Genomic DNA, 144,179 nt, shown 5'->3' on the forward strand with positions numbered 1-144,179 from the left:
TTGTCTTAGGTTTTAGTTTTTGTGCGTGAATGATTGATGTACTTGTAGTCACCCAAGGGCGAATATAATTATGTCTACTTGACAATTATCGTACAAGTTTTATTTATTTTGTTTATTTTCCTATCATATATATGTTAAGACTGTATGAAGTTTGCTATACTGTCGTTCTGCTGCCTTGTACGGATGGGAGGGGGAGCGCTAGTCAAGCTGCATCAGCGCAGCTTTTTTCCCACTTTCCAGGCCACAACTGTTCTGTGTAAAACACACTGTACTGTTGGTGGTGAAAATAAACTTCAACTTCAACGTAAATGTTTGCGACAGTCCCACATCTCCTTGCCCCATCTGCGAAGGTTAACACTTGACAACAGGCAGACTGTCTCACACTGAAGGAAAAAACTAAAAGCTCTGAAAAAGAAAGCTAAAAAGAAGGTATCATGAGAGAAGACACGTAGCCATAGCACCCGTCCAGCGCCTACAAATGCCACCACTGAGTATGTACCCACAGGTTCAAAGAATGGGCGCAGACATCGTGCAATGGAGGGAATTGGGGAGGCGGAACTTCTCCCTCTCAGCGACATCGTGGCCGGCGCTTCCATCGAAAGCATCAGAACCTGTCTCTACCGAGACCACGCTTCCGAAAGCGTCTGAACCAGCTTCTGCCAAGGCCCCGTCTACGGCAGAAAACACTATACATAGGGTACCCAAAACTATTTCAGTCAACGACGATACCCAGCTTATCAACCTTAAGATGCTTGTCCACATCATTAGGTCTCTAATTGCCGGTCGTCAGACACCAGCAGCATTAGCCGCAGAGCAACTTCCAGAGACTGCCGTCGCAGTTCTCGAGGGCCTTCACTAGAAACAATATGAACACTTGTCGAAAGCCTCGTCCATCTGTGCTGCAATGGAATGTCAGGTCCCTACGACCGCGGTATGCTGATCTAGTCCTCCGCCTCCTCGCAATGAATACCCCAGCAGATGTTATAGTGCTTCAAGAGACAAATGTAAGAAAAGAAGCATTCAGACTTCCAGGCTCCGTATGCGTCCACAGTAACACTCGATGCACATTGCCAGCAAGCGGTACTTTTCAGTGCACGAACGTCACGCATCCACGAAATGCTTCAAAAGCATCGCTATACGTACGAGCTGGCCTACATTTCGCAGTTATTGACACAGGTGACATCTGCGACGCCGATTTTGAATGTGCGGTTGTTGCTGTAAGTCTCAGAGATACAACGACGACTGTGGCAAGCAGAGATTATCGACCGACGCGGTCTTCAGATACCAGATTACTGGAGTGCTTAGTCTCTCGTTGCGGCCCATCATTTGTGGTGTGCGAAGACTTCAGTTCTTCCTATCCTCGCTGGTGTTCTCGCCCACAAGACAGTCGTAGCGTAGAGATCAATGAACTTATTGTTAGACATGATCTACAAACCTTCAATGACGGCTCACCTACATTTGTCTGGGAGAGGAAAGGAACAATCCACCATCGACCTTGCAATATCAACGAGAGATGTGTGCCTGGCGTGGTCATGTGAAGCTGACCAATGGGGCTCAGATCACCTACCAATTTGGTTGGTTCCAGAAAATACTCCTAGCCGCCAGACTGCAGCCTACGTTGTGACAAATTGGGACAAGTTCCATCAGCTGATTCCAAAGGCGCCATCACACAAGCTGTTCAAACTGGTGTCTACAGAAAGCTACGGTACGACTACAGCAGTGCGTAGATCAACCAAACCCTGATCTTAAGCTCTTGAGGCTACGCGCCTGTTGACGCTGTGCTTACAGGAGGGCGCCGCGCTCTAAACGAAGCTCTGATTGGACGGTATATCGCCGCCTAAATGCAGCTATACGGCGGCACACAAAAAAACTTTGTCGACAGAGCTGGACCACACTTTGTAGTTCGCTGCATACGGTAAGTGGTTTCTGCTTTGTGCATAACAACCGGCTGGTCACTGAATATTATTGCGGCAGCATTTGACGACCTTTTCATATCTGCTATGTGAGGAGACAACACAAACGGCGACCTTAATTCTCTGACAAGTCATGGTACCATAACCTCTTGCTATGGTCCTGCTTGCGAGATGGATTATCAGACTTTACTCTGGAGGAGTTACGCTTTGACCTTCGCCTTTTTAAACGCTGCACGGCCCCAGGCGAAGGCGGTGTCATGTAGCAAGTCTTACGAAACATCGATGATGCCTTTCATCAGCTTATCTTGGACGAATATAATGGAGTGTGGCGAACGAGTCTGATCCCCCAAAAATGGAAATCATCTGTGGTGATACCTGTTTTAAAGTCCGGGCGTCCTGCAAAACAGCTCAAGTCATACCGGCCAATATCACTAACATCTAATGTTATCAAGCTGATGGAACGAATGGTACTGTTTCATCTAGATAGCTGATTACAGGAACTGAATTTCTCTCCTGATGGCTGGAGCGGCTTTCGTATCCATCGTTCAGCCATCGACAGCATTGCAGACCTTGTGTCATCGCTTCAATCCCCTCGAGAAAATAAGCACTTTGCATATATACTATTCCTAGACATACAGCAAGTATTTGATCCGGTACGACATAGGGCGATTGTATTCGCACTTATGACTGCGGGAATTTCGGGTCGTTTACTTAGTTTTGTGGGTCATCTTCTGTCGGAGCAGAAAATGAAAGTAGGCGTTGAAGGAGCAAGAAGTGAATCTCGCACTGTAAAGTGTGGTGTCCCACAAGGTAGCGTCTTATCGCCGCTTCTCTTGAACAGCGTACTTGCTGGACTTTCATGCTGATTGCCTCAAGAATTTTACTTTCCAATAGGTATAGCAATCTACGCTGATGACATTGCACTATGGAACCGCGGTTCTTCGCACCACGGTCCACGTCTTCGTGGAATCTTGCAGAGAGCTCTGCATGTCACATCAAAGTACATGGATGAAGTTGGTCTGCAGATTTCCCCGCTAAGTCAGCCGCAATTGCCTATCATCCTAGACAACGCACTCGTCGAACCATGAGCCGGCTATACCTCGGAGATACACCGATATATTGGGTACAGCAATACCGCTACCTGGGCGCCATGATGGGCGATCGGTGATCGCCTATCATGGTGCCATGCCGTCACTTCTGTTCGGCGCAAATCGCAGTCCCTACTCAAATAAGTGACCGCCTTGACCGCTAGGAGCGATGGCTGTGACCACATGACAGCGGATATACCAATCATCTGTACTTTCTGGCTTCATGTATGCCTTGCCAGTGTTGAATGTGCCGCCTAGAGTAATGTCTCACTTGGAACGGGACCGTCGTGTTGCCCTCCGATTCACTCTTGGCTTACCTCGCGAGGCGCACTCTGTTCCATTACGAACTAAAGCACACCAGCTGGCCCTGAGGCTGCAAGCAGACTAGAGAGATTGATATTGTTGCGTGTGGAAAGACACAGACAGCAGAGGCTATTTACAGGCTATTTACACTGGAGCCAGGCAGCGAGGCCGACACTCGCTCGGGCCAAGCGCACCGACCAACTTCATCGTCGTTCTTGCGGCGGCTCGTTTCTTGAGCATCGCTCGATGATATCGTAATACTACCCTCCCCCCCCCCCCCCCCCCCCCCCCCCCCGGCGGCAAAAGCACCGTCTCGGTGCTGTTAAATATACAGGGCGCGTGGAGAGTTGTAGGGCTTGAGTCGGGCGACGTGGACAATGTCACTGGTTGCCCTAGCGGAGGACGTAGTGGGCGTGGCTAGAAGGATTTCATAGGTGACATCGGTCACTTTGCGAAGCACGTGATTTGGACCTGTGTAACAAGAAAGGAGTTTTTCACATAGGCCAACTTTACGCGAAGGTGGCCAAAGCAACACGAGACTGTCTGGCAGAAAATGGACATCACGGTGACGGAGGTCGTAGCGTTGCTTCTGCTTGTCTTGAGACACTTGTAGACGAGCGCGTGCAAGTTGGCGAGCGTGGTCAGCATGGGCGATTGCATCACGGGCATAATCGCTAGTTGAAGCTGTGGTGGACGGAAGCACAGTGTCCAGTGGTAGCGGTGGTTCGCGGCCATACAAGAGGTAAAACGGGGAAAAGCCAGCAGTTTCGAGACGGGAAGAGTTGTATGCAAAGGTAATGTAAGGCAGAGCCAGGTCCCAGTCACGGTGGTCGTCGGAAACGTATTTGGATAGCATGTCTGTAAGGGTGCGGTTCAAGCGCTCAGTGAGGCCGTTCGTTTGGGGATGGTAGGAGGTGGTAAATTTATGCCGTATTGAGCAGGCACGCATGATGTCGTCGATGACTTTGGCCAAAAACGTACGGCCACGGTCAGTTAGCAATTGACGCGGAGCACCATGCATCAAAATAAGATCATGTAGGAGGAAGTCCGCAACATCAGTTGCGCAACTGGTCAGAAGAGCACGGGTTACGGCGTAGCGGGTCGCGTAGTCCACCGCGACTGCAACCCACTTGTTCAGTGATGTAAATTCCAGAAATGGGCCGAGAAGGTCTAAGCAGACACGATGAAAGGGCTCGGCAGGAATGTCGAGCGGCTGCAGGTAACCAGCGGGGAGCTGGGAAGGCTTCTTGCGTCGTTGGCAAACTTCACAAGCGGCGACGTAATGTCGTACGGAAAGGGCAAGACCCGGCCAGAAAAAACGGCGACGTACACGGTCATAGGTTCGAGATACGCCGAGATGTCCTGCCGTTGGTGCGTCGTGGAGCTCTTCTATAACGGTGGAGCGAAGGTGTTTAGGTATTACAAGTAGGAACTCAGAGCCGTCCGGATGAAGGTTACGACGGTACAGAGTACCGTCGCGGAGGACGAAGAGGTGTAGAGTAGCATCGGCCAGAAAGGGCTCAAAACGGTCGATGAGTGCTCTGATGTAGGCGTCACGGCGTTGCTCGTCGGCGAAATGAAGCAAATGTGATACAGAGAATGCGCAAGAAGCACTGGCAATATTAGAGGAGTCAGAGTCGTCAACAGGGTAACTCGACAAGCTGTCAGCGTCTTGGTGCAGGCGGCCAGACTTGTACACCACGGAATATGAAAATTCTTGTAGCCTCAAAGCCCATCGACCAAGCCGGCCTGTAGGATCTTTTAGCGAAGAGAGCCAGCAGAGAGCATGATGGTCAGTGACTACGGAAAAAGGGCGACCGTAAAGGTAAGGATGGAACTTCGCAACCGCCCAGACTACAGCAAGGCATTCTCGTTCCGTAATAGAATAGTTGCGCTCCGATGGTGTGAGGAGGCGGCTCGCATAAGCAATAACGCGATCCTGGCCGCGCTGACGCTGGGCTAAGACGGCACCTACGCCATGACCGCTGGCATGTGTACGCAATCCTGTCGGGGCATCAGTGTCGAAGTGGGCGAGAATGGGTGGTGAGGAGAGAAGAGTAATGAGACGAGAGAAGGCGGCGGCTTCTGCAGTACTCCACGAGAATTGTACGCCTTTCTTCAAAAGATTAGTGAGGGGTCTAGCAATTGCCGCAAAATCTTGAATAAAACGACGAAAGTACGAGCATAGCCCTACAAAACTTCTAACGTCTGCGGCTGTGTTCGGAACCGGAAACTCTCTCACAGCGCGAGTTTTGTCGGGATCAGGCTGTACTCCGGAAGCGTCAACGAGATGGCCCAGAAGAGTAATTTGCCGGTGGCCAAAACGACATTTGGACACGTTAAGTTGCAGCTTCGCCTTTCGAAATACATCTAGTATAGTTGTGAGACGTTCAAGGTGAGTGTCGAACGTTGGCGAGAAGACGATGACGTCGTCGAGGTAGCAGAGGCATGTGGACCATTTGAAACCTTGGAGCAAGGAGTCCATCATGCGCTCGGAGGTGGCAGGGGCGTTGCATAATCCAAATGGCATTACTTTAAATTGGTATAGGCCATCAGGTGTGATGAAGGCGGTTTTTTCTCGGTCCATATCGTCAACGGCAATCTGCCAGTATCCCGAACGAAGATCAATAGACGAGAAATAGCTGGAACCGTGCAGGCAGTCAAGGGCGTCGTCTATACGTGGGAGCGGGTAGACGTCCTTCTTAGTAATGTTGTTCAGATGACGGTAGTCTACACAGAAGCGCCACTTGCCGTCCTTCTTCTTAACCAACACCACAGGTGACGCCCAGGGACTCGAAGAAGGCTCAATGATGTTTTTATCGAGCATTTTGTTGACTTCGTTGTGAATTACTCGGCGTTCCGACGCAGAAACTTGATATGGTCGTCGGTGAATAGGCGTAGCATCGCCAGTAGGAATCCGATGCTTGACCGCGAGCTTCTGGCTTAAAGGGCGATCGTCGATGTCGAAAATATCTCGGTAGGACGGTAATACTTGGCAAAGCTCTTCAGCCTGCGCCGAGGACAGGTCCGTCGCAACCATTTTCTTTATATTAGGATCGACACCCGAGGCTGGCTCGAGCGGCCTGCTAAGCTCGCGAGAACCATCGGTCGATAACGCTGCCACGCATTTGTCGCCGAGACAATCAACGGTGGCAAGGCAAATACCTTGAGGTAGAATTTGCTTTGCCAATCCAAAGTTACGGACAGGCATGCGAGTGCGGTTCCCATTAATATTAAGTATACTGTGAGGCACTGTAACGTCATACCTTATTGGAATGTGTGGAAAGACACAGACAGAAGAGGCTATTTGCAGGCTATTTACACTGGAGCCAGGCAGCCAGGCCGACACTCGCTCGCGCCAAGCCCACCGACCAACTTCATCGTCGTTCTCGCGGCGGCTCGTTTCTCTAGCATCGCTCGATGATATCGTAATACTATGACGTAGAGTGCCTGCATCAGGCATCAGATGGACACGCACATATTAACTGGCTGATTCAGCGACCGTTCTCTCGCATGGGGAACATGGCGGCATTGTTCGTTGCCATTGATGACAGTTCGGAAGATACTACCTCACTGACAACTTCAAAGCAACACAACAACAAATGCCCCTTCCCTATTCATGTTTCGATTACCGAGATACACAAAAAGTTTGACGAGCCTGTTTCGGCACTATTCCACTCGGCTTAGCTGCACTTATTTGAAAAATATGAAGACCACCTTAAAGTATTTATGAACGCATCGGTGAGCGGCGACGCTCAAGGTACTGCAGCAGCTTTCTTCTGCCCTGCGAGTGACATAAGAAGGGTGTTTCGAATACCTCATCCATCCTCATCAACAACTGCGGAGCTGGCAACGATTGATGCTGCTTTCAAGTACGTACAAGAATAAATTAGCACATCGAAGGTCGTCATCCTTACAGACTCCCATGTTGCCTTTAGTAGGCTGTTGAGAAAGGATGCCAATAGCCCAATTATACGCACTATAATAGAGTCCGCCGACAAAATTACTTCTCGTGGGGTGTCCCTCATTGTCCAGTGGATACCTTCGCACGTGGGTATTGCTGGAAATGAAAAGCTGATCGCCTCGCTTCAACTTGTGTTCACAACAGGAGTGACTGCCCAGAAATTTCTTGTATGATTGACAACGCCCGTGTGGTAATCCGCCGATACCTCCTAAAGCAGCATCCAGACCACCGTGTTGCAAACGGCTCGTTTCGACCCCATGTTCGCGGCCGTGGCTTGCCTCGTAGTGCCAGAGTACTGTTAGTGAAATTAAGTGTTGGCTCTGTGTTGGTGCGCGAACGCTTGTATGGTCAAGGACGTGTGGACAGTCCATCGTGTACGCCCTGTGGCTCCTGTGAGACACTTGACCACCTTACATTGGAGTGTCCCTATTCGTCACACAACGTGCACTGTAAATTAAGGACTATGGACTGACTGGACTCCAGTGTACGACCGTTGACGATTTCCCGTTTCCGAGAGGGAGTGCTGCTCAACGCGGCCAGGCCCATAGAGCCTTGCTAACTTTCATCCAGAAAATTGACTTGGCCTCCCATTTATAGAATTTTTTTTTCGTTTTCCTACTTTCGTTTCTCCATGTCTCTGTCATTTGTTTATATTGTATTTTATTTCATATTTCTTTGTTTCCTATCTTCTTCTCTTTTCATTCCCTCTTCACCAAAGATACGGCAGACGTTTTGCCCCTCTCTGTGGCAGTTCTCAGCTTGCTCCCTCCCTGTTTCCTTTGCGTGCTTGTGCGTTTCCATATCAAATAATAATAATAATAATAATATTAATAATAATAATAATAATAATAATAATAATAATAATAATAATAATCCTATGCATACAGCCAGCTATTTACATTGCTTAACAAAGCGTGACTTCCTGTTGATTTGAGCATGATGATGATTTATTGGTATCCCCCTTGAAATGGGCCGGTGCCAAATAGTCACGTAGCCTGCTTGATTTAATCACGTATGCTCTACATGCTTTTCATTCTAGAATTTTCGTATACATCTCTTAAATATTTTTTTCTCTTTCTCGAAACTTCTCTATCTCCCTTGTACCGCTACTTATGTCTGTAATGGATCCTGTAGTATCAATCTCTTCCCTGTTACCAATACTCTGTCTCTTCTTTATTCCGGCTGCTGAGTGGTTGATGCTTCCGTCCACTTTAAATCCAAGCGCTTCTGGAAGGTGTACGTTATCTGCGGGTCTCACTGGGTGAATCACTTCATATTACATTAGGATAAAAGCAACACCAGACAGAGAAATACACAGGACAATATTATTTGTACACTGTGTATTTCAACGTCTTGTATTGCCGTTATTTTTGCACTGGTTTTTGCACAAATATCAACTAACTCACCCACTTGAACACTTTATTGCAGTCCATTAGGACGTGCTGAACGGTCTCAGAATTTTTGCTGCAGCCTACACATGGCTCACCTCGTTGCGAATACTTGCTCCGGTGTGTTTTTTCCTTAGGCAAGCAGCTTGAGCCTCAAATAGCCAGTCACTGCCCTTTGTATTATCGTAGAGATATTCCCTTCTAATTTATTTCTTCCTGTTCTTCTTAATCTCCAGGGTGTTTTTGTTTCCATTGTTTGCAATCAATTGGCTGTTTCTGTTTCTTTCACTTCCTTTCTGATGACTTCTCGTCGTCTATTTACACTTTCAATTACCCTGTACTTGGTTGCCAACTTTCTCGTCCTCTTCCTCCATTCTGTGTCCATGTTTTTCACGTACAAATACTTGTGCACTTTGTCGTGATACGGGGGCCATGCCCACGGCGCTATCCCTCCGCGCACCGAACCCCACGGCTGGCGCACACCTGCCCATCAACCGTGCTCCGGTACAAGCTCGAGAAACAATAGACCACAACGTGCACCTGTACAGTATGAAAGCGTCTATTACGATTGCAATTACTAACAAGTCGAGCAGGCCAGCTAGCTATAGTCGATATCACTGAGGGTCCTATCAAAGAGAATAATACTCTGGTAAATACCAGGTGGGGATACGGGTGGCCGGGGCGAATGCCTCGGAAAAAAACACGGTTGACTAACTACGTGCGGGACAACGGGAGCGGCGGCGGAGACTCCCACACTGGCCGCTTGCTGGTCACCAAAGAGACTCGGGAGATGTCATAGGGATCTCACCTGGCACACCCGGCAGCACTGATAGCGCTTGCCATTCCTATGCACTGCGCGCGAAAGGAATGTTTCCCCTTTTGCCAACCTGCTTGGTGTATACGTGCGCCCGACGCGACGTTCGGCGCTTGTGTGACGGACATGCGACCCGAGCATTCCTGCAGCTTTAGCAGCCCATATATTTTGATCCATGCTATTGAGTCTTTCTTCGCAAATAATTGTGCTCTGCCATTCTATGACTTCATCGAGGCCCTGCATCGCCTGCCTTGTGGTTTTGCCGTGGACTCCCAAAGCCAACCCGCCTACCGATCTTTGGTTAACTTCCAACCCCGACAAGATATCCCATTTTAAGCACAGAATGGCATTTGCGAGCGTTAGCGCTGGCACCATTACTCCTTTCCAGATTCGACGCATCACCTCATTTTTATCGTGGCCCCAAAGTCCTCTGTTTCATTATTGCTTCATTCCGCTTTCCCTTTGAAGAAAGGTCGAAGGGCGCCGCCTGGTAGTTGAAAGAGCAATAACTATGTCTTCATTAATATTAAATTATGATGTTTGCGTACCAAAACCACTATCTCATTATGATCCAAAATCAAGAAAGTTGGCTGACAGATGGAGTAGCACACTGTGGTATGAAGGTTTTAAACAGAGAAAAGGTGCCTCAGAAAGGCTGGCCAACATTTTGATAGGAGGACCTATCTTCGTCAAAGGCAGCCTCGTCATCCTGGGCATGTTAGTTTTAAAGGGTTAGTAGAGTGACGTCACGTGCGGTTGTTGTCGATGGCGGCTGGTTGTAAAGGAAGAGACTTCAAAGAAAATGAGTGCTGTCGCCTGACGTCTGTAAGTTTGGTTCCTAAGATGAGGGGAATCCGAGTGGGAGAATGAGAAGGCGGGGAGAAAAAAAAAGAAAGCCGGAAAAAAAAGGAGACCAAAAGGGGAAAAGACAATAAAAGAAAAAGAAGACCATCGGAGGGTGTTGGGGAAGCGAGAGGTTAGGGAGCATTTAATTTGGCACGTGGCAAATTAGAATCTTTAAAAGCTGTAACTTAAATATGAATTTCTTATATCATCAACCAAGGCACAAAATACATGGTGCCACCAGCTAACCTTAAGTCCCCTTAACCTCACCTACTCCTCCATTTCCAGTTTTCCCTGCCTACTACTCAATTTAATACACTCTTTCATGTTTTTACGTTTATGTCAATTGCACGACCCCTTTTCCCATATACACCTGCCCCCGCCCACTTTTACTCATGTCACGCTCTTATTTGTTATTCCGCTTTTGGTCCCCCCCTTTTTTTGTTTGCTTGTCTGCTTTTCTATTTTATTTTTTTTTAAACACCCTCACCAACACATTCCAAGGTCCCTGATGCCAGGATACCTCTTTCGGCGGCTCAGTCACACAGGATATCGCCACTTCTGTATACCGCCGTAACGACGCCTACGTTGAGCTACATGAGGCTAACTTCCCTTGAAAGACCATGCCACTGCTTTCCAGCTACCCCACGCATTACACCCTACACTTCTTGTCGCCATCTTAACTGCTTCAAGATTACCCGACGGATTGCTGCTTTTGTCTCACTCAAGTCATTCTTTCAACTGATGTCTTTTGGGGTCTTTTTTGTTACTCGCACACTGACCGCCTGACCGGCTCTTCTAAAGTCACAAAAAACATGCCGCCAACGACATCCCTGAATGCCCCCTAAGCTCTTGCTTCCGCAACACCCTCCCATGCCCTTCTTTTTCTTTTCTTTTTCTTTTTCCCCTCTTGGTCTCCTTTTTTTCTGCTCTTCTTTTCTCCCCGCCTTCTCACTCTCTCGATCTTGTCCCCTTGTCACAGGAACCACGCTTACAGACGTCAGGCGACAACGCTCATTCTCTTTGAAGTCTCTCCCTTTACAACCAGCCGCTACCGACAACTGCACGTGGCGTCACTCCACTAACCCTCTAAAACTAACATGCCGGGGACGACGAGGCCGCCTTTGACCAAGATAGGTCGTCCTATCAAAACGTTGGCCAGCCTTTCTGAGGCACCTTATCCTTGTTTATATTGGATTATGAGGCACGCCATAGTGGGAGGCTCGGATTAATTTCGACGAAAAGATTTAAACATATGGGATTTTACGTGCAAAAACCACTTTCGAACTATGAGGCAGGCCATAGTGGTGGACTCCGAAAATTTCAGCCATGTGGGGTTCTTTAACGAGCACTTAAATCTAAGTACACGGGTATTTTTGCATTTCGCCCCCTTCGAAATGCCGCCGCGGTGGCCAGGATTCGATCCCGTGACTGGGTCTTCATGATTCTTCCAATTCCGAAGCACGGACTTACATGGAGGAGGCTGTAAAAGCAAATAATGTTATAAAAAGTGTCAATTAGCACGTACTTTTTCACAGAGTATGCTGCGATCACGGTGGCCCTGGTCGACGTTCACCTTGTTAAGAGAGGTGCGCACAAGCAGTCACACCGATAAAATAGAAATCGTTTCAGTACAACATGCGGGTTTTTACCGCCGCATGTAAAGCCGGTCCCACGTTGCCGTAAGTGGAGAGGGAACACCAACGTGCAATTGATCCCCCGTCTTACAACAGGCCCTTCGTTGAGCGCTTACCACTGTATCCTAAATTTACCTAAGCTAGTCAATTTGAGTCATTCAAACAACCTAGAAACGCAAGGGCTGTTTACCGCATTTAGCCCAGGACAAGACGCACTGCCTTTGTCATGTTCAGTGAGAGCGTGACGAAAACAAAAGGAGGTGTAGAAGTCAAGAGAGCCCCTCCTGTAGAATAGGCAGGCCTCGTGTCATAAATGCGCGACGTAGCACCCATTCCTCAAACGTATCACGCGTGTGCGTTTGTCTGTTTTCACTGCTGTCTCTCGGCGCAGCGAAGAAACTTCGCCCCAGCTCACATGACTGTCAGTTATGCCCACGTGATGTATTGCTGGCATGACAAAGGGGCGAATTCTTAATAGCAGCTTCTCAGCCACGTTATCTGTACATAAGGGAAGCAGCGCAACTCGGCCTGACATTTCTGTTTCTAAAAACGCAACTCTCAGCCCGCGTGCGAGTTTCCTCCAGCATCTGTTACGTATTCAAGCGTGCATGTGTTGGCCACCTGCCGCACTTTCGGGGGCCTTTTGTTGTCCCGCCGAGTCGTGCGCGTCGGCGACCACAAAGTGCCTCAGCCACGAGGGGCGCCTGGGTCGGCGGCGGAAGGGCCGCTTCCACCGGAGCGGGCTTCTGAAGCGTCGAGTGCCCTCCTCCTCGCTGCGGTTGTTAGACAGCAATTTCTCCTCAGCGAAGTGCCCGACGAGCCACCGGCACATCTCCGAAGCGTCAGGGGAGGGCGACTGCCGGACGCTTGACCGATATTTACTTCCTCCTCACTTGTGTCTCGCTTGTACTCGCCGCTTGTCTTTAGTTACCTAGGAGCTTCTCTCGCGATCACCTTGTTTGCTTACTTTGTATTTGCGCCACCCGCAGGTCTCCTGGCCCTTTGACCAAAAGCCCGCTACGCTCTCGGCTCCATTCTCATAGGCATTGCGTCCCCTTTGCCTCTTCTGCGCGTAGAGCAGCAGTCCCGATAGCCTCTTCCGACTATCGTCGGCCTCGCGCCTGGTATCTTTAAGGCTGATGACGCGGCTTGTTTCTCGGGTCTTCCTTGTTTTATCAATAGGCGTGAGCCCTGCTGCTCCATTCCTGCAATTTCGACCATTTTCCTCGTTGCGAAGGATGTGGCTTGCCGTGGTTTGCTTGCGGGTTCTTTACCATCTATTTTCTTTGTTCTTGCTGTAGTTTTCATGTGCAGCTGTTCATTTTGTTGACCTCGCGAACAAATGTCTTTCGATAGGACGGTGCTACAGAGTGAGCGGCAGTTGACCAGTCCAAAGTCACTTGCGGAACGAGGAAGCCGACTCGATACGCCAAATTTTCACCGATCAATCAGATTTCGCTTTTCACATTTTTGTACTTTTTTTTGTTTCCTTTCCCTAAACAACGCCATGTTGCAGGCTGGCCGTTATACTGCATCGTTTGATGTGCTCGCAGGCCACATACGTGTAAACCCGTCATGAGCTAAAATTTCAGAAGCGGTTTCAGCCGATTAGCCCTCTAAGAACCGTTATCATGGTGCATTTCTAAGGAAATGCTGTTTTATACTATACACTTGGAAGGGCGTTTAACAAGGAAGTGGTGACTACTTGTTTCTCTATAATTTAAACGGCTTTGTTGTGCAGAGATTGCTCGCGTTTCTGCGAACAACGCTGCAAGAAGGCAGCGTAGTCTGGAACCTTTCTGGATAACCACATGGAATTCACTAGCGTACACTGCGATTCGTTTAGGATTGAATGCTTGTTAATAAATGTGCATAATAGAGCGATTTCAGTGCTTATATTCACACTTGTAAAGAGCTTTTTTTTTCTTGTTTCCATGCCATATACCTTCGCGCTCCTTCGTATACCTTTTTATTTCTACCCTCTCCCTTTGTCAACCATCATAAAGAATAGTTTGGTCAGCTCCCACTTATCACAATAATATCATTGACGTCCTTTTTACGGGAACCGTACGCAACGCTATCGCGCCTTATGCGTCCTTTTTTTTCACTGAATCAGCTGCACAGCCCAGAAATATATGTCATTAAAGAAGTTGTAATCAAATATATGGTTGCGAAAAGGCTAAACATACTCTATACGCACATTATTTGAGTGGTATCTTCGCGCTGGGGGTTTGTATTAATATCACGCGCCACTAAATACGTGAAAGCCAGAGACATCATTGTGTTTAGACCGCAACATCGGCCGATATTCTTGGAAAGAGCGGGTAGCGTATAGTTCAAGCAAAACGTCTATCTGTCGTGAAACGTTATAAGTTCAGTCATTATTTACACAAAACAGGATTCGATTCCCACCGTTTCAGAATGATCCAACATGGTGGTTTAGCAGCTAGGGCGTGGCGTTGCTAAACACTAGGTCGCGGGATCAAATCCTGGCCACGGCGGCCGTATTTCAATCGGGGCGAAGGGCAAAAATGTCTGTGTGCAGTGCATTGGGTGCATGGTAAAGGAACCCTGGTGGTCAAAATTGATCCGGAGTCTGCAACTACGGTGTGCTTCTTAATCAGATCACGATTTTGGTACATAAAATCCTAGAATTTAATGAACATCTTCAGAAGGGTTATCTTTTCTGGTAAATAATTTTCTGTCAGAAAGTCTCGTGAGCGCTCACAAAAGACGCATGCGACCATGGCACTTGGGGCTAAAAAATCGGCATTATCTTAAATTCTGGTTAGGTGAGCAGTGATTTTTCTTTGTTTTAACTTGTATCTCATACGTATAGACCTTACCTGCTGGAGGCTCATATAACGCTAGAGGGCGTGTTGCTTGAAACTCATGAATCGATCGCGTACTAGACAGTCTCACACCATTTACATCTTGAAGGGGCCTAAACGCCCTATTTATTTTATGGTGTCACGCAAAGGAAATCGTGACACCATGAAAATACATTATTTAGCTGCACGCACTATGGCGCAATGCCAGCTTCTTTGTAGCTCCCTCCCGTTAAGCCACTTAACATGGTCAGCAGTGAGAGCTTACGAGCACACATCTGACTGTGTTTTTATGCAGTATTCAGGTAAACGTCCTTTGCCTGTGCAGAAAATGCTTCGACCCGGGTCGTGCCCAAGAAAATAGATTGTCTTTTAAAACTCCAAGGTATTTTCTCGGGGATAATGGCTTGGGGAATTCTTCGCGAACGGTAAGTTGTGTTCTTTCCATCTCTATGTCTCTTTCATTTTTTTCATGCGTACATTGTTTTTGTGCCCTTAAACCTATTTTTACTTCTGTTTTTCGTGACCCATGATTTTTTTTCAATAGTGCTTTTGTTTTTTGATGCGAGAGCATTACATGACACTTTTAGCGAAAAGGCCGCCGTCGGTAGCAGCGAAACACCATGTCCATTCCTATTGGCTGCGACACCACGTCACGTGTGTGCAGACGGAGCAGACTGGGTTAAAGGAGACACCTGCTGGCGCGCCACGTGTTGCGTGAGGGCCTCGCCGCGACGCCACGTCACCCTCGCTTCGGAAGCCTGTGTTATCCGCTCGTCCCTTGTTCGCTCAAACTCGAGCCCGCGTTCTAACTACGCCTTAGTAATCGCTGCGAGGAAATTGTCGTTTAAGAAAGAAGAATACATTCGAAAGGAAAAGATGTAGGCGGTAGGTGAGTTTCAAACCCACGGTCCCACGCTCAGAAGCCGAGTGGCTTACCCAATGTGCTAAGCTATCGCCTCCTATATTGCAGGCCTATGCACTCTGCTTTATGACATCACGCTGCTTGGACCGACATTTCCGTTTCCAAGCACGGCGTGACGAAAGCGGTGACATCAAAATCACCGCAGCTTGCTCGTAAGCGTCCCCATTAGATTATATCGTAGTCAGGAAAGGTAGCATGACGAAACAGATCGAAGTGCACCGGCATTGTGCTGTCTAGGAGGTGTTGGCCGAGCGTCCCAAAGCGCTTGTTTGCCAGCGAGGAGATCATAACACGAAGAACCGCTCAACGGCGTTCAAGTGGACATTAATGCTTTCGGATTCACGACTTATAGAAGTGCTCAAGTTTCCTCGGATTTTTTTAAAGCCTATTTTGTGCGTTTGTGGTTTTCCTGGCAGGGGGCTTCAGATAGTTGGCTTATTTAGGGGTCAAAGTTGCTAGTTTTTACCAGTTTAATAAGAAAGAAGTTGAAGAAACTTGGGGGGGGGGGGGCGGGGGCGGATGAAATATTACTAAGCCCTGCTATTACCGTCGCTCTGTGGCCGCAAATTTTACTGCATGTTCGTTGTTCCTTCTTTTGTTTTCAACGACGACAGGAAGCTTTTACAGGCGGAAGAACAATGTGTGCTCTCTTTGGACCCCCTCCCACCTTTTCTTATCGAACATTCCTCGTGTGGGAGCGACTGTGAAACTTGTCAAGTGCGACTTCCAAAGATAGCTCAGCGCGACTGGGGACGTAGCACGCGCTGAACGTATACGGCTTGATTTGGCTTCGACCGGCCTGCCGGCGTCACGCGTGTTACAGTGTATGGCAGCACCCTTCGTCAATAGCTGTCATCCTCTTTTATCCTGGTGGTCTAAATAGAATTGGCGATTGCTTCGGTGCATTCACAGTGGAGCACGACAAGCTGCCTGTTTCCTCGTAGCTACGTGTATGAAACACGGCTACTTGCTTCTGTGACTCGTTACCGGTGACGAGAAAATTCTCCTATTCCCACTCCGCGCTTCCATTGGTAAGCAGTAAGGAATGATGAGAAGAGCAGTGTGATTTACCATGCCTGTTTCATGCTTCCGAGTGTCTAATACAAAGTGACCGCTTGTGTCTGCAAGACATTATTTTTGCTGTCAACCGGAGTGGACCAAAATGTTGAAACTGCAAGTTATTTCAGGTTAATCAGACGCGGCTGTAACGACCTGCCCTGCGAACGCACGCTTTTTTCGCGAATGAGTGTCTGTTTGGCTCCGCAGTTTGTGAAATTATAGCTTTATACCAATCTTTGCAGTAAATTACACTGCATGGAATTTAGTTTTCATAGTAGGCAATGGTTCATAAGCCCAATTTCTAAATTGATGTAGCACAGTGGCACGCAACAATTTTTAGGGCGGGTTGCTAAATCCACAGGTTAGGATAAAACACGCGGTATGGTACATCAACGTCAAGATATGAAGCGATTTTCGATCCGATGTTTAGTTCACTTGAAGTGATGGACTATTCCAACGCGAGATAGATGAAAACGAATCGAGGTAAAGGTATGTGTGCTTAGTATGAGTAGATGACTTTGGCCTTACGGCACAGTAAGAAGCGCAGGCCTAGCAATAAACGAATAGAAAAGATTCGTTCAAATTTCAGTCGCGCAGTGGGTAGAAATGAACCGATTCAAATGCTGAGTATTTTTTGTATAGTTTGCGAATAATATACAGCCTTGTCACTATTAATAAAACTCGATTTCCACTTCGTGATATTCACAGCAATAGAAGGTCTCTGTCATTATGCTGCACATTATAAACCATCCCTTATACAAACCACAAAGATAGCATCAGCAATCAATAATCAGTTCGTTCGTTAACTCAGGGCTTTTTGGGACACACACGGTCGTGAATTATTATATAAGGTGTCACTCTTGTTGATTAATTAATACCAGTGTATACTTTCGCAATCAAGTACGAAATGCATGCCGTCTGCAGAGATAGCCGAGCCAAGAAAAGCATTTCCTCTGCAGTTTGAATGGTCGCGGCAGACGGCGCCCCTATTGTATCAAGTATGTTGCCTTGAAACGTATTCATATTTAATCTGATGAGACACAGATGTGCCATCTACCAATTGTGCCAAACAATACTCACTGCCGGAATGCCATGTCTAAACAACATTTTATTGCGACATTTTATTTTCTTACGGCTGGCGGTCTGAGTGACGCAGTGTTCTCTAATGCGCTATGTACACTGAGGATAGGATGAAATTTATCATACTTTAGAGTAAATTTCATGCTTGATCTTGGACAGCCGACAACGTGAAGTATTCGAAAACAATTCGAAAAATATTCCGATCTTCGAATAATGACTATGTGATTCGCGTACCTAATACAACAGCGTCTATTCGATTCCAGGGCCGGCTTGCACGAACATTTAATAACAAATATATAACTGTAGTAACTGTAACCGCAAGTGTAGGTATAACTACAGTGCCACCGGAACTGGTTGATGTAGTTGATGCATCAGTATAGACGTGTGTGCAGTCCCTGCATTTCTCGTACAAGAGAAGTAAACTAAGTTGCTTAGTGCTGATGACGGCAAGTCCGACTTTTTCTAAAATCCTGGGATTGTAAGGTTTACTTGAGTAGGGCTCACACACCATTGAGGAATCGAAGGTCTTGGCGCAGGTGCGTAATCTGACCTGAGAGAGGCACGGTGCACGAATACTATTGCACTGAACGTCGTGTGGGGCCTCTCTACTGGGAGACTAGCGAGGTGGTGGTAAGGGTTCCGAGCTAAGTGTCTTATGGGCACACGCATTGTTTCAATGGTAATGTGCGTTCTAATAGTGTAATATTGAGTGACTGCAACAACTTCAGTCATTGACGCACTCCGCGGTGGACCAAGGTATATCTTGAGGGCTTGGGCTTGGATGCTTTGGATTACACTCAGGTTAGTTCTGCAGGTGTTGCAGATGATCGGTAGACTGTGCCGCAGGAATCCAGTAAACAGGACCCTGTGTAGTTGTATCATAGATTGTATCGGAACTCCCCAGGTCTTTCCTGCTAGGAACTTAAACATATAGCAAATTGCTGTCTGGCGCTTTCTCACATAATTCACATGAGGGGTCCAGGAGAGATTGCTGTCAGTGACCACCTCCAAAAATTTGTGACTTGTGCTGTATGAGATCAGCTGTCCGTCGACGGATATCACGTACGGAGGCATTGGTTTCCTGGTAAATGCCACCCCTACACGCTTTTCACATGGTATATACACAGATTGTACGCCAAAGGAAGGCCAAACACCGATAGACAGAGAGTGGTCAGTCATCAGGGAAATGTGGGCTGGGAGATCGTTGTACTATTTGTCTGTGCAGCAGAAGGGCCGATAAAATATGGTTGTGTGAGATGTTTGAGGATAAACGGCATTTGGGTGGCTGCATTGTGCATATAGAAGCGGAGAAACATGATACATTGACCTCGTGCCACAAACGAGTCTGCGACACGCGATGCACTTTAGCTTCGCGGCAACCGTAGCTTACTTGGGTATGTGGGTAGTGGCACTTCTAATCTGCGCTCCGAAAGCGTGTAGTAATTGTTGAAATAACTCACTGTAACTTAAAAAAAAGTAATGGTTCACTATTTAATTGGACGCTACACCAGGATAACGGTATTGACGTGCCGTTACTCCCGTGTCCCCCGTGTTTTTCTTAAAGCGCATAAACACCAATAGTAGAACGTCTCGAACCTCGGAGCGGTCGCCAAGTTCTGCTCAAAGCCCATGTATGGGGACCAAGGCCATGTCGGCCAACGAGCAATGGCGTTTATTGCAATCCTAAATTTGCTACTGCGTGCTATTCAATATAAACAATCTGCGATAAAACTCATGACATGATTTTAAGCTTCAAAGCATTTTCAAATGGAGGACACGATGATTTCAGCCATTTGGCTTATTTCCAGCTTACCATTTTTTATGCGATCAAAATATTTCTGAATAGGGTAACTGAATATTTCTGAATAGTAGCATACTGTATCCTCCACTTTTAGTACTGTTCTTCGCTAAATATTGTTCAAAGTTTGCTAAAGATTCTGCTGTCACCGAGTACATAATTTCCTCAAGTGTAAGCTCCTCCAGATATACATACCGGAGGATGTGGTAAAAGGGCAGCACGGTTCATAGTCCTTTAAAAAGATGTCGTACAGGTGGCCATTTTACAATTTCAGAACAATCATATTCTTCATACAAAGTAGAAAGAGAGAGAGAGATAGACTTATTTAAAAAAATGCTAGTAACTTATGAAGCCCTTCATTCCGGACATTCGCAGGTCGCTTTCTTCGTTGCGGATTCGCTGTAAGCGTCCAGGCACCGTACTCCAGTAGCTTTGGTATACTAGGGCCACACCCTCAGCTGACGCGGGTTAACTAGGCCATTTCGCAGATGTAGTAGGTTGAGCTTGGTTTTGATGGGATATTAAGGTGGCCGGGGTTAGCAGTAATGTAGAATATGTGTTGTGTTAGTATACCCGTTGTCGGCTTTACGCTTTAGTGGGGGTTACTACACCTTGTGAGAAGACTGTTAAAGCGTTGTTGTGCTCTTTGCGCCTTGAATGAACGGCTTTAGTACTTCCTACTTTTATGTCTCTCTCTCCTCCTTCTCCTCCTCCCCCCCCCTTCTTTCCCACGACTTTTTTCTCCGACCTACGTGCAGAGTAGCACACCGGGGATCTGCTTCTGCCGGGGAACCTTCCTGCCTTTCCTCTATCTTTTTCACTCTCTTCTTTGGGGATACGTTGCGAGGGGCCCTATAACGTAAAACTATTCCAATATGTTTTTATTCCAATCTCCTGGCGTCAAATTTACGCAACCGCCGACGCAAGCATCGGGCGGTGACCCGCAGCGTTGCCTGAACAGCCCAATCAAACGCTCTCCTCGTTTATAGGAGTTCACATTTATCTGCTATCAAAAGGAATAACATTGCCTACATTAAGTGGTTTTTCTTATCTCATTGGCTGACAAGAGGCGAGGAACACGATCAAGTGGATAGGGATTGGATGGAGCCAAGCCGGCGCACTGAACAAAGGTTAACCGGCGAAGAGGGAGGTACCGGCGTCTGTGATTGGTCCACTTTCCCTCACTTAGCTTGCCGTGGCTTGTCTAAAATCGCGGCGGCGTGCAACAGACAGTTATAAATGCCGTCAGCACAGATCCTCAGCAAAGAAGGGATTGCAGAGCGATGTCGTATATGTGCCGAAAAGGCTCTATAACGTTATACGGCCATGCAAAAAGATTTCTTATGCGCAAATAAACACGTGCTCTCCGGCAGGTGCGAGTAGCCAGTTCATGGGTGATCGGTGGCAGCAATCTTCTATTTCTTTTGGAACTGGGCAGTCTCCGGCTATTACGAAAAAAATCTTGTTTTGTTCGGCATATTAATGCATCTTTAATGCGCACATGTCCCTTTAACGCAATCAGTTTTCGCGGTTTTGTGACGTCGCGTGACAGGCAGGTGAAGTCGATGCTGCCTGAAACATTTTGACAAATAGCAGAGGGTTAATGGCAAAAAGGCGTTGAATCAGAAATAACCATTTTTTTGTTCGGCTGAAGCATGCATAATAAGAGTGTACGCGTCATGTCAGAATGGAAGCTATCCAGGTTTTCGTGACGTGGCATGACAGACAGGCTAAGTGGGGGTGGTCCAAAAAAAAAAGATTTTAACCAATCATGGAGGTCTGATTGCAGAATTGGAACAGAAAAGTTTGGAATAGCTTTACGTTATAGCGCTCCAGTTCCCATACGGAATTGTTCCTGAATGGCGTTAATAAAGTATGCGTTTGCGCTTGCGTGATATAGCTGCATTGTTGCTGTCTGGTTATTTGCGTGGTGGTAGATGGGAACAGCCTTCCGTTCTCCTGAGATTATTTAATAATAAGTGGTTTTGGCTTCAGGAGTGCCCAGGGTGTCTACTTGTTCTATTCTCGATTGTTTTGCTTAATTCACGTTCTATAGTATTGAAGCCCAGACATGAGTAACACGTCACGCAGCTTTAGCACATCCTATTCTTGTAGTCCACGATTACGATCCGCTATAGGGGATGATTCTATTTATGCTTTTCATAATTTTAAATATTACCTGTGACAGATAGCATAATTCTATTTCTTGAGATGTAATGTTGAAAGAGGCGGACATTACTCGCGTGGGCAATTAAAAAACCTATATCACTAATTGGCAGAAATCGCTAATTAACTTTATGGATAATTACTTTACGGCACATATTGCAATTTACGAATTGTAACCGGCAAACATCCGAGGCATATCCCCTTAGAACGTATATTAAGGATGGCACGGGCTCCGAGATATGCACTGTCAAAGTATTTTTTAACAGAAATTTTTTTACCACAGCGTTATTTTATGCATTGAAACACAAAAGTAACTGGAACACCCACGTATTTCATCGCACACCTTTACAATAAATATCTCGAACCTGATGTCATCCTGAAAATTCCTAAGTGGATGCGCCTTGCAAACTTACCGGAGCCAATTTCTAAATTGCAATAAGTGCTTTAAGGTAAATCATTAAGAAGTTAATTAGTGAATCTTCGTTCATTAGTTGAATACGCTTTCGCATTTCTTGTGCAAGTAATGTATGCCTCATTGAATAATTGTATATATTTATTTATTTATTTTCAATCTGCTGCTCTCACTCGAGAGCGTGGCAGGCGGTTAATACAGGGTTACAAGACAAATGTTAAAGAAATACAGAAGAAAGGCAAACGTAATTAGTTATTCAGTGTGAAAGGAAGAAGATTATTTTAAGAATGAATATCAGCACGAATAACTGAAAAACAATGAAGTCAAACTTAATCATATACCTCGAGGCTTTGCAGAAATAGATGCATTAGTTAGTACAAGTAAATCATCACGTACACGAAGGACTAGAATTATGCTATCAGCCACCAGCGATATTTAAATATTCTGTAAAACTTACAAATTAGCGCCTGGTATAATGCATTGCCTCTGTAGGTATGACCCTCTGCGAAGATATGAGTATATGGAATCTCAGTTTTCCCACTCAAGAGGTGTACTCTCTTCCAAGGAAGAAGTGACAGGTATAGTAATAGATCTCTCAGCTGAAGCTTGTATGTGATAGTATAAAACCTACCAGGTATCACGTTACCAAACGCCTTTTTTCAGATACATGGCCATACTCACCTTAAGTTGTCCACTAGATTGCGTTTTGGTGTCTTCCTGTATTTTGAGTAGCACGTCTATTGTAGGCAGGTTATGTCGCCAGGCAGGCATGTTGAATGTTAAGTACTGCGTCTTTTTCAAGATGAGGGAATTATTTGCGAAGTATGACACGCTCAATCATAATTCCAGCACTGAGAGTCGAGAAGTTAAAGCAGACGAAAAAAAAGATGAAGGCTACTAGATGGAGAACTTAAACACTTTTGCATTTTTCTAGTTGTTATCTAGAAATTTAGGTATTGAGTGGGGCCTACACTGATAGGTTCAATTGCCACTACTACAATTATGCGTGAAGATGGAGCAAATACAGGAAAAGGATAGACACCGAATCATAGCCTTCCATTGCCAAGCACAGCGTAATTAGTAATATGTTGTCGGTAGTTTAGCACGTAATGAGCAATAAACTTAAAATCAGAGATTTCCAACTTTAAAAGCACAAAGCTTGTGCTACAACGCAAATATGAATAAAAGACGAGGCTTTTTAACAATGACAATGGTTGATGGAAGTTTAGGGCAAAATATCGACTCGGCAGCGGCCTATGCGCTTTGCGTAGCCAGCACACGAAGCAGTAACTTTGCAGAATCGATCAATTCAACAAAACGTGATGCGGAAAAATCAAAGCTTTGAACGCATTTTCCATGTTCTTTCAGTGCAGGAAAACCTTTGCTTTTCAGGGAGTCTTATCACACAGAGGCTACACAATGGTAAATACAGAAAATGTTTAAGTGAGGAGTAATAGTAAAGATTCTCAAACAATTATCCGCAATTGCCACCTGACAAAAAATGGCGTGTTTAAATATAAATGACGAATTCAATGACTTCCGAATAGCAGATGTGTGAGCCACGTCGGAATTCATCTTAATGATATGTATGGAAAACCCTAAGTGCGTCAAGGAAGTCAGCTTAATTATCTTGAACGAACAGTGTTGCTGCATTGGTTGCCACTTTCTAAGAAGCCTCGATGCAGATCGCATATGTACTCTAAAAGATCTTTGAAAATTCATTACGTTCCTCATTTACTGTGTCGTATTCTAAATGGTTGTTGCACCTTGGACATTTAGGAGAAGGTATGGGCTTGCAGGGGTTTGTGTTTTTAGTAATATTCTTTTTGTGCAGCTTCATGTAGCATTCATTTAGATGTTGCACATTCGCAGGAGATATTTTTCTGACTGGAAGTTGTAAAAAAGCAATTTGTCAGTTACCTGGAGCATGACGGTGAAAATAACATTCAGCAGGATAAAAAGCCGCAGAATGAAGAAGCACGAATATTTTGTTGTCTTTTGTTAACTTAAAATTTTAAAACCAGTCCAGCGGACAGGGCGTCAGTAGTTCAAAGGAGAACGCGTCGAAGAGGCTTCGCACTGGTACTTCATAGTGCTGGAGCGGATGTCATTAAAGATCGTGGGAGAAGGGAAAACTTGCTGCCATGGGCACTGTATACTGTTTCGCTCGAGGCAAGACGCCTGAATTTATTCTAGCAGAATGGGACCCACCCAACAACGGTGTTCTCTGGGGATGTCCCTCCCGAAAACTGAAGATCCCGAGTATTCCACAAGCCGAGTGCTTCGTATGTATTCCCTGATTCGGCAAGGACAGGCGCGGGCAGCATGGAAAGGAAGGCCGATGGCGAATCCGACAGCTTCAGGCAGCGTCGGGCCGCGCTACTCCGAGCACTTGAAGGACTCCTCCTCGCTCTTAATAAAATGGAACGAAAGTCCAGATTTGGAACCCTCAGTGGTTCTTTCCACTGTGCTGTGCTGAGCGTTGTCCTAAACCAGAATTGTGGCATAGCATCGAGAACATGGTCGATAGAAACGACGTGATGATGACGATAACAACGTTTTTACTAAGGAATAAAAACGTATGTCTCGTAATCCCAGTGCCAAAATTCTTAAATGAAACATACACCAACTAGCCGAACAACGAGTTTTACTAACCACCGAGCATGTATTCTGTAGCAAAGTGCTCATGGTTTGTACTTGATGCCTGATAGTGAAGCAATACCAAGGGGCTATATGAATCCACTGGGGAAAAAAATACAACGTACTGCATTTTCCCTTCGTTTCTGCAAGCCCTCCGTGACTTTTTTTGAAAACATTCTCACGTCTCCCGTGACGCCTCATTATCCCGTTGGCGCTTACATTACATCATGTGGCTTTTCTCTTTGCAGGCATAAGGTAGTACGTAATTTACGCCTAGCGTTCAGCCCATGGCAGTGTCTTTCTATGACCCTGCTCGACCTGTCCTGTCCAGGTGTAAAGAACTAATTGTTTTTCTAACTATATGCTTAAGAAAGAGGTGGATTATAGTTTCGTGATAAATTTTTCACGATAGTCGTGACATAATTTCGTGATAAGAGGCACCTGCCGTTTTTGCGCATATAGTCAGTGTTCGTAGTACAAGGTTACGACACTCACACCCTGTGTGGTGGAAAGAACAACACTTTATAAATTCTAACGCCAGTTATACAATAAATAATCTGCTGGGTAAAAATAATAGCCAATTTCAATACCACGCTCAAATAAGATTTCATTTTTTTTATAAATATTGTACACAGCACCAAAAGCAAAGAAGAAAAAGCGATTACAGGGTGGAAGTCTTAAGAAAGCTTAAGAAAATATTAAGTTACGCTTGATTGCAGAATCAGACTCTCCGAGCACCGAATAGTTCACATTAATCAAAGGTGGAGGCTTGTGGACGTTAGGTGCGCGGAAAACGCCGTAGGAGTGATCGGCACTTGTATACTGGAACTTTTAATTGAAACACTCACTTCTTGCCACATAACAGATCCCGATGACATCTGACCTTCTTCTTTAATCTTTAATTCGTAAAAAATATATAAATTGTGTTCACACATGATTGAATTTAACCTAGAAGCTTGTGAGAGCTTTCACCACAAAATAAACCGTAATATGCACTAGCAACACCAAATTCGTGATGGCCCCAACAGTCTTGTACCCGAAGTTGCGGTGTGAACATGAAAAGAGAAGTAAAGAGTTTGTGTCTCACTTCTTTCGTCAGTGAAAGTTGAAGGATGTTCTGTAAGTGTGATTCAATGTTCCTACGTTGTGTTCCTGTTGACGAGGAAGAGGAGGAAACCTCGGTCATCCACGCAGCGCTGCGATTCGATCCAATGCTTCTAGATTAGTGTGTCAGTTACTGAAATTCCGTGTCCAGCGTGACCCCTCTCCCTGACCTCCCGCGCCTCCAGGCTAAGCATACACGCATACAACGTAGCCAGGCCATGCTCGATAGGGCCTCCGAGACCACGCGCGCGCACTTCCATCTTGGAGGGCGAGGCGCACGTGATCACTCATCGTCGTCCGCCATGTAGTTGCGTAGTTGCGAGTGCAACGTTTGACCAGCAAGTGCCGATGTAGGAGGCCACGCCACGCGGGACCCCTCTTCGTCTCTTCGTAGGCAAAGGTCACAGATTACAACGAGCAACGGGAAGAGTTCACTCCTTTGCGAGTTGCTAGAACGGAACTGGAAAAGATACAGTAATTCTATAGTGTTATTTTGAACAACGGAAGTCATCCCTACGGGCATGCTCCGTCACGCCCTTCGCGACGAAGTCTTGGCCATTGCGGATACAATACAGCGTGCTGGTGCGATACCTAGTAAGAGTTAGCATCTTTCGTATGCGCATATCAAACCCTGAGGCGCCTCAGGACCCACATCTCCGAAGGACGTCTTTCCACGTCGAGTGAACTCAGAGACGTGCGAACTGACACGCAGAACGTGCCTCTATAGTGCCACATTGTTCAGGCGTACCATTGCCCCGGTCACCAGACCTTTATAGGTTTCCTGTAAAGAAAAACAAACAAGCTTATAGTGCCTCACGTTACCCGCTTACACTATGCTCGTTCTCGTGTTGTCCTTTCTCGATATGTACAATATATGATGTTCTAAATGACAGCGACCGAAGCAAACACCGCTAAAATAACTATCGTTGGCTATTCAGTGTCTGAAACACGCTCATTTATTACTTCCTTTCCCTCACCGAGAGCACTGTCGTGGCCCCGCGAATCTCGCCTGCCGACCACTGTGCCACCAGGTCAGCCGGCGCGAAAGCGCGCTGGTGCCTCGCATTTCAACCAGCTTGCGCAAAGGTGCTCGCGTAATGAGGCACGTAAGCACGCGGCGCACTCGAGAGCCGCGCGCGGAGTGGCAGGATGGATAACCACATCAGCTGCGGAAGGGCTCTTCGCTCCGCATACATCACCTGCCCTCCGGAAGCACACGCCAACGCTCTTTTTCGCTGCCTTTCGCGTATGATTAACGCGTTGCTGGGCATTCCTTTAGCATGCGCTCATTTCTCCCGTGTCTGCGTCCTCAGTTTGTTTTTCTTTCCTCGGTATTCTTCAGTCCATAGGCGTGACCGCCCAGCCGTTGCGATGCTATCATCGCTATCGCTTTTATTTCTACTTGTGTTTATTTGTTGGGCTCGCGATGACCCAGCGGGAAGTGGCAGATAACAGGCGCGTGAATGTGTTGCATGTTCAATGTGGCGCGGTGGCGACGACCCCGTTCGTTGCCAGTGCGCGCCTATCTGGCACATTTAGGCAAATCAAATCAGTTTTTTCCCGAATACTCACGTAAGCCTCGTATGTGCACACACGCCCGCATTCGCAAGTTTCTCCAGAGTTAAAACTGAACACTTGACATGACATCACAGAAAATCCTATAGAAAATATTGCCGTTTATGCCTACATATTCCCTAGATCCTGTAAATATTCACTCGTGCCATTAAAGCGTTATAATGCATTGAGGAAGAAAGAATGCTGTCGGTTTTGTCTGCTGGAAACCACCATGTTCATGCATTGTAATGATGCATTTGGTTGTCACGCACCGGCATAAAATATCCCTACTAGAAGAGAGCACCTTTAACAAGTATCGCGTCGGCCGTCTTAAAGACATACGTGCAGTCGCCCGAAAAATTTGAGAGTATATTAGGCGAGTAAAGAGAGAAATCGCAGTCTTGGAGCAAAGTTGCTGTACGTCATGAGAGAGCGAAAAGCTGCATAACGAAAGGTTTTAGATCAACCAACCTGTGTCGAAGTCTCGATAATCGCGCACATCTGCACGTCTCTTGATAGAAATAGAGCAGGGGCATTATAATGATGCAAGTGGTATGCGGCTGCTTTTGTTTTTCTTGGCAGAATTGCTGTACGTGGCGTCAACAGATAATCAGCGAATGTCTGGCTGGTTTAGCCATAGTTAAAAGGGACCCTTCCCTGGACGTCATTTAACAGTGTAAGAAAATAACCCAACACTGACCGATATGGCAAACGAATTTTTAAAGAGCTATGCAGATTTGCCAACAGCGCCATACGCGTACAACCATGAGTCAATAACAGGCGCTATGCGGAAAATCTCGAGCTTGGCGAAACTTTGCATCTCCCGACCTCTGGCGACGCGCACATATGCCCGATAGAACGACAAATTATGAGCACGCAGCACTCTCTTATTTGATTCACCATGGAAGGCGCCCCGTGTGTCTTGATGGGCAGTGCTCAGTGCGACAGCTCTGTCCACGTCTTTCTATTAGCATCTCCTGCGTCTTTCGCTCCAACAGACAGTTAACCATTTATGACAAACCACCTTGTTTCCCCAGTAAGTACAATGCGCATTCGTTAACCGAAACTTGAATGAGTGCGTTCGGTATTGGGCAGTTCTACAAATCTTATGTTCATATCGACTTCATATGAAATCGCGCACAAAAGCGCCGCCATGCTTTCAACAAAACAGCCGCATTTCCGAGAAAATGGGCAAGAAAAATTTCGGGGATGCTTTGCCATCAGTAGCATCTGTTTCCCGTGCCAAGAGCATTCATATGTAAAAGTAGCAGAAATTTACTTTGTAGTATGCTCATGTTTATTTGAATCCATTTAACCGAATGCATTTATTTATTTATTTATTTATTTATTTATTTATTTATTTATTTATTTATTGCAAACACTCAAGTGTGGCGTTACATTGCAAGAGAAGGAAAACAGGATTGAAAATCAAGTACAGTCATGGACAGCCTAAGCTGAAACAAACTAACAGACGACGACAGATACTGGCGTCGCGGCCCAGCCGCGAGAACGAAAAGCTGCGACGAGATGAAATATGTGTTTGAGAGTGCCCTTCGCAACTGCCATTTGAATCAGCCGGTTTCGCCTGCTATGCTACTGAGCAGCTTTCCGTTATTCGCGGCTGGGCTAGCTGCGCCGCCGGTATCTGTCGTCTAGGCTGTCCATGAGTGTACATGATAGCATAAAACACGAACACAATAATTTCAGCATGACTACTACATAGTCAGTGGGAAAAAAAATGGCCAGGCTTAGCTTGGTTAAGCCAAGAATGCGTTGCATATTGTGTTGGGGCCCAGCTTTTCCTCCGGCTGTCGTGACGTCACGTCACGTGGTTGCGCTAAAGGTCAATGGTGGCTGCCCGGCCGCGCCCAAGGGCTGAACTGAGTGATTGCAATATGCAACGCATAAAACTCTAGTGTAGGGGTATGAGCCCCTATTGTGGCTCATACCCCCTATGGTGGCTGCCCGGCCGCGCCCAAGGGCTGAACTGAGTGATTGCAATATGCAACGCATAATAAGAAACTACATATACCAGCAAGCTAAATCATTGTTATTAGGTGTCATCTTGCAAAAACACCGTAAGTGCTGATGGAAATATTGATAGCTATAGGTTAAAAAGACATTCCGGGGTGTTACATGTCAGAACCGCGATCTGATTATGAGGCACACTCTTGTGGGTAACTACGGAATAATTCTGACCATGTGGGGCTCTTTAACGTGCGTCTAAATCTAGTACAAGGTCGTTTTTGCATTCCGCTCCCATTGAAATTCGGACTCTGCCGCCGAGGTGGAACCCGTGACCTCGAGCTCCGAGGTGCAACGCTATTTTAAGCATTTAACTATCCGGAACCACGTGCTCGAATGTTTCTCAGAAGTGAATATATACAGAGTTAATGTAAAAAATGCATTTGCAGTGAGCAACGAAGATCTGTAACTACGACCGCCGTGGTTGCTTAGTGGCTATGGTGTTGGGCTGCAAAGCACGAGAGGTCGCGAGATCGAATCCTGGCAACGGCTGCCGCATTTCAACGGGGGCGAAGTGCGAAAACACCCGTGTAATTTGATTTAGGTGCACGTTGAAGAGCCCCAGGTGGTCCAAATTTCCGGAGTCCTCCACTACTGCGTGCCTCATAATCAGAAGGAGTTTTGGCACGTAAATCCCCATAATTTTTTTTATCTGTAACTGCGGCGCTCTAACGTAAAGCTATTCTAAGCTGTTTCTATCCCAATTTACCAATCAGTCCTCCATGATTGGTCGAAAACTTTTTGAGTCACCCTCATTTCGCTTGTCTGTCACGCGACGTCACGAAAAGCGCGCAAACACGCCATCTGATATGACGTGTACGTACATTATGGACAATTAGACCGAACAAAATAAAAGTATTTATGCGCCCAGCCCCGAATCTACAGATTGTAGAAATATTAATGAAAGTAGGTGAGCCAAATAGTTATTGGTAAAATGTAGATGCTTGGAGCTGATCTCGTCTGTTCCTGCAAATAGTGTCGTGAGGCAAGATGAGAAGATTAAGGGAATGAAGGTAGGGACTTGAACCGGACGCACATCCAGTCTGCTACGCTACGCCGGCTGAACCGAGGTTAAGGGAGGAATGTAAAGAAAGGGGAGGGAGGGAATTATTAGCAATAGTCGGTCAATTACACGATAGACGCAGTTTGCTGTGATTGATATATTTAAAAATGTGTGCTTCACAGATTTCTGTGCAAGCTTCAGGGAACTAGTAAGCGGCACCTCTTCAGTTGATGCCCTGTCGAAATGTTTGTTAAATACTGACACACATTCTCCTGGCGTAAGCGCACTGCCCTCTTCATTAGCGAGCAAGGACATCGCGTGCTTATTATTTGGGTTTACACCAGAATTGCCTTTGGTCGGTTTTATTCAAGTGAGTGATGGTGATGATGTAATAGGTGTTTTTAGCCTGTCTAATCTCTATTTCAGTTAAACTAGTAGTTTGCTGGTAGTTTGTCCTAGTATTTATTGTATATATTATTTCTTCTTTTTGTTAATATTCCTTTTGACACTCTGGGTAAACCAAGGGTCATGTGTTCAACTTATTTAAGCATAGTCGTTCATATATTGCCACGGGTTGCCGTGAATAAACCAGTTGAAAGTTACCGCCCGGGTCGTTTCTGTGTTCTCTTCCGCTGACCCCGTCTGTATTTCCGGTCAGTATGATATGTAGTAGACAAGTGTATTGAAATATAATTTTTTTACTTTCTCGGCTCATTTTGTAACTACAAAAATTACTGAAGGTTCTGCCACACATGTGTCTTAATTTTAAGTAATAGTTCTGCGGAAGCCCGCAAGGTGGAGAGAAGTAATATATAAAGGGAAAATGAGACATCCACCCAAATGCAGCTACATTTGGGTGAATGGCTCATTTTCCCTTTATAATGTGTCTTAATTGTATGCTGAACTGTAATTTTTTTTGTGTATACCGCGACATTTTTATCATTGTGGTACTTAGCAGAAATGGTTGTTGTCATGGAAAATTGTTCTAATACAATCGTGTATAAATAAATTTCGTTGAAAGTAAGCAACATATATGAAAACAAATTTGGTGTACCTTTGCTACTCTTATCTATGGTAAAATCGGCAATATTTCTAAATATATACATAAAATAAAATAAACCGTTGGACATACATGTTTTCATGTTGACTGCGCGCGAAAGAATGTGCCGGTAGGTCCTCAGTTCAAGTGCACACGTTGATAACGTGTGCACTTGAAATGAGTGCACCCGATTGCAGTGTGATATCCCGCGCACCTGAACAGATATTCAACGGCCGGAAATTTAACACAGCAGTGGGAGAGCAAGACAAACGCCTTTCTGCAGCAGTGGAAATCACAAATTAGCAAGAATCTTGTGGGGCTCTAAATCTCGAGCAACGGCGTCGTGATGTCGGATTTGGGGGTTTCTTAGTGGAACTGCGTCCAACATGACGTTACAGGCCGAGCCATACTCGTTCCTTGGAGAGTATACGGTGCCAGAAGAAAACAGGGTCAAATCTGTTTTAGTGATGAGCCGCCAGACAAAGATGAGCTACAAGAGTGGAAGCCAAAAGTTAGAAACAGCTTTGACCGGCTATGCCTTGCCGATTACCCGCCAGAACGAACGCATCGTCTATGAAAAGCAGTGTCGGCATTGTACTCGAATGAGGAACAATAGACGCAGCGAAAGCGCGACATGAAATTGGTTGTAAACAGTTCATGCAATGAAGGCAAGACGGCCGGAACGAAAAAGCAACGTGATGTGGAAGCCTCAAACCTATGTGCCCGCATAGAGACGATCAATATAGAACGGGAAGTTTAACCTTTGAAGCGATCGTCTGAAGCGAAATACCAGCTGCATTAGGGCAAACACTCAGACATGCACAAGCAACTGAACAAAATTAAATTGTGGGTTTTGACGTTCTGAAAGCACGATGTGATTATGAGGCACGCCATAGTGTAGGTCTCCTGAATAATTTTAGCCACCTGGATTTATTTAACGTACACCTAAATCTAAGTACACGAGCGTCTTTGCATTCGTCCCAATCGAAATGCACCTGCCCCGGCCGGGATCGAACCCGTGAGCTCGAGCTTAGCCTGACAACACGCTGTCCACTTTATAATGCGCCGGGCTCACAAGGAGCTCGTCGTAACGTGCTGCTCTCATTAAAATTAGATTGATTTTAACGCCCCGAAACTGAGAGACGCTATATTGGAGAGACGCCATATTGGCGGGCTTCAAAAATAAATTTCACCGCTCAGATTTTTTCAACGTGCACCCGAAATACCTTACACGAGCGGTTTAGCATTCAACGTCCAAGGGAATGCGTCGGCCGCCGTCGCTGCCGCCGCCAAATCGAACGCGCAACGTCATGCTCAGCAGCGAGACTAGCTGTGATATGTATCTGTAAAAGCACGCTGTAATTGTTCTCAGTCACACGAGTACGATACCGATCTGAAATATCTTTGCAAAACGAGCGAATTTTTTAAGAAATGCTTTCGGCAAACATTTAGCGATCCTTACTCAGGTGAATCATCATATGAATATTGTCCTGCTTGGAGTGGCTGACGGAATGCATAAATAAACCTCATTACAGGCTGCAAGTTTGATGCGTTGCGAAATGTGCCAAGATGTTTCTCGAAATCGAGAACTACTCAGCGCGCTAGGGAAGATTATGGAGAGAAATGGCAGGAGGACTCTACATAGGCGCGAAACTCATTCGTCATAGCAAACCCTCACTCTTTGGCAGGACACAATGTCCTGTGATAAACGATGCCCAATTCGGCTACCTGGCCCCTACTTCCGGGACTCGGACAATCAGTGCATTGCGCAGCAGTCGGTGAAATTTTCATATCAACCTTCCTAAAGTTAGACGTCGGATAAGGTCTAAACGATCGCTGACTCTGACAGTGTGGGCAATTAATCAGCAACGGTTGCATGTTTCCGGCTTCTTAAGAGCACGACGTCTTGACGGCGCAATAGCGGGTAAGCGTCCACCACGGCACAAAGAACAACTGCTTCTGCTGCTGCAGTTTCTGGCTCAAGCGCATTTGGAATCCTACGCGACCTGATCCAGCGGGTGCAGCGGCCACAGGTCAGGCACGCCGGCGCGTATGACCGTATTATGCCGGCAACCAGGAAGTCGCAGGAAGGGTACGTTTTCGGCCGGAAGACGGTGGGACTAGTATTTAATTCGCGCGCCGTCGTGGCTGCAATAAGCCGTTTTCTGGCATTTGCACACCCGCGTAACGCATTACGTTCCCGTAGGGTTGTGCACCCGACCGATGGGACGCTCGAAGCCCCACGATGCCGACCTTTGACCTCGCACACATGCGTTCCAGAGTGCTTGCACCTGTGAGCACGTGCTCAGTGCAGCGCGTATACGCCTTTGCAGATATAGCTAATCCGGCTGTGGGCCCCGCGCTCGCAAATTTCAAAGGTCAAAACAAGCTTTCGCCATAGAGAGCAATGGACGTAGAGTACTACATATCAACGACAGGACCCGTATTCGCAAAGCAGTTTATACGCTACAGAGGTCCGTAATAATAGGTAGCGAACAATATAAGTAGCGGACCAAACATTGCAGACTTAAGAAGGGAAATCATTGGTAAACAGTTCTTATGGACAAAACTTTTTTATAAATTCGACACCTCTTTCTGACGGCTGTGATACGAAATATGCACGTGCTACAAATATTTAACGTGGATTACTGATATAGACTCACTATCAGCAGTTATTGCGCAACCTCACCTGCGAAAGCCTACCGACGAACTCGTTGTTCGCCTCCGCACGATTACCTTATTCACTGCTGAATGAATATGCTCTGTGGAGGCGCGTATGCAGCCTTTCTTCGGACGCGTGCCGTTTGTAGGCCTTTGTAGCTTCACAAAAAAAAAGATCATCATAAACCATTTGCGCGCTGCTCTGCTCATAAGTGCTGATTTCCGCTACATAGACCAGCCCGAACGCCCGACTACGCTACGCAGAGGAGTTACAGTCTTACTCTAAAGATCCCCCAAAGTCTCCTGCCGCTTCACATCTCCTGCTTTCGTAACCCTGTTACAGCTGGCAAGCCAATGAGGGATCCATGTTTTAACAACGTACTATCATAATCACTATATGACCATCATTTTATCTTCGTGAACTGATCAATAGGTGCAGGGTGGCATTCACGAATGCAACCAGCAGCTTTCCGCCCTGGGGTTGCTAATATTGTAACATGACAAATAAAACATTGGGTTATTGAAACCCCTTCACCCAGCCCCATGTCACGAGGAAAGACAACGACGACTAATTGCCGAAAGGGGGAATTTCCTTTATTGGCCACAATCAATGTGTGCCAACCCCACACCGCCCCCGCACAGGGAGCTATCCGCTTAAGCGCAGCATGCAACGTAGTGCTGGCATTGAGGAAAAGGAAACGAAATTCAAGCCAATATGTGCCCTTTCATGGGCCCTTGGTTGTATGCGAACTCCAAGCGTGAGCCCCCGCGTTCGAGCGCTGCTGTGTTTTCATGAAAAACATGCAGCGTTGTGAACGCTACAACGATAGCTGGAAAATTGAGGAACTTTCTTCAAAGATGATCTACGCTTGTCGTAATGGTATGATCGTGAAGATATTGCAATATGTCAGCTAAAATTTCTCTTTAGAATGTTCGGTAGCTATATATTTTGGCAATTGAAGAGCGTATTGGGAATTATCGCACGATTTTTGTTGTTGTCTCTGCTACTTAGGTTAGCAAGGAATTATTCACATTACCTGTAACTTCATATTTACTGATAACATGAGACTTCCGGCCGTCACCGAATACACCTCGTAGACCAATCTTCAGGCTAACGGTACCTTACGCTTTATATCCAGAAGTGTGGTGACCTTACTCTACTCAGTAGCAGACGCGGTGATGAATGCGCAGGAATACCTAGATTTTTCCCTACGGACTTCTTCTGCTGTATGAGTGCACCGATCGAACTATAGCTTCTACAATGCTGTACAGATTTAGTGAGACAAAGTCGCTATCCTGAATACGCGCTGCGCGAGGAGTAATAAGAGTAAAAAAAGAACAGAAGAAAAGTGGTACGCAGCGCTTAATGGCAGGAGCATTGATTTTTCTGGCGGTGTATTTCAATCTTCGTATTCTCCAGAGGGCTGACATTCCTTCAGAAAAGCCAGAACAAAGAAACAAAAATATAATTGCATGAAAAACGAAACGAGGAGGAAAGCTTTGGAGTAACTTGATCATAGTAACTCAGCTGAGGGGATTCTGTCAAGAGGGAATTTCTGAAGGCCAACCTGTTCTGCAAATTTGTTAGAAATTGCAGCGAGACCCCTTTCACATACGTTCGTGAAATCTTGATGGCCTGAGCTGAATTCGTTTCTTCTATGTTTGATGTGTAGGGCCCAGTCATTGGCAGTGGCCACAAACATATGACTCTTCGAGAACATACGTAGGGTAGCGTCGCACCAAAAGCATGGAAGTGACTGCCGCAGTCAGAATACGTGAGAAGGTCCCCCCGTAAGCTTAATACAGCCGCACTATGGCATTTTAATGCACCTTTTATTATCAATAGGGATGGCACAATTGGAGCTATTGAGATCATTGACTCGGTACTACGGAAGTTTGTCCGATTTTTTCTTTACTTTCTACATCCTCAGTACACTTTGGGGAGAGCAACTCAGCTTCAACTCACACAATAAATAAATAAATAAATAAATAAATAAATAAATAAATAAATAAATAAATAAATTTATTTGGCATTCATAACAACATCTGTTCTATTCGCTATTAAAGCATCAATATATTCGCTGATAGCTACGAAGCGAAGGTCGCCTGCGTTTTACAAATTGTACAACATGACTACGGTAGCGCGACCGATTCTTGGTGTGCATTTTGTCTACTGTGAAAAAGTCGCAGTCTCGCTCTAAAGGCGAAGCATCGATTGCGATAGCAAATTAGCGGAGAGTAATACCAAGTAAGGATAGTAAGTTTATCGGCCATATAAACTTGTAAAAATAGTCATACTAGCTAAATTACTAAGCGTGGTGTCACGCGCGCACAACCAAACGTGAAGACATCTCACTCGATGACCGCGGCAACTCGCTGTCAAAACGCTGGCGTGAGGTAGCGTGGCAGCAGCAGCGAGTGAATTTACCTTCTTTCTGCGTCTCGCACCAACGCGAACTAAGCCATGAAAACACAGCACAATACACAGCGCAGCCCCGTCGCACATGATTTTCAAGACACAGAGGCCCGAGCGAGTGCGCACGGCAGTCCGGTCCGCCCGGAGTCGAACACGCTTCCTGCCTTATTCTCCCCCCTCCCCTCGAAGCTCTGAGCTCGACGGAAGACTGCACTCTTCCTTCCCGCGTTCCTCTCTTGCATGCGCGAGATGAGCCACGATTGGCGGCTCACCCTCGCAAGCTTTCACTCGCACGTATAGCATACGGCGCGCGGCAACGATTTTATCGCCCTTGGGCTTTATACGGAAACTCACGGCGACGGCAACGGCAGAAATGCGCCTGGATGGTACATATAATTGCTATCGCAATAATGCCACGCCTGCGGACGTCGTTAGCATCTTCTTATTTGCAAGTTCAGAGCTGAAGTTTACTTTTCAGCTGCAGAGTGGCATTATGCGGATAAACAACTTCCCGCTGTCGCTGTCAACGCGATTGCCACCTTTGCCTTCGCGAGGCCGCCTTGTCAGCGCTCGGCAGTCAAGGTCAGCCGCTTGAACAGGGTAATTTCAGTTTATAACACTCGTGTTTATGCAATTTTCTTACACTTGGTATCTTGATACCTTAAATCTGGAAGTGTACAAATGTGCTCAACGGGTAGATCTTGTGAATTAACACCTGTATGACTTTGCGATCTCGCGTTTTGATTTTGTGTTCTCTGCAATAATCACGTACCCTGAGCACGCATCGCACCGACAACGACTTCTTTTTCTCACAATTCTCTGTTTTAGATTCGGCGCACTACGGGGGCACGCGATATCGCCCTCAAGAGGCCCTATATAATTTAAACTGCGGGCAAAGACCCATCGCAAATCCATCGCAGTATGTGTAAATGCAAAGAAAGGAAGATAATTGTCGGATAACGCACATCTATAGGATCGCTGCTAGGGAAACTTCGCGCGTCGAACATGTGGAAACACGGAGGTGTGCCGTGAAAGTGTATATACTTCTCATATCTCATCGCATGGCGAGCTCTGCCTACAGAGCTCACGCCTTCGGGCAAGCCTCTGAATTTCTATTTAGGTTCCCGAAGTGAAACAGCAGCTCGGCGCATCCTTAGGTCTTCGTACTTGTGTTTTCCTGAAGAATTACGGCAGTTCCTGCCGTTGCCAGTATTATTAGCTCAGATCTTTCATTCATGAGGACAGAAACGGAAGAAATGGAAGCTTTATTTTCGCCCCCATTTGGTACGAAGGAAGAGAGGATAGGCCTGTGCGTGGTGTACAAGCCAGCTTCTCGCCACGAGAATTCGGTGGCCCTAAACGTGTGGCTTGTAGGCAATTAACATTCGCGAGGGTTGCACTCCGATCCAGCTGGGGAGACGAGCAGGCCTTATCATGAAGCTACATCGTTGTGGCGATGTGGAATCGTGATTTTCTTGTTAGGAGAATCCAGCAAGACCGCTGCAATTTCCTGCTAAAAATGGCGCTACTTTCCGTCCAGGAAATGTCTCGTTGGGGCAGTTTTCATCGGGATCTTTTTCTTTCCTGTCCTGCAGAAAGAAGGCAAAATTAAAACAGCAAAAACAAAATGCTTGAATTTATCAGCACAGACATATTGTGCCTTTATCTATATTGCAGACGCGATCAAGCAAGAAGAATCCATAGATTCGCTAACTGTGGTGAAAAACAACCACAGGATGAACTGAGTATATTTCTTTTTTCAGACAAAACGAAATTGGTCAATGATAGCCCTGCGCTTTTTTACACTTTTTTCGACGGCTTCAATGTTCCGTGGTATTCACTGGGCATTTTCGATTCATTAGGTCTACCGTTCTGGTCATACGAATTTATGTAGCTTACAATTATCCAAGTTATCGTGGAGAAGACCTATAAGACGCAAAGTTTATCGGTTTTCTGAACTTTGTTAAACATGGATCAGACCTTTTATTTTTCTTGTTTGCTTCTATCTTCGCGTGAATCAGGCCTTAATTCGTTTTGCATATAACTTTCTGCGATCTGCATTAGTACAACTTATAGTTAGTTCATGTTAGCGCGTGTGTGTGTGTGTGTGTGCGTGCGCGCGCATACCGGGGCGTTTAGTGATTTTTTTCTCTATATATGTTTCTTTTTTTTATTTAAACGTGCGTTTGAAACGTCGCAGTCATGTTTCTTTGTTTCATTCTACCATAGAAGCAAGGAGAATATTTGGTTCGCTTTAGAAAAAAAAAGAAATTTAAAATATATTTTGGAAAGAAAGAAAATGGAGCATGCTTAATAATACTTAACGGTAAGTTCCTTTAGGCATATCGCAGAGCCAAACACGTATAACCCGAAGGTATCCTCGTATCTTGTAAGAGAGAAAGAAAAGGCAAGTGGGAAAATTACAGCACATTGGCGAATAGTTCCCATGCTGTTCAAGTGTATGCACACTACGTCAAAGTAGGAGCATGATAAGCATGATACAGACCACAAGTTATGACTTTGTTAAGTACACTTCAGGCATAGTAGAAACAAACATGGTCCAGCATCACATGAATATGCAGGTAAACATAGGTAATATACTACAGTACAGCACCTGCCAATAAGTTTCCAGTTATTCTTTACTCTCAGAGGAACAGTTTGGGCTTCGTATAAATTTTTATTCGTAACCCCAGTAGCGTTATGAAAGGCCGTGTCGTCAGGCTGTCCCCATCCAGCCTTCACTAATGTAGTTCTTCTACTGGCAAAAAACCCACCAATTATTTCCCATTAACACTCAGCACTGTTTCGCAGGCGTCCGTTGCAAAAAGCCTGCAATTTGGTTATGTGTAAACGTAATCGATAATCTCCGTTTAATCGCTCTTATCACATGCTTGCCATCACGTCGAACATGGGAAGTAAGAGACAACTGTGACCCTGGGCGTGACGAAATGCTTGAGCTTTACACGCTTACCTAGCACCTCTCACTTCTGCCGGAAGCAATTAGGCATGTAATCTCGCCACGCCGAACAGGCATTTCCGGTGTGACCCGCTCGGCTAAAAAGAAGTACCCGCGCACGCGGGGAGGCGGGGATCGACCCGCGCACGCACCTACTGGGGCTGCTTGTTCCATACTGTCAGTGTCGGGGGTATCAGTCCTCCCATCGACGACCGGTTGCTGTAAGCAACCAGACAAAGGCCGCCGACGCCAGACAGCTTCCGCTTTATTCAGGCTTCACGCAGCCTTTTCGCAGACGCCTAGAACCGTGTGCAACAACGCAGCACTGTGTTGTTTCATCTCTGTGCCGACTACTGCACGCGATCTTCGCTGCCATCTCTAGCACAGGAAAATAGAGCGACTTCGTTCAGATGGCACGTGGATGGTAGTACGTTTGCGTAACCTCGGCCTTTGTCCTTTCACTGTTCGCTCTTCCGCAAAGTCGACAGTCCCTCTTTCTCTCTCCTGCGCAGTTCCTTAGGATAAGTTGGAATAATAAAACATTGTCTCACTACTTCGATCTGTTGTTTTCAGCGGCGTTAGAAAGCTGTTGCCATGAAGAGATTCAAGTATAAAATACTCCGGTTACTTCATTTATGTGCATGTTAAGCTCAGATCGCTTACATGATTAATAAAATGAAAGGGTGCCATAGCAACTGACGGGCTATGAACGACGCATAGGGGGGTTCCAAATTATTTTCGCCGTCATGTGTGGTTCTTTAGTGTGCACTCAAAGCACGGTGCGTGCTCGTTTCTGCATTCCTATTTCATCAGAGCACCGTCACCACGGCTGCGAATCGAGCCTTCGACTTCGTGCTCAGCAGCCAAAGATCACTTTAATAGGTGTGCTCGTTATTCTGTTCACCAAATGTACGCTACAGCCACGCAATGATTCAGTGAAAGTAACTTGTCGCATTTTTCCAGCTGTGTTCTGACTCAAGACGCTACACAGTAGCGATATTAATCAATCACACCGACTACGAGGGCCGCGAGGCGAACTATAGCGGCGTGACTTCACCTGAAGTACTACCTATAAGTACTTGACTACCTGCAGGAGCTGCTCCCCCGCTTCAATGCGCACGTGGTGAAAACAGGTGAGTATATCTATAGCTTGCAATCTATAGCGAGCATTCCGCACGAACCAGTAAACTATATATGCAGCTGGCGTCATCATCCTCGCCATACCCTTAAAAAAATAATTTAGACAGCCACCACTCTGCTTCCTAAACGCTGCCATGTGCCTTGCTGCTTTTCTTTGGTCTTTCGTTTGGGAAAGTTATATGCACAGTTTAGGGACAAAAACTTCGCAGATGTATGCTTAACCGAGGAACTCATACACCGAAGTCTGTGAAGCTGCATACAAGCATTCTTACACCCTTCGTGAGTTCTATAACGGTCTGGGTTACCACTGCCTCAAGTTTACTCGAGTCTTTTCAGGCGCTTCTCTATATCCAAGTTGAGTACCTCTTTCACTATATCCGCGATATCTGACGTATGCTCCGGTATTATGCGCCGGCTGTATGCCGACACCGGCTGCGTTGCTGGCTGATCTCTGGCTGACACTCGACGTCGATCACGCCGCACACACAACCGCTACACGAAAACTGCTGTTGAACCAAATTAACAGCGCCCCTGTAAAATTTTAGCTTTTTCTTATTACCAGAGAATATTCAAGGATACGTTTCCTCGCCAAATTATATTTAGAGGGTGTCCCACGTAACTTGAGCCAAATCTTAAAAATCTGCAAATGCTACGTAGCTGGATACAACAAAGGTAATGTTGTTTGGCGTCGCTTGGAGATGCTCAGATTATTATTTTTTTCATTCCACCTAATTAGATAATTAGTCTTAATTTGTTAATGAACTTCTCGAATATTACAATTAGATAAAACGTGTCAGTGAGAAAATTTTAGAGCAACATGAAAAACCATCGATACAGCTTTGTGTGGCTCAATGCGTGCTACATCAAAATGTTTGTCCGAGCGGGAAAGAAGCCCGCAAATACACGCAAAGCTGCCGCGCACATAACTGCTCTAAAATGTTCTCATTGACCCTTTTCATTTACTTATAATATTTGAGAAGTTGATTAACTAATTACGACTAATCATCTAATTAGACGGAATGAAAAAATTAATTTGATTATCTCCAAGCGACTGTAAACACCATTAACTTCGTTCTGTCGAGTTACTTGGCATATGCCTCTGTTTAATGCATGCATGACTCAAATTACGTGGGCTACCCTGTATATAATGTCAACAATGTAAAACCAACAGGCAATAAAGCCAAAGAAAACATTAGATAATTAGCTGGGGTTGAAATTTAAACGCAGCAAATAATAGGTAAAAGGGAAGACGAAAGTGACCAAAAAGATAATTTGCCGCTGGTGGGAGCCCAACCCACAACTTCCACATTACGCGTGTGTTGCACTGCCAATTGTGCTACGGCGACGGTCCCTACGGGTATGTATGTGTATGTGTGTTCGTACGCAGGTACGTGCATGTGTGTGTGTGGGGGGGGGGGGGGGGGAAGGGGTTTATAGACAGATATCATTAGGCTGGTCATTTGTCTAGGATCTATTTTCGCGTGGCCTCCGCAACTAGCAGTTCTGAATGAGCTCTAAGACAAACTTATTAGTTGTCGTAGCATCGTTTTCACAACAGAAAGAATACAGAAGAAAAAAGAGAAACGAGACGCGTCCATGCGCAAGATATCAAGCTAACAGCAGAGAAACTCGTTATGTAAGTAGCCGAAAATGCAAAATTTTCATGGACGATTTTGCATGTGGTATGTGCGCCAAGTTACGTTGTCCTCAGATACTTGTCACATTGCGCTCACGTCCTTGCTTCATACATAATTGATGCCACCGTACACAACATATCAACTCTGCTAAGTTTTTGTTCATTCTAAATATATATGCCAACCCACTGAACCCTTATGGCATTTCGCTGACGATACTACATTGGCACTAGTTCTCAACCTAAGAAACGTGTACTGCGTTGATCATTGTCACATATTCTCCGGCGAGCACACACATGTACACTGCAACTGTTGACGCACACGCACAGAGTGCACACATGCAACATTTGCACCACAACCCTTGTTAGATGGTACGCTATTGTTCTGAGATTTTTACACGAGCGGTGCCACACTGGTATTCAAGGCAGAGCTATTTCGTGCGCTCATCATCAGAAACACACCGGCAGTTACAATCATCCTCCTACACCAACCACAACGCACTACTACTCCATGCGTTCGACGTGGTTAGCAAATATGTTAAACCCTCCTCTAACTACACTACAATCCACCATCAGCATCCATCTCTACCACAACGCACTCTTCTATGTACTTCACGTGGTTAGCGGGAAAAAAAACGATGTAGGTCCCATGCATTGTAGCAATCAGTGGACGCGAATTCCCCTTTCAGCGGATGCGGTCACGCTCTCAATACCAATACGTTGTTGGTCTCACAGTACAGTAGAATTGCGTGTGAGGATGAATTTGCTGCGAAGTATGAAGTTTAATGCTTGACGTTTAATGCGTCTACATCATTTCTAAAAGCATGATGAGTTGCACCTCCCAATCGATATGTTGGTAAATGTCGTTGGGGGTATCACTAAACGATACGAACACCCAATTCGTGACAAATAAAGCAACACCTGAAGCGCTTCCTCCCCCACTACTGCATGCTAACGCCACAGCTATTCCTCTTTTCACTCTGCGTGAATTGGATGTGTCAGAGACCCATTGCTACGTCTACTCAGCAAAACACCACCGCAAAATCCCGAGAAAGGAAATGAAGCTAGGTCCCCATGATACACATGAGTGAGTGTGATCTGATAGCATCATCAGGACCTTCCTACCCACGCCTTTGATTGATTGTACTGCTTTCAAGATCGGCCCAATAGTGAGAAAATCCACAGATATTGGTCTCTGGTGTCAGGATTGGCCCATGAAGCCTTCAGGATTGGCCCACTTTTGGTTACATCATATCCGGGATAATAGATATATGATCCCGGAGATGATAAATTGCACCTAATGCCACCGAAGGAACTTCTTATCATGCAAGTACCCAAACTTGGCGGCCATTATGCCGCCAGTTGGCCATATTATCGTGGGTACATTTGGTGACAGTTTTTTACGGAATTATCATTGTTCTCGAATTGTGGCTCAGCGCGAGATGTGCCTGTCGTGTTTCATCTTCAGGCTACTTCTCGGCGCGCTTGCACCTAAAGATGACCAACACGATGACGTCACTGGAAACCATCTATACCTTGTCTCCGGATTTAGACCAGTTTGCCTGGAGAGGCACACACCAACACACCAATCCACGGTATAGCAGGCAAGGACATTTTTGCTTTAAAATGCTGCCACACTTCAATCAAGCACCTGAGCCGTGTTGCGGCTGCTTTTAATGGTGACCTGCGGAGTAAGCTCCCGACGAGTGCCCACAACGTCACAGACAATCCTGACAAATACTTTAGAAATACGAATACTAAAAACAAAATTGAGCTTTGGACTGTTGACCGCGAAGAAAAGGAGCATCTGTGTCAGCCTCCTGAGCGCATATTAGACCATAGCCTGACAACCCTCCCGCATGCGCAATGCGTTTTGAATTTTGGAAGAAGAAAACGTCATTACTTTTTTCCGTTAGCATCTATACTGTCGTTTTCTCTTGCTGTCGCCGACTCCAAAGCGTAAGTCTTAGAAAGGCTGAGCTTTATTTGTAAAGAGGAAGGAGGATGGTGCAAACTACGGGCAGATCTATCCTTGCGGAGGCGTGTCGGCAATTGCTCTATCCGAGCGTTTTCCTTTAACGAGCGGCAATTAACATGCATTGGGGTAAACAGTTCATCTAAGCATACAATTCACTCCGTATTAAGTGAGGGTGTTAACCGCATTCCGTGACTGGTAAAGTTTCGCACTACTTGATAAACTTTAGCATTCGATAGATACAGCTCTATGCATCCCTCGTGGAATAGCGCCGTGTATTTAAAAACTTCAGGAGGTGGCGAAACGCCTCTCTCCTGAAAATTGAGCGTCCTTGCGGAAAGATCAATTCCTCCACGGTAGCGCACGGATACACTTCATGTTTCAGCTTATTTATAGCCAAAGTTTGCGTATGTGCATTTCATAGTGTAGGACGGGCTACCCTTAGCCCAGCAAGTAGGAGGGCGAATCAGAAAGCATTTGTTGCTATTTTTTTATGAGTAAAAATAAGGTGCATACAGGTAATTACAAAATACGTACTATTCTACGTACCTTACACTATTCTGCCACATAGTCCCCAGACTGGTTCAGACATTTGTTCGATCGCAGCAGTAAATTTCAGATGCCCCTGTGCCATGTCGCCGTCAGTCACCGATGCCCGCGGCCTCCCCGAACGCTCATTGTCATGCAAGTCTTCACGGCCTTTTGCGTACTCACAACACCACCACCTCACATTTCTCACAGCGAGATACCTTTCCCCGCACGTGGTCTGCATTGTTCCCTGTGGATTTGGATGGGCGTTCGTCCCTTGCTCCATAGGAAACGAATCACACTTCGTTGCTCGTACGCCATGCTCGTACGCAACTTACTACATACAATAGTCAGCAATATTCATTTCATCGCGTTGTCTCAGAGGGCATCGGCATATTTTTAAAATCTGGCTAAAATTAGCTGGGACACCCTGTATATCATAAGTGTACACGTAGGTCGCAGCAAGCACGCTCATCGGCTCTACATGTTCTGACCAACTCGTGTTGATTTGAAAGTTGAAGTTATTGATTCCATCCAACACGCTCTACAAGTGGCTGTTTAAAACCGCAAGTTCTTTGCGCTTGAGGAAACGAATTTGTGTGCTTTATAATGATGCGCGCACTACAAAAACAACTAGCTAAATAAGACTACCGACATAGTTATAATCTTCAGAATGCAATTGAAAGCAACCAGTCGCAATGTTCAGTTTGTCTTCATTGCATTGTTTAATTGCTATTGCAATTAAACATTGCAATGAAGCTATAGGCGTAAAAACGTTCGTGCTATCCCGCTTGAGAGCGCATGTGTGGATCGCGCGCTGAGGGTTAAAGGGCCTCCAGAGACGCGGAGTGCGCTTTCGGCTGCAAAAACTAGGAAGCGAAGTGAACACACCTTCAGCGCTATGCTCAATCGCCTCGGTGGCAGAGGAGCCAGGGCAGCGGTCTGCCATCCACTGCTGGCATGGGCATTGTGAGCACGCCACTGTGAGCATGCTCATAGTGCGTCAATTTTACTTTCAGTAGCCGGAGTCCCGACCCAAGGAGTAACACCCGACATGGGACGTAGCCAATACCGTAAATCAGACAATCTAAAAACCCAGCAGGGCTGATAACGACTGCGCTCCTGCTGTCGGCTGGCAAAATCAAGACGGGGGATAACCTTTTCCCCCTCGATCGGCTGGGTCACATCAAGACGGGGGAGTTCCTTTGTGGGCGGGCTGGCGATGTTAATGTTTGCTATAGCGAGCAGTGTTACTATTCGTTTTTGAGGACCTAAAAAGTGACCAAGGCCTCATGAAACATGCCATACAACCGGTCGCGTCCGATATGTTCACGAATGAAGACATAAGAGAGACAGAGTTTAAAAAAAAAAGAACTTTGCCAAGCGCTACGTCCGAAGTTGTTATTGCAATTAAGTGTAGCTGGCAAAGCCAAACAGACGTGTACCTAGCCATCTTTCCGTTCGATCAGTACCTACCTGTTCGACCAGTCATCGCACAGGTGTTTCACATCTACATGGATAATTCACGCCAAATAATATTTTCGTGTGGAGAGTTCAGCTTAATGGGTGAGTGATAGGAAACATACGAACACATAAATACTCGCTATGGTGACTCAGCGGCTGCAGCGTTGAGCCGCTGAGGACAAGGACGCGGGCTCGATTCCCAATCGCAGCGGCAACATTCCGATGCAAGCGCAATGCAAGAACACTCGTGCGTCAAGCATTGCGTGCTCGTTAGAAAACTCCAGGTGGTCAAAATTAATCAGAAGCCCGCGACTGTATGGCGAGCTCATTAGCCAACTGTGCAGCTCCGGGATGATGATGATGAAGCAACATTTACGGGGCCCGAAATAAATCGGTGGTGCACGCAGGCACCAGACGGGGTGGTTCCCTAGTTGCGGGACCCATATGTTCCCAGAAGCTCCTGGCCCCTGTCCGTCAGTGCGAGCTGAATCGATAGGGCGGGGCTGGATAACGAGGTCTCCCATCGCTCAAGGGGTTGGGGATTGGGGGAGTTGGTGGAAAGGGGCGTTAAACAGTACCAGTAAATGGTCAATGGTCAAAACGGAAACTCACAATTAGGCTTTCTTGTCTGTATTGCCTGCTGACATTTTAATTATGTGGCTATTGGAAGGATGAAAGTTGGACTTGTGCAACTTACATTTTATGGGTAACGTGCTTGCCCACATACAGGGTGATCATTTTTAAGTATCATGCAATTTTTCAATATCACCTGTGGCAGATATCATAATTCTTGTCCTTGAGATGGATTATCCGAACAGGTGGACATAAGTAGCTCGAGAATTTGAAGCACACGTTCAACAAACTGAAAAAAATCCACTAATTAACTTCTAAATAATTGTTTTACCGTACATATTGGAATTTACGAGTTGTAGCCGGTGAGCTTGCAAGGCATTTCCACTTGAAATGAATGTCCAGGATGACACCAGGTTCGACGTATTAGTTCTCAATGTGTAGAATGAAATACATGGGTGTTCCAGTTACATTTGTGCTTCAATGCGTGAAAGAGCGTTTTGCTAAAAAAGTAAGTGCAACAACAGTGAGTTTTTACGGCGAGCTTGATGGCGCGTATCTCCATACGGGGGTCATTCTGGAAATTCATTCCAATTAAATGCGCCTTGCATACTCATCGGCTACAATTTGCAATATCTGCCGTAAAACTCTAATTCAAAAAATAATTAATGGATTTTTGTTAATTAGTTGAATATGTGTTTCGATTCCTCGTGCAAGTAATGTCCGCCTCTCTGAATAATCCAGCTGAAGGACTACAATTAGGCTATCTACGGCATGGTATTTTTAAAAATTCCATATAACTTAAAAATGATTACCCTGTATATTTACAATACCAATAATGTGGTTTAACGCTATGTGCAGAGTCTTGGTCGCGGCAACGCATTGTAGTGCAATTTTTCGGTATCACTTCCTCTTTCTTTTTTTACTTGAAATGAATTATATGCACCCTCTTGCGCATTTCAAATTGTAAACAGTATTGTCCCCTGTCATAGCGGGAGGCCGAAAGAGCGATCTGCGGGAACTAAAATAAGCTCTGACAATGTTTGGCGATGTTGCCATCTTTGGCATTTTGTATTTATTAGTCAACGTGAAAGATGTGCTTTGTACATTCATATACAAGGAGTTTCCTCGCAGTTCAGTGAGGTACGTCGGTGTTGGACTTTGGCAAGGTTCCACCATATCTTGTGCGTTTGGCAGCGATTGGCGGCTCCCTCTGAAACAATCCGAAGTTAAGTTCAAGGCGTCAACGACAACGCATCACATACAACAGTTGCATTGAATACTATTTAGTACTGTACCATACCATGCAAGTTATGGTTCCTGAGAACAAGGGTGTTCGCCGTGAGTAAAATTAATCATTACTTGCCCATTATCCCAATCGCATGCAAGCGCCGGCTCTACGGAAACATTACCTTTTTTTTCGAGCCATGTATTATAAAAAATGCATTGCACTAACATGCATATTCCTTATGAACAAGAATACACGCGCATTTATACATGACATTGTCTGACAATATCTTAACACGCCTAATACAGTAACGTTCCAAACCGTGGATGAAGCTGCATTTTCTACGGCTGCAAGGCTGTTTTAAGCATGTGCTCTAAACATCTCGGTAGACATGTCTATTAACCCTCTTTGTTTGCAACTGTATGGATTGTGATACGTTCACCATGTCATATGGTAACTCTACAGTTGGGGTAGTAACAGATAAGAAAAATAAAAAAAAGCGGTGAAATAAGGGATTTTCACTAAAGCATCTCGGGTGTAACCTAAAGCACTTACACACAGGGCGGAAAAGTAGCGTTTTCCTTCTTCCATTTGCTGGTGAAGCTATGGGCAGCTGGGTTACCACCAGCCGCCACTTCCTCCACCACTACCACCACCAGCTTGCCAGCCTGCGCCTCCTCCTCCGCCACCGGCTTGCCATCCGCCGCCGCCGCCGCCACCTCCGGCTTGCCAACCTCCTCCGCCACCGCCGGCTTGCCAGCCACCGCCGCCGCCGCCGTGGCCTCCGCCACCCCCGCCGCTTGTTGTGGTGGTCTTGACGAGGAATACATGTTTTCCACCTCCGCCGCTACCACCACCACCGTGTCCACCACCGCCGAAGCCGCCGCCGCCATATCCGCCGCCTCCGCCGTGTCCTCCGCCGCCTCCGCCGTGTCCTCCGCCGCCTCCGCCGCCGCCAAACTTGCTTGTGGTGCGCACAACGAAGACGTGCTTTCCGCCACCGCCGCCGCCTCCACCTCCACCAGCCTGCCATCCGCCGCCGCCGCCGCTGCCGCCGCCGGCCTGCCAGCCGCCTCCGCCTCCGCCGGCCTGCCATCCACCGCCGCCTCCGCCGGCCTGCCATCCACCGCCGCCTCCGCCGGCCTGCCAGCCTCCGCCGCTTCCTCCGGCGTCCCAGCCTCCTCCACCGGCTCCTCCACCGGCTTGCCAGCCGCCGCCGCCGCCGCCACCACCTCCCAACTGCCAGCCGCCGCCTCCTCCGCTGCCGCCAAGCATCCAGCCGCCTCCCGAAGGTTGCCAGCCGCCTCCACCGCCGCCGCCGCCACCGCCGCCGCCACCACCGCTGACTTTGCGAATGATGTAGACGTGCTTACCGCCTCCTAAACGAATATAAATGGAAACGTTTCATTGGAACAACTCGGTTGTGCTTTGGTGAGATGCAATCAAAAAAGGCGTGAGTGGCTTTGTAGTACTTGAAGCTAGACCGGCTAGAGTTAAGTTCTGTGTGACTCTAAAATGTGAGCCCAGCTTGTTAGAAGGAGAAAAGGTCCGTGTTATACAGTAGTTTCGGCCCGTCGCAAGGTATTGCTAATGAATTTTAGATTGACAAAATATACGAGTGTACAAACCCCGGAACCAGGTAGATTTTCATGCATCTTATAGATCTTTTTGATTGCCACCAGAAATGTTGTAAACTGCAGCGCTTTCTGCACAAGGGTGATGTTTGTATTATTATGGGAGATTAAGTGAGCTCTATTTGCTCTAATGCTGCGTTGTAAGAAAACATAAACCAAGAACAGTGCGCTGTACGTTATAACGTAGATGTTTTCGATAATCAACAACACAGCTCAGTCTTGCGACGATCGTTAAGAAACCGTTAATAAGCGCTGGCTATAATATTTTTCAGCAACTTGGTTGTGCGCCTTAAATCATCCTCAAGGCAGGTTAGAAATAGCATAACGGAATTCAACTAATGCACTTCCTGCGACTGCTTGACAGAATATAATATACTTGCCGTCACCGCCGCCGCCGCCGCCACCTTGCCAGCCACCTCCTCCTCCTCCACCTTGCCAGCCACCTCCTCCTCCGCCGGCTTGCCAACCACCTCCTCCTCCGCCGGCTTGCCAGCCACCTCCTCCGCCGCCGCCACCGGCTTGCCAACCGCCGCCGCCGCCTCCGCCTAAGTTGCCGGCTAGTGCTATCCCTATAAGGGAGGCTAGCACAATCTGCATAAACGACAGCCGGTGCTTCAGTGATGCTTTCTAGAGCTTCAACAATTTTACTCTTATCCATTTTCGGCTGTCTAGTATTTTACTGCCGGTTACTTCCTACATACGAAATGTACAGTTATGTTGACATCAAAGTTTAATTACCTCAACAATAGCACTCTCCCGTAGGTTTCGGTAACTATATTACAAACAGTTCTTCATAGTCTATAACGATTGCCCATGCATCGCCATTGTGTCCTTCCTGTATCTAAGAAGTCGAGTAAAAAAACTAAACTGATTTTACTAAAGAAAACACTGTTGTAAAACGGTATTGCGTTAGACTTCGAATCAGAACTTTTTGGTCAATATTTACAATAATCCTAAATTATTCGCGATATGCAAAACGTAAAGCCTCATGTTGAGCCTCATATGTTGAGCCTGGTGAGCATTGTTTCAGAATGTCATTTATTGGAGCGAGATTTACATCGAACGAAGCAAGAAAAACTAAGACGAACGGAAAACTTCAACTAATCTTCGATATAGGCAACGATGCTCCCAAACACAAAAAGCAACAGTCGCAGCGCGGGGACGTTTCATAATTTTCTTGTGTGTTCTCGCGCTTACTTTTTGAGCTGGTAGATCATGTTCCACAATAATGGCAATGAACTAGCACTCCTTCCTTGTTTAGAATCTTTACTGCTGATAATCTTTTTTTCCTGGTGTGCGGATGGACGGATAGCCGAAGGAAGGATCGTCCGCTCTGCAGTCGTGCTTAGTCTTACTCAAGCAGAAACGTGGTTAATCACTACGTGTTATACTTGATAACAAAATGAATGCAAACAAAGATCAAAGCGAGACAGGTGATTACGGTCTGGTCACTTTTTTTATTTTCTTCTTTGCGCATAACCGACCCGAAAATATAGTCAGCGGAGCCTTTAGTCGTGGCAAGTGCTAACATGCACTTCACTTTCGTGTATGACTCAAAGAAAAAAAAAATATACGTATACATATACGAAGTGCAGTGCCAGAGCGGTTAAATTTTTTCTTAGCTTGAAGTCGAATACCAGTGCCCATGTATGTATTTTAAGGCCTCTAGCCTAAAAGACCACACTTTTTGTACTTGTGAGTGACCATTTTAAGTACTTCTTATTCCATCTGCGCAAAGTCCTATTCTTTTTAACAGCCTAGTTGATCTTGTCCTACATCAATTGATTGTTTGTGGTAACTTGTGTTAATGATACTGCCCTGCTCTTCTATATGTCTATAGCTATATTAATGTCTGCTCGATACCTTGATATCGCCGTTATTACATAGTGTCAACGTGACCACGGACAGTAGCCATCGAAGAAGATTACTTCGGTGAGAACTTTGCACTAGATAGGGCAGTCTTCTGTCCAACTCAGACGGCAGCTGCGATGACTGTCGACATTAACTACCTCCGTGGGCAGTCTCCACAGTATCATGATATTTCGTCATATAAGCTCAGCTTTGAGGGCACTTGCGTCAGTAAATGTTCTGTAGTCACATAAAAATAGAAAGGTACACTTCAGCAAAATTAATGCATTTTTCTTTTGCTGACCTTCTGTGACATGCAGATGAACTGGTGCTCACCTATTTTAGACGTACGTCTTCGAAGAGAGGCAGTTTGACAGCGCAACGTTTACCGTAGGCGAAATATAAAAGTTCAGTTATGCTAGCTTTTCTGTCGAAAGCCAATGTAAGTGGACAGTATTACTCTCGGCGGAAGAACAAAAAAAGTGAAATGCGTAGTGCTGTGAATACTGCTTCCAAGAAAACATGTGTGGCAAAACGCCAGAAGCAGAAAAGAGATAAATCTGACGGCGCATCCATTACCAGGTAGGAAATGTTTGCGACGAAAATTTGGGCGTGCTGCCACTTTTGCAGAACGGAACGCTGTCACAGCGGAACGCTTTCACTACACACACCGAATGCCGGAAATGCCTTTCGGACATCCAGCATCGTTTTCCTGTACATCTTAAGCCTCCCTGCATCGTCGCGTGCGTCGGCCCCGACCATTGTCCGAGAGCCTTGTCGCTCCACGGTTGACTGCACGACTGGCACGTCAATAAAGTGATATTTTCGCCACTGCTCTGCGTAATCCGAAAAGCACACGCTTCACCACAAACAACAGGCACGTCATGCACGGAGTGTTTCTTTCTTTTTCGTGAGAGTCGACGCTGCGATGCCGGTTTAGTGGCCGTCATGGTGGGGCTGGTTCAATAAGTTTATCCAACGCGTGCCTGTTCGCAAGAGAAACTACACGTGGGTTTGTATTTTATATATCGATGACTAGTTTGCGCCGCTCGACTTCCGGTTTGATCACACGAAAGCGCGAGAGCAGCGGTGAAAAGACCTTGACATCACCCTTGATCGGCGCAAAAAAAACATTGCCAGCAACGTGCAGTGAAATGGGGCACGTAGGATGCGGTTTGTCTACCGCACTTATGGGTTGTCTTTCAAAGGAAGGTAAAAGGATGCGCAGAATTTCGCTAAAATAGCAGAATACGTCAGATTTCAGTTATTCAATTTTCAAGCTATACATGCTAATGTGCCTTCATTTACGCGCTCTGGAAAACAACAACAAACATTACTGATCCTTCTTGTGCATGAGCGCCGCCTTTACATCTTTATTATTATTAGTTGCGTGCGACAACTCATAATTTTATTTTTTTTTAAAAAGAAGAAACATCGTGATGACATGCAATATTGTAATAACACACGACTACTTCTAGCCGCTAATTCATTGAGTAAATTGATCCAAACCAAAGACATAGTGCATAAACTCAGTGCCAACCTAGACACTTTGTTATTTCATATAATGCACTGATTATCACTTGATAAGCATTTTATCTGAACATCAGGGCCCCAGGGCGAGGTCTGAGCTCCCGGGGCCCATCGGGTCCAGACCACGGGGGTACATAGCGAAGTCGTAGAAACTGATAGGCACTCACCATGGGCCGCATGCTGGCTCTCGACATCGGCTCACTCGTAGCAAGACGCGTTCTCTGTCGTTCTCGGCTGTAACTCAGGTAGCCACTGAGTAAGAAAGGACTCGAGCGTCTTGGAGCTGTTCGCCTCCGGGTACCGTACTTATACCCACTGGCTCCAGCAAGAGGGCAGTGTTGTTGCAGTCAGCTGCCGCGAGGAGATCGCAACCTGAGCCTATGGCCGGCGTCTCCTCACCACCCTTCTCGCACCGTCAGCACCGTCGCGTTTCGCTTGCCACAATGCGAAGGAAGAACCCTGGAAGAGAGTGACAAGGGGTCAGCGTTAGTGACCCCCCTTCTTTCACCCAAAGCCCTTTTCCCCCTTGAGAGACCCTCCGCCGCTTGGCGACGCCAATGGGGTGAGGGGTGACGGTGTGCGTTCCACTTTCGCTCGCCGTGGTCCTCTTAGAATAGACCATCCAGCGTCCAGGTGACGGCCTGCGAAAGAAGTCGAAGAGTGCGTCCAACTTGACTTCCACTTTTGATTTCCACGCTGTGGCTTCCTTCCTGCCTCACTTTCTTCGCGCCGCACGCTCTCCCCCCGTGCTTCCTCCTCTGCGCCGGTGTTCGTTCTCGGAGGACCGCTCGCCCCCTTCGGTGCACTTGCGAGCGAGAGTGCGCCTCCCTTCCCCTCGAGAACCATCCGCCAGCCTCCGTTCGCGTCTCTGGGTCAGGCACGGGAAGCTGTTCGTTATGGACGTCTATGTGCTGACCCCGTGCTCGACGGAGCCAGGTGGCCTCAGTCTCGGGCCAGTTGGATTATAGATTGCGGACCGCGCAGGTCTAGCCGTGATCGCCAGTCGATCCGGAAGTAGCCACCACCGCTGGCCTGTGACTTCGGGGGCGGATTTCCTGTCGCTGTAATGAGGCACGGAACATGCTGGCACGCGATGCTCATTAACACGCCACACGGGGGTCTGGACCATGTTTTTGGAGAAAGCGCGACTCGCTGCCACGATTCCTTGTCCACAGCGAGGACAGTCATTTTGATCGACTTGTATTTTTTTTTCGATTGTTGCCATCCGTAATGTTACGTCGAAGAGCGTAACACAATTATATATTTGCAGAATTTTTACATAACTTTATTGGCTGACCAGATGTCAGTTAGCTCACAGTCTCTATGAGCGCTGTCGTATTCGGGCTTATCTTCAATGTCTTCTTCGTCAGCACTGTAACATCGCCTCCGGCAGCGGAAGCACCATCTCGGTCTTGGTGACGAGGTGGCCGAATGGTGCTGCTTGAGGCGCGGAACATGGACTACATGAGTGCCAGGCAGAGCCGCTGTGGACTCGATAGAGTTAATTTCATATGCGACACTGGTCGCTTGACGCAAGACGTGGTAAGAGCGCTGGCAGCGTATACGTTTTCTGTCCGGCAGGCTACTTGGTCGCTCTTCGTATAAAAAAAGGGTAACCCCTCAGCAAACGTATGCGGACCTCAAGCTCGCCGAGAAAACTGAGTTGATCATTCGTAATTCAGACGCACAGCTTGGAACTGACGAGCGCACTCGAAAGTACACAATGCCAAGTTCCGACTGCAATTCTGAATTTTAAATTGTGTTCATAGGCGGAGAAGAAAACTGGCTTTATTGCGCGATCTCCGGTATACTTTTGCCCAAGGGAGTACTTCGTTCACACCTACATGGAAGGGTGCTAGCTAGAGCTCGCTGTTACTTCTAGGAGAAGTGAAGAAGGAACCTAAAAAAAGAAACGTAATCGCATGCATAGTTTGCGAGCCTGACAGCAGCATTACTTTTAACAGCTTGACATTTTCTGTGAACGAACTCACGGAGAAATGAGTGCGAGAGAGAGGGAGTGAGAAGTGAGATGCACGTATAAATGAGTGCCTAACTGGCAGAGTAGGAAACAATATGAAAGGCAACACCTGATCTGTTTCCAAGACCACCAATGTAGTCCTTGTCTTTGGACTCAAATAGAAACATTTCAAAAGTTCATTCCCTTTCATACTGCTCTTTCGATGTAAAGATTTTTCAATACTGATTAAGCGTTCCCTTTCATAACAGGCCCCCCTTCTACACTACTAGCCGATGGGTTGCGCGAATGGTATCTTGAGTGTTCACTCAAGTACGGATGTCAAACACGGAGACAAAGAGACGACTTAAGCAATATAAAAAACAAGATTAGCGGATTGAACCGAAATTATATTTGTGCACACGAAATTAAAGGAGAGATGGCACCATTATTGGCGCCGGCTACTCGTCTTCCCAGGGCAAGCAAAACTAAAAGCCGAAAAAAAGTGATAAGCACAGGAGACAGTCAAATAGCACGAACATTTGCAAAGTTCTATGCACAGATGAGAGTAAAAGGATACTAACAGACACGCACGTACAGTTCGGTAAATACGTGAAGGTGCAGAAACCGGTCTGAAAACAAGCACATAAGCGGAGTTTCGCAGACGAGATGGCTTTCCTATCTACACACGTCTACATAACATTAGCATAACAAGATATAATAAAGTGAGACGTGAGCTACACACACGATATATACAATATAATAGTTGATCAAACACGAACGTTTAGTATGAGGCCAATATTTTTTTTTTCAGATAGATTTTACAAGCCACAAGTTCTCTTTACTGTAGCTCTGTCATCGGACTAGTATTTTTTTTTTTCGATGTGAACGATCTACCCTCTAACAACATTAAATCGGCCTTTAGCCCTTCACTCGTGGTATCGTGTCGTGGCCACTCAAAAAGGAGGTGTTCTAGGGCTTCGTGAGCAGTGGCCAGCGTGATACTGCTGACTACGAACATAATGAATCATGTGCAAAAATAACTTGTAATTGCTGTGTCGAGCCGCAGACGGTGTAATAAAATTGCTGCTGTTGCCCTACTTTGGCGGAATGCCCAATTTAATGTTAGCGTCTATAATAAATAACTCTAAGCTTTTTGAGTTGTGATCAGACAATGTGCTTGGGCTAAGTCGGCATAATATCTGTTTCAGAATAGTGAATTGATGGGCTAGTTTGTTCGACATATCTTGCAAAAGGGAGCGCAGAAGTGATACGGAAATCGTATTTCCTGTGCTGTCTCTTTCCCTATCCTTTTGGTGCTCCCATTTGCAAGTAGGATATATGTCTGCGTAAAAGGCGGAGTTTGCTAGGGGTAAGGGAGAGATTTAATGTATTTTCATTTTCATGCACCTGTTTTGCAACCGCGTCGACTGCAGTGTTTCCAGGAATATTGCAGTGTTCTGGTATCCAATGATACGCTCTAATGTTATTTCTTGTACTGAATTTGGTGAGTTCGGTGATGGCTTCATATACCAAGTGTGTATTCAACGCATTTTGGTCTGTGCTCTTTAATCACGTGAGCCCGGCCTGGTAATCACTAAAGATAAAGCACTTCTGTGCGATCTAACGCTATGAAGCACAAGGCAGACAGTAGAAGATGTCATTCGTGACAATCTAAACTTGTTCTAGTTTCAGGTCTGGTATGATGAGTGCAGATGCAGACGAATTATTTTGGCACAATCCCTTCGTATACACATGGATATGCTGTGAACATAGCGAGTAAATCTGGTGTAGTGCAAGTTTCGGCGCAGCTATCATGAACTCTTGCGTATGATTTGATCGGCTGACAGCTCTATCTTTGGTGTCGTCAAAAGCGCGTAACCGTGATTCATTCCGCCAATTTAAAATCTCGGTAATAATGTTTCAGGACTGTAATAATTTTATGGATTGACCTTTTGTTTCTTTTCCAAAGGAAGTTGTGTAGTAGGTGCTCTTCATGTTGCGTTAGAATGCCGTAAGTGTGTCGTCAAGTTTAAATTGTTTTTATAACTGGAAAAAGCGGATGACGAGCCTCCGCGAGAACAAAAGGACTCGAGGGTGTTGTGAGTATGCCAAGACACATTCCTTGCTGTGTAGTTTCATGAGCACATAAAAAGAGCAGCACGAGACAAACAAGTAAACGATTCCCGTGGGAAGCATTATCGTTGCTCGTAGTTATCGAATGAAATCTTTATTTCAACGTCTCGTACACTTACACGACCTTGGAGTAACTGCCGAATATTTCATATCAGCTTCACGGAAACTGTGCCGCTTTTACAAGGCAGCTGTTAGAGCATCGAAATACAGGAAAACATGTGATACATTTATGAAGGTTGAACACGAGCACATAGATGCATTATGCAATGACAAATGTGAGGTATTCAAGCAAATGCATACATTTGAAGAATTGAACAAATTCAACCTTAAAAGGAGCTGATAGCGCCCGGAAGAGCAATAGAGCATGTATAGAATGAATTGTACAATATTTGATAGCACTTCGTGTAACGAAAGTTGAGTCTGTGAATTTGAAAACTTTCGAATCCGGAAACAAAGCACTCGGTGCGCATATCTTGTGTAACACGCGGTATGAAATATGTACTAGTGTTTGTGCAGATTGGGTTAAGTTTGTCATAGCGAGTCATGGCGAAAATATTTAAAAGCACGCTATTGTTTCTATATGCGATGGAGTAAATTTGAGGTGTTCTGGCGTTTTCTTCAAAACGGTTTTCCAAGGATGTAGATATAACAGTGCGTCACGCTTAGTACAGTTCCTCTTGGCGAAAAAAAGGCAGATGCATTGTATAGAAGAACGACGCTACTGCAACATTCCCGGATAAAACAATCCAAGTAGACATTGCACGTATAATAACCACTGCGTACTTCCAAACACCGTGTGAATTCATGGGGCGATAAGTGCAGGAAAAATCTTGAACCTCAAAAGTAACGTAAGAAAAATTGGCGTTTGACGATTTTCAGTCATATTCTTCCTGGCCGACATTTTTCGTAGTTCAATTGTTAACGTAGAAATGGCTAGAGCCCATATGTATACATTTACACGATTAGTAAATGGCTATATATATGTTGGACAAAAAGATGCGGCATTTTATTTTATTCGTAATAAGGCAACCCTTAAACGCATCTTTAGTGCAGTAGACGCAATGAATATATATGCATTGGAAATGTGCATTAAATCGGACTATCTGTAAGTGAGAAATAATCAGTTTCCAAGAAGGATGTCAACACGAGTTTATGAAGTGTAAGCGCGCCCACATGTGCGTGTGTACGTGAGAGTGTGTTCGCGAATGCATGTGCATGTTTGCGTGTGTGCCTGTGTGTGCATGTGAGTACCTGTGCATGCCTGTGCGCATGCGAGTGTGCGTTTAATAATGGCATTTGTAATAATGACCAATAGGCCCAAACAGCTACCTTAGCCACCGTTGCATGCTATTAATTTTTTGACGCAGATTAACGGTCAAAATCAGGACAATTGCTCAAGATATTGTCAGCGTCCATTAGGGCTCACTATTAGCGCTTTCAATAGGGTATAATGACTGTTTCACTGCATTGTAATTCTGTGTCTAACCTTTGTATGTATATTCGTTACCGCTTATTTGATGTTTGCTTTTTTTCTGCTCCGTAAATAATGTTATTCCAGTTTCTCTATGGATATTAATGGGTTGGCAAGGTATCGTGAATCGAAATGTTCAACCGGGACGAAGCGTTATTTTTGACAACAGAGGGTGTTTTTTCCATATTACCGCGTATATGGACGCTCCAGCAGTTACCTTTAGTGAAACAATTCATCCCAAAATTATCAGATTACGTTCAGTTTCTTTTCATCCCTAACTGATATCCATATTTCTCCATGATGTAAGAAAGGCACATGGGCGCGCTTTTACGGTTATTGTGAAGTTTGGTAACAATCACACTACAATAGTGGATATTTAAGTTACTCATTTACTTAATTCAGCTTTCTCTTGTGTGTTCATCAAAGAACCTAACGGGTATCTTCCCGAGGTTCTTTCTTTTGATCATCAACTGATGGGTCTGAATGATCAAGAGGGTTTTTCGTGTGAAGCAACTCCAGCTCTCTCTGTTGACGACTTCAGCTCTTGTCCTGACATCAATATACCTGTTGGGGCGCTGTCTTCTGAGCTTTGTGCAAGGTGTTTGACAAAGTTTCTCATAATAAAACTTTCGTGAAGCTGCTTCTACCCATCTCAACCCTCAGGTCTACACATATGGCTAAAGAACTTGTGAGGTCGTCAACAATTCCTTTACACCAATAACATTTCTTCACCGCAAACCCCATTTGTTTGCGCGGTACCTGATGGTACCGTATTAGGTCCATTATTGTTTTAATTGACATTAACGACCTTCCGCATCCCATTTCATGCAAGACACATTTTTCTGCAGAGGACTGCGTCTTTTATTGCCCTCTTACTGACCACAGTGGCGCTGTCATTCTTCACTGCTATCTCACCTATCCTGAATGAGAATATAAGTGTTGAATATGTGTATCGCAATGTTATTATGTTTGAACCCCTTTAATCATTGCAGAATTCACGTTCGAGTACCTTGGTCTGACATTATCACATGACCTCAGTAGGTAAATACACATGACTCATGTCACTAAAAAAACTAACCGCATTCTTGGTTACTTGCGCAGCTATTTGCGTTTTGTAGCTCTTTGACTGAGAAGTTATAATCTAACACTAGTAAGCTGTTTAATCTGTTCAGAACTCCATAGTAAGATTAACTTATTAAGATTGATCGCTTCATTAAATTTCCATCATCCTTAAATACCCAGCTATCCTCCCGAAGTTAGAATCTAGACTAAAAACCTACCGGCTTCGTCTCTTTCACAAATTCTGCAACTCGCCATCTCCCCATCTCTATCACCTGCCCAGCTCACTACACGCCATGCCGCACAAGTCGCTCGAGGGCCGTTTACTCGACTGATTAAATTATGACCTTTTACCTGCAACAGCACGCCCAGATTATGAAGCACGCTGTAGGAGAGGACTACATAATAATTTTTAGCAACTGCGGTTGTTTAATGTGTTCCTAAATATGAGTACGGGGTGATTTTACACTTCGCACCATATGAAATGCAGTCACCGTGGTCGGGATTTGACCCCGCGACCTCGTGCTTATCAGCGCAGCACCATAGCCACTAAGCAACCACGGCGGGTGTTTACGCGCGTCATGCCCGCAGTTCAGCCCATTATTTTTTCATGCGTGCCTCGAAGGACAGGAATGAGCTCGCACCTAACGCAACGCTACTCCCCAATCCCGCTCACTTCAAACACATCATGGTAGATATTGTATTAGTCAAGCCCATCCCTTATGCAACCCCCTTTAAAATCGGGCACTTGAGATACTAAATAAATAAATAAATAAATAAATAGTGGCTTACAAAGCGGAGCGGGCGCTGTCATAACACTTGTGGGTTTATGAAGAGGCTCAAGCTTGAAGAAAAAGAATACTAGAAGAATTAAAACCAACAGGCGCTTGTCTTTCTGCGCTTGCTGCCATAGCGTTGACGTGAAAGCCTTTGCAGCTGAACTAACCGTAAGAGCCAAGAGCCAAAAGCCAAATTCTTGGGTGCGAGTTGATGCCTTTTGTACTTTATACAGAACCTCTTCGAGCATCACTGCGGTTACTGGTCTTCTCTTAAAACTACAAATTCTAGCACAAAGTAAAGAACAAAGTACAGGACGTATGTCCTGCGTTTTTCCATTTTTATTTGTGCTACCAACGTTGATCTCGGCTGTAACCTTGCTCTCAAACTCACGTGGAACTTTGCTTTCAAGCTGCACTTTTCCTCGACCCACATGTCGACGTAGTCTTTGTGGGCTTCTCCAGAAGCTGTGACATCACAGTTGGGACCTCAATACATGCCCTATGTGACTGCTTCCCAAATTATTCTACCTCCCGGCTCATATTGTATATATAGACACGCGCCCGTTAGCTGTGTGTTTTAATATTCGTCTATGTGTCATTAGGTGTGCTGCCGTTGAATTAATACCAAAATTTACTTCCATTTCGTTATAACAGATGAATTATCTGTCCCAATTGACAGCGTATGGAAGAAAAATCAGATCGAACAATTCAGTAATGAACTTATTACACAAATTAACTTCGTAATTAGAAACATTAAGGCGCATGCTTATAATAAAAAGTTGAAGGGAATTGTCACAAAAGTGACGACAAAAGATGCCGGTCATCTGGCGTTCTATTGCAGACTGCAGCTGCGCACGCTGACTGGAAAAAACTCAAGGTGCATGCAAAGAAAGGACCAAGCTAACTCGAGAGATTTTAGTAGCTATTGAAATTAATTGGATGAAGGAAACGTGCCCAATTAGCCCTCAGGTGGCTTTTTTTAGAGAAGGAGCGACGCATTTCCCGCATTTGATATTGAAAAACTCAGGTTGGTGTGTCAATGGTATCATGCTTAAATTTGTTTTTCTTTCGCTTATTGTATTGTCTGTTGACATTGAACCTGTCGGCCTCAAGATCTCATCTGTTCGATGCACCCTCGGGACCCTTTCTCTTTCCACCCACGCATGCGTGGTTTGTCATACATAAAGGGTATCGCCCAGCAATAAGCCTTCCAGTTGCAGTTTAGTGTCTGTGGGTTTTGAAGTTCGTCTATAAATACAGGTGCAAACATATGGGGCAGAGACTTGGAGGTCAACAAAGCAGTTCCAGAACAAGGACGGCGCAAAGAGCGATAGAACGAAAAATGTTAGGCGCAACGTTAAGAGACAGGAACAGAGCGGTGTGTAGCAGAAAGCGAATGGAGATAACCGATATTCTAGTTGACATTATAACAAAATGGAGCTGGGAAGGGTATGTAATGCGTACGAGAGCTAACTGGTGGACCATTTCAGTTGCAGAATGGGCGTCAAGGGAAGCGTAGTTCGGGACGGTAGGAAATTATATGAGGTCATGAAATTAGGAAATTCGCAGGCGCAAGTTGGAATCACCTTGCGCAAGACAGTAGTGATTGGAGATCGCTGGAAGAGGCCTTCATCCTGCAGGTGACATAAATATAGTCTGATGATTGCGATTGTGATGATGATGATATCTCATTAAATGCGCTGTCGTTCAATCAAGGATGACAACTCAACTAGCCCGCCAATTCCTCCTGAACAAATGTCTAATTCCGTGTTTATAAATTTCAAAATGCCCATTGTTAAGAACGCGGAGGTACTGTTAAGAACGGCCCAGCTGACATGAAAGTTTTGCCAGCCAGTTGCGACAGCGGGCGTCGACTTTCTTGGAACGCCACCGTTACTCTCTAGCCTCGTCGCCGTTGTGACTGAATGCGTTCGGCGGACCAACTATTGTTACCGAACCCACCAACGCCGACCTGTTCTGCTATGAGCGGGGGAGTTGCGGCGGGAACGTCTACGAAGGCCCCTTCCCACGCGCCGTCCAAGACGCAAGACAATGGGCACCTGGCGGCGCGCTGCGGGGGTCAGCTCGGGGAATAAAAGGCACCTTTCCTGACACGAGCCCCGCGTTCTACGAAGTCCGTCTGACGTCGGCTCCGGACCGTGAACCTCGCGCAAGCAAGGTGTTGTGTGTGTGTGTGTGTGTGTGTGTGTGTGTGTGTGTGTGTGTGTGTGTGTGTGTGTGTGTGTGTGTGTGTGTGTGTGTGTAAACCGTCCCGCAGAGAGGCGGCTTGTTTACGATGACTGGACGAACCTTTCCGTCACCTTGGGATCGAGGGGGGCCCGAGTGTTTATAAACCGCTGTTGTGCGGCTGCTCAGTGCACTTTCTCAAGCAGTCATGTTAGACTGTTGTATTTTTCTCTCGCAGTCATGCTAGACTGATGAACTGCATGTAGATACTGTAAATAAACCCATATTCCTCGTTCTCGATGAGAAGCAGTCCTTCCCTTCATCAACGTCCTCAGAGAGGATAAGTTGGACGACGGCATGGGCCAGCTACCTTCTAATTCATGCCGGACTCCAATCTTGACAACGGGTTACGAGCGATGGGATTGAGCCCCCAATCCTGACACCATGTAGATAGAAATAACTAGTGTCAAATTATGCGGTCAGGTTTCATGAGTAGACACCTGGCTCTGTATTTTAAGGGTTGAAAGTAAAAAAAATAACAAAACACACACACACACACACACGCGTATATATATATATATATATATATATATTGTGGGAATTTATAAGCTATTCTTTGTCATCTGTACATGATCATCATCATATGGGGTTCATATGGGGTTCTTCTTCATCATCGCTTGTGGGGCTGGCTCTCGTGTGTGCTCCGTGCTGTGGGCATGGTCGGCTCGCCTAATCTTTTGACGCGGAATAAAACGCCGTGATAACTCCTGCGTCACAAGTGGTGGAGTGTGCTCTTCGGTCCCCCGTCCTCTGACTCCCCGCTCAACCTCCTGGAGCTTCGATTAGGTCGCATATATATATATATATATATATATATATATATATATATATATATATATATATATATATATATATATATATATATATATATGCTGGTGTCTCAGCGAACACATTCAAAAGTTTTTAAAAAGTGTCTGTGGTAGATAGCACAATTCTAATCCACGAGTTGGTCTAGCCGAAGAGGCGGACATTACTTGAAAAAAAAACTGCAATGCATAATCAACCAATTAACAAAACTTTACTAATTAAGGTTATAATTAGCTTTTATGGCACATACTCAAATTTACAAATTCTAGCCCAGGAGGTCGCAAGGAGAATCCACTTGGAACGAATTCTCACGATAAAACCAATTTCGAGATATTAATTCCCGAGCTTTGCGGAGAAATGTCTTGGCGTCCAAGTTGCTTTTGTGCTTTAATGCATAAAACGGCGTTTTGTTGAAAAAGTAAGTCGATTGACTGCATTTTTATCGCAAGTTTGACGGCACATATGTCGTAAATGGCGTGATTCGCGCAGTTCTCTTTAAGTTGATATGCCTTGAAGTCTCACCTGCTAGAATTTCTAACGCGCAATATGTGCCATAAAGAACTTGGAAACATAATTAGTGAATGCACAAAAAATTGAAATGCGGGATCGACTAATTGATATTTGTCAATTAGTCAATCCCGCATTTCAATTTTTTTACATCTCCGCCTCTTCAAGAAGACCAGCTCATGGACTAGAATTGGGCTGTCTGCCACAGACAACTTAAAGAAAAAATTGAAAGTGTTGCTCTTTATTCTGTTGAATAGCTGGGAAATAGATCTTCCCTTTTCTTCCTTGTCATGAAAATATATGTAGGGTTTCCCAGCTTGCTTTAGCCAGAGTTTAAAAATATATGAATGCCACGTAGGTGGACAGAACCAAGGTAATGTTTGCCGTCGCTTGGAGGTACTCGTATTATTTTTTTAATTACACATAATTATAGAATTATGTTTAATTTATAATAACCTATTATAATTATATTATTATGATTAGATTATAAGTGTCAAATAAAAAATTGTAGAGGAACATAAAAAACTGCCCATGAGGCTTTCTGTTGCTCAATACGTGCTGCGTAAGAGTGCCTTTCTGAGCTTGAAAGAAGCCCGCGAATACACGCAAAGTGCCTCGAGTGGTATTGCGTGCATTTTTTGCGCGCATGTTTTGCGTGTATTTCCGAGCTTTCTTCACGCTCGGAAAAACACTTTTATGTAGCACCTATTGAGCAACAGAAAGCGGTATCGTTAGTTTTCCATGTCACTCTACAATTTTCTCATTCGTACTTTACATCTAATTATGATATATGAGAAATTTATTTATTAATTCAGACTAATTATCTATGTAGGCGGAATTCAAAAACATTTTTGAGTACCTCTCAGCGACGGCAAACAACATTACCTTGGTTCTGTCCAGCAGCACAGCATTTTCATATTTTTAAACTCCGGCTAAATTTAGCTGGGACACCCTGTATGTTACGCACGCGTAATGCTGGTGCTGTGGGCTCGGCTTCCACTTGCGTCAAGTTATCTTTTCGTCCACTTTCATTTAGCTTTTTGTGCAGGGTAGCAAACCGGAAACTCGCCCCTAGTTATCCTTCCTGCCTTTCCTCTTTTACTCACTCTCTGTCTCTCTTTTCATTTACCTTTTGCTTCATTATTTTCTACACTTAAATTTAAACAACTGTTAATTTCTCGGATGCTTTCCATGGCTTCATTGTCTATTGGCTTTATGTGTTCACGATTAAGAAAATTCAGCCCCTCAGTTCCCCCTCTTCCCTGGTTTATTCATTGTGAGGATCTCGAATCTGGCAGCCTTGGTGTCACTAGGTGTCATGCGAGGGTTTATTAGCCGCGTGCCTGCTGTCCTAAGCTCAGGTGTTACGTGACCCCTTCGGGCAAAAATGGACGTTCCACATCCGCACACCTTGACTCTAAGTGGCGCTGGCTAACACTCCTAGCGCTAGATATAGTAAACCTAAAGACCCGTGTTAGTGGATGAATTGATGACCATCGCTTTAACACAATTGGTCGTGCAACGCACGCGCAATGCGGAGGTTGTGGGATCCGCTCTCACCGGCGACAAGTTATCTTTTCGTCCTCTTTCATGTACATTTTCTTCATTATCTTCTACATTACAATTTAAGCCGCATTTAATTCCCCAGACGTTTTCCTTGGCTACATAGTCTATTGGCTTTATGTGGTCATGATTAAAGAGATCGAGTCTTTGAGTTTCCCTTGTTCTGTCATACATATCATCATCATCAGCCTGGATACGCCCACTGCAGGACAGAGGCCTCCCCCATACTTCTCCAACTACCCCGGTCATGTACTAATTGTGGCCATGTTGTCCCTGCAAACTTCTTAATCTCATCCGCCCACCTAACTTTCTGCCGCCCCCTGCTACGCTTCCATTGGAGTCCAGTCCGTAACTCTTAATGACCATCGATTATCTTTCCTCCTCATTACTTGTCTTGCCCATGCCCATTTCTTTTTCTTGATTTCAACTAAGATGTCATTAAGTCGCGTTTGTTCCCTCACCCAATCTGCTCTTTTCTTATCCCTTAACGTTACACCCATCATTTTTCTTTCCATAGCTCGTTGCATCGTCCTCAATATAAGTAGAACCATTTTCGTAAGCCTCCAGGTTTCTGCCCCGTACGTGAGTACTGGTAAGACACAGTTGTTATACACTTTCCTCTTGAGGGATAGTGGCAACCTGCTGTTCATGATCTGAGAATGCCTGCCAAACGCGCACCAGCCCATTCTTATTCTTCTGATTATTTCCGTCTCATGATCCGGATCCGCCGTGACTACCTGCCCTAAGTAGATGCATTCCCTTACCACTTCCAGTGCATATATATAGAAGGATGAGAAGGACAACTTCGCGGTGCTCTTTGGTTTATTTACCCAACAGTTGTGATCGGTGGACCAGGCTTTTTCTAGAAAAATGCATTGAAAAATCCAGTTATTATATATATATATATATATATATATATATGAATAGATAGATAGACATAAACAGGAGTCAATTCAGAGCTGTTAAAAGAAGCGTTTCCTAAGAGAGCTCTTTAATGATGAAAGCACATTTAGTTGATATGGACGGGTAGTTTCTGCATCGCCTTTCAGTGCTGCTTGATGTTGAGCTGCGCCTCCACTCAATTTTATCTAGATTTTGAGCATGCTTTTCGTATAGCAACTAAGGCGCTTATATAGGACTTATATGCAGAACTATTTTCATTTCTGTTATGTCCTTTCTACTCCTATCACCTTTCATTCTTTTTAACCCCATATGGGTCGCCTCTCGCTAGGTGCTGTGAGAAGCAATGCCCACGGCACGGGGTGGCCCGTGCTCTGATGCGCGCGTTCGGAACGCCACGTCATCAGAACGAGCCTGGCTTCGCCGGAAGAAGATTAAACCTTGCTTGTCTGTGGTTTCGGTGTTCTTTGCGGAGGCCACAGCCGAATCCGAGAACCCACGTCCTGCTACACCTTAACCTGCTTTTTGAGTGGATAGACGTAATGCACGAGGATGCTAGAGAAACGAAAGAACTGTCTCTTCGCAGTAGTGCCTACCTCCTCCCTCCCCCTTCACTCGAATGCGTACGATGCTTTCAAACATGCCCGAAATTACTAAAATGGCTGCAGCAGCTGGAGACTTGGTCCCAACGTCAAATGTGCGTACTACTCTTGTGCCTCAGGTTGCTCGTTGTAAGGGCATATCACCTCGTCTCCCGTAAGCTGCACATGCAACAGAAGAACAGCGGATGATACAGATGGCACGTTATTATCGGCGTTGTCTTGTCGCCTTCGCAGTTATTATCAATTAAACATCCGACAAACTAGCCCAGCTTCGCACATTCGTGTGGTACATCATCCTAAGTGGATGTCTCATCCTTCTAATTTCACCTGTGGGACACGGACTTCGCGTGAAGGTTTGTAGTCTAGATGAAGGGGGGGGGGGGGGGTGCAGGATGGGCGACGGGGATGGCGTCCACTCCGCGCTTTTAACACTCTACGAAATGTCACGGATGCGTAATCCATCAAAACTTCCCTGCGTCCCTTTTTCGCACTTCGCGTCAGAGACCTGCGTATTTGTTTTCTTAAGCCTAGCTATCTCGTGATGCAGAATAACATGGAGAGCGTAGTTTAAGGAAATGGTCTGCTTCACCATCTTTCTTTGCTTGTTCTATTTTTCTATTCTTTGTTTAGGATTTCCTGGGTCGCTTCACGGTCTCCTACTCAACATCTCTCGACCCTGAAGTGGGTCGCGACGCAGTTTGAGAAACACTGTGCTAAGCAATTTTCCACCGGCAATTTCACGGACACGACAGCGAGTCGCCCTCTTGCCTTAGCCGTAGGAAAGAATGAAGTGGCGGCTCGCAGCCACTCTGTTTTTTTTTCAATTTTATGTCTTCTTCAAGGTAGGGATGGCAGTGAAAAACATCAGGGCCAGGCACTGCCAAAGAAGCATAGGGCCTTAAAATGATCGAATAAAATTCACGTTCTTTCTGCTGTATTTCAATACTACTTTGTTACGTATACCTTGTCTTAAGCTCTTGTGTGCGCAATTTCATGAGCGAATTTCAGTATAAATGCCTACAATATAATTTGTTTTTTTCTCGCGATAAGCGAGTGACCGAAGAGACCATGACAACTTACTGGTTTTAGTTTAAAATAAAGGTCATTTGTGCTGTCTAACAGTACCTGCTCACTCCAGGTCGTGTATGCAGCATACTTCGTTTAAGCGGTGACGACAATCACTTCTTCAACTTTGAAATTCTGCGGGGCCCCTCAAACAATGGCAAGCACCGTTTTCGAACTCTTTGATCAACAGATATTTTACAATCACGGCATTTTCTTGATGAAAATTCTCGGATATTGCTCGAAGAAATCTTGCAGGCTTCTTGCTTTCTTGCGGAACACATCTTTATATAAAATGGGCCGATAAATTTGTTGAGCTCAAGTATTTATGAGTGTGTTGGACCGTTTTTGTTCTACTTCTGTATCTGCACAACAGTTATGCACAGACACGGTGCCTTTTTTAGCATTCACTGATATAAACAAAAGACTCTCTATGCGGAATTAAGTACCGTATATTAGTTTAACCTTTCGCCGAAATAAGAAGGTTGTCTAACAAGCTTTATATTCCCCATTTTCTACGCCTAAATAGAAAAAAAAGAACGGTTTGTGCTAGATAGCGCAATTCTACTTTCACAGCGTTGCTGTATACGGGGAGGTTGCGATACGCTTTATGTCAAATTACAATGATCATTTAGATCCTTAAAAATGAATCGCATTAATTTTCGAATGACTGCTTGGAGAGTATACGTGTGCAGCCCGGTTGTTTCTGTAATGCTGCGCACCTAAGTAAATACTTTTAGCGAAGTTGTATAGCTTTTTTGTTTGTTTTGTTTGAATGTTTGTTTTGTATTGCGTTAACATTATTAGCTACTTGTTCTTTCATCTTCGCCAGCTACCATTTGTATAATTTCTTGGTACGCCTTCTTTTTCTATTTCACGCAGTGGTTTTGTTTCATTTATCGCGTTGTTTATATTGTTAGATATTTGTTCTTTCATGTTTACTCGCTAATAATGTATAATTTCTTAGTACTCCTTTCTTTTTGCTAATTCCCCCGTATCCTCCCCTCACGCAATACTCCTTCGGGAGCCTATGAGGTAACTGAATGAATGAATGAATGAATGAATGAATGAATGAATGAATGAATAAATAAATAAATTAATAAATAAATAAATAAATAAATAAATAAATAAATAAATAAATAAATAAAAATTTCCATCGTTCTTATGTGTGAAAATATTCATTACTAGAAATAATCATGTCACCTACAGTCTAGAAAATGGCTCGGCGCATGCCTTGTCGGAGGCGTCACGCAGAGGTGCGATGTGCTAATGTCAGTATTTTCCACAAAACAGTCGGGCGTCATTCATGGAATTTGCTTTTCGTGATGCAGGCTAAGTTAAATAATGGTCAGAACTGGCGTGGGGGCTCAAATTAAGGATGGACATCGAGGTTTACTTCGATCTTTCATACCGCACCAATCGACAATATAAGTCGAAATCTTAGCAGCAGACATCTTTATTGACAATCATGCTGGAAATAGTTTTACGAAAACGCAGTGGCCTTGGAGAGTGGCAGGTTGAAATTATAGTACCTTGCTATATAATCTAAATGCGCAAAAAAATGCTGATGAGAGACTTCTTATTGATTACTCAAATATTGTGGCTTGCCGTGATGTGAAGTCAAGGGGCACGTGTAGTTTTGCTAATATGATAGAATGGTGCTTTTAATACCTCCTCGGTTTAGCGTGGGTGCTGTCTGCTGCTGGTTCGGTCATTGTCTCGGTGAATATATTTATTGATATACAGGGTGCCGCAGCGAACAATTTCGAAAAATCTTAAAGATTGCCTGTGGCAGATGGCGCAATTCTAGTTCATGAGGTGGTCTACTCGAAGCGGTGGAAATCACTGGCTAAAAAGAATTGATATGCTTCGTTGACTACTTAACAGAAATTCACTAATTATAATTTCGACTATTTACCTTCTGGCCCGTATTGCCATTTGCAAATGCTAGCCGCCGAATTCGCAAAGCGGATGAACTTGGAAAGAATTCTCTGGATAACACTAGCTTCAAGATAATAAGTACCGAACTTTGCGGAGAAACGCATTGGCGTTCAAGTTACTTTTTTAAGTGAATGCATAGAACGACGTCTTGTTAAGAAATCAAGAAAGTAACCACAACGTCAATGCATTTCTCCGCGAAAATCGAGTATTAATATCTAGAAATTTGTGTCATCCTGAGAAGTGCTTACGTCCTTTTTTATGTTTTTTTTAGCGTGTGCTGCTCTAATGCGCATGCACAGAAAAATATTGAGCAATACGTGCAAAGCTACGGTGCACCAGCCGTGGTTGCTCAGTGGCTATGGTGTTGGGCTGCTGAGCACGAGGTTGCGAGATCGAATCCCGGCCACGGCGGTAGCATTTCGATGGGGGCGAAGAGCGCAAAAACAGACGAGCGAATGCTTCTGCTGCATTTCCTTTCAACGCGTCTGCGAAACTTGTGATTACGCTATCTCCAGCACTAGATGCGCGGGAATACAGCGTGTATGGAGCCGCCAGCCATATCAGCTCGCCCAGTCTGTGTACCCGCCTGAGATTACCTCTAACATATGGCGCTGGTGGTGTACGCGCTCAGCCGGGTGAATAGTCATGCATGTGCAGACACGGCCGGTTCTAGTGGAGGAGACCCGCGCTGATCTGACCCTTCGACCACCTTGAGCGCGCCTGATCACGGTACCTTGTGCTCACCCCCCTCTCCACCTTGCGCTCGCTTTGTCACGTGACCTCCAACGTTCGGCGCGCATTAAGCCACCATCCTCCTCAGCAAGTCTTCGCCTGCTTTCCCTCGCACTCACTGCATACGGCGTGTGGGAAGTGAAAGGATCTTATTGCACTTCGACTTGATACGGAACCTCACGTCCAGGTCGACGGCAACGACGACGACGAAAATCCGCTGGAGTGTTCATATAATTGCTATCGCAATAGAAACATTTCCTACACAGAACTTTCTCCCGAAGATGATGGTGCTAGTCACAGCACTGTGAGTGCGAAAAAGAATGTTTTACTAGTAGCATTGGCGCAACATATGTAACAGATGAGTTTAACGCGTGAAACAAGGCGTGTGCGAGGTATGCACTTACGGCCGTAAAGGATGAGATCCAACTTCTCTTTAACACTGCCTGTATGCACACTGCTCAGCGAATAAAACGCGACACTCGGAGCGCATTGCTGCCGGCACTTTTGGCGCCACCTGTGGGTGGAGCAAAAACAAAGGTGCCGCAAAAGCTTTTTGCGCCACATATTGATGGGCTACCACAGTGTAAAGAGGTCCAACGCCACGCTTAACCTTGCTGTCCCGTTCAATGCTTCGCCTTCATGAGAAACTGACTTTTTTCTATGTTGCTCGTAGCCCAAAGAAGTAGTCCCTGGTCTACACTTAAATGCATTGCCCGCTAATTAGTAGAGCAGTCCAGATGGACCACGTATTGAAGGAAGTACATCAGCCTGATAATTCCGAGAAGATTATAACAATTGCTCCTTGTAGGTCCCACCTGGCACCTTGTGAGACTCAGATTAGTTATTTCCATTCTACCTCCTCATTGCAAACTCAAGCTACCGCTTACTTAGCCTCTGGTTGCCTATTTTCCAGCGCACGGAAGGTCTTCATCGTTGTATGTACCGCACAGAATAGCTATGAATAAGCTGTGCAAAAAGATCAAAGGAATAACTGATGTGGCACCACAGGTTGTGCACTCATAAAGACAGCACACACGCTGTCAGTTTACTTTTCCCCTGTTTCTTTTTTTCGTTTCTTCCTGTTCTGCGTTGATGCACGACCTACCAATTCGCCCGGATCGTTGTTTTTACACATGTTGAAATATTCTCGAAGTGAAAGTGTGTGGTACTGATTTTAATAAAACGATTGTTCACACAAAAAATGCGGTGCAACTTATGGTGGCCAGAAGGCCTATATACAGCTAGCTGTAGCACATGCGCCATGAATGCAACTCACGTACGTAAACGCAGTGCAGGTCACGCACTACCTGCCATTATGCATGCACAAAGAAATCGCATTGCCGGTAAAGTGTTGACAGTGTTTTAATTTGGAGCCGGAATCATGGCACTTGACACTTCCTCTTCTGTGGCGCACGTGCTACTGTGCAGGTTGTGTCGACTTGTCAAAATATGAGCTCATGACGCCACGTACGCTGTTATCGTAATGCGTGGTAAGTAAGAAGCCGAGCACCGCATTGTCCTTCTTCCTGATCAGGCAGTTTCCGCAAATGCCGCTTCCGCAAACGATGCTCGAGGCGACACCCGGAAAGAAAGGAGACAATGCGCTTTATGTGGCTCATTTTCTGTTGTTTGTGCGGTGTCGTGTAGTCACGTTTGTGCCAAAATAGCTGTGGTTTTACTGTATACGATGTATGTTTACCCACACTAACATAATACGCTGGTATTCTTGTAGTAAGCAGCGACTGCGAGACAAACATCGCTTCCCCTTCTCTGTCTTTGTCCCGCGTATTACATTCTGGCATGTGTACACTCGCTCAGCCATAAGTTAGACTAAAATCTGTGGAACTAAAAATTTAGGAACTGCCCCATCGAGCAACAGATTATAACGGTTTGTTTCCCGGAGGGCTACATAGAAACTAAAGCAAATACTTGAAGCTCGTCCCTGCGCTGACAATAATGACACGTCACCTTGTGCTGTAGATAAGGTACCAATTTTTTGTGTCATTAGTTAGATTTGTCTCCATGTTTTGGGATAGGAAATGTGTCTTTGTTGTGGAGCCTCTGGAAAGTTAGAAAGTCTGGCATAGCGCTTGTGTTCAAGTGTGTTGTATCAGCGTTTTAATTGTTCACCCCAATTTAAATCCGCATCCATCGATCAACTCATTGACAATATAAGCATAACCATTACTCTTGAGTGTATCGCTATCGTGCACGCAGAGTTCAGCTGAAAGCAAAATATTCATCCGAGTTTCGAAAGGTTCATTACTCACTGCACGTCTTTTGGATAATTATTGCTGGAAGTGGTATGGTGGCAGCACTGTTCATGTTATTTTTTCGCACGAATAAGATCAATGTCACGAGGAACTTTATTTTTTTCATTCAAATGTAGTCTTCCGCGCTTCCTTTCACAGCGAAAGTTTTTGCAGTTTTCTTTTTCGGTATTTGAAGGGCGCATTGCAATATATATATATATATATGTGTGTGTACTATACACCGGGGACGAAGTCACCCCCATGGGTTTTCCTTGGAAGCCTTTCCGTTGCCTGAGGGCCAGTCAGACGGCGCTGACTGCTGCGCCGATGGCAAGAGGCTCGGCAGGGTCTTTAAAATGAATTCCTGCTTCTGTCCTAGTAAAGCAAGAATTTGTTGACCGATCCCGCCATTTGCACCGTTCTGCATCGTCATTGGCATGTCCATGGCTCCGTTCCAGCCGTCCGATGGCCATTTCGCTGGTGCGTCGCTCCACCCATCCGAAGGCCACGCAGGAGCCATTGCAGGTGAGCTTGGCGCCGGCCTGTGGCTGATGGTCTTTACTATGTACACTTGCTTCTCTGGAACCGTGTGCCCATTTCCATTGCTCGGACCCGCTCCGGAAAAGAAAGGAGGCGTGTCCGCCTCGAGACCCGCGGCATGGTCCATGCTCGCTGTCTTGACAGTGTACACCTGTTCATCATTGCCTGATGTCTGCCAGCTGTTGTCGCTTGATGCTTGCCAGCCGTCGCTACTAGCCGCTGCTTGCCAACCGTTAGAATTAGCACCCTGCCACCCAGTACTTGGAGCCATTTGCCAACCATTGCCGTTTGGCTTTTTCATTGGCCAGCCCGAGTTCAGAAAATCTTGTACGTTACCGGTTGTGTACCCTGCATCTATGACGAGTATATTCTTGGGCTTGCTATTGGTCGGTGCGCTGGCCGCTGCCCAGCCAGCACTGGCACTTGACTTGCTCGATTCAGCAGGCTTTCTGTGGGACCTTTCGTTCGTCTTTCTTACTTCGAAGCGTTCTGTCGCCCTGCCCTGGCCATTCCTACCGCTGTTTCGCATTTGCCAAGCATCGGTAGAGCCAGGGTACTTCCATCTAGCCGTTGCGGGTGCATTCTGGGACCTCTGGGACGAAGACGCGGAAGGTTTTGTCTGATAGTACTGGTCACGTGTTGTGAGCGGTTGAGTACCTGATGGAAAGTTGTCGCTCCATTGGCGAAGCGAAGCACCACCTCTGAGGGGTTCAGATGCCGCCGGTTGTTGGGGCGAGTCATAGCGAGGTGGTCTTCTCAGAACATAAAAGCCTTGTGCGTTGCTGCTAGAAGCCGATCCATGTGTTAGAGGCTCTGCAAAAATAGAAAATGTATTTTCCTAGAATTAGCGCTGCGTACTGTATTGCCGTGGAAATATGTCACTAATTCATGATGCGGCAACATGCAAAGGCTTTAGTTAGTAACTGCGCCGACTGTGCCTAATTTTCAATTGTTTGTCAAGTGTAGTATGTTGCAATAACCGCATAGCTTGCTAACTCTGCTCCAACGTGCACTAATAATATGAATACTCTTGGAATAACAAAGCCATAGCAATGCAAAAACACTTAATAACGAGTTTCCCCGAGTAGTTCCCAAGTCGGGGGAAAAAAACAACATCTAGTTCATAATCCAAGTCCACAACCTAGAATAAAAGTGCAATGTAAAACCGCATGAAAAGCAAAATTAACGAAAAAATTCTTTTTCGGACTATGTGTGTGCAGAGAGCTTAAATTGCTTTCGTAGAAGCGAAAAGCTCACCATAAAGCAAAGAGATGCCGCATGGTTCGTTTATACTGTTTAAGTATATTTCGGACGCTCATTAAGAGTGCTACGCTTTTAGACCTTGACTTATTCTCACGCTCAATAATCCTTCAACTGGGGTAAATCTGTTATGGCGATGAGGCTAACGTCACCAATTAAGACATTTGAATATTGTTACCCTCACTACACAGAAACTTTTACAAACGCTGTATTTTTTTCTTTTTTTACCTTGCAGAAGCGAAACGTTCGCGCTACTGCGAGCCTTGCAGTTCGGCCTACATGTTGATCATGAGTAAAAGCACCACTTGGCCCCATTTTGTTATAAGACTGGCCGGATGGATGCTCAAGGCACGAAAGTGGGGAAAGCATACAAGGTATGCGAGTGAAACGCAGGCAGCTTTCTCTCAAGATTCGGTGGTTTGAAGAGCCTCAGTCCACGCGAAAGCTTCGTGCGTGTCAGTCCAGATTGACAGGTTTGTTATGCTGAACGACCAGGAAACGGGCGTTGGTGTCTACAGAGGTCATCTGGCTGTTCAAGTGCTCGCTGGCTATGCGGCCTTCTTTCTTGCACCTTCTCGTATACGTATCGAGGAAGCTCGTTTAGAGTATCGTGTGAGCTTGACGTCGGCGTGCTGACAGGTGGCGTTACCAAGGCAGATTGTTGACGTATGTATCCCCGTGTAAATGACGAACAAAGTAGCAAGTAGTTCCTTTTGCTGTATATTGTTTGCCTTGAGCGTATTTCGCTAAACCCCTTGTCGGGCTTCTCGCTTTTGCATGCACTCTTTGACATAATGCTGCCAAGCCTGCATAAACGACACATTACAGGTATGTTCAACTGCCAAAGACCGGCAGACAAATTTATTCCTCGTGCCAAACTTAAAACAAATGCATGAAATACTAGACATCTCGCTATCTCAGGAAAATAAGCGCGCTTGAAGGTGCAGTTGCACGGTGGATATGATCATGATTATCTTGTAGCTTCATCATTAGCAAGTAACTTTTAGTTGCTAAGTGCCCAACCTTTACACTTGCTGTTGGTGCGAAGAGCTCAAGACGTACTCTTGAACTTGTGACAACCAGCATAGCCCTAGCAGCAGCTTCTGTTTGGTTTTCGAGTGAAAGTGCGTACTCGCTTGTGTGCTGAGATTTTTCCTCGAGGTTAAATCACCGTTTGTGCTCTGAATTCATTCGCAACGCATTTTTCAATCGATCTTAATCGTCAAATCCCCAAATGACCGAAATAACATAGACATCAGTTGTTAAGTCACTTGTGCATCTGGCACGTTAAAGAACCCCAGGTGGTCGAAATTTCCGGAGTCCTCCACTACGGCGTGCCTCATAATCAGAAAGTGGTTTTGGCACGGAAAACCCCATAATTTAATAATAAAACTTGTGCATCTGACAGCGTATTGAGAGGAATAGGGGTGATAAACCGCATATTATAAATGCTGCTTTAGCGCCTAAAAGTGATCACGATCGTCTTCAGTGTGGTGTTACAATGTCACTTGGCGAACGTTATCACCCACTGCAGGCCTTCCAGCGCAGGCGTAAACTCCCACAGAACGTACTGAAGAGCACAATTTGACGCGCAGCGAGAGGTCATGGTTCTCTGGAACAACTCGATTCTCGCCTCATTCGCAGTGAACTCTGTTTAAACTGATGGGATGCAACGTACTGCGCTTTTTCGCGCAACTCAAGGTAAAGCGATTAAGTAGAGATAAAAGAGCGAGATAAAGGAAAAGTTAGCAATTTTTTAATTTCCCATTATTCTATATGATTACCGATGATATTTTGCCATTGGAGAGGGATATTCTAAACGTTTGGTTATTTATACATTCCACGCAAGCAAGTAGCCAGGCTGCTCGTAAATTAGTTGTTTATTGGCCCGGTGACACCCACCGTTGAGAAACGATGAGTTGAAGTTTTCTAACTTGTATCAGTATCAATAATGTGAAGAACTGCTCCGAAATTCACTTCTTCTGTTTTGTACACGCATCCTTAAAATTCATACCACAGAAAGTGCTGTGGGTAATGTGTGGTCCAGGCACGGGTTATTCGACCACCCACCAGACCCAACGCGGGCCTACAGACCCTCTCACTTGACTTTTATTTTCGGCTTTTGGGAATGAACTGATCTACAAAAATTATAAAGGGCAACCCAAAGGGGAACCTCGATGCCACAGTTGACAGCGGCAGCTGATACTCTCGCTTTGACTTTGCAATGATTTTTCGCTCTACTTTGTCACTGGAATTACTGTCACTACGGTAACGTTATGTATATTTCCAAGCAAGGAAACTAAGCAGTTTTGATTGTTTACGGTGGCATCAATACTGCATGCAGTACCGAATCGATTCCCTGAGACAAGGCGCATATTCAGCTAACAACGCTCACATTTGGGTTCGAACAGATGCATTTGCACTATAAATTTTTTATCGCTATAGTTGGCGCTTTACGACAGTTACGAGCCTTGAAGAATGAGTTAAGCAACCTCCAATTACATATTTGAAAGATATTCCTGCTTTCCTGTCAATTTACCTCCCCCTCTCTTCCCAGGGTAGGGTAGCAAGCCGGATCGTCCCCTCTGGTTAGCCTCCCTGTCTTTCCCCTTTCTTCTGTCTCTCTCTTCCTATGGGGCGGTACACAATATATGCTCGTGTCGGAAGCTTTCACTGCAAATTAAAGAATCTACAAAATCAGTTATGTGGGCATACTCTAGAGACAGGAAGTTTCATGAGAGCAAAACTACCATCCACTAAAGAGTATAGCGCTGAGCTATATATAGAGAAAACCAAATCGTGCATCAAGAAAGCCTTGCAGTTGAAGAAAAATCTTTTCCTGGCCTATGGACCAAACGCTGAATCAATGCTTTTCCGAGGCTTTTGCTCTACCATTTGAGCTGACCAGTAGGCTAAGTAATGGCAGCGTCAGGCCGAAATAATTGGTCAATCGCAGAGCAGGATCAGAGAACACAGAAAATCAGTTCCTCGTCAATACGCAAGGTGGAAGAAGTTTCATTGAAAAGAAAGAAGCATCATCCATCCGAAAGTAGTGCTATGCTACCGAAATAAATTCATTTTTCCATTCAAGTAACACAGTTACAGTTGGCTCAAAGTTATTCTGTACTGCTCCACTACGGCATCTCTCATAACCCTGTGTTACTTTCGGTCATTAGATACCGTAAGCCACTGAACAGTTTATTGAAACTCGCAATCATTTCATGATTGTTTCATTGTTGTACATATTGCAGAGAATGAGATTTCCTAGATTTTATGAATTGCCCACACTATACTACAGCATCTAGATGTCAGCCAGGCAACTCGATAACAACTCGATTTTGCAATTTTCAGGGAATGCACAACCAGCCATGTTGGTTGCCGAGTGAATACGCTTCTTCAGTTGCCACATTAAAACAGTGATAAGGCGCTAATCAATAAAGGAAAATGGCCTTGAAGTTTTCCAATCGGTGCATCGCAGCCGCCCTAGCTAATAATTCCGGGACTACTGCCCAAATGGCTAGAAGCAATGAAAAATGAAATATCGCTGTCACAGACATTATCTCATTAGCATGATCGAACCACTGCGCAAATGAACAGAATTGTCGCGGCCCGGCGTTGTGAAACTCATGCGGCACAAAAGATAGTGGAATGTTTGGAAAGGTGAGTTCTGCGTATGGTTTGCGCCTTCCGCACCCTAAAGGAGCTGCATAATGCGTCTTTAAACAAATACAAATTTTCATCAAGCATATTCCGGGTGATGATCTATTTCGGGCTATCACATGCATGGAGTGAGCCTCCGGGTCATCCCCACACTTATTGGCGCGGAATTCTTTATTTATTTCCTGATCATGCAAGCGAACAGTCGAGTTCTGCGCAGGATCCTCTAGTAGGACTCATTCATAATACTGAAAGAGTCTTCCATTCTTTCTCGCAACACCCTGTAACTAGTGGACCGTTGATGAACTACCAAAAATGCTTGAAATTTTCCCGTTCTCTACGCTTTAAGTAGCCTCTGCTGGCGGGGGATCTCGACGCCTTACCCCCTGTCAACACCCCTGCCATCCCCATTAAGAAAATATGCAAACACCTCCCCGAAGTGCCACTGGCCACCAACAAACGTCATCCCTCGTAAAGAGCACCCACGTTAGAAGTTGCGCTTTCATTAAAGTGTCCAGCTGCACTTTCATTAACCTATACTACAACAAGCCCTACTTATAGCGCTGGCTGTGGAAGGATAAAAGAACTGGGCGAACAAGTCATTCCAGGCAGAGCACGTGAAGGCAGCGTACACTCGACAGGGGCCACCTGAGTCGCACAAAACAAGGATAGACATTCGGCTCGCGTCGGCCGCTCCACTCGGGTTACGAAAGGCGGCTGCACACCCACGACACAGCATCCATTGTGCACTTTTTGTTTCGACCTGCGGCTTGCGGCAGGCCCGCGTCGTATTTCAACACTTCCTCGATTTGCATCCTGCTCCACTTACACGGCAGCGTTGGACAAGCATCTTACGTGAGCGCTGTTGAACCGGACCGCTAGCGAAACAATTACAATTACGCCCTTAATTGCAAAGCCAGCTCTGCGTGCTTTATTCATGTCTCGCTGCCCTCGGTCGTGAGCTCCACGGTGGAGGGCAGTGGTGTTGCGCGGAGAAAGCGGGACCCGCCGACCACCGAACGAAAAGGAAGACAACAACAGAGCCTCTACAGCACGCAACTGCGCGGCGCCTCCAAGCGGCTCGCAGCACTTACCTTTGTTTCGCTTTTTTCATTATTTCTTTTACCATTTGTGTGATTTTTTCTGGGAGGACGAGATGGAAACACCACGACATCAACGCGTAGTAGTGTGTGTTGGCGCTTCTTACAACGCTTAATTTAGAGCCATTGTTTGTAAGAAGGTCACATTTGAGCGCCTACCTGCGAAAGATTTACATAACTTTTTAATAACTTCCAGTGCGCAAGAATATGCTTCTATAACATGTTGCACTGGTACAATAGAGCAAACTTCATCAGTCCTGACTGCGTCTGCGTTATATTTCTGAAATGCAATAATTTCTGTGAATAGATGTAAAATTCCTTCATCTGGCTTTGTCTTGCATCACCTAAATGCTATTATACAATTGAAGGCTGACTAATCTCCCCAGGATAAACGAGGGCGTTTCCCGTAGATGCCAAGTTCTGTGTTAGCACATTATGTACTCTCCTGTGCGCTAAGCAGGAAATTATGCAACTTTGACTGTGATGTACGTCTTTTCTCCTTCTAGATTTTCTATAAGGCGCTCGCCTCTGCCTTTTCGACTATGGGATGGTTCATTTCATTGACAGAAAGAGAATTCGCAATCGCAGTCGAGCGTTGCTGTACAATTTTATGAGTACTTTGTTCCACACCAGAATTTTCTTTCAACCGTTCCCAGGTGCCCCCCGGAATCGCGGCTCATCCCCCTGGACGCTTCCTTTCGAAAAGCGCATTTTAAATAAATGGTAATCACTTCCTGGGTCGGCAGCTAAAGCTTCCAATACGTCCGTCAACAGTTCAGTTTCCTGTTTCCTGGCCATTATATGGCTTCGAGGTGGCCGCAACTGCTGCTGTCAACCTGCCGGGTTCGCCATCGAAAAAAAGAAGGGGTAGAAGGGGGGGGGGGGGGGAGCGTTCAAACGGCAAATATAGTGTCAGCTGGCTGCCGACGGCTTGGCCGCTAGCCGCGGCCAACGCAAGTCTTCGGCTGACCTGTCATTGGCCATCTGTCAGCCTGGCCGGCCCGGGCTTCCAGAAGGCTGGTCGGCAGAAGAAGCAGGACGACCTGCAAAGAGGCGCATCACGTCAATATATCGTGCCGTCCGTCAGCCCGGATACCTTTCTTGGCAGGCGTACTGTAAGAAGTAGCAGGCCTTAAATTAACGCATAAGGAAGCACGCAACTATCTGCAATGTATGTACATACACAAATGCGAGCTTTTGGCAGTAGCAACTGACAAAATCGCCTTGTTGTTTCTGCACATGGGTATAACGATTTATTTAAACGCACTATACGTACGACGTGTGCTTGTATACTGTACATAAATATAATTTTGAATATTCGTACCTACGCGACAGAGAGGCTTATGTGGAGTAGTGGCCAGATTGAAACTGACTCCTCTTGCCTACTACTGTGCCCTGGTGTAAGTAGGAGGGGCGAGTAAGTGCGTCATGACAGGATCGTTGAATATAATGCTCGTAATGCTCCTTTGCATAACGCTGTTAACAAGCGTGAGCTCCTCTGACTGCTTTCTTAGCTGTTCAGTATAGAACAGTTCTGATTGTTTTTGTTCCGATTGTAAGATGCCCTAAGAAAGAAAAGCATGTGTAGAGGTCAGGACGATGAACAAGAGTGTGGAAGCGTGTTGCTATATACAGTTCAGATCTTTCTAGACAGGGCCCCTCTATCATTCCATGAAAAAGAAATCGCACATAGAAAGAAAATATAGACGCATATTTAAGCATGCGTAAGTCTGGTGCGCCGAACCTACAAGCCGTGGTTGTGAGGCCAACACTTGGTCAGAAGCGAGTACTGGTTAGGCATGGTAAGATAATCAGAAGAGCTCCGCTCACTCACTTCCGTATGAGATGAAGCGGAGCCTAGTACTATACACACGTAGATAAGCTGGGCTGATTGGTTTCATTGGGTTCAAGATCCAAGCATGAAAGTTTATTATAGGTTAAGATCTCTAGATGACTAGGCTGTTTATCAAAAGAACTAGCGGAAAGGCATTTGGGAAACGTACAGTTTACTATGTACTGTTATTATTTTTGTGTGTGTGTGTTCTCGCTCGCAGATTCCATGCACATGTGCCAATATATTTATTTTCTTTGCACCTCGCCACTGCCTAAATACAATGTTCCATATAGCCAAGATGCAGGATGATCATTTTTAAGTTTTATGGAATTAGCAAAAATCGCTTGTGGCAGCTAGCAAAATTCTTGCCCTTGGGCTGGATTACTTGAAGAGGCGGACGTTAGTAGCACGAGAAATCGAAACACATATTCAACGAATTAACATAAATTCACTAATTACTTTCTTCGTTACTTATTCTACGGCAGATATTGCAATTTGCGGATTGTAGCCGGTGAGTTTGCAAGGCGTATCCACTTGGAATGAATTTCCAGAATGACACCAGTTTGTAGATATGCGCCATCAAACTTGCCGTAAAAATGCATTGTTGTTCCACTTACTTTTTTAACGAAACGCTCTTCTTGCATTGAAGCAGAAAACTAATAGGAACGCCCATGTGTTTGGTTCTATAATCTGCGAGATAAATCCCGAAACTGGTGTCGTCCTGGAAATTGATTTCAAGTGCATACGTCTTGCAAGCTCAACGGCTGCAATTCTTAAATTGCATTAAGTGGTGTAATGCAATTATTTAAAATATAATTTGTAAATTTTCGTTTATGAGTTGAACGTACGTTTATCTTTTTTTTGTGCAAGTAATCACCACCTCTCTGAATAATTGCGCTCAAGGGCTAGAATTATATTATCTGCAGCATGCTATTGTTAAAAATTCCATAAATCTTTAAAATGATCACCCAATAAGTCGATATGATCGAGCGGACCGCAAACCTCACGCATACGACTTGCATCAGATCATTGAAACACAACTTGAGTCCTATCGCTTCGCCGCCGGCAAGCCAGCATTCAATATTGGCGCGCCCACGGGAAAATCCACCTGGTGGAGGCGCATAGTGTGTTCACACCGGAGGCATCTTAGCGTTGCAGAGTGACTCCCGACAGCTGTCACCGCATCTGAACGTCGTCAAACAAAATTTCATTGCACTGACAAGAACACCACGCATATCAGAACCGTAGTCGCCTGCACGGATGAGAAGTAAGAGAACTTCTTCCTGACCTTACAGTTCAGAGCTGCGTTAGTCCCATCGCTCAGAATTCGGCGCTGTTCTCGCAGCTTCGTATTCCTCACGATGTACCGTATTCGTTCGCGACGTCAACTTCTAATATGCCGTTGTGTTAGGCTCCCCGCCCCTGCAGTTTTAGAGTTCCAACAGGTAGGAGGGGCAGAATTTAGTTGCTTACTTTGTTAACCAATCCAGCTACCTGTGTGTACCTTTCCCCAGTACGGCAGAATTTTCAATTCTTGTGTAATGCATTGTTTATAGGGCGGCCATGACTCTGAGTAACGTTATTTATTTATTTATTTATTTATTTATTTATTTATTTTGCGTACCCTACAAGCCCGTTAGGGCATTACACTGGGCATCGAGCCCACCCGCTTGCGCGGCAGCTGCGTTTCCCGCATCCCTAGCGGTGTGCCCCGGTGTCCATAGGATTTGAACAGTTGTCCCATCGTCCTGCATTCTCTTTAGTTTTCTTTTATTGCCGTTGGCCACAGCAACATCTGTCGTCGGCGCCGTTAATTTGGCCAGCGCTTCGTCTGAGTCAGTAAGGACCCGACAATGTCTCCCATGTCAATTGGAATAGTATTGACCGCTCCCCATATGGCTAAGATTTCGCGTGCATGGTTGCACCCCCAGGAAGCTGACATGCTTGATAGCCATTGTGTTGCGGTGCAAATGAGCTAACCGAGGCCATGCTGACTATATCGTTTCTGATTGCCGCGTCCGTGTAGATGTCAGTGGTGTGCCTGCTTCGTTTGTAGTTACGATCTCTTTGCAAGTATTTTTCTAGCATCTGTGTTTCTTCTGGCGATAGGGCAAAACTTGTCATCTTCTCAAGAGCAGTGTCAGAAAACCCATTCAGAAATTGGTATTAGTTTCCTTGTATAATCGTGCTATACTGTCGGATGGATGTCAATTCTTCCCCTTCTATGGGTACTATATAGTGCACATCATATTGCGCGGAGCCGTAACCAATATAGTAACCATATGATAGAGCCGAGCATAAAAACACAGAAGTGTATATTTCACGTTAAGGAGTGCGAATACCAAAGTGCAAGGAGGAAGGAAGCCTGTCCCCTTCTTCCATACCATCCTGCGCACCGAGTTGTTTAATCAGGGTCCTTCGCTATTTCAGTACCATATGGACTGACTGACAAACTTTGAGTTCTAGAACGTTGATCTTAAACGGACCCTGAAACGATTTTGACGATTTGACGATTTTGTACAAAAGTACTGACTCGTAAGAGTAGGTCCTTCTGATCATTCATTGACGCATCTAAGTGCTCCGCGTAAAGCGTGTAATTTATTATAAGGTTTTAAAAATGTACATCGCTGCCGATCGCTGCACACTGCTCGGCGGAATTTTCAGCCGCCCGTACCCATATGACGTAAATCACCCAATTGACGTAAGTAGGGCGAGCTATCCGATTGGCTGCCCAGGGCGCGTCATCGATAATTTTTCCACCTTTATGGTAAACAAATGATGTTCGTAATAGTTGAAATGTCAGTTAATTTGTTTCTATTAAAGGAAACTAACAGAAAGAGAATACACAAGAACAATTTCTCACTACACTTAAGCACTTCCGGCACACAGCAAGCTTCGTCTGCTTGTGTTACAACGTGCTCCGTCTTGACGAGAGCTCCGCGGTCAGTGTCGGTCTGTCTTTTCGTGACCACCATGAATTGCCTTTGTTGCGTTGTGGGCTACAACCGTAGCGACTGGCAATATGTCAAGCTGCGACATCGTGTCCCTCTGTAAAGCAGCAGACGAGCGGAGTGGCTGCAGCGCATCTGACTGTCGCTATCCGATCGACGCCAGAATTTGCGCCTTTGCGGCCGTCCCTTTACCCCAGAGGATTACTACCAAATAGCGTTTCGCGAGTCTGGTATTCGGGTAAACGCAAGCGAGGGGACAGGGCCTGGCCGCTTGACCTTGCCGTTTCATGGGATGAGCACAAGCGCAAACGTGAATGATCTGCACGGTGCAGTCAAATGGTGGCACAGAGCTCAACCAAACACAGTAGCAGTAACGAAGTATATTCTTTTTTGCTGTTGGTGTAAATGTTTCACAGGAGCGTAATCGTTAACATGCTGTTTTTGTAAATGTTTAGAATATTTTACTTTTGGTTAGAGTAATATTAGCTCTTTCGTTAGCTGGTTGAGCTCTGCGCGAACAGGTGGACGGACCGTGCAGACCGATGAAGCTGCTCACGTACGTCTACGCTTAAGTTCCTTCATCAGCTTGAGTTTATGCCTCCACCCATTTGTCGAAAGGCCCAGCCCGCCAGTGGTTACCGGAAAATCATGGTACCGGAATACCAGACACGTTCGGCGCTGCGACAGAATGCTCGCAGCGCAAGCTTCTTCGATAGCTCTCGCAGAGGGTCGACTGCCAAGCAACTGCCGGAGAGGTTCGAGAGGCTTCGCGCGCTCGCTCCTAGAGAACCGGAAGTAGACGACACAACGTGCCATCATGACGCAGAGCCAGTGAAGGCGGAGCTTAGCCCCGATCACCCGGCGAACGAGTTGAGGAGAAAATGCATGGCTATGGAGGAGGGAAACTTGTAATCGTCCGTAGCTCTCTTAATATGAGTCGCTTCACATAAATTGTGGTGCGAATGATTAAGTTTAGCTGTACCCTACGCGTCTGCAAAATTTGTACGAACCATTTCAGAGGCCCTTTAACACTTTTATGTTCTTTCATTTTTATTTTATGTCCTCTTTTTATAGCACCAGGTCCATTTACCACCTTAAGCCAGTACAGGGTAGCATGCAAGTTTTTACACAGGCTAACTGCCCTCTCTCTACTTCTTTTGCTATCCTTACATGGACGGAAAACAACCAAAGTTCAAGCTAAAAAAAGTTCTTAATCAGGGCTTCGGCTCACGAAAAGTATCAAATATTTCAGCTATTCGACGAAAATAAATCACTAAGGTCATTTATTCATAGGCCAATAACAAAATAACTATTGATTCAACTTGTCATTTTATGGCATTTAATTAACAATAACGTGCACCTTATCTCTAGATTCTATGGCCCAAAGGGCTTCTGTGCTGGAAAAACAATTTCATAAAAATAGTTTTACAATATGAATGGAAAAGAATAACACTTCCTAGCAGGTTGAAACTGTGGCAGCACCACAAGCATTTGTTTCTTTAATCACGTGAATTTATGAGAAGCGTTAGTTGGGCACGGTTAGTTGCGCTGACTGCTCCTGTCACTCAGCAAGGACAAATAAATGCATTGATAGCAAATTAAAATGCTAAAGAGTTTCTAATAGCACGAACATATACACAAAGTTCAGCATGTGAGTTAAAGGGCAGGCACAGAAAACAATACAACGCACACAGAGACTTACACAGCTACGCAGAAAAGTGGAACAGCGCAACTGCACAATATTACGCGTACATCACTGTAGATTAATGTGTAGGCTACGTATAAGAAACCTATACTATAAGAAACGTATTTATACTTGTTTATATTATAACATCTATTACAGTGAGCCCTAGCACGATTATTGAAATACAAACACATCTTTGTAATGCTGCTGTTGTGTGTGTCTCGGCACTAGATCAAGTGCACTAGCAATGCAGTGCATTCTGTAGAAAAGGTGACACTTATTGCTTTATCGAGGCGAACACAGCTTGATGAAGTTGTAATGTTTGTGTTCTCGCTCAGATTTTACAACGCGCAAAGCTGCATAAAAGGGTTGACGAATGAAACTTTGGGTATCTCGAATGACCATCAAACCTAGTGCCACTTCTAAGCTGAGATAAAATTATGTCCTCTTGAAATAAAGTTCAACTTTTTCACTCCCTCCAACAGATGGATTTCGCACTTCAGTAGTTATTCTCTCCTTCGCTCGTTTCTCTTAGCATAACTAAGGAGCAACCGACCTCAAGTCAATAGGTCCTAGGTTTTTTAATACAAGGTCTGTAAAAAGTATTTACATCACTTCAAATTCATTAAGTGACAGGACGAACAACAATAAACCAGTAATCGCAGTACTGATTCCACTCATGCTGGCAAGTATAAATGTCGTCTATATTACGATAATATCACAATAATATCGCGTGCGCTATAATTTACGAGTTGGCATGTTATTGTGGCGTAGCCCAGCAATATGATTTCACGACCACTTCAAATTCATAATCTTCGGTAGATGAAAGTTATATACGTTGAAAGCCTTCTTTAAACGCACTGCGTGCATTCAGAAGAAATCTGATTTACTTTAGCAGATTAGGCATCGCTCGACAACAAGATGTACCCGTATTTCTTTCTAAACCTTTTCTGCGTCGGTTCAGCTTTCTTCAGGATAAGCAGTCAAGCAATAAATTTTTAAGTATTATATGCTTTTAGTTTGAGCCAGAAGCCAAAGAGGTTATCCAGGCAAGTTGCTGACAAGGAAATTTATTCACCCGTAGGCACGCTTACAACTGCGGTATGACTGTGGTATAAACGAAAAGTACAGTACAAGGTACAGCACATGTAATACATCATACTTGATGTAAACAAAACAGATTAGCAAATGAAATAATAAATGGTGTCTGCTTGACACTGGCTTTGCCACACACAACCACAACAACAACAAAACTTATTACAGCGTCCACGCAAAAGGATTATGGTCAGCCTCGAATTTATGAAAGGGACCCGGGGCAACTACAGATGCAGTCTGAACTCAGGCAACAGAATTGAGCATTATTCTGGATGTAGAAAGACTTTGCCTCGGGAGACGGTTATGTATCGCGTAGACCAGCGGCGAAGAAACTTGGCTTCACCAAGTTTGAACAACTGCTCTTCAAGATGACCCCATACTATCACCCGTAGTTTTCGCATTCTGGGGTACATTGCTCTATTTGACTGCCGAGATCGTTCTGCGATGTTACGGAAGCACCACAAAATGTAGCTAGCGCTGTAGTAGACGAGACTCGCAAACCGATCTGGGCGCTGTGGTGGCCGCACGATGGATATTCCGAACATTCTTGCAACTAGCTTCCAGAAGGTGCGTGCTACGAGGCAGCCCTTTACTACATGCGCGTTGGTCTCTGTTTGTGCGCAATATATGCATTTATTATTCGCTACCATATGCCAGCGTTCAAGCCTGTCTCATGTAGGTAGAATGCCCCAGTGATATTGCCAATGAAAATCCTTCACTTGAGAGGGCAAATCTGGTGAAAGCACGGCTGTCCATGTTTGTGTAGTAGCTGTCCGTGGAGGTACAGCTGTCTCACACAACATTTCACAGAGCCTGGAATCTGGTGTCGCACGCCACTTTGTAATTCTTAGTTGTACAAGCTGGCTTTGCAAGCGCGCAGCCGCCGCATACTGCGGTGCTGGCGTTACCGCCGTCGGAAGCAAGTTGCCTGTACTGTGCGGCATAAGCGTTCGACAGTAATGGCCCAGCCAATAAAGGAGCAGTGGCCTACCAGGGTACTCATCATCAAGTAGATCACATGTACTCTTAGTGCACAACAGTCTACCGAATATTACTATTCACGGCAAACTCCATCCTCCGCTGGATTTTGGCAGACGCAAAAATTGCTGCGCTACGTATTGCGACTTGTTTAGCCAGAACAATGAGAAAATAAGTGAGTTTACTACTCGTAATGTTGGTGACGGCGGGAGAGCTGCCCTTGCAGCAAACCACAGTTTACTACACAATACGTTCTTAATGAAGAAAGCCCTTTTTGCCAGCGGCAGTGGGGACGCAGTCACTGCTTCCGACTGTTCTTTAATGGAACTGACAATGTCTCGCCACGTGTGAGGTGAAACACCACTAGTACAAAATTCGATACCTAGTATTTGCATATGTTCGGTCTGTTTAATGTCCCCTGGTAGCGTTATTTCGGCGTGACCTAAATTTAATGCTTCACATTTTCTCATATTTATTTTGCCCCCTGACATTGAAGCATATTGATTATAAATGCGAAATACCTCTACAAGACTGTCCCCATCCCGTAAAAACAGAGTGATGTCATCCGCATACGCTGATACTTTTATGCACCCGGTTCCCGGCATAGGAAGACCTCTTACGAGCGGGCTCTCGCTAAACCGCCTTAACAACGGGTCAATCGCAAGCACAAACAATATGCGTGACAAAGGACAACCCTGCCGCACTCCCCTTGTCACATCAAATCTAGGTGTTGAAATGCTGTTAAGCAGTAGCTCAGCTGTTGTTCCCGAATACAACATCCGCAGGATGTCTACAAACTCTTCAGGGAAGTTATAGCATCGTAAAACCTCAAATAAGTACTGGTGTTCTAAGCGGTCGAACGCTTTTTCTTGGTCATTTGGGAAACCAGTCAAAACTTGAGAAAATGTGGTCTGTGGCCCCCAGCCTTTGTGCAGGACCGTATTACATACGCTAGTTACTGGTCAAACAAGTTGCAAAAAATACATCTTCCAAGTTCTTCCTAAAGTTTGTTCACAATGTCACTCAAGCTGGAACTTCTAGTACGTTGAAGTTTTATTGATCATTTCGAATAGGGGGGGGGGGGGGGGCGACCTTCAAAAGGCAGATACATGGTGCCATACACTTCAGTGTCATCTTGCATCGCTAAGACAGGGCTGCCTTTGCTCTTTGGAACGCCAGCGGCCGCCGCGGCAGCTTTGCGGATATGGTGTTGCCATATCCGCATATCCGCTTTGCGGATATGGTGTTGCCTACGAAATGCGGCCATGGCGGCCGCATTTCGATGGAGGCGAAATGCAAAAACGCCCGTGTTTTTTGCAGTGGAAGCAGGTTAAAGATACGCTGGTGGTCCAAATTAATCCGGAGCCCCCACTACGGCGTGTCGGCAAATAAAACCCGAGGATTCAATTCATTCTTCTAGCTGGGCACTGCGCTCTGGCTCCGTGACCTTTTCGCTGCCTGTCATGCCTACTTCAGCCGGTTTTCTTCTTCCAGCTGGGCGGCGTCCATATGGACGAATGCACATTATGGTGTGGCGTAGTGTGAGGTGGTGTGGTGTGGTGTGGTGTGCAATTGCGAACTTGCACTACACCCATTTTATGATTCTGACTGTCATCTCCAACTAATCTGCTGCACTGGCTGCCATTTCATGCTTACGTCCACTCTGGGTTACGGGAGAGCCAGCAATTTTTCTTGTTCCTTTCCCCGTTTTCTTTGTTTTTATTTGCTCTTCTGCCTCTTTGTTCAGTTGCAACTTGCGACGCGAGGTACGACTCTGAACCGGAGGCCTTCGGCTTAAGCGTCAGTACAGGCTCGCAAGAGGCAAACGTGTGAGCAGGCTGCTCGCTCCTTGAGCCGCGATTGCTCTGACATTTACGAACCAGCAAATTAGGACCGTTGACACCAGTTTCAAATGTAAAATCTCCGAATTTAAACTCCTCCTCAGTAGATTTGTATAAACATCGTTTTTAACTGCACGAAAAGGCAACGAGGTTTCGACGGTTTCCTTAAACTTCAATACTTGAAACTCCTCATGCAATTTGCTGTCGTCAAAACACTACCCCTCATGCGCCGTGGGCTAGCTGGGTGAGTATATAATTTCTGGGGTTAATTGTAGTTATTTACCTCTGTTTCAGTAATGTGTGAGGAACGTGTTCTCCAATACATAATTAAACTTTTCAAGCATACGAGTCCCAACAATGTACGGTGGCGCCGTGATACAACAATCGCGCAGAAAATTTTATCGCTTGCTGATTTGCGTTAATGAAAATGTTGGTAAAAATATTTGTGTTAATATGTTACTGCGAATTTGTCATACGGGACGTCTAGTAGTTTATTGCCTGAAGACCTTTACGGTTTTTTTTTTTTTCGAATAATGTGCGAGATGCCGAAACGCTTTAGCTAATTATGAGCGAGCCAGTCCCGCGTTTGCGCACAGTGAATATTTTCTTTTATTCAACGCAATGTAGATTTTGACGTCTGCAGCTCACGCCAGATCCCTAGAACGTACGAAAGAATTATTTCAGTTCACCGTTGCCAGTTGTTGATATGTACGAAGTACTATCGCATGAGTATGAGCTACAACGCGGAAGTGCGTAGAAAGCGGTCGCGCTTTGTTGCTCATATACTGAGCGCGATAGTAAAATGTCAAAGCATGACGAATATATGTGTGACCGGGCCCTATATTTTTTTACGCTTCTCTGCTGGACTAGCTACGTATAATAGTTGTAACCAGAGCAAAATATAGTTACACAAGATGTTATACAAATTCTTCTCAATCAATGCTGACGCACATGTGTCACAATTAACTCGCTAGCTATTTTTCTTGTTTCCCACTGGCGACTATCCATATCGTCTTCGTTTCACTTGCGATCAATGAGGACGTGGATGCAATCATTGTCTTTGAGTGATTTAAGAGCTCAATTAAAACGCGTGGTCGACTACTTGGCAGGTTTAGCGAAAGGAGAGCATAAATTCGAGCGGCGTGGATAGACATGTTGACGTGGCCATGGCTGTGATACGTTGGAATAGAGCAATCATTGGTCATTCCATACAAACACGGAACGCGCAGGCCTCTTTTTTCTTGGGGGCGGGGGGGGGGGGGCGGGGGGGTTAGCAGTAGTAAGGTTAACGATACTATAGAACACTAGGTAATAAAAATGATAAACTTACGCTCAAGCGCCAAAACAGGAAATATTGTCTTCAATTTTACTTACTCATATGATTTGATAAGGCGTTGATAAGTTCTGGTATTTCTAGGAAGAGGCGACGTTCCTTCTCAAAATTCCAGGCTGCTCGCTAAACCACTTCATCAACAGCGCTTACCACTTACCGGAAGAAACCGCATGGCTTTCCCGACACGCTGGGCGCTGTTTTTGTGGTAACCACCTCCAGAGACCACCGCCAGTGAAAATACGTCGCCGAATATTTTGTCGCCTATCCTTTTATACGGCGACGCGCGCGTCGCCACTTTCGTGGTGACACGCTGGGAAGTGATTTACATGGAGCGCGAGCACCGAACCAGCCCACCCTCTCAGGTGGGTGGTTGCTGTGGACGAGTCGGCGCTTAGAAGCCCACCGTGCGATGGGCGCACCGTTCGACAGCGGGAACCACCTGCCGACATGCCCGGCTGCAGTTCTGGCACGCTGGTGTTCATTTCCTCCGGCTTCGCGTTCTTTTTCACAGATGAATGCATTTGCCGCTCAAGTTCCTTTCTGCGGTTTCTAATATTTCTAAAAATTGTGCCTTATCGACTGTGTACGTATACTCCTAGGTGCTTCCTGGAAGAACCGTCCATATCTGGCGTTCAGTTACGGGCTTGCTTAGGGCTACATACCCTGTTTCGTAACTGAATACTTTACCACGCACTAAGATTAACCGTGAAATAGGAGCACTGTTTATGGAAATTTATGTGTGAGTCGTTCAGAATCCCATCACACTATTCTGGTAGAAACCTTGCGTACCAAGTTTGTGTCTCATGAATATTCTCTACTTCTCGTGCTTGAATACGAGCCGATCATAGTAGTGATTCACATAATAATGGTGAATGCTTTATTGGCGGCAAGAAAATAAGTCGATTTCTCATAGAATTTAGCGCTCACTGTACTTTCTTGGGATATATTTAAATATATTTCAAAAATATTTAAAGCGTCAGCTCCTCGTTTCTTAGTTTTTCGCCGCTTGCGCCGTCAGCAGCGGTGAGCCGATCCTCGATATATTGCAGTGTACCGCTGCGATAGGTTCATCGAGATCGTTTCTTCTTTGCCACTGCATCGTAATCACGCTGTCATCATTGAATCGTGGTGAAGAAGCCGCTGTCCATCGTCGTGATAGCGTCTTCATTATACAGTCGTCGTCATGCATTCTATCGTCGTAATGTCGTCGTGGTCGTTCTACCGTCGTCATTCCGGTTTCATCATCCGATTCTCATCATGCCATCACCATCATACAGTCGCCGCAATCGTCATACAATTGTCGGCCTACCATCTCACGTCATCGTCGTCGTGTCATCATCATCAGCAGCAGCCTGGTTACGCCCACTGCAGGGCAAAGGCCTCTCCCATACTTCTCCGACTACCCCGGTCATGTACTAATTGTGGCCATGTTGTTCCTGCAAACTTCTTAATTTCATTCGCCCACCTAACTTTCTGCTGCCCACTGCTACGCTTCTCTTCTCTTGGAATCCAGTCCGTAACCCTTAATGACTATCGGTTATCTACCCTCCTTATTACATGTCCTGCCCATGCCCATTTATTTTTCTTGATTTCAACTAAGATGTCATTAACTCGCGTTTGTTCCCTCACCCAACCTGCTCTTTTCTTATCCCTTAACGTTACACCCATCATTCTTCTTTCCATAGCTCGTTGCGTCGTCCTCAATTTGAGTAGAACCCTTTTCGTAAGACTCCAGGTTTCTGCCCCGTAGGTGAGTAGTGGTAAGACACAGCTATTATACACTTTTCTCTTGAGGGATAATGGCAACCTGCTGTTCATGATCTGAGAATGCCTGCCAAACGCACCCCAGCCCATTCTTACTCTTCTGATTATTTCATCGTCGTGTAGTCTTCGTCAATCCAGTTATGCCAACTGATTCTCGTCACGCCGTCATCGTCATAAAGTTGTCATCATACATTCGTCATCACGCCATCTCATGCCATCGTCGTCATACAGTCGTCATCGTACTACCGCCCTGATGCCGTCCTCGGCACGCCGTCGCCAATAAACCATCATCATTTTAAAATCGTCACTGCAATTTTTCGTTTATGTTTGATAGTCGAAGGTGGTGGTGCAGGTTAATTTCAGGTTATGCTGACATAGCATGCATGCCTATTCAGTAACGGGTGTCTTGTTTTCATGCTGTTAGAGCACGTGCACTGCCGTAGCTGAATTGATTGTCCACATCAAACCCGCACGTGCATGGCTCAAGAAACTTCACAGAAACGCCTTGTAGCTCTCGTTGTCGACTACCTTCAAGCGACCTTGAGCCAAAAGCCATAGCCGTTCTCCGGACACTCAAACGAAAACACCCAGGCAAGTTGCGAGAACATCCAGGCAATCAGTCAAAACTTCAGAAAATGCGGTCTCTGGCCCCCAACTCTTTGTACAGGACCACATTACATACGCTAGTTACTGCCCGAACAAGTTACAAAAAAATATTGCTTCCTCGTTCTTTCTAATATTTGTTCACAATATCGATCAAGCTGTAACTTCTAGTACGCTTAAGTTTTATTCGTCATTTCCAATAGTGACGTTCAAAAGGCCGATACAGGGCACCATACATTTGTATGTCATCTTTTGGTGCTGAGAGAGGGTTGCCTGTTCAACGCCCGCGGTCCGTGAGTTCCGTAGTGCGGGTTCTGTTCTGCGCCGCCTCGAGAGATGGCGCCATGCTGCGTAATCAAGCCGACAGCGTCCGGCACGCCGCGGATGGTTGTTTAACCGATGGAACACTTTAATGAGGTTCTGTTCAGAACAGGCTCCCGTGGTGTGGCGTGGTGTGGTGGGGTGTGCCGTTGCGAACATGCAATATGCCCATTTTAAGATTGTGGCTTCATCACCAACCAATCAACCTGCTTTGCCAGTAGCCATTTCATGCTTACATCTACTTTGAATTGCGGGAGAGCCCCTTTCTCCATCAACAAAAATGGCTTACTATACCACCTGGTGGTGTTAGCAATGACACAGTTATAGCCAATGCGGTCAGCCATCTAATTCATTTATGAAATTTACGAAGCTTCTTTGGGCACCCGGATTCACATCTTTGGGCTATGTGCCTGTGAAATACACTCAAGCATAACTGCGAGTCGGCCTAGTTTTCTTAGGCCGACTGTGCCTGTGAAATACACTCAGTGTATTTCACAGTGCGTGCTACGCTTCAGCTCTTTAGATGTCCTTTATTTTTCCTTGCGTTTCACGTTGTTTTCTCTTTATGTCATAGGTCCCCTTCCGGGTACAAGACAGATAAACACTTATTCTCAAACCCACATTCTTGTGTTTTTTTTTTACCGCAATTTGGTCTCCCTGCTAAGTTTTTTTAGCCAAGGAGCACTCAGGAAGGATAGGGTAACAAATTAAGTTCATCCAGTGCCACGGGTTGATGAGTGAGAGTGAGAGACGCAGGTTAATGAGCCTACTGCGGACGCTATTCCCTCCACCCCGCGGGGGCATTTGCGTCAGCAGGCGTTTGATGAGTTGCGACACCACGTACCCGAGCACATGAGGGTTGGACCCCCCGCGCTCAGCCGTACGCGGCTTAGCCGTGTCTGAGGAAAAGGGGATCCTGGGGTTTGAGCAGATGCTGGGTGTTTGGACCTTACGGCCCTCCGGCGGAGGCAACACACCTCTTTGGCCTCTGCTTCACGTAGACGGCACCTCCAGACTGACCCACCTGGGGGAAATCGGCAGTCGCCTTTTCCTGTCTCTCTCCTCGAATCTTCGTCTTTCTCTCTCACTTTTTGACCTTTCCTGTCTTCTTCTCTCTTCCACTTACTTCCTTTCTCCTTGGCGACAAGGGTTAACCTTGTGTGGCTATCCTACCTTGGGTACACCATATTTAGTTGTAGTGAAGGCGTACGACTGGCGTCGTGCAGACTTGTACACAAGCTCTGCCGCGTCCCCATGTTGGGCTCCTTGGTAGGCGGTCGGCGCTGTTGCCGAACATACACAATTTTCTCATGGCAGCCCAAGCCTCTGTTGTTTATGATCGGTGTCTGAAAAGGTGCCGCACCAAAGCGCCATTCCAGTTGTTGGAGCAACGCTCCATCATTTCCCAAGTACTATGTACTGCACAGTGAAAACAACATACCAGTAAGAAAACTCTCCCCATTCCTAGTTGCCAAGCGTCTAAAAGACGAATTTGGACCGACATACAAAGCCTCAAAAATGACTATCGGGGACCTCCTTCAAGAAATAAATAACAAAGATCAAGCGGGAAAGCTCTCAGAACTTACCAGTATTGGTGACGTGACAGTGGCGATTTCACCCCACAGAACACTAAATACAAGCAGGGGTGTGATATCCGAGGAAGACTTTATTGGCTTAAGCGATGAGGAACTGCTGGAAGGTTTCCAGGAACAAAATATTACCAAAGTCCAAAGAATTGTCCACCGCAGGAACGACCAAGAAATCCCAACAAAACATATTATACTCACTTTCGGAACAAGTGTAATGCCTACCTCGCTGGATGCAGGGTATGTAAATGTAAACGTAAGACCACATATCCCGAACCCCAGACGATGTTTCAAATGCCAAAGGTTTGGGCATGCTTCACATGCATGCCGAGGCCAAACAACCTGTCTTAAATGCAGCTCCAGCGATCATCAATCTGACAACTGCCCTTCTTCTCCACATTACATTAACTGCAAAGGAGATCACCCAGCTTACTCGCGGTCTTGCCCTTGCTGGAAAAAAAGAAAAAAGAGGTAATTGCATTAACTGTTAAAGAAAAAATCTCGTTCTTTGAGGCAAGAAAGCGATTGTTATACCTTTCGCGAAGAAATTATGCTGATGTGACGCAGGCGGGGGCAGCGTCACAGAGGTCTCCGGAGTCCTCCGAGCGCACGCGCAGTGGTGCCGCAGTGACCCCTCCCGTCCCTGTGGTCGAAGCATCCAGTACTGCTCCACCCTCTTCGAAGGCCCTGCAGACACCAGTCCCGCAGGACCCTAAAATCAAACGAAGCACAAGGCCCGAGACACGTGTCTCGGCGCCCAACTCTCGGTCCTCCAGCGCCTAAGAGAGAGCGATGGAGGTCGACCCAAAAACACCGGTGTCATCGACGCCGAAGGTCAAACGCTTTCTCGAGCGCGGAAAGAGGGAGAACGTTCCAATAGCCACTTTAAATAAGAAAGCGATAACCTAAAGGTTATCGCTCCTTCATATTAACCTTCTTTAGATCTGTGTCACCTAACATCTTTCTTAGTCTTATTCACTGTGAATTTCAATTTTTACCTTTCAAGTTCATAATGGCTTTTATTATCCATAGGAATTGTAGAGGTCTCTTACATAACTTAGGTGACATCAAAGACCTGTTATTTAACTTCTATCCGGTGGCCCTGTGTTTACAGGAAACAAACTTAGGCGAAAAGCACAAAACATTTTAAAAGGCTTCACTTTTAAAGGCGAATCGGCTCTCGGGTGGTGTAGCCATTGCTCTGGAGAGCGGTATAGCAGTTAGAGAAGTTTCCATTAATAGTCACATAGAAGCCGTTGATGTGACTGTTTTAGCACACAAAACTATCACCATTTGCTCAATATACATTCCACCACATTCACATTGTACTGTAAAAGATCTGGAGTTAATATTAAACCAGCCACCTGAACCTTTCGTAATAGCGGGTGATTTTAACGCACATAACACGTTATGGGGCAGCAGAACGAGTGACACCAGGGGACAAACACTTGAAGATTTTATACTAACAAATGACATATGCCTTCTAAACACTGGTGCTGCAACATACTGCTCCCCTAGCACAGGACCAATGAGCTGTCTAAACCTGGGGCTGTGCTCTCCATCTCTCCTTATCGATTTTAAATGGGGTGTTATCGAAAATCCATATGGTAGTGACCATATGCCTGGTATCATTAAAATATTATCTCCTTTCCAGACAATACCGTCGAGATCACCTCGTTGGTAACTTCATCTAGCAGACTGGCCTCTCATCAGCGAAAAGGCCAGTCTGGATGATATATCTGCTGATCTAACAATAGATGTAACAAAAGATTACTGCCTCTATACTTCCTGCAGCAGAACAGACGATCCCGCAATCCTCCGTCTTCTTAGGAAAAAAATTAAAACCCTGGTGGACAGATGAATGCACAAACATTAAAAAATTGCAAAACAAAGCGTGGGGTATCTTTCGGCGATACCCAACGCAAGATAATTAACTGTCTTTCAAGAAAGAAAAGGCCAAAGCCAGGTACACACGTAGACAAGCCGAAAGACAGTCGTGGAAAAACTATCTATCGTCAATAAATAGCTCGATGTGGGGATGAAAGAATGTGGGATCAGCTTGGTAAGCTCAGAGGTGACTACGGTTCTCACACTATCCCCATACTCTCACCTCCAAGCACACAAACAAGTATAGAATACCAGCAGACATATTAGGGCAGCATTTTCATAACATATCAAGCTGAGTAAACTATTCCGCTACATTCCTAAAATATAAGCACTCAGCAGAAAAACTATAGCTTCTAACCACAGGAAGTTCAGAGAGATCGTATAATGCCCCCTTAACACTCGCGGAAATCAATCGAGTACTCAGCAATGACAAAGAAACAGCACCTGGTCCGGACAGAGTACATTATGCAATGCTCGCTCATCTATCTCCTAATGCAGTTGAAATCTTGGTTCACTTTTTTAATATAATCTGGCAAACGGGAAAATGCCGAATGAGTGGAAGGAAGCCATCATAATCCCTTTCTTTAAAACTGGAAAAACTCCCGCAACAGCAACCAGCTACAGACCTATAGCACTTTCAAATATAGCACTCTTGCAAAGTTTTATGAAGCCATTATAAAAATAAGATTGGCATACGCTCTTGAAACGGAGAACCTACTAGATAACCATCAGTGTGGGTATAAGAAGGACGCTCTACAACGAATCACCTAGTCCGACTAGAACACGAGATACGTGCGACCTTTCTACACAAGCTATATTGTCTCATTGTTTTCTTTGATCTAGAAAAGGCGCACGACACAACGTGGAGGTTTGGTATATTAAGGGACTTAGCAGATTTAGGAATCCGCTTAGAATGCTAAAATGTCTAGCCGATTTCATTTGCGACCGAACATTCCAAGTTCGTTTAGGAACGGCGCTGTCACGTGTATTCATTCAAGAAAATGGTGTGCCACAAGGATGCGTACCAAGTACAACACTGTTTGTGGTGAACATGAACTCGGTCCCTAATGTAATTCCATTGTCTGTAATGCACTGATTATATGTGGATAATCTACAAATTGCGTGCGGGGCATCGAACCTGGTAACCTGCGAACAACAAGTTCAAATTACGTTAAATAAACTAACGCAATGGACATCTGAAAATGGTTTTCACTTCTCAAGTGAAAAAACTATTAGGGTTGTTTTTACACAAAAAAGAGGGCTACAACCAGATCCTGTCCTTAAGCTACAGGAAGCTACATTACCTATAAAACAAGAACACATGTTTCGGGGTGTTCTGTTTGATAAAAAGTTGAACTTTCTCGCGCACATAACTAGCCCTAAAATTAAAGCGAACAAATTTAACATCCTGAAAGTCCTGTCCCGGAAGTGCTGGGGCCCTGACCGCATATGTCTACTACACATCTACCGCACTTTAGTACGTAGCATATTAGACTATGGTAGCATCATATGTCGTTCAGCCAGAGATTCTTACGTCCGTCGACTTGATCCAGTTCATAACCTAGGACTACGACTGGCAAGTGGTGCTTACAGAATATCACCAGTCCAGAGTTTATATGTCGACTGTAATGAGCCTCCTTTGCAGCATCGCAGAGCGCTGCTTTTTCCTAAATGCTCAAAATGCAGTCCTCACCACAATACATATGCTACAACATCGTCACACAGTGCAATTCACGATTACACTACACAAATAAACCGAAAATGATTAGACCTCTTTTTCTGCGATATGAGGAATACTGTCGTTATTACGACATTCCTGATGAGCTCCTCCGGGTTGCTAAACGGCCACAACGACTACCCCCGTGGGTGGGATTCATGCAGTTATGTGACTGGGCATTGGTACCTCGAAAGAAAAATGACACCCTGCTCAAGCGCATCATACAAGAATTCCGCGCTCTTGACGAGAAATATAAAAATTACATGGGATATTACACTCATGGCTCTTAAACAAAAGAATACGTGGGCCTTGGGGCCGTGACAAAAGACTGGGAAAGAAGTATTCGTTTGCCACAGCACGCCTCTGTCTACACAGCTGAAGTCTATGCATTAGGGATTGTGGTTAAAAAGATCATCGCTGAAAAACACGAAAACAGAATCATATACATTGATTCATTAAGCACGCTGAAGTCTCTTCACATGAAAACATGAAATCCGAATGTGAACCCCTGATAGGGGATATTTTATACATGGTAACATCAAACAAATACGGTAGGTCAATTAGCTTTGGCTGGGTACCAAGCCATGTTGGTATACCGGGTAACGAAGCAGCGGACAGATGTGCATCAATGGCAGCGCACAAATACAAAACAAACAGAACGCTTCCCTATAAGGATAGTATCACTGCGATTAGGAAGGCCTTGATGTCAAAATGGCTACAAGAATGGGACCATTGTATAAGTAACAAGCTACATCTTACTAAACCCGTAAATGGTGAGTGGAAATCGTGCGCTCACTACCAACGGTTCTATGAGGTGATCCTGTGTCGACTTCGGATTGGACACACACATCTAACACGCAACTTCCTCCTCCGAAAAGAAAACCCGCCGACTTCCAAAAATGCAATGAACCTCTTACAGTAATACCTATCCTTATAACATGTCCACACTTTGAAACGCAGCGACGGAAGCTTTTACACAACCTACATATTTACATATACTTTTACACCTTGCCCTATTACTGGTAGATGACCCGCTAGTACTATTTAGTAACCTGTTCCACTTTTTAGAGACAACTGGTTATTTACAAGAAAATATAATGCAATGTAGGTTTTCCTGCTCTAACATTGCGTTTCCTTTTGTCTTGTGACTGGTGGAACATGACCTTGGTTGGTTTTTTGCCGTTAAACCCAAATTAACTAACTAACTAAGCTATTCTCTCCAGAAAGAGTGAACACAAGCGAGAGCCCACGCTCTACACCAGAACTACTCCAAGAACCTCGACACCTGATATTCGGATGCGGCAAAATATTCGAAACTCTCCGCCTTCGCCCTGAGCGCTGTAGACGCCCAGAACACGGAACAAGCTGCCGCCGCGGTTAGCTCAAGAGACCCAGAGACAGCGGAAAAAGTGGTACGCCATTTGCACGTGCACTGACTGAAATGAGAAAATGCATACAGAGAAGTTTCGCGCAACAACACTTGACGTTCCCTGCCGCGCCTGTGCTGCCATTTACTGTTAATTGTGAAGTGCTAGTTCATGAGTCCGACGAAAGCAGAGCTTGCGAAATCTGTTGAAAGTTAGGCCAATGAGGTTGAGGAAATGAGGAAAAGTCTAATTATGTTCAATGAGCTTTATGAGGAAATGAAAAATCAGCAAGCTGCCCTTGTCAATGATAACAAGGAGTTGACCCGGGCAAACCAGCGGCTAACACTGCGCGTGGCTGAAATCGAGCAGTACTCCGGCAACAACAACCGAGAAATAAAAGGAGTTCCTTCGAGACAGGGCGAGTGCTGCACCGCAATTCTTAAGCAGATCGGCGAGAAAGTTGGTTGTCCAGTCAACGATTCCAAAATTGACGTTATACACCGTGTTCCGGCAAAGGAAGGACCGCACATTATTGCCTGATTTTGTTCTCGTGCCAAGAAAACCGAGTTTGCTACAGCGCCAACAAAGGCGTGATTGACGGCTGGCGCTATCGGTTTCACAACACCAAATGGCAAGCCAAAGCCCATGTACATTAATGAACACTTGACCCCCGAAAACAAGAGGCTGTTTGCGCAAGGACTTGCGCTAAAACGAGAGAAACAGTGGGAATTCCTCTGGACTACTAACGGCAGAATTCTGGCTCGCAAGTGCAAAAACAGACGCGTGCACCCCATCTGGGGGTCAATGATCTTTCCGTCTTCACATGAACAATCAACTTTCAGATAGCCAACCTTACACTTACTACAGCGTAGATCAACTAAAACAATTACTCAGTAAGTCATCCACATCACACAAGTCTGTCATCGATTTTAACACGCGCAGCTTGCCCAAACATAAGGATGACGTAATACATTTTGTAACTCTTTCCTCTCATAATTTTTCGGTTATCTGTCTCTCGGAGACATGGCTATCACCTCAGGATAATAACCTATTCACAGTACTTGGCTATGATGCGGAATACAACCACCGAAACAGTGACCGCCACGGTGGTTCTGCCATTTTGATCTCAAAACAGCTTTCCTACAAACGCCGCTCTGACATTACACTTAACCTTGATAAAGCCGAATACGTGTGGGTTGAGTTTGACCGCGCTTATTTTCCGTCTAACAAAAACATTATCATTGCATCCATTATCGTTCCCCGTCGTCATCATACATGAGTTTCTGCGCAGAACTCGATAGCATTTAACCCGCCTGAATCGTGAAAACAAGAATTTCATTGTCGTTGGTGACATAAAAATAGACATTACGGATATCACGAACAGTTGTTGCGCATAATACGCACATTGCTTTGTCGGCCATGGAATCACTGTTACAATCGCCTACACGCTGCCTGTCAAATAGCCCTGGTACTCTCATTGATCACGTTCTAACAAAGGTCATTTCGCCTTAGATTGCTAGCGTTGTTAGCTTTGACATCAGGGACCATTACCCCATTTTCTTGTTGGCCGAATCGCATAGCCAATGCAAGATAAAACTTCAAAAAAGGAATTTCTTTAGCGCCAAGTTGTTTCAACAGAGAATTTCACACATTAAAAAACATTACGGGGTTTTACGTGCCAAAACCACTTTCTGATTATGAGGCACGCTGTAATGGAGGGCTCCGGAAATTTCGACCACCCGGAGTTCTTTATCATCATCAGCCTGGTTACGCCCACTGCAGGGCAAAGGCCTGTCCCATACTTCTCCAACAACCCCGGTCATGTACTAATTGTGGCCATGTCGTCCCTGCAAACTTCTTAATCTCATCCGCCCACCTAACTTTCTGCCACCCCCTGCTACGCTTCCCTTCCCTTGGAATCCAGTCCGTAACTCTTAATGACCATCGGTTATCTTCCCTCCTCATTACATCTCCTGCCCATTTCTTTTTCTTGATTTCAACTAAGATGTCATTAACTCGCGTTTGTTCCCTCACCCAATCTGTTCTTTTCTTATCCCTTAACGTTACACCCATCATTCTTTCCATAGCTCGTTGAGGACGACGCAACAGGAGTTCTTTAAAGTGCACCTAAATATAAGCACGTGGGTCATCTCGTATTTCGCCCCCAACGAAACGCTGCCGCCGTGGCCGGGATTCGATCCCGCGAACTCGTGCTCAGCAGTCCAACACCATAGCACTGAGCAACCATGGCTAGTAATTTCACACATTGACTGAAACGTTTTTATTCATGAACCGAATGTTGAGGCATCTTTTAATAATTTTTTTGCTCAAATAACCGAAACAGTTAGCTCATGCTCGTCATTTTTTGTTACTTAAAAACGGTACTCGGCCCCCAGAAACCCATGGATCACGAATAACTTACTGTGGTGTATACGTAAAAAGGATAACCTACATAAAAAAAAATTAATTTCTACCATTTAAGCTGGCTTTGAAAAATCGCTTAAAAACACTCTAAAAACCGCTAAACGTGATTATTACCAAACTCAAATGATTAAAATGGGAACAATAATCGCAAGAATTGGGAACTAATAAATTTTTGAACATGCCTAAACAACGACCTGTAGCAAATGAACTTAATGATGCTGGCCGGCGTCTCACTAACCCATCTGATATAGCTAACGCATTCAATAAGTTTTTTTCAACGGTGACCTCCAACCAACCGACTCATATTTCGCACTATGCTCGCTGCTCCCAATCATTTTATTTACGACCTCCGTTACCGCAGGAGGTTTTTCGTGTTTTATGTGGTCTAAAATGCACTGGCCTAGGGTGTGACCACGTTAACCCATCTAAAATTAAACTGGTGGCACATGAGCTATCGGGTGTTCTTGCTATCCTTATAAATAATATATTTACCAGAAGTATCTTTCTCTCAATACTAAAACGAGGAAAAGTTGTGCCTGTTTAAAAAAGGAGATCCGAGCGTATTAGGTAACTATCGCCCGATAACGATCCTACCATTCTTTAGTAAACTAATCGAGAAACTTTTTGCTGACCGCCTCATGAAGTACCTTGAAAAATTTGACCTTTTGACCTCGCATTAATTCGATTTCCGCCCAAATTTTTCCACGGAACAGGCTCTAACAGAATTCGCTGACCACATTAAAATCTTCATTGACAACGGGTGCTGGGCCGCGGCGTTATTTATTGATTTTACTAAGAAATTTGATACAATTAACCACACTATACCTTTTTCTAAGTTAGAATCACTAGGTATCACTGGACCTGCTCTAACCCTTTTACCGAGTTATCTACTTGACCGTACCCGGGTTGTTTAATTCGCTGATTTCATATCGCAGCCAATAACTACTAATCAAGGTGTACCCGCAAGGATCCATTTTAGGCCCTCTTCTTTTTCTTTTTGTATAATAATGACTTACCTAATTGCCTAAACAATTCGGAATGCATACTTTACGCTTATAATACAACTATATTTGCTAGAGATAAAGACCTTAATAACTTAACAACACGACTAAACAAAGACCTCAGAAAAATCGCGTCTTGGTGTCTTGAGAATGCGCTGCAAGTAAACACCACAAAAACATGCTTTGTGGTGCAAACATGCATGCAAAACATGCAAAAACATGGATTTTTTCATACTCATCTAAGCAAACCTCTTTAGTTCCGAGTATTAATCTAGATAACCACATAATTTATCCATATGATACGACAATATTTCTAGGCGTAGTTCTTGACTCACATCTGAAATTTAACAAACATACGATATCCTTTGTAAAAAAATTTGTTTTTGTTTACGTGTATTAAACAACTCTCGACATTACTTTCAGCAGCACATCTTCCGGTCAGTGTATTACGCGTTCACACCTAGTCACCTGATATATTGCCTCACTTCATGGGGAAACACGTGTGAAACACAGATGTCATGCCTTGATCACTTACAAAACCAAGCAGTACGCCTGCTTACATTTAGTCCTCACTTGGCATCTGGCCTTCCACTTTACCAGAAACTAAGTATCCTTCCGCTCACTTACTCGTTACAGCCAAAACTTGGTCTTCTAATTTATCGCATCGGAAATCAAGGTACTATCATTAGTAATATTTCTGCCCCCCAACTACTCAACCGTAATAATACAAGATTCTCGGAACAAAATAAAATGTTATTACCTAAAGGACGTACAAATTACGGCTGTCAGACAGCGCTCTGTTCGGGTATAATGTGTAGGAATTCATTGCCCATGAACATCAAGTGCGTCCATTCAGAACACTCATTTCATAAAGCATTGAAAATTCACTTGTGGTCAACAGACTGTTAGTAATAAATGACCTTTATTGACAACGAACCGTGTTTTGCTTTTTACACTTTACATTATGTATCACCGTCTAGTACTTAATTCCTTTTATGTATATTTCTCTCTACAATGATGTTCTAATGAAGTTATGTATTCTCGTTGTTTAATTTATCTTTGGTAATACTGTTTCATTGATCCTCAACACCACTGCCTGTCTGTATTTGATTATTTTTTGTACTTAGCACAGGAGGTCCCCTCGGCGGTTTAAACTCTGGGACCTCCTTCTGTATTAATATTTACCATATACTTCCCTGTATCCAAATACTTTTCAATAAAACCTTCAAACCTTCAAACCCGGACGTACCAAAGCGCTGACGTTACACGAAATGTGGCTGGAAAAAACGCCGTGATGACTTTATCTTACCATTTGACATTTTGGGTGCTTTGGTGTGCTTTTATTATGCAACAGAATTCTTGTACGCTATGCTTTTACGTGATACCTTTAATCATAAGGAGGGTAATTGTGCTTGTCACTGGTCACACGCAGACTCTATATGACGCGTGCATAGCTTTGCAGTTTTTGTCAAATCCTTTGTATGTTTTTAGCGTGTGTCTAAAGAGTTTCATTCTGTGCGATTCTGAATGTTTTTCACAATTTGTTTTTATATTGCTATTTATACAGTTTTTTTTTTTGTGTGTGTGTGTGTGTGTTACCTATGTTTTTTGGATAGCCGGCTCATCCCTATGCAAACGTTCCCCATTGTCGCAGTAAATGAACCCTCAAACACGAATGTTCTATTTTTTCACTTTACTTTTTACTTTGTGGATAGGTTCTATCTTTATTACAATAGTCATGGCGTTATTATAACTTACTGTCACTGCGTCGCTGTGCAGACGTGTTTTCTTTGGTCACGCCTGAGATTATTTCAGATTTATTGTCGCGGGTGCACACCAACTAATACAAATATAGAACGAAGTTAACCCATATTCCTAAACACAGGGTTGCTAATTCCACGAAACAATCAGGCTGTATTTTTGTTGATATCCTATGAGCTAGCGCAATCATTCGACGCGATGTATGAGCCTCATGTACACGCAAATATTTTTGACATGAGTGCATACTGCAGGAAATTCCGTCACATTTAAAGCAGCGCTCTCTTTGCGAATCTCTGCGTGGTGGGGCGCAAATAATAGATTTCTCGCCGGATATATTTGTTTGTACATATAAGCACGCTATATGTGCTCCCAATGCACGCACCAGCAAACGGTCTGACATGAACCCTGTATGCTGACTGACAAAGCAGTGCGAGTAAGCGTACATCTGTTCTGCGCAAAAATAAAGCAATTATTTCCTACATAAATGGTTACCCATAAATACTGAAGCAGTTTAAGGGCTCTTTTGTTGGCTGCTTTCTTAGGAAGTAAAGCTACTGTTTCTTTGGCAAGCTTGTCCGACAACATTTTTTTTACCTACTTGCGTTCTGCACGTTCGGATGTGCAAAACACAGTGGTAAAATCACCTAACGTACGTGCTGATAAGAATCGGGGGTAGTCAGTGACCATTTCAGCACAGCAATTCTTACTCTGAGAGGCTAGTTGAATGAGGCAGCTATAGGGTCGCGACGAATACGATGAGAAGCATGGCGCTGTCGCTGGCCGTTCGCTTTCCATCGTGCACGAATGACGGCACCGTTTTCGCTTTGGACACGCTTTGTTCGCCACGGAGTGCAGAGCCCCTATATTATAATCGTGTCCTATAGCCGACTTCATCCCGTATAGACAATGAGCAATGTGTGCAGAGGGCTGGAAAGGGGCGCCAAGTACTGTACGCGGTGATATCAAAGCAAGAAAAAAAAAAGGAGGATACTCCCCGCCGTCACAAGAAAGCTGTTCGGCACTACATCACACCGGTGCCGGTGCGCTGACCTCGAAACATGAATTTCGAGGTTCCTTAAGAAGAGGTGTGAAGGCGCAACCTCGAAGGGGGCAGCGCATTCACGGAGAGCAGTACGGGAAAAGAGGAGAGGCGGGGGGTAGGTGTTCTTGACTAGCGTATAAACCACGTCGGCGCTGCCGCTTCGGGAGTCAAATATTTGAGGCTTTCGTTTTTGCACACTTTTGGCCATTTTCGTTTTTGTCGCTCTTTCGTTCTTTCACTTCACGCCGCAGAGGAAAGTAGTCTTGCTTGGCCAGTCGCAGGGCCGTTGAAGTGGCAATAAGTATATACATACACACAAATATATAAAAACACCAGCGAAGATGAAGCGTAGAAAGAAAACGCTACAGGCGAACGCATGTGAAAAAGATTGCTCTATCCGACTTCTACCTTTTTGCTGTGTGTGTTTTTTTTGGTTGGCTGGCTGGCTGATATGGCGTTTACCTCATGACCTTTGTGCAAAGAAAATAGTCTGCGATGAGTGAAGGAGGAAGCAGTTCTTGCCTATTGGTTGATGTCATTTTTTCATTACAACTTTTTTACGTTTAAATCTTTAAGTTTTGCTTTTGGTGGCCTTAAGGTCAGTTGCCCAGACATTGGCGCAGTTATTTTTGTGTCCTCGATGACGAACACATATGCCTCACCCAGTGAGGCCATTCTGTGGCTCGCGCGTTCCTCTTGTTTTTGTCTCTTTCAAGAGAAGATGCTCGGGTATCTTAGTAATACGCGTGAGATTGCAGGGCACTGAAAAATTAGCGCCATTTAAGGTGTTGATTAGCTTCAAATTGCATGAATCAGCTGACCTGCATGGCAGTTTTTGTATTATGAGTAACCTGACTTTTCTAGGGAACATAAGATTAAGCCTCATTATTATTTTCAATCATCTTTGTCCACACTTTTTGAAGTATACATAATAAGTGCCTTATAACGTTTAAAGCGTTTAAATGTGGCCTTTCTGAAAACGTCTAAGTATTGCGAAGTTCACTTTATTGCATCCGATGGGACCACCGTTGCCGCAGGGCTCTAGGGGATAGCTAGGTGGCTATGATGTGCTCATAACAATACAAATACCATAAAATTTACTTAACAAACTTGTAATAATTGCTGAGGTCTTTCCAGCCCATATATCTAAATTTTGACCTTGTATCAATGTGCTTTATAAAAAGGTGTTCGCATACCGCAACATTATGCACTGAGAAGGGGAGGGTAATGAGCCTAACCGGCTTTCGCAAATGGGAAGATTATTACGCGAAAGTATTTTTTACAACCTACATTAGAAATGAGTTCGCCAAATAGTCACATTATCTAACACACAATTGAGACTCAACTGAACGAATGAATAGTTTTTCATTGATAATTGGCGCCTAGGTCGCAACATATTAATCATAGTTGTGGCTTAAACCATTTTAAGCCGGGTGTTAGCCATCCAAAGATGCTTGCAATGTATATTGGAGCCTATAATGTAGCAGGTGCAGCGGTTTTTATCCCGAAAAGCTTCACAAGCTCGATCTCCTGTAAGCTCAGCGCTGAGGCCCACATGAATAATTGGCGTCCGAGATTAGAATACCTCGCCATAATGCGGCCATAATACGACATCATATTTTAATGATTAACGGGGCAGTGTGATATATTTTTCAATAATAGTACCCACAAGGCTACATGCCCGTGTCGTCCATGGAGAAGACGAAAGCACTGCGATTCCGCTGTCCAGAACTGACGTTGCGTGGAACCTTAGTGTTTTTGCCAGTACTAGTCCGTTAGCGAAGAAATCAAGGGAGTTCACTAACTGGCTCGTTCATGCAATGAGCACACATATGAAGCTACAACTCTTATGCAGTCTTACTTGACCTAAAGCTACATTACTGTGGGGCGTACGAACAGGCGTTACTTTTGTGAATGCCTATGCATTCCTAATTGAAGTGGCGGACAGTGTGAATCATTACACATGTGGCACAGTAGAAACATCATAATCACTTGTTGTGGGACTGCCCCATCATACGAATATTGCAACCTTGCTTTTCGGACCACTTTATGCAAATTAAATTACAGGCCTTTCAAAGAACCACAGATCGTGGGACTGTGGCCTCGAGCATTTAAGAAATACAAAGCCACTAAAGCACTGCTGCCTTTCTTGGGATCCATAAGTCTGCAGGATTATCATTTTACGTTTTACAGAATTTTTAAAGACAGCCTATTTCAGCTAACGTAATTCTAGTCATTGAGCTCGATTATCCAGAGAGGCGGACATTACTTGCTCGATAAATCTAAACAAATACTCATCTAATTAATAAGCTAATTCACTCATTCTCTTTTGAATTATTTTCTTCACGGCACATATTGCAATTCACGAATTGTATCCGGTGAGCTTGCAAGACGTATCCACTTGGAATGAATTTCTAGAATGATGCCAGTTTGGAGATATGAGCCATCAAACTTGCCCTAAAAATGCACTGTTGTTCCTCTTATTTAAAGAAAAAACGCTTTTTTATGCATTGAAGCACAAAAGTAATTGAAACACCTATGTATTTCGTCCCCCACTCTGGGAAATAATAACTCGAAAGTGGTGTCATCCTGGACAATCATCTCAAGTAGATACGTCTTCCAAGCTCTCCGGCTACAATTAGTAAATTGCAATATGTGCCGCAATGTAATTAATTAAGATGTTAATTAGACATTTTGCGATAATTAGTTCAATGTTTGCATTTCTCGTGCTAGTAATGTCCGCCTATTCTAATATTTCAGCTGATGGATTATGTTATCTGCAATAGGCGATTTTTAAAAATTCCGTAAAACTTCAAAATAATCGTTCTGTGTAGGACCATTTATGACTAAATCAACTATGAAGACTTGTACATCTGGCTGCGTGCACCCTGTGAACTTCTTTTCTCGTCTTCCAGCATGTTTAGTTATCTTTTCCCTTTCCCCGGTGAAAGGTAGTCAAAGGAATTCACCCTGGTTAACATCTCCCTTTCCTTTATCCCTTTTATCTCTCTGTCATTCCTTTGCCATGCGCACGTAGTAAGGCAGGTATTACACTTATGGCACCTGATGCATAACTCGTATGAAGCTCCCATCTAGTTGAAGTGCGAAATCGTGAAACTTCATTCATGCTTCCGGTAATATGCTGTCGAAACTCGAATCGATACTTCTACCGAATGCAGTAACAGAAACTCCAGTTTACGTCCTTATTTCTAACTGAAAAAGTAGCCTCTATAGAAAGACAATTTGTCTTTCACAAATCTGGACTGCTCTAAAGTATTCAATCTTTAAGGCAAAGCACTGAAATGGTCACAGAGTGCGGAAGAGCAAGGCATTGGAGAAGAGCTTGCCTTTGGAAAACTAATAATGGGCGGAGCTTTAAAGCCGGGCACTTAAAAAAACGAATACAGGCTGAAATGGAGGTCGAGCAAAAATGATTAAACCTTCCCCTACAGGAAAATGGGGGTAAGCGAATCTTATCCTGCGTGCACCTGACCTTCGTCACGGTTAAGTAACCCACAGGTAACGGTGCCGGATCGCTTCGGCCTCCCACTCTTTCAGCTCGGGATCTTCGTCTCGTTGCTGTCGGATTGTCTGGTGGCTCTAACGGCTAGATCGCCGCGCCGATGTCGAGCCCTTTCAAGGGCGAGTTCTCACCGCCGCTCGTCGAAGGCTGCCAGTTCCTCGAGGGAACGCACAACGCGTGGCCGTCCCATCCATTTTCCGTGAATTAACTGAACGGAAACGAAGCCGGCGCAGCGCACTCGAAACCCTTTCCTGCCATTTTTCTCCCCGCCGGAAGCGAAACAGCTCTGATGTGTTGCGCGCGTAACATGAGCGCGCTTCTATGCAGCTGGAATCCTTGCTAAGGATTCACGCACTGGTGCCAGCGTGACTGTCAACTCATCGAACCGCCCTTTCCCGCAGCTGCTCTGCTCTGGGACAAACTGGGTCTATTTTCGTGCCCACAACACCACCGAAACTTGTGAGTGAATACAAGCTTTGCTTGAAAAGCTCATAAATAATCAAGAGAGTACTTCTGCGAATGCCATACGGCACCGTAGTCTTCTCAAGAACAGCATTTTCTTTGGAACGCTTACAACATCGTCATCGTCCATTATACTGTGTCATGCTGTGGCTCCTGAAATACATGCACAGACACCACCACTCTCAGAGTCTGTCGGGTACGAAAACTTCGCCCAAATTACCAAGCGCAACAGTCGCACAGTTACTCATTGGTTGCCGTGTTCTCTCTACTCCAGCCATGGCTACCGATCTTGCTGCTCCACCGGCTTTCGGGCACGTTTCGGGGCTTATACTTGCGTAGCGCAATAAGGACAAGCAATATTGTCGAAGAAACATACACTTGCCCACAAGTGTCCATAGAAAGACAGAAGCGAATTGAACTCATTTTGGCACAGCATTTCTGATGCCGTTCGTGGTGCCAGCTAACATATTTAAATACACAAGAGAATGACAACCATCACTGTCCGTCTACTGATTGTTAGAGCACCGTACGTGTCATGTGGAGGTCATGACTTTGGCTCCAGTTTCATATCTCTTTTTGGTGGTCGATGTATATTGAATGCTGAGGCCTCATCTGTGTATAGTCCGGCATTCAAAATAAATACGAAAATTGGGTATTTTCTCTGTTCTCCTGACTTCAATTGTCTGCTAACCATCAAGCCACCTCGATGCACATTATTATCGGCTCGCTTATTCTGCACACTTGCACAGGATGGCGCGAAGTACTACGCAGTGCACCAAGGAACAGGCATGGTAATAGGCAGTGCACCTATTACCTTGTTTCAAAACGGTTGCCTCCGTTGTCCCCCTTGAGCTTCACATCCACGAAAGGCTCACTTGATGCAGGATTGTCCTTACCACCCTGTGCCCACACGGCTAGCAAGTGTGAGACAACCTGAGAGAAGTAGCGCAAGGGAAGTGTCCACGGTCTCAGGTGCACTGGTTCTCATCACCTTTCGCTGCTCCTAAATTACTGCGTCATTTGTGCGCCCTGTCACGGCAGCGAAAATTTGCTTTTACACAGCCTTTCTCGGCTTGTATTCCGCTCTTGTACTTCCGGCAAGGGACAATAAATGCCTTCGACCGTCAATAGGAAAGGGGCGTGTGAACCGATAGTGTGTCCGCCTGATCTTGTATCATTATACCTGCGTGCTCATTGCGTAAGCGGAAATGCTCCGCTGCGGCGCCCACACTACAGCTCGGACGAGGCGAGTGATGCACGGTGCTAGCAATCACCAGCCTCATCTGGGAAGGATCAGGAGTGGTGTCGTGGGCTCACTCGCTGTTCAATAATAGGATGCCGAGAGGGATCGTGTTTGTGGCTGGGCTTCCAAAGGATTTTTGCAAACACCAGTGCCCCACTCACGAGTGCCAAGTGTTTGCCTGCCTACGTGGGGGCGCCCACGTATTGTGCTGGTTCAAGTAATGGTGATTGGTTAAATGGGTCAAAAAAGGAAGAAAAAAACGTCCTAAAGCGATATTTTGGCACCATAGTGAACGGGCTTGGAATTAACTTTGACTGCATCTGCTCTTATACATGCACCTTAGTTTCTTCTCAATCCAGATGAGTTCGTCTGTTCTGTGCTGGTATGCGTTCTTTCAGGGTTAATATAATATGGCGCTTCAATCAGCGTATTTTGCTAGTGTTTGAAAACATTCTCGTGTATAAAAATTCTAGTGTTTGTTACTCGCTACATTTTAGAGCGCGTAAGACGAGAGTGTCGTTCATAACGGATAGTTCCGGATAATAAACATATGCAGGTCCGGACACAACCTATAGACGCTTGGCACACCGTTGCACTAGTGAAGTTTCTCTTCCTGGTACTCATTTCTTACTTTGGTGTCTTGCACTGCATCCGTGGCATTTCTCATTTCGCCAGACAGTACTTTCCAGGTGAATGCGTAGCGTGCTGTTCGTGTTTGAAATGACAATCTCGCAAAGCTTCCTTTCTTCATTCTGTTTCTTTTGGAAACAATGCTTGGTAGACACCATCTGTGCAAGCAGTTTCTACTCGTTTTGTTGGGGGGGCTCTTCGGGAATTCTATCACTTGCTGACATTTTTGTGACACACTGTACGCGGTCTATAGCCGATACATATTTGTGAAGAAGAAACGCCTGAAAGCCAAAGGACTAAGGAACGAGCAAAGGCACCGGCGGTATAGCTCACATACTAAGCGTGTACAGGAGCGCAGTGGGGCAAAGCGCACGTGTGCTCGTCTTCGTGCCCGCATAGCGGTTTTCGCGCCGCGCCTCACAGCACAAGAACGGCCGGCAGCGCAGTTCACGCTGCCGGCGCGGCATGCCTTACAGGAGCGCCGCTAATAGGCCCAACACTCCCAGGGTGTATGAAAACTCGATAAGGACTAATGAAGACGCTCGTGTAGCTGCTGGCCGAATAATTTACGCCTCATTTGCATGTCAGAGGAGCGCCTGGGAAGTAAGGAGAAGTGGCGAGAACGTCTGCGAGCGCGCAGAATTGTTAGCAAGACCGTGCGAAGTCGACGGCAGCAGGAGCTGCGCCTGATTAGCGCATTTCCGCTTCCGCCTGACACTCTGAACTCTCGCTGAGAGCAGTTCAACACCGATTTGCGCTCGACCACGGGAAAAACGCTTTGCTGCTATACTGCATCACCCAACTCTCGAGGAGCCACCTCACTTTCTCCTACAGAAGCGCCACTCAAGTCTTTCTCCTTATAGTGCACGCGTGGCTTCTGAATTGCCTGCTGTTCGCGGAACAGAAATCCCTGCTGGCTGAACAGCAACTGTATGCGTCTCACCACAATTGTTTTCGGACTGTACGTAGTGCGAAGGAAGAGAATTCGCTGGAGAACCTATAGGGTTTGGCTCTAGAGACGACAGATCTGTGCGATCACTGCACCGCACCACCAAATTCCAGGCTACACATGAATTATTCGCAGTAAACTAAGCTTCTATTGTGTCAAAAGCACCCCCCTCCCTTGTTTTCATTACAGAATACGACAGAACACATAACTGGCTGGCGCTCATGCCACGATAAAAGCAAAAGAAATAGTAGTTCAGGAATAATATAGAAGAGCGAGTAACAGGTTGAGCGAGAAAATTATAAGTATAGACCAGTTCAACAGTATTTTTGCATAAGGTCGTGATGTATAGCTCTCTATTTGGTTCCGTCACATTTTCGTAAGAGATGAAGGTGCACCGAGCAATTCATTTCCACACTGAGGAGGCTGCAGTTCGTTAAAAACTGCCTTGATATTGAACTGGCACCCCACACATGGGAGCGGCTATTGATAGTCGAACCATGACTTTCAAGGACAATGCGTAGTTGCGCTCGCTCTGTTCGCGCATGGGTGAGTCGCCTCTGTGAGTTCCCTTGCTTACCTTAATTTCTGCTTTCTCACTTTGGAATTTTTTTCCAGGTTCCCAAGGAGACATGGGGGAGTTTATATATATTATATGACGGTTCAAGGTTGAATTGTCAACGAGGAAGATGAGAATGGCAGCGTATTGTCAGTAAATCAGTTAGATTAGCTGCATTTCCGTTTTCAATAATTCGGTCATTACATTAAAATCATCAGCTTGCATCTATCTGTTATTTCCCATATACCTATTAGCAAATTTTGTTTACATAACTTTATGATTATTTTTTGTTTGGTTACATTGAACTGGTACCAGAGTGGGGATGTGCCACTGCCATCTAGGTTCTACATCTATATTGGTAAGTTTTGAGGCAACATCAACAACAAAAACAACAAACGTGTTCTGACGAACGTTATTACTGCTCCGTCACGTACGTATAAGCCTCTAGAAGCCGTGTAGTGCGGGACGCCTTATGAGTTTCGACCTGATGCACAATGGGCACCAAGTTTGCAGTACACGAATGTTTATTCGCGTTCTGACGCCCCCCTTACACAACGGTAGCCGCGGACAGCAATTGAACCCGCTACATCGTGCCCAGCGGCGAAATTCCATACACATTGAGCCACCACGGCAGGAATCACATCAATATCTCCCATGCGAAATCTTTCTTTCTTTTTCTTTTTTATTGCGACATCATTTATATGTCCGAAACTGCAGTTGCTTCGTCTGGCCATTCACTTTTTTTTCTTCGTTACGTTAAGGAGTACTACTTGACCATAACAGCCATCGCTGATCATTGCCATAGTGATATCGCCCTCTTCGCCCTTTCACGAAAAAAAAAAGAAAGCTTCACCCAACATCTCCACTTGGTTGCGCTGTTGTCACCCCCACACTCTAAAAACATTTGCACCCTTTGGGACGTACACTTGCCACACAACAATAATCGTTATCTGTCTTGCCCGCAATTCCTTGCTTTAACGCTGCAAGCCCGGTACTTTCAAGTCACGAGCGGCATGCACGCTATCAGCATGACAGAGCGTTCTCGACAGGAAAGTAACGAGTGCAGTGTTTGCAAGAAAGGAAACGCAAGCAAGGCAGATGACGATTATCGTTTTGTGGCAAGTGTACGTCCCAAAGGGTGCTAATGTTTTTAGAGTGCAAGCATTCAAAAACCAAGTTACGTAGCGTAGCACTATGAACCTTAAGTAGTGCCAGGGTGGGATGTCTGTTTTGCGTACCCATGGGCTAACTACGGGCCAAACGTACACAGACCTGGGAATAGAACAGTTCACGGTATTTAATCGCTTTATGGTAGAGGCATAACAGTAGCGCAACACTTTAGGTGTAACATACGAACATCGGCAAAGCGTGCTGCGCATAGCAAAATTAGCGCTCACATGCCTAAACCATAATTGCAAAAATCAGGTGGCGTGGGTGGGCCACCCAATTTCGGACGCCATGTGAAAACAAAACTGCCCACCGCAGCCACTATGCTTTGAACTCATGTCCCCGTGTCGACGTGCACAGGAGAACTGGGTGCTCTACAACCACTGGGCTGTCGCTCAATATTTGCGCTTCCCAACTTCACAACTCGTGCAATAGTTTGTGCCCCAAAGTCTCCGAGAGCGATGGCGCCTCTACATACAATTTGTAGGCCGCAACATTTAATGTTTTGGTGAGCGAGGACGATGTTGTGTGCATCGAAAAGAAGTAGTTCATCAGGAGTTGGTGGTGCCACTGTCAGAGCTGTTTTAACCACCGGCTTCTTGGCCAATCCACCATAGTGGGTAAGGGCTATGGCGTAAGGAGCAAGCAAGCAAGCCTACCCGTTGCAGTAGCACAGTGGCTTGTGTGACCCCGACCGCGGTGCTCGCATTTTGATGGGGACTCAGTGCAATAACACTCGTGTACTTAGATTTAGGGGCACGTTAAAAAATACGAGCTGGTGAAAATTATTATGGAGTCGCCCACTACGACATGCCTCATAATCATACCATGGTTTTGACACGTAAAACTCCATAACTTAATATAAAATGTTTAAGCAAGCAAGCCTGCTATTGCAGCAGTAAACGAGTTCAGCGCCAGTGGAGTCGCTAAAATCTACTGTTTCTTTTTTCCATTGATGTTTCATAATGCAATGCGTTGTCGTCCACGAGCCCGTAATTCTTGAAAAGCAGTTTTTTTTTTTTCGCAGCTCTTGGTTAGCAGGATGGTCCAGAAGGCACACAAGAATTTTTTCCAAGAGGGTGTGTCTAAGACGTATATTTCTGAGCCCTATGAAATGGCACGCTGAATTTGTTATTAAATCACAATTATTCGTGAATTTTGGTCTCGAAGCTGACGGAGCAGATTGGTTGAATAGGTTTTACTAGGGAGATTGGAAACAACCAGCTCGGAAGGTTCTAAACAGCATGCCTACAGCTTCACCGCATTGCATACCAGGAAAATTGGAATTTACTTCAAGCAATACATAAAAAATAACGTAATAGTACGTACAACCAAGCTTTCCTATCGAACATTTAAAATGAAGGAGTATTTCTTTTATCACATAAATGTCGAGGCAGTACGACTTGCTGAATGGTAATTTGAATGTTACGTTTCTAATGCTCAACTTCAGGTTGCGTATATGCTTGAATATTAGGCTTAAGAAGGCATCTATTGGCCATAAAAAAACTGAATTGTTGCCAATGTTACATAAAATTGTTATCGGCGGCTTTAACATAATTTGTTTATGGCAGTCACTATCGTAATATTTTGCCTTGCATGATCTTACCCCAACCACGCCTTGTAGTATATGAAAATTTCTATAGGAAGAAAGTAATTGGCAGGACTTACTTTCAAAGCTTTGACCTGTTTAAATATTTTGCTTGCTCACCGGCAACTTGTACTTTTATTTCAGTTTCCAGAGTATGGGGGGAGAAGCGTAGCACTAAAAGTGACCTAACGCTGATTTAGAAAAGGTACCTCATAAAGTCACACTCAACAAATTTTAGTTTTTAATCTATTTGATGATTTATAGCCACGGTGCCGTTATCTTCGCGTATAGGTTTCACACTGTAGCGTGGCTGGATTAAAATATGAATAAATTTCCACTGCGCAAAGGTAACAAGAAAAAGAAAGCTATAAAAATTGTGGCGCGCGTATGTCTTGTTTCTTGCCTACATGGGATGTAGTGATCTTTGTGGGTCAGTAATTTCTCGCATTTTTGCGCTCAATATAGCTCAAAATAATACACACACACAAACACGAAAGAGAGAGACTGAGTTTAATGTTGGAAACGTGAAGAGGTCGACCTGAAAGCCGTGCTTCTGACTTGCTACTCAACACAGGGGGAAGGGGAAAAGGGGACAGATTGGGATAGAACAGGCAGGCGGTAGTAAGGGGTGAAAGTTATGGGTGAAAGAAGTGCATGCTGTGACACACCTGCAGTAAGAATGCTTTAGGCTAATCGAGAGAAGCCAGCATCATTTCAACAGCCTGCGTTACTTGTACTGCTGTCTTAGCCACAGGTGCGTTTAAACTGGCAAGTAGTTGCTGCAAGGTGCTTATCATTTGCTTCAGCGACGCCTCGATGTGACTGTCCAAAACGGCGCTCTGTCTGTATTGCTGTCGTTAGGAGCGAAGTTCGAAGTTGCTGTTCCTGGAATGCAATGAAGGCCACGTTTGCGAGTCAAGTCAGGTGTCGTTTACGCGAGGCTGAGCATTTATAGTAGTATATTTAGCCTTCGTGGTATCTTCTCGTGGAGTGGATACCGACACAGGTAAAGGCTTGAAATTTAAAGGCGCATTCTTTACTCCCTTACGAAGGGAATGTTTCTTCTCGAGGTCTATGGAAGCGGCTGCCTCGTTGTGGGTAGAATTGTCCTTGGTCAGTTTCTTCAATCATACTTTGCTGAACCCGCCGCGGTTGCTTAGCGGCTATGGTGTTGCGCTGCTAAGCACGGGGTCACGGGATCAAACGCCGGCAGCGGCGGGGTTTGATTAAATATGTTTTAAAAATTGCCTGTGGCAGATAGCACAATTCTAATCCATGAGCTGGTCTACCCGAAGAGGCGGATATTACTTGCACAAAAATTGAAATCCATAAACGACTAATTGGCATATATTGCAATCTAATGGCATATATTGCAATCTACCAATTCTAGCCTGGGGGTTCGCAAAGCTGATCCACTTGAAACAAATTCTCAGGATAATACCAGTTTCGAGATATTAATTCCCAAACTTTGCGATGAACCACATTGAGGGTCCAATTACTTTAGTGTTTCAATGCATAACATGAAGTTTTGTTAATAAAGTAAGTAGAACGACATTGCATTTTTACCGCGAGTTTGATGGCGCATATCTCGAAAATTGTGCCATCTACATAACTCTTTCAACTGGATATGCCTTCAATTTCACCGCACCCGCCGTGGTTGCTCAGTGGCTATAGTGTTGGGCTGCTAAGCACGAGGTCGCGGGATCGAATCCCGGCCACGGCGGCAGCATTTCGATGGGGGTGAAATGCGAAAACACCCGTGTACTTAGATTTAGGTGCATGTTAAAGAACCCCAGGTGGTCGAAATTTTCGGAGTCCTCCACTACGGCGTGCCTCATAATCAGAAAGTGGTTTTGGCACGTAAAACCTCATAATTTAAAAAATTTAATTTCACCGCCTACCATTTGTAAATTGCAGTATGTCCCCTAAGGTAACTAGGTAAGAAAACAATTGCTGCCTTTTTGTTAATTAGTTTGAAAGTGTTTGCTGAAACACCCTGTATATATACCCTGTTCAGTGAGAAAACTTGAAGTGAGTTAAAGTGCTTATTTTAAGGACATTGAATGGCTGCAACGATATGTGAGGTATTCAGGCTTTTGTGTGATTTCAAAGGCAGCTCTTGGCTTGCTAACTAAAGTTTTGACTTCATATCTTGTGTGTGTGTGTGTGTGTGTGTGTGTGTGTGTGTGCGTGTGTGTGCGTGCGTGTGTGTGTGCGTCTCTGTGTGTGTGTGTGTGTGTGTGGGGGGGGGGGCATGCGCGTATGTGTCTGTGTGCTTGTGTGTGTGGTTGCACTTGTAGTCATGAAGCTAAAAAAAAACAAAAAAAATCATTGAAACTCTGTAACACACTGTTCATCTAACGGTGCGTAGCACGTATTTTGAATTGCGTTCCGGTGATATTTATTAATTTTACGCATCTAATTGGTAGCAAAATCAACATTTATTTGTTTCATCCCTACAGTGCTATAGGCTCTTGCTTTGGTTCTTTTTGTCAGTGCCATTTTTGTCAGTGGAATAAATATGCTTTACTATCAATATTGTGGTGCACTCCTTGAATTTTGCAGGAGTATGCTGAATTGTATAATTTCCACGCAAACGAAACTTCAGTTTCAAGCTTCTAGGTCTTGTACTTGACTTATATAGTGACGATGAAGATATAAATTTTATTCTCGGGCGGTTGCTTGTGAAACAGTAGAGGAAACTCCATTATGAATTAGGAGCGTTCACCAAACGTTTTACTCATTACTACAGCGTCTTTGTATGTTATATCGAACTTATATTTAAAAATCCAGCTATAGAAACAGACAATAATTGAAAAAAAAAAAATAACAAAGTGTGCCATATCATTACTTAATTCCACTACTTATCTTCTATGCTTATGACTTTAGGGCTTTTCTTTGTCGCAGAATTAAGGCCGATCAGGGCACGCACCAACGTACATAAGGTACAAAGCTTGAATCCAGTCCCATATTCAAGATACCATTCCTAGAATGCGCTACATTATTCGCCCTTGTTACACGTATTTCATTTCTAAAAAATGAAGAGCTGCAGTTGTTCCGTGAGAGAAAGAAAAGAAAAAGAAAAGATAAAAGGCAGGGATGCTATAGCCCTTAAAGAATTTGGCTACTACAAGTTGTGGAAGGTGAAAAGGTGGATAGAACGAAGGCAGAGTGATATAAATCTGATAGCTGACGTACGTCTGAAATAAAGACTGAATGGTTAATTAAAAATTGTTACAACAGCCTTGAATTTCACGTTGACGCTTTTTATTATGAAAACCCAAATGAGTACATGAGATAAAAGAACACGCACACATGATTTACGAGAGGATGTTTCTGGGAGTTGGGTAGGTACAGATGAAGTAACCGTAAAGCGGAATGTATGCTTGAGGTATCGTTGCTGATGGCACAGTTGAACTCCTGGCCGAGGTACGTGGCCCATCTGGATTGTGGGCCGCGGCTGGTCATCTGAAAGTGAGAAAGCCAAACCAAATGTTTACGCACAGTTTCTCGGTGCCCACAAATACATGTAGACAACTCGTCTGGAATCATGCCAGCACATTTTTGGCGGCATACACTGTTAGGTTCTTGACAGGTTCACTGCATTCGATTTACTTTCTTAAATAACTGCTCGAGTGTGTACTTGTTTCTGTCCATTCTGTCTTTACTTACGCTGTTAGTGAACTGACATTTCACCCATCTTTCAGAAGGAGCAGCATATGGGAGCAGTAACCGGAAGAATAAGTCCTGGTCAATGTTGTGTCGTGCTTAGTTTTGTGTTCAACATGTCCATATCACAGTAGAGATACCATACTGGTGGTTTAATAATATTCACCATAGTAACAGAAACAGAAATGGTGTTTTCCAGTGTATTATTTCATGCAAAAGATACATTACATTCAAAATTATAATTAGCCGCCCTGTGTTTTTTTGTATTTTCTTGTTCTTTTTTCGGCAAAGTTTCCTTTGTCCTATGCTGAGGGTTAAGCTATGACTGAGGAGCTGGCTAAATGAAGAAACGGTAATGACTGCAGCCGCCATCGCCAGTGGTGTAGCGGAAACAACGGACGGACAGACACAGTAAACCAAGTTTTGGTGTTATAACTGATGTCGGGATAAAAAAAAAAGGATAACCGAGAAACAACAAGTGCGCGCTATTAAACAAATATATTTCCCAACACTTTCGAGCACATGTCAACATTTACGATTATGCAAAATACACTTAGACAACTTTCAAGTACCTATCCGAAGGAACTACGCCGCGGCCTCGACTGACGTACGGACATGTCGAGAGCTCAAACGGCCCGTCACAGCTATCGCTTTTAGACTAATTGCTGATTAGCCAGGTAACGTGTAGTAAAATGTTTGTTTTTCTTTGGGCACAAGACCTGATAACAGATTGCTTTAACGCCCAGTAATAAACTAGATGGCAGCGCGAGAAAATTTGTTGACGAGGAGCGAAATCATCTATCACAAGTATAAATGCAAGAAAGGAGCATGAATATCGGGGTGATACACCATATAGACAGCTTAGCAATGTTACGCGCAAAATTCAACAGCTGCAGTACTTATTCTGAGGAGGCCTGGGAATGTATGTAAAATGTGATCTTCTGATAAAGGAAAAAAGAAAAGTGACGCGTAGAAACAGGAAGAATGGGTGGTGCATATAAAAGAAGATATAAAGAAGATCGCCAGAATAAAATTTGATTGTCTGCTGCACACTGGAGAAAAGAACAAGGGCTTCAATATTAAAAATCAATCAAAATAAACGAGAGAAAAATATAACGTACCGGATCAAAAAGAAAAAAAAGCTTCAGTGCTTTAGTCTTGTACTAATCTAAGGTAATTTATATGCATGCGCAATGTCTTCGTGTTATTTAGGGAAATATTTCTTTCAACGACTTCAGCGAACGAAATGGTGGTACCCTACAGCACAGGTCAAGCTTGTCTTGTGGCGTCAGTCAAGGTAGCTTGTGTGTCAGAACTTAAACCACTCGGCTTGAATCTTAAACCTCGTGTAATTATGTTTACTAGACAATAAGCCCTTTGTCTGCGCGACTTACTACATTGCCCAAACTGCGCCATTGGCCGAATGCAACAATCATGGACAGTAGCTGTTCCTCCCATGCACGAACGGTGAGCAGCTGTTCTCGTAAGCTACACGAGTTAGGGAACATCCGTCAACATGCGCAATGTTGCGAGAATGCAAGGATGGCCGGTAACAATGGTCAATGGTCAACGGTTACTGCGGTTAGGCCGATACTGGTAGCTCTGTCCAACGAGAAACAGGTCTTACGAAACAAGAGCTTTGCAAGTACACCCGCTGTCTATTCCTTTATCTGTAAAGCAACAAGTCTCATTTCTCCAATTCACCACCGTTGAACGCCACTTCTGCCAGTGGGGCCCACTCTGAGTCATCGCATAATATAGTTTTCTACTACTTCCTTTCCTACCGATATTAGAAACCCTGAAAGCTCGCCTTTGCACAAACTTTTTCTGATTGCGCAACGAACGGGTAATTATGCTCATTATTTACAATAATTTAGTGCTAAGGACGTAGTGGTACAAATCGAATAACATTCGCTGTGGGCTTCCTTAAATGACCATTATCAACCCCCCCCCCCCCCCCCCAGAAGTTTTGGTTTTACTCAAGAAAGTGTAGGGCGATAGTCCAGAGAACCTTCTACTGCAAGAGTTTCTCGAAGGAATTTAGCAATAACTAAGATACATAGAGCCAATGAATAGCCTTCAGACAATGATTAGAAGACGGCAGCAACACTCCGCCGCAGTAGCCGCACTCTCCTGTTGCCTCAAACAGTGTGCGCAAGTGACATTCTCTCTTCCATTCTCTCATATTGGCCCATACGGTACACCTTCTCTTCTCTCCCAAGCTTCTTTTTTTTTGTGTGTCATCGGTTATTTCCTTGTTGCGCGGAGCATTTACTGGTATTTGCACGAGATTTTCACGCGAATCCGCAACTTCTTTGCGATGCTGCTTGCCGTTTGTGCAATGCCATGGATGTAAGGTAATCTCACTGGCGGCCCGAGTTCTTCCAAGAAGAGCCTTTGTTTGAATTCTCAGCTGTTTCTTCTTTTGCCGCGTACATCGGTGCAATACCTTTGCTGGCGCGTTCACTACAGCGTGATCTAGATCACACGCTTGTCTGTTTATAACGTTCAAACAATTATAGTAAGAGGCCCTTTAAAGATACGAGTATGTTTTCAACTTTGTAAAACCTCATATGTTGCTTTGTGCAATGTGCAAATTGAGAAATGCTGACTCATAATGCTGCACGCAGGCGGGATGCATATAAAAGTGCACTAAGGAAAAATTTAGACTCCGAAACGGTAATGGAAAATAGCGTTGAAGTACATTGCCGTTCTATAGGCACGATTCCGCATGAATTTGGTTCACAAGATGTAGGTCCTTTGAAAAGTGCGAGGGCATAACAGACTCACGCTAAGAAATAATTTGGGGCACATCTGAAAAAGGAAAAAAATAATTTTCTTCTGCTTTTAAGATGGGCATATTAAGCATGATAGCACACGACCACGAGCGCTTTTCCGGCAGAACTTTGCAGTACTGGTATCCACTGCGTCACCAGGGCCAGCTGACTAGTTTTTCAGTAATGTATTGTTTACGTAGTGCGAGTTTCTTTCTTTTTTTACGAACATTTTCACTTGGATTGATAGCTGTGTAAAATAACTGCTGAAGCCAGCGGGGGCAGACAAATAGCCACTTTGCCACCAAAAATGTGTCTTTCTTCAATAAGACACGAAAACTGCGCCTACGTGCGTGCCCATCATATATTTATCACGGGCCAAGAAGTTTATATACACTGCTACTTATGTTCTTGCGCTGACATAACTTCTCTGCAGTGAGTTTCGTAAGCGCGCGACAAAATAATCAAGGTTAAATGGAGGCTTCTATACTGGTCTCTTGTCCCTTTCCTCTCTGATCAAATTTCTTTGTTATTTTTTTCCCTTCACCTGTTGTTTGGCATCATGAGTGTATCCGCTGGTGTCTGTTCTTGTTGAGACGATATTTCATGTGTTTAAAAATTTGGCGCCATGCTCGATGCCGCCTGCTCCTCCTCGCTCAGGATTGCGTGTGTCTTCTTACAAAGCCATTTTCTTTTTACTAAGCTCTTTCACATGGTGGTATTTTTTCATTCTTTTTCTTTTTCGACTCATAATTTTCAGAGCTCATAACAAAAACGTCTTACGCTAGAATTGTTTGTAAGATAAATTTTCAGCCATTCCTTATGCGTGACACTTATCATTAGCGAAGCAATGGCAAATATCACTTACAAGCGATAAGCTTTGTGAATTCGGCTCCGGTTATTTTGATACCCTGGTGAGACTAAACGCGAGAATCGAGCTCAATCATAAATTCTACTCTGACAAGAGCGACCTAAGGCAGAGCGAGCGCGCGGTACCCAAAACATTTCCTGCACATACGTTTCACGTCTCCACTGCCAGCTACAGCACCTGAAGAGCATGGCGGCCACGTTATCGTGAGGGCGGAATGCAAAAGTTCTCGTGTATTGGTCATTGCGTTGACGTTGAAAATTCCCAGATGCTCAGATATAACCCGAAGCCGTCATACCAATTTCGCATAGCCCCTCGGTTTACAGCTTTTTGCGCACAAGACGATGACAGAGAAGAGGTTAAGACACGCGAGCGCCACCGCGACATCTGTTGGAAGCCTGCGCTCGTGTGTCTTTGTTTCTTCCCTGTTCTCGTCCTGTGCGCAAAGTGCTGAATTCATGTCTTACCAACATACGAAAACAGTCACCTTAGTGACCCTCTGTTTATGTTAAACTGACTCAATTAATTCCTCAACTCCAGTCTAACACATTGATTTGGCGATGGCACGCTCTCGTTCAGTGTAGGTAACTTGTGTAACATCGCGTGATACTTTTTCCAATGGAGCCTATTTTAGAAACGTAGCGCGGCATCGCTGTGACATCAATGAGTGAAAACTCCCTTCCTTCAGTCTGTGTAACAAGCGGCTAATACTTTCTCGTATTCAAGACACTGTGACATCGCACTAGCCGCTTAGCAGACATTATGAAAATATGTGGCTTTACTTGCATGTAAAATTATTATTATTATTATTATTATATTATTAATAATATTATTATTATTGAGAGATGCGATGCCATCAGACAAACGATCGCTCTAGGAAGGCAGGCCATTTTGTTGGAGCACCACACGTCATTACGGAACTTGACAGATGGATGCCCACTCCGAAGTAATTATCCACTTATGAGAGCAGATAGTTGGGCTACTTGGTTGAAATGCACACTGAAAAAGTTTGCGCGGAGAGACGAGGACAATGCCGAGAATAAACTTCAGTTGTGAGTTAGCGCTCGTTCCTGTCGTTTCTCGGCATTGTCCTCGTGTCTCCGCGGAAACTTCTTCAGTATGTAATTATCCTCTGTAACTGCATATAAAGTCGAAAGTCAATTTCAACGGACCATAAATGTGCCTAAATTACAAAGAATCGCTAATTAGTATTATCTTACAGAGAAGTGCTCAAGGTATACTTTCTATACGCCGCCATGGTATCCCGCCACCTCAAGAATTCCGTTATGTATTTGGACTCTTACGGTGAAGTCTTGCATTCAAAGCAGCGTTCAGGTTCCGGTGCCTACCACCAGCCACCGCCGCCCCCACCTGCAGCCGTCCTGCCTGCGGGTTGCCAGCCTCCTCCGAGGTCGCCACCAGAAGCCTGCCATCCGCCAGCATTGCGGCCGCCGCCCGTCTGCCAGCCAGCACCGCTGTTGTCGCTGACAGAAGCGGGCCATCCTGCGCCTCCTCCGCCAAGGGTTGCTCGCCACACCGCACCAGCAGCAGCGCTGGCAACCGTACCATGGCTGACCGCAGCTGCACCTCCGAAGCTGCTCAGTGCTCCATGGCCGCCACCGTGGCTGCCATGGCCCCCGCTGGCGGAGGCTCCATCGGTGCGGATGACAATTATGCTTTCGGGAGCGCCACCGGCAGAAGCTCCGCGGTGACCACTACTGCCATGGCCACCTCCGTGAGCACCAGTACTTCCTCCGTGGCTGCTGTGTGCTCCTCCGTGGCCACCCGAAGCGCCACCACCGTGAGCACTGGCACCACCGTGTCCACCTCCATGACTGCCACCATGGCCGCTGCCACTCGAAGCACTGCTCAGAGTCTTGATGATGTACACGTGCTTCGTGACGCCACCCGCTGCTCCACCACCAGCCTTGCCACCGTGTCCGCCTCCACCACCGGCTTGCCACCCACCACTTGAGCCACTGGGCCATCCTCCGGAGCCACCACTGGGCCATCCTCCCGAGCCACCACTGTTGCTACCACCGCTGGGCCATCCGGTAGAGCCGCCACCACCGCCGCCGCTGGACCACCCACCAGAGCCACCGCCAGCTTGCCAGCTCGAGCCACTTGCACCGCCACCAGTCTGCCATCCCGCGCCTCCACCGGTTTGCCAACCAGTGCCGCCAGAGCCATCACCGGCTTGCCAGCTAGAGCCGCCAGAACCACCACCAGCTTGCCATCCTCCATGGCCACTTCCTTGGCCGGATTTTCCACCGCCTCCGTGTCCAGAAGCACCGGTTGTTGTGACAGTGCGGATTATATAAATGTGCTTTGTACCATCGCCACCGCTACTGCCATGGCCACCTGGGTAAAAAGTTTACTGATTGCCAAATTTCCTCATGCCTCGTCAACGTTACTGTTGATTCATCTTACGAGGTACAGTTTGCGATCCCCAATGTAAACAAAATAAAACATTTATCGCACATCCATTTATCTTCCGTTCAGTACACAGATACGTAATATGCGAAGTAAAGTTTTGGTGGAAACGTGTGTGTGCAAAAGTGGCGCCACTGAGCCTTTTATCCCTTACGTACTAAGCACCACTAGATTATCTCATATATGGAAAGGCTGCACTGACGTAGCTCATACCGCGTGTCAAATTATTGCTACCCAATATTTGGCGAAGGGCTAGTTGGTTGCATATAATTAAATTTATGGCAAGAACAACTAAAGGATAAGACTGGAGCAAGTACACAAATGTTATGTATACTGTGTTTGTGTACTCGCTCTAACTTAGCCCTGTCGTTGTTTTTGCTCATAAACTTAGGTAAAGTATTGTGTACATGGGTGGATAATTACAACGTAATTTCACACGCACGAAATACAACAGTAACCTCTGACCTTCTGCGTAAATTGCAAATGGCGACTTACTATTGCCACCGGCGGCACCAAGGCCACCTCCCTGCCAGCCACCGGCTCCGGCTCCACCTTGTGGTTGCCAGCCGCCGCCACCTCCGCCGCCCTGTGGTTGCCACCCAGCGCCCCCGGAACCGCCGGCGCCGCCGCCTCCTCCACCCGGGGCTTGCCAGCCGCCGCCGCCGCCGCCAGATCCAGAGTCACCGCCCTGCGGTTGCCACCCGCCACCGGACGAACCTCCCTTTCCTCCACCACCGGCTTCTGGCTGCCATCCCGAGCCTCCTCCACCGGAGTCACCTGCGGCATCTCCGCTGCTAGGGCCACCGTAGCCTCCAAGGCTACCGGCTAGCGTGAGCCCGATCAGGGATGCTATCAACATCTGCCAGTATGGGGAAAGAAAAAAACAGAATGTGCACAGAACCGTCAGCCTTCAAACTCAAACTGGATCATCTGGTGACGATATCTTAGCATGCAGGCAAACGTTTACCTTTGGGAATTTCGGTATATAATATTATAAGCTTCGCAATAAGGCGCTGTAGGAAATTGTGCCAGTTATTGAAATTTCTAGTCGCGTTCTGCAGTGTGGTTGGTATCCAATGGTATTTATTCTGATCTCGATGAAACTAGTCGGCACCTTCACATTTCCTTTGTAAGGTAGCATGTTCTTCTCTGCATAATTATGAAAGCAGACTTATTTGAAATAAATTTCACATTTGGACATTCACGGCACTGGGATCCAAGTATCCACGTGATTGTTAGTAACGGCCTCTAAACTAAGTCGCTCGGTATGGCGTATGGACCACAGCTGCTAATCTTATTGGGTTTGAAAGATCTGTATGAAAGAAATTTCGCAATAAACAAATTAACTTCGAACAGGCCATCTCGGCTATTGTTTTTTAGCTGACTCATATAGCAGGGCGGAATAGCATAGCGCAACGACTCACGTGTGTTGTGTGATATTTCTGGTTAAGGCAATTTCTCGGAAAACCTAGCCATTAAACGTTCCTGCGTCGAAACATGGTTGTACAGTAGCAACTGGAGGTCGTAACTACATCTAGATTATAAATATAACGTTATATCTTGGTTGTTGAGTCCCAGTTGAATCATTATATATTTAGCTTCTTACAGATTTTTCTATTGGTTCATAACATCGGGAACGCTTGCATGTTATTCTGGAAGCGTATTCCTCTTTAAATGACCCTAGTACATGGCAGAACTTGCAGCACACATAGTATCTAGGCTGTTGTTGCCGAAACAACAGGGTATAATTCTGACCTGGATAAAATGAACTTTGACATTGTATTCTGCGTATCTTCTATTTGATGGTGTCTCATCGATGGCTGTTTGATGATCTTTCGGGATCCCATTGCTCTAGTCACCGGGCGGGTCGTACATCATTAGGGAGGATAGCCCGACAACTCTGCATGATCATTTCTTCCTCTTTCTATTCCTTTCTTCGCGAAACACGGCCCACAAAAATGATGCATTCCGTAATGGTAGGGTACTTTCATTGTTCGCTTTGTTTGGAAGATTGCTGCCCGTCAGTACGCTATATAGGCAGTTCAGCAGTTCCTGGATTTATTGATCAGAATGTTCAGGTATGGATTATAGCCGATAACCAAGAAAGCTTACACCTGTTTTTGGAACTCCACATTCCTATAAACATAAGATTTCGGTGCTTGCTAAAGATATCCAAAATGGACTCCTGCTTTCCTTTTTTTATATCTCTTCATATCTCGCCTGCATGTTCCAAGATATGATTTTTAACAGAAGGTAAGGATGTAAAAAATATGAGAATTGATATGGTACTGCCCCATTTTAGCAGCCTATCTGTAAAAACAGATCTTACTAAGAAGATAATCTCGAAGTATTGACACAACAAAGCTCTCGTATTGCTGCTTTTAATTTGAGCTGCCTCTTGGGAGTTTGTGATCGCCACTGCGTCCCGTGCGGGAACGCATATGTGGAAGCTCTAAGCGAAATTGCGACAAACTTCAGAAGCGGGGTTCACCGAAAGAAACACAAAAATACGTTGTCTCAAACTTTCTCAACACTGCTGCCAAACATTTTGGCTCAAAGCAGCAAAGAATGAAGAAGAAACACCGAGCAAGAATATGCATCAGTTTAACTGCTTAAAACCTACCCTTTTTGTAAACACTTTTTTACACTTTTCTGTTCTTACTTGTGCGGAAATGCTTATTTGCCCGAAAGCCTCTCTGTCGATTTTACCTGTGGGGACCATAGTAAGATGTTATTTGTGCATTACTCTTGTCAATTCACAACAGCTTTTGTTTTAGATGTTACAGTCAGCAAAGACTACTGATTTAAATCTGACGACTGGTTTAGAGTAGAAGTGGCATGAATGTCAGTTGAGTTCTTTTTTCATCTTTGTTGCATGACTATTGTTACTATCACGTTTTGTGAATTTATGTAAGCTGCTTGTATACATGCGGAGAAGTACCACAATGTTATGTAGAAGAAGCACATTAGCACTCAGTGCGGCGATAAAGCCATGCATATGCTATCAAAATGTCGGGGCTCACGTAGCTTTGAGCCACCTTTGAGCATCGAAATAATGGAATGTGCAAAACACAGTGTGATTTCTATTGCTTGGGAGAGCTTCGCATATGCTAACCTGTGATCATATATGTATATGTATATATATATATATATATATATCCCGGCCGGGCCGGCCACATTTCAATTGGGCGAAATGCACAACCGCCCGTGAACCGTGCATTGGGGCCACGTTATAGATGCCCTGGTGGTCAAAATTAAATTAATATGGAGTCTCCCCACTATGGCGTGCTTCGTAATCAAATTGTTGTTTTTGTACGTAAAAACACCAGAATCCAATTCAATTCACTAAATGTGGCGTTTTAAGTCAGTTGTCATCCCTCATATAGGTGGATGTGAAAAGTTATGTCAAACCGTTGTCCGCAGCGCGCCGCAAAGGGTCAGACCTTGCGTCACACCACGAACAATCACCTGTTTCACAGCAACTTAGAATGACTAAATTACTTTAGGATGGTGAGTTGTGTTGGACACAAAGACAGAATTCATATTCAAAATTCTTATGCGACGATCAATATGGACTTGTGTGTACTCCAGAGAAGCTAGACGCACTAGAAAACTTCACATGGACAAATAATTTCTTGCTGACAGTACAGCTGCTTCTTAGGTCTTGTGTAATCAATGTTTCTGGAGCTAATCGAAGACACGTCTTGGTCATGGAAGGTAATGCTTCCTTCTTTCAACTACCTTGTCACGTCTTTTTAAATGCTTGAAGGAAAGCGTTACACAGCTGATTCTACGCAGTGGCCAAGCGCTGTTCAGGGGAGAGAGGGAAGGAAGCACCTGTGTGAAAAACAATAAATCGAAGCAGATACTCCGAGGCCCGGGCAAGAGCTGCCAGCAGATAAATTATGGGGTTGGTCCTGGCGTTCCTTAACGATCGTTTTCGCGATAGGAGTTTACATGAGCCGCCTCTGCAAGCGCCGGACCACGATGCTCATGGGCTCCCCCGTCCCCCAGCTCTACAGCCAGAGTGCCCAATACCCGACTTGTACGAGTCCGTTCACGTGCGCAGCCACTTACCAGCGACTTCATGGCTGCTCGAGATCCGTGAGCTGTGCGCGCAGGAGCGAGCTTGTCCGCGTTCCTCGTGCACGGCTCTCTCGACTCAACGTTGTCCTGATCTAGGGGGGTCCCGTACTTTTATACGAGTGGCCCGGAGGAGGGACAAACAGTGCACCTTAGCGGGCCCCCCGTACCTCGCGGAACTCTCACACCTGCGCTTCATTTCTGCTTTCCCCGCTTTCAAGATAATAATAAAAGACAGCGAGACTGGTCGGAAGGAGAGGAAAGCGGCAGGAAGGAAGAAAGAGAAAACGAAGAGAAAGTGGCACGCTCCAGAAGCGCTGTCGTCCGCTGCCTTGTGCCCAGGAGGCGCGAGGGGCCTGGCTAAAAGGTGAAGTCCTCCGAGGGGTCACACACTCACAACTAGTGTCAAGCATCAGTTCGATCGAAAGGGAAACGGGAGAGCGGAATTGCCGTGGGCGTCCCTTGCGGCCAGGGGAGGTGCACGCCGGCGGCGAGGGCATGCTTCAAGATAGTAACGAGCGGACGGACCGCCGCGCGCGTCGGCACGCAGGCAAAACACGGCCCTGCGCTTCCTTTGTTGCGCGCTACGAGGGATGCTCCACGACTTCCTCGGCTTAGCTCCTCGTTATTCGCACTCCGCAATGTTTCAGCGCCCGAGGCTGCTTGATCTCGACGCTTTCACTTTGACTGGCCCTTTCACTTCCAAATCACCCTCTTTGGTCTGCAGAGTCATGTCCTGAGTCAAAGGCGCCTCACAATGGACTCAATGAGAGCTAGGATACAAGTGCGGTGCGAATATCGGTTCCTCTTCTTTTTCACGGTGTTTCCTTTCTTCGCACTGCTCACGAATTCCTTTATGATGCGCCAAGTGTAACCCCCGGCTAGCGCATGTTTTTCCAGGATCTCTCCAAGTTCAGGTTCGGGCTCAAATAGGCGCATCTTCCTCTTTCTAATTTTTGCAGCGTTTTATTGTTCAGTGGGGGGTCGAACAAAGCGTCGTAAGAACATGCCAAAATTCGTCGAGTACGCTTGTGTGAATTAGGTATTCATGGACTTCCTCTAGGCAACAAAATATTTTCTATTAATAAGGTATTTTTGTTTACTGGTTGGTTCAGAGCAGTTAGGCCAGGCTATAAAGGTTGTAAGGTGGCAACCAAAATTTACTTCAAGAATAAGCCCGCTCCGATGTGTGATGTAATCAAGGAGATCGTCGCTGTCAGAACCCGCATGATCTCTAAATATGGTTTGAATATTATTTTCAACTTAGTATATACCTCTTTCAAAGCGCATTCAAATGACGAGTCCAAGATGCCAAATATTTCACTTGAAACACAGCCAACGTCTTGTGACCACATGACTGAATTTTAAACAATACCTTAGTTGTTGTTTGTTTCTTCCTTACAATAGCGTTACTTGGGGCAATTAAAGAACCAGTATTTAGGCCATATTATTGGTATTCAGCTCAAAGAATGCCGCTTGCTGTGAAAAATGAGAAAGCATGAACTTCTATGAAAAATATCATGTTTATATCTAAAAATGCCAGTTTTTCATCATACCATTAGAAAAGTCGAAAAAAATTTGCGATAATACCGTTACGAAAAAAGTCCAAGAACAAAAGTTTTAGAAAAGGTTAACGCTGCTTCATTGACGTCGTAAGTTTAACACTGAGGGTTTCGCATGCACTTCGGAAAAACTGCAGCCCGTTATCTATCTGGTCGCTTCAACCAAGCTAGACCTGCGTTTCCGCTCTCCATTCATTCCATTCCTGCCGTCGGAATCACCAGCTCACGGTAGATACTTTCTTATTTAAGGTCGGTGCCCGCATTCACAGAAACTTCTTGCGCTAGAACTGTTCGAAACAGTAGATGCCTGCCAGTCTTGGTGTCGTACATATTTGCGAACGTGGCCGGCCATTGATAAACATTCATTACGAACGAAAATATTTAGGAATTCGGCCCCGGATATACAGGGTGTGCCCCGTAACTTGAGCCAAACATTAAAAATATGCAAATGCAACGTAGTTGTACAAAAGCAAGGTAATGTTGTTTGCCGTCTCTTGGAGATACTCAGAGTTTTTATTTCATCCTACCTAATTACATAATAAGTACTCCAACTTCTCAAATATTATAATTAGATGAAAAGCGTTCATGAGAAAATTGTGGAGCGATATGAGAAACTCCCGATACAGCTTTCTGTTGCTCAATGCGTGCTACATAAAAGTGTTTTTCCAAGCGTGAAGGAAGCTCTGAAGTACACGCAATATTGCCGAGCGACTGGCCACTCGAGGCACTTTGCGTGTACACGCGGGCTTATTTTACGCTAGGAAAAATACTTTTACGCTAGATTACAGCAGAGCCCCGAGGGGTTGGTGGTCTTTGACCTCAAAACAGCAAGCTACGTTCTCGCGGGTCCCTGAATTTTCTTATTGAAAACATACGTATATCGAAACAGAGGCGTTTTTTTAAAGTTGGGTAAATATAACTAGCACGAATTCGGTAATTTCGCTACTGCCTGTTTTATTTCCTTGCCTGCTGTTTCCAATACAGTAATGACGGAAATGAACCAACGGCCGACTGCCGGAAATAATTATTCTCGTGCCATAACACGAATTCGGTATCATTGGCCAATATGAGCAGACGTAATCTGTGCAGTCAGGTCGTTGGGAAGGGGAGGAGGGGAAGAGATTCATCAAGTCACCATATGTTGCAGGGCGTTGTGTTAGCAACGAATGCAAAAGAAGCAAGAAGTTTCAGAAGCATACGGTCAAACAGGCAAAGGAAGGAAGAGCAAGACAAACGGCAGCCTTTTTTTTTTTAATTTCGTTAAAAATGTCCGACCCACCACTATAGTGAGTGGGACATTTTTAACGAAATAGTGTCTGTCGCATTGTGCTGCTAAGCACGAAGTCGTGGGATCAAGTCATGGCCAGGGCGGCCACCTTTTGATGGCGGCAAAATGCAAAAACGCCCGTGTTTCGCTCATTCGGAGCACGTTAAAGAAACCCTGGTGGACAAAATTAATCCGGAGTACCCTACTACGGCGTGCCTCATAGTAAGATTGTGGTTTCGGCACGCCAATCCCTCGAACTTATTTATTTTAATACCCAATCCCTTGTTCCTCGTTCGTATGCGTGTCAGTGTGACGTCAGTCTGCTTATGTCAGGTGGACAAAATATGGCGTCAATCATAGCCGTCATGCAGACATGCGACAGTAATCATACACGAGAATCGCTCGCGAATGCCTGGTCCATAACATACACTCAGGGACAAATGTGAGTTTCACATCACGTTTTTTTTTTCTTTTTGCTAACTATAATAAGGACGTGCTTCTGGTGTGGGCAGGGGTTGATGCTGCGGCTGCTTTGATTTATGTGGGACACACAGCGTAAATCAAAGTGAGGCACCGGGACTCCGGCATGGGTGTGACAACAAGTCGGATATAAATGGCGACGGAACCGTCCAGTGTAGACAGCTCGCCTTTGGTTGCATTTTTTCGTCAAGGAAGTCTTCCATCACAGCTGCCCGTGGAGCCTATATTACACGCTTTGGATCAGTTATGCGTCGTTATCTCATCAGTGAGAGCGGCCTCCCGCGGCCAGGAAGCACTGTCGCATTTGTTGACACCCGACCCGCTCGCACATTCTCACCACCTTCAACCCGCTCGCGCCAGCTTCGTGAGCGTGAGCCATCCTTCTTCCCTATCGGAGCACGTTGACACGTCTTTCATGCAGCCGCCACTTTCCTTTGAAGCAGCTGCAGGCGAGGCGTGTGGCACGAGTATGCGTCTTCTTCGGTGCCTTTCCTTCTCTCTGCTCCTCGTACGTCTCTGGCGTCGCCAAGTGGAACGTGCGATCTCTCTGCAGATTCCAGTGACGTGGGTACGCACGACTTCGCGAGAGAAAATTTATGAGCGCATCTAATTGCTGTTTTAGGCAAGCCGTGCGACAAATTCTGATTTATGTAACTACCTGAAGCTGTACATCAGGAAAGAAAGGTGTTTGGTTTTAGGTCTTCTGTCAGTTTATAAGGGCCACGGAATCACATGTTGAACAAAACTGGCTAGTGCACCAATTATTTTTCCTACTGATGTGTGAATCTATTACACATATTTCAGCAACACGGTAATACGTGTTTCTTGTGTCTGCTTAGGTATCTTCCTTGCGATGTCGTCGATTTTATTAATTTGGTTCGAAAGACGGAATGAAGCGTACATGTCATTCATCGGTGTACATGGTGGGAAAACTTGAACCATCAAAGCAAATTTTCAGGTGATAACAATATTCAGGCGCTGGCACATGTTTTGGAAAATGTTATTGACCATGAGGAGAGTATATCATTGGTATTATCGAGGTATTCATATACATGTACAAATAATAGTGAGCATGGAAATATCGAGCAAGCTTATTCAGACTGCCTACTATTGATGGGCCCCGTGCGTCATATACTGCCGATCGCAACTTCTCCACCACTGTAGGTGCGAGCTTCATAAACGAAGAGGTTTGGAGCTAGTTTCTTGATTGTAAGACACAATTTATTTCTTTTCGTTCTCCTGCGAACGTGGGCCCATATTAACAAAGAGCTCTTACGCTGCAATAGTTCGCAAGATGAAATTCCCGCAAATTACGCTGCTGGACATATTATTAGGGAAAACAAAGAGCACTTACTAACGAGAACATTTGTGAAGTCGGCAGCAGAAGGTTGTTACTCTAGAATTGTTCGTAAAGCTAACTCCAGCTGATCTTGACGCTTGACATAATTTTAGCGAAGGTGGCCAGCGAATGGCAAAGCACTTACTAACAAAAAGCTTTGTGAATTCGAGCGCAGGGTGCATATTCACAAAAAAGCTCTCATGCTAGAATTGTTTATAAAATGGAATATTTCAGCCAGTCCCAATGCAGGGCATAGTATTAGCGACAGCTGCCTGCCAATGGGAGAAAGTACATAAGAAAAAAAGCTTTCTGAATTCTACCCGAAGCTTATTTTTTCCTAAGTGTTCTTTGCCATTGGCCAGCCGTGATCGCTAATGATATGTCGAACATCAGGATTAGGATAAATTTTCTCTTACAAATAATTTTAGCGAAAGTACTTTTGACGAATACGGGTCCTAGTTGTGTAATTGGCAAAAATTATTGCTATACGTCCTGGCAGTTGAGCTACGGGGAATTTATCTCGTTTTTCACCCTTAGCTTTAAACCATAAAGCTCAAGTACCTCTAAGTTCATGTCACAAGAAAAAGAAAGGACGCCGACCAATAAGTGCTGTTTAAATATTAGACGATTCAGCTTCCGTACCAGACGAGGTGTCATCAAACCGTCGATTCCACCTCGACGAATGCGAACGATTAGGCAATGCAGACATCAAGTTACTGACAGCATTTCGCAATGTGGATAAATCCCAAGTCGACGCCCTCGCGCCCCTTTTTATCTAACTCTGTGCCAAGTTTTGTGGAGCAGAGATAGCGGGAAAAACTGAATTGCTCTTTTGTTTAAACAGATGTTCAATTCAGAAGCGTCTCCAAAAGCAAAACGTAGGTGTGCTAACGCCACTATCCAATGATCCAGCCACTATTAAGCTGGGTAGGTAGGCGTGGTACAAGTTGGTTTACTATGACAGCAGTTCAAGGAGCGCAACAGTTGCCTTCCGGCTTAGCGCGCTCATCGTTTCCGTTCCTCCATCGTCAGTTAACTTCCTCACCTCAGCTTAAACTTCGGCATACATCAAGAAAAACTAAGCTTGACCCACCGCCGACTCAGGGAGTCAAACTTACACTGCTGCGAAGTGGGAGGCAATGTGCGTTTGGCAACCGGATGCATTTACTGGTTAGATTTGGCACAACACTCGGGTTTGGCAATTCTTACGCACTTTCGTGCGCAAAGATGACTGAGCATGGAATCGCGTCGGTGCGCGAATTTCGGAAGCCACTGCCGGCAATGCTGCCGCGCACGAATACGACGTTACGCGCCTAGCAGAGAAGCTGTGCTTAGATGCCTGCGTCCGCTGTGAGCGGCTGCTGCTGCCCCAACAATTGAGTTCAGAGCCGGAGAAATCGCTAATGTATGCTGATTTTTTTTCTTTATAACTGCTCACGCGACCAACATTGGCGACGAGTAGCCATTATTTTGTCCTCGATGGTATAATCTCATCCTCCTACTTCTGAGGACTTGTGTTTTTTGGGTTTTTTAATGCAATTAGCGTTCTTTGAGAACTTCACCTAGTTTGCGGTATGGCGGTCCCTTTGCCCGCGCCTAACCGTTTTCCCACCAACTTGGGACACTGGGTAGTCTATCGTCTAAAGCCGCCGTGATTGCTCAGTGAGTATAGTGTTGGGCTGCTAAGCACGAGGTTGCAGGATCAAATGCCAGCCACGGCGGCCGTATTTCAATATGGACGAAATCCGAAAACAGCCATCTACTTAGATTTATTACGCGTAATGCGAAGACGTGGGATCGTTTCCCACCTGCGGCAAGTTGTTGTTTCATCCACTTTCATCGCCATTAATTTATTATTTCCTTAATTCAATTAGTGAGTACAAGTAATTCTCCCTTAGATTTCCTTGGTGTCATTGTTTGTTAGCTTCATATGATATGATTAATAAAAATCTGGCCACTCGGTTAACCCCCTTTCTTCTCTTTCTTACATAAGGAGGGTCTCGAATCCGGCCACATCGATGCCTTCAGGCAGCATGTGTGGTTTATTGAGCAGTTGCCTTCACCCAGCAAGATCACGTACTCGAGACGCTTGCGGCTGAAAGGATGTTCCACATGCGCCGCGAAGGTTTGTGAATGTTAACGCTGGCTGACACTCCCATGGTTAGTTCTAGTAGTAACACACAAATACCCAAGAAAGTGGATGGTGAAACGGCGCCGCCGTAGCTCAATTGGTTAAAGCATCGCACGAGTAATGCGAAGACGTGGGATCATTCTCCACCCGCGGCAAGTTGGTTTTTCATCCATTTTCATCGCCATTAATTTATTATTTCCTTAATTCAATTAGTGAGTACAAGTAATATTTCCTATGGTTTCCTTGGTGTCATTGTTTGTTGGCTTCTTATGATATGATTAATAAAAATCGGGCCGCTCGGTTAACCCTTTTTCTTCTCGTTTTAGGACACATAGGGCAATTTACAAATTGTAGGTGGTGAAACTGCAAGGCATATCCAGTTCAAAAGAATTGTGTAGATGACACCATTTTTGAGATGTGCGCCATCAAACTTGCGGTAAAAATGCACTGTCGTTCGACTTATTTTCTTATCGAAACGTCATTTTATGCATTGAAGCGCTAAAATAACAGGACCGTCAATGCATTTTTTTCGCAAAGTTTGAGAATTGTTATCTCGAAGCTGTCATCCTCAGAATTTGTTCCAAGTGGAACAGCCTTGCGAGCTCCAATGCTATAGTTTGAAAATTTCGATATGTGCCATAAGGTAATTAGTTAAAATTTGATTGGTGACTTTGTTAATTAGTCAATTATGCATTTCATTTTATCGTGCAAGTAATTTCCCCATCTTCGAGTAGATCAGCTCAAGGACTAGAATAGGGCTGTCAGCCACAGGCAATTTTTAAATAATTTTCGCAAGTGTTCGCTGAACCACCTGGTATAAAAGCACTTCTTCACAAGTCAAGGATAAGAAGTTCATAAATGTAACTAGTCGGTCCGCTTTACTACGCATCGTAACGTGTGAGAGTGGTCTGACTGCGCTATATTTATGGTCTATTGGTGCCGACTGGATGCTGAACCAATAGTACCGTGTTGCTCACAGGCTCACAGGTTTTGTAGACGCAGCATTCGGCAAATGTTCGCCTATATATGGCACATGAAGTAGCTTATTTGTGCAGAAGGAAGACGGAAGAACTAATGGAGGAACATAAAGCTATGCAACGTTTCAAAGTGTTCGTGAACACTTTTTGTTGTCGTTGTGAAGGAATTACGAAGAAGAAGAGACAATGTCGACTAAGTTGTTTGTCAAACAGAGCGCTTACAAGCATAGCTGCCATATTAAATACTCCGTCTACTACTTCCTGTGAGAGCCTTTGGGACGGCCGTGATGTGGAGAAAGTTGCTGTGAATTGCGGACCCCAATCCTTTAGCTCAACCTACCTGTTGCTACAATCTTTCATTACTACCCCACCACCATCACGCTGTGAATTGCCGTTGTTAGGGTCTGCAATCAAGAAAGGATAGTCGTTCCGGATTTATACTCGGAGGCGTTAGGTTGCGAGTCGCCTATCTGTCACACTAAAGTATTTATTTAGGTGTAAGACAGCTTAAAACCTGAATGTTCATTTCGTTTTAAAAATCAATAGATGATCGAAAGGTCATATGATGTAACATTTTGAATTGAAAACCGTTCCTAACAGCTGAAGTGCCACGTGGCACAAGAAAAACTAAAAAAGAAAACTTCGCACTGGACGGCAGGAAATCACGCTCGGGGAGGCGCCTTATTCTCAAGAGCGGAAAGTATTAGGCTTCTTTAGTAGCTGTGTTTCGTAATAGTCGTATGAATCTCCCCGCATGCTCTACTCCAGCGCTGTTTAGCAGTAGAAGAACGTCACTCGCACCCTTTAATCGTCTTTGCAGAGCTTCTTTGAGGGCCAAGCTACCGCCTTGTGCCCTCGTTTCTGTAACAGCAGTCTGACTAAATGAGGCACGTTCTATTTATGCTCCTATTGATAGGTTAATCTAACATCCGAGCTATGCGCTTCTGTTCGTAACGCAACGGGTAAACAAGGAAGTTACGAAGCATACCAGTGCTTTCACTTTCAAAACTTTCACAAAGCCTCTTTTGTTCAAGACCAGAAGGCCCTAGAGTCCTCACCAGACCTCCGCAACAAGCGACCACGGATGCACTTCCTCTAGAGAAGCAGCCCAACAACAGCTAGAGGCACTGATTGCTCAAGCGACCTTTGGGGTCGTCGGAGCTTCCTTCCTCCCCAGCGCAATAGCGCGCTGGCGCTCTCACCGAACCGACAGAGACGCACATTTGCATCGTGGCCGGGGCAATTATTTTCCGGAAGCAGCATAATACCATAGCTAACATCACATTCCATCTTGAGGGGCAATTATTGTGGGGCAATCATTGCAATTTACGAGTGAGATTGTCAGGCGTATCCACTTGAAATGAATTTCCAGAATGGCTCCCAGCTTCAAGACATGCACAATCAAACTCGGCGTAAAAATGCACTGTTTGTCCACTGACTTTTTTAACAAACCGCTCTTTTATGCATTGAAGCCCAAAAATGACCGGGACACCCTTGTCTCGTCCACCACTTTGAAAAATAATATCTGGAAACTGGTGCAATCCCGCATATTCATTTCAAGTAGATTCGTCTTGCAACCTGACAGGTTACAGTTCGTTAATTGCAATATGTACCCCAAAGTAATTAGTAAAGAAGTTAATTACTACATTTTGCTAACTAGTTGAAGTTGGATATGTGTTTCGATTTCGCTTGCTAGTAAAGTCCTCCTATTCTAATAATCCAGCTCAGCGGCGAGAAATACTCTTCTGCAACAGTCGATTTTTTTTAAAAATTACGTGAAACTTAAAAAGGATCTCCTGTATATGTTATATGAATGTGAACTAGATCCATGCACAGTGCGTAACTGGAACAATAACTTCCTATCGGTAAAGCCAGCTATAGGTACTACATCCATAACTATATCGAACAGTAATAATCTCTAGTCGTGATCTCACTGCAGGAAAACATCATTCTGCCCTGAAAATATGGCCCATGGAAAAAGCCAAGTTTACGAGTTCCATCATTTTTTTTTCGAAAGTCTCTTAGGTATTTAAGTTATATGCCTGTTGTCATATCAGCGAAAAATATAATTCGGTGAACAGATTTTTTTTAAACTAGGCAAACGCATTCAATGGCCTTATAATTTGCACGGTATGTAAACTTTTTTGCCGTCTTTTGGAGTATGTACATGATAGACGCTTACAATGATAGACGCTTACAAGACAATCTCAAGGAGAGGCCTTCGTCCTCTCCTTGCGATCTCAAATTACCTCTGTCGTGCGCCAACCGATTCCAACTAGCATCTGCGAATTTCTTAATTTGATCACCCCACCTACTCTTCTGTCGTCCTTGACTGCGCTTCCCTTCTCTTGGCACCCATTCTGCAACCCTAATGGTTCACCGGTTATCTAACCTACGGATTACATGACCTGCCTAGCTTCATTTCTTTCTCTTAATGTCAATTAAAATAACTACTATCCTTGTTTGCTTTCTGATTCACACCGCTCTCTTCCTGTCTCTTAATGTTTCGCCTATCATTCATTGTTCCTTTGCTCTTTGCGCGGTCCTTAAATTGTTTTCAGACTTCTTTGTCAGTCTCCAAGTTTCTGCCCCATATGTGAGCACTGGTAGGGTGCATTGATTGTACACCTTTCTTTTCAACGATAATGGCAAGGGGGCTCTCAGTCAGGATGTGACAATGTCTGCCGAATGCGTTGCAACCCATTTTTACTTTTCTGTGAATTTCCTTCTCACGATCAGTGTCACCTGTGAGTAATTAACCTACGTAAACGTAGTCCTTCACAGACTCTAGAGACTGACTGGCGATCCTGAACTCTTGTTCCCTTGCCGGGCTATTGATCATCACCTTTGTCTTCTGCATATTAATCTTCAACCCCACTTTTATACTCTCTCTGTTAAGGTCCTCAATCATTTGTTGTAACTCGTCCGCAGTGTTGCTGACCAGGACAATGTTATCTGCAAATGGAAGGTGGCTGAGATATTCACCGTTCATCCCCACTCCTAAGCCTTCCCAGTTTAGTAGATTGAATACTTCTTCCATGCACGCAGTAGATATCATTCGAGAGATTGTGTCTGCTTGTCTGTCCCATTTCTTTATAGGTATCTTCCTACTTTCCTTGTCTAGAATTAAGGTAGCTGTGGAATCTCTTTAGAAAATTTCCAGGATATTTACGTGAGCGTCTTGTACTCCTTGATTATATAATGCCTCTATGACTGCGGGTATCCCTACTGAATCAAATGCCTTTTCGTAATCTATGAAAGCCATATAAAGAGGCTGATTGTACTCTGCGCATTTCTCTATTACTTGACTGATGACATGGATGCAGTCCATCGTAGGGTATCCCTTCCTGAACCCAGCCTGTTCCCGTGGTTGGCTGAAGTCCTGTGCTGCCCTAATTCTATTGGATAGTATCTTGGTGAATTTTTTATATAATATTGGAATTTTGTAGCGTAGCTGTGTAAGCTTTGCAGGGCAGGCAGCATTAGCAGCATTATATGTGCTGCCGTGTGAGGTGATCCGGACAGAGAAATGTTGAAACTTTTTATAACATTCGTTATGTCTAAACCAGCTGTGCTTAAAGCCTATTAATAAATGTGACATCAGAAATTTTGAACGTACGTATGGCGTCATTTTTTGTGCAACGATGATGACCGTACACTTAATTATTTCGCTAGTGTCTTCCCTTCGAACAGAATTTTTCACCCGAAATGAACGGGTGAAAACTCCCCTCGCTTGTATAAGGGCGATCCCACGAGCTACTGACGAGATTACCCGCATGGTATCTGCAATCATGGGCCGTATAACGTAAAACTATTCCAATATGTTTTATTCCAATCTCCTGACGTCAAATTTGCGTAACCGCCGACTCAAGCATTGGGCGGTCACCCGCAGGGTTGTCTGAACAGACCAATCAAATGCTCCCCTCGTTCATAGGAGGTCCCTTTTGTTTGCTTGCAAAACGAATAACATTGCCTGCACTGTGCGGCTTGTCTTACCTAATTGGCTCACAAGAGGCGAGGAGCATGCTCAAGTGGAGAGGGATTCGATGAGCCCGACCCACTGCACTGAATATCGATAACCGGATGAAGAGGGTGGTGCCGGCCTCTGCGATTGGTCCGCTTTCTCTTGGTCCGTCGATTGCTCCGTCGACAATCGCGGCGGCATGCAACAGAAGCTTAAGAATGACGCTAAAACGGATGCTCAGTAAAGAAGAGTTGGCAGAACGAGGTCGTAAACGTGCCGAAAGCTATCAAAAACGTTACACGGCCACGCAACAATTTTTATTACACGCAAATAATCCCGTGCTCTCCAGCAGGGGCCAGTAGCCAGTTCCGGAGCGATCGGCGGCAGCCATCTTTTAATCCTTTCGGAACGGGGCAGCCTGCGACTATTCAGAAGAAAATTCAGTTTTGTTCGGCATATTAATGCATCTTTAACGCGTACGCATCAATGTGACGCGTTAAATCTTTGCGGATTTGTGACGTCGCGAGAGACGCAGGTGAAGTGGGTGCAGCCCGAAAACTTTTGACCAATAGCCGAGGGCTAATGGCAAAAAGGCGTCGAATCAGAAATAACTATTTTTGTTTTGTTCGGTCAAGTTATGCATAATGAGTGTGTACACGTGGTATCAGATGGGAAGCTATCGCGGTTTTCGTGATGTCGCGTCACAGACAGGTGAAGTGGGGGTGGTTCAAAAAAGTTTTTGACCAATCGCGGTGGGCTGATTGCAGAATTGGAATAGGAAATTTTGGAATAGTTTCACGTTACAGCGCCCCATGTCGCCGACATCCGATCGAAATCTGCTGGACAGAGTTGCCCAAGTCAGCAGAAGCAGCGATCAGAGCACCAAACACGTTTGTGTAATTTCATAGACGCGGGGAGGGTTTTATTCATTTGCTGAATCTTACTCAACCTTGCGGATTTCCGCAGGACTTATTTGCTCCATTAGGGAATATTTTCGCATATTATCAGCGGATTTGGCCTTGTTTTCGCAGAGGCTCTCGTAGGGTGCTGCGCAATCATGTGCAGTGGTTTTATTTGTTTTCTTGTAGCTTCCGGTGGGGGCCCGCTGATTTGCGCCCCTAGGGGTTGTAAGTCAAAAATTTCAGAATGCGAGGTTTAACGATCACTACTGTTTGCATAGGGCTCGTAAGAAAACAGTGATTTACTACATCCGAGTCTTTCCTTCGAAGCGCAAATAAGGCTAAAACTATTCCGCGTCATTGCTTAGCAACCAATTGTAGAAGAGTGACTTATCACTGCTGTTCTTTTTTTTACCTTCTTTCATATCTTTTCAAAAATTGAGCACACTTGCAGGGCACGAGTGAATACTTTAGGTACAGTGCTCTGCGATTGAAACTCAATACTCGGAGCTCATGGCGGTCCACGCTTTTTGCGCCAGCGGGGTGTGCTAGGTGATCGTTAGGGGACCAAATGCAGTGACATTGCTTTACAACGGCTCTCACGTTCTCGTATATCACAATTAATCATTTTCGTGTCCCTAGTTTTCAGCAGTGACGAAAAATCGCCAAAAACCATGTGCTCCAAACATCG

The 144,179-nt window shown here is 45.1% G+C and overlaps 3 protein-coding genes across 3 annotated transcripts; all 3 read right to left on the reverse strand.

The window, feature by feature from the left end:
• Nucleotides 1–47,968: 47,968 nt before the first annotated feature.
• On the reverse strand, nt 47,969–53,467 carry LOC129388232 (uncharacterized). Its single transcript, XM_055078370.2, has 4 exons — nt 53,334–53,467; nt 50,169–50,379; nt 48,710–49,533; nt 47,969–48,139 (listed from the first exon to the last, which is right to left on the reverse strand). The coding sequence occupies exons 1-3, from the start codon at nt 53,358–53,360 to the stop codon at nt 48,773–48,775; spliced, it is 999 nt and encodes a 332-aa protein (XP_054934345.2). The 5' UTR covers nt 53,361–53,467; the 3' UTR covers nt 47,969–48,139; nt 48,710–48,772.
• Nucleotides 53,468–73,271: 19,804 nt separating this feature from the next.
• Nucleotides 73,272–112,819, reverse strand: LOC126545968 (uncharacterized). The gene is made up of 3 exons (XM_050194018.3): nt 112,784–112,819; nt 111,724–111,842; nt 73,272–74,470 (listed from the first exon to the last, which is right to left on the reverse strand). The coding sequence occupies exons 1-3, from the start codon at nt 112,817–112,819 to the stop codon at nt 73,432–73,434; spliced, it is 1,194 nt and encodes a 397-aa protein (XP_050049975.3). The 3' UTR covers nt 73,272–73,431.
• A 7,468-nt stretch (nt 112,820–120,287) lies between these two features.
• Nucleotides 120,288–130,960, reverse strand: LOC126543355 (uncharacterized). Its single transcript, XM_050190478.2, has 4 exons — nt 130,864–130,960; nt 127,282–127,645; nt 125,658–126,714; nt 120,288–120,510 (listed from the first exon to the last, which is right to left on the reverse strand). Exons 1-3 carry the CDS (start codon nt 130,873–130,875, stop codon nt 125,699–125,701), a joined length of 1,392 nt encoding a protein of 463 aa, XP_050046435.1. The 5' UTR covers nt 130,876–130,960; the 3' UTR covers nt 120,288–120,510; nt 125,658–125,698.
• Nucleotides 130,961–144,179: the final 13,219 nt, after the last annotated feature.

This window comes from Dermacentor andersoni, chromosome 1 (genome assembly GCF_023375885.2).
Source record: "Dermacentor andersoni chromosome 1, qqDerAnde1_hic_scaffold, whole genome shotgun sequence".
Taxonomy (NCBI): Eukaryota; Metazoa; Arthropoda; class Arachnida; order Ixodida; family Ixodidae; genus Dermacentor; species Dermacentor andersoni.

Bases quoted from the DNA above. Each gene is read 5' to 3' on its own strand.
- LOC129388232 (XM_055078370.2), bottom strand. From the start codon at position 53,360: ATGTCGAGAGCCAGCATGCGGCCCATG. The intron at 50,380-53,333 runs GTGAGTGCCTAT...TCGTTTATGCAG, and splicing joins GAGCCAGCATGCGGCCCATG to ATTGTGCTAGCCTCCCTTAT. The intron at 49,534-50,168 runs GCAAGTATATTA...ATATTCGTTTAG, and splicing joins CGGCGGCGGCGGCGGTGACG to GAGGCGGTAAGCACGTCTAC.
- LOC126545968 (XM_050194018.3), bottom strand. From the start codon at position 112,819: ATGAGAAATGCCACGGATGCAGTGCAAGACACCAAA. The intron at 111,843-112,783 runs GTAAGAAATGAG...TACTTCTCTCAG, and splicing joins ATGCAGTGCAAGACACCAAA to GTTGTCTCACACTTGCTAGC. The intron at 74,471-111,723 runs GTAATAGGTGCA...TGTTCTGAGAAG, and splicing joins GGCAACCGTTTTGAAACAAG to ACCACCTCGCTATGACTCGC.
- LOC126543355 (XM_050190478.2), bottom strand. The intron at 126,715-127,281 runs GTAAGTCGCCAT...CTTTTTACCCAG, and splicing joins TGGTGCCGCCGGTGGCAATA to GTGGCCATGGCAGTAGCGGT.